Below are 132,904 nucleotides of genomic sequence, written 5' to 3'. Positions count from 1 at the left end.
TCCCCCACACTGCCCCCACAGTAGTAATTGTCCCTCACACTGCTCCGACAGTAGTAATTGTCCCCCACACTGCCCCCAACAGTAGTAATTGGCCCCCACAGTAGTAATTGTCCCCCACACTGCCCCCAACAGTAGTAATTGTCCCCCACACTGCCGCTACAGTAGCAATTGTCCCTCACACTGCTCCAACAGTAGTAATTGTCCCCCACACTGCCCCTACAGTAGTAATTGTCCCCCACACTGCCCCAACAGTAGTAATTGTCCCCCACACTGCCCCCAACAGTAGTAATTGTCCCCCACATGGCCCCCACATCAGTAATTGTCCCTCACACTGCCCCTACAGTAGTAATTGTCCCCCACAATAATGTATTAATTGTCCCCCACAATAATGTATTAATTGTCCCCACACTGCCCCCATGACAAGTTTGCTCCCCATGTACAATTTTGCCCCACTGTCCCTTCAGTAATATGATCCTCCTGTGCCCCCCAGTAATGTCCCCCAAAGTTGGCACTTGGCAGTGGCACACAAAAAAATAAAGCTAAAACTTACCTTATGTCCCAGACTCCTGGCGCTCACTCGACTGGGTACTAGACAGGCGCGCGCGTCCCGACACGGGCGCGCAATGTCGTCATATGGTCCATGGAAATTGAATTCTTGACGGAATTCTTAGATAGCCCGTACCCGAACCTTGTACGCCGAACTTGAAAACAGAAGTTCGCTCATCCCAAGTCACAGATCTTCTTCAAACCCTAAAATTGCCATGTATACGCAGTCATTTTCCACTGAAATGAATGGGAGTCACAATAAAAATCATGACTGTTTTAATACACTAAGGTTAGAATCAAATCTGTCTATTCTGTTTTTCTGTTCCCGTGTAGGAACCAAAAAAAGCTCTGGGCCCAGCAGATGACGAACCCTGGCGTTGCCCAATCGGGTTTCATGTAGAGGTATTTTGTCCTGCGTTCTTGCAAAATATGCAATGGGAACTCAAACACAGACCTGAACCTGGCCTAAACCTGAATAATGTTACTGCAACTGTAAAAGGATCCATTTCAGAAGTTGTTGAGAAATTATGTTTATATATAATATTATGTATACTACGATCAGCTTATGATATGTAATACATTTATTACTGCTTTCTGGTAACAAAAACAAAATGTATGACTGTTCTTCCTCCCATAGAAGTCCCAGAAGAAAGCATAATTTTAATTCAACATGGATGAACTTTATTCTTTCAGTCCCTGTGTTTCCTTATCGTGTAAGGCTACTTTCACACTTGCGGCTGGACGGATCCGACAGGCTGTTCACCATGTCGGATCCGTCCTGTCGCTATTTCGCCGTGCCGCCGGACCGCCGCTCCGTCCCCATTGACTATAATGGGGACGGGGGCGGAGCTCCGGCGCAGCACGGCGGTGCACGGCGAAAGCCGCCGGACTAAAAAGTCCTGCATGTCCATTATAGCCAATGGGGACGGAGCAGCGGCACGACGAAATAGCGGAAGGACGGATCCGACATGGTGAACAGCCTGTCGGATCCGTCCTGCCGCAAGTGTGAAAGTAGCCTAAGTAAAGTCTTCCCTTGACTTGTATATGACTGTTGTGGGTCCCAATGCCATTTTTAACAGATCCTCTACCTACTACAATAATACTGGCACGTTCTTAATTGGTAGAGGGCCAGAGGGGCTTTTGGCCCATTCAGACACTATGGCTCATGTGTTATTGCTATCCCTGCACCTTCTGTAGCTAGACCCCTAATGGTCTATCAGAACTCCTCTTTGCCAGAAGAGTTGGGATATGGCTTTTGGATGTCCATACATATTGCAAAACTGAGGCTTAAAGGGGTTGTCTTACTTCAGCAAATGGCATTCATAATGTAGAGAAAGTTAATACAAGGCACTTACTAATGTATTGTGATTGTCCATATTGCCTCCTTAGCTGGCTTGATTAATTTTTCCATCACATTATACATTATACTCTGCTCGTGTCCAGGTGCTACAGCCACCACTGCAGGACAGGAGCTGTGCACATGCGTGCCTATTAGCTCTCCCACAGCCCGGCCACCAGAAAGGCTGTCGCCTTTTCCTCTAGTGTGCAAGCACAGCCACTATTGCTGGATTGCAGGGTGGCCTTACTGGATGCGAGCAGTGTATAATGTGATGGAAAAATAAATCCAGCCAGCAAAGAAAGCAATATGGACAATCACAATACATTAGTAAGTGCCTTGTATTAACTTTCTCTACATGATAAAGGCTATTTGCTGAAGTGAGATAACCCCTTTAAATGGTTGCTCTTGTTTCATCTTACATTTGTAAGATGAATATAGGAAACTTTGTAATATATCTTTTTTTTTTTTTTTTTAGAAAAATGCTTTTTTCTCCCTGTAGCAGCTCACTCATCCCCTCTCCATAGACTTCTATTGGTAGCATGTGTGTCCCTATCTCATTTTTTATGTGTTTTTCTCTATTACTGCAGCACACTCCTCCTCACCCTCCCCTAGTCTTCTATGAGCAGCAATCCAATCCTTCAGTGAGCTGACAGCCGTCTTGTCACTCAAGATGGGCTTAGCAGAGAATGTTAGTTTGGGAGGGTGGAGAAAAAACATTTTTCTCTGATATGATATCTTATAAAGTTTCATTTTTTTTTTTCAAGAAACAGTGCCCCTCTTGCTCTTGTCCAAAGCTTGTCTGGTAATGCAACTCAGTCCCTTTAATTAAATGTGGCTTAGATTTTTTTTTAGGGGGGGGGGACGCAGAACCCTTTCTTATTTCATGCAACCCTTTTAATGGCAAACTCTGAAGCAGAAAGAGCCTTACTTTTTGTTCGCAGCAGGAAGTGAGGTCTGAAGAGTTCTTGCCCCCTCCACAACTGTCTTTGCCAACGATATCATACAGAAAGACTGACAGTTCCTCTGCTGTGTCTTGTCACAGAATACAATGCAGGAACCCTCCTCTATTAGCCACATCATTTCTACTCATAAAAGAAGCAATTTAGCTTACAATTGTATAGATAATTTCACTTAAAGAGTACTTGTAAGCTCTCTGAATTTCTCTAGAAATAATTATTTTTACTCTAAGAGCTGTTTCACACGAGCGAGTCCATTGCGGGAATCACGCTCTGCGTGTGAGCGTGATACTCTGTTCTGAACTTGCAGGAGCGCACGGCATTATCATGATTTATAATGCTATGTGCCTCTGCTTGACCTTACTTCTACAGAATCATACTGACATACAGTTGTAGAAATCCTTATAATGCTGTGCGCTCCTGTAAGTCCAGAACGGAGGATCATGCTTAAACACGGAGTGTGATGGACACCCTCATGTGAAAAAGCCTTAAAGTTCTGTTTATATGGGACCATTATTGGCCCAATTATTGGGAACGACTATTCATCACAAACACTTTTTCCTGATAGGGATGAGCAAACCTTTGTTTTCAAGCTCTGTGTACAAGGTTCAGATTATCTAAGAATTCCATTATGGATTCCGCTACCACGGACCATGGTCCATGGTAGCGGAATACATAACAGAATTCTTAGATATCCCGAACCTGAACCTTGTACGCTGAACTTGAAAACAGAAGTTCGTTCAACACTAGTTCCTGATAATCAGCTCTCGTGCTGCCAGTCACCGGATAATTTAACAAATGCTCGATCATCAGGTGAAGACTAGAGATGGCCTTGCAGTCCGCCCGGTGGTCATTTCGCGGCGAACTTTGAGTGTTCGGGATTCACCGAACATATGGAGATGTCTGCTGGCACCATATTCTTTTGCATTGCGCCGAACTTTGACCTATGACACACACATCAGGTGGGACAGAACAGCCAATTGAGACAATTCAGCACATGGACACACCCCCACCCTATGAAATAACCCGATCTGGCAGCCATTTTGCATTCTGTGTTTTGCCTGTGTAGGGAGAGGATGCTTTGTGAAGCAGGGACAGACCACAAAAGTCCTTTTAAGGACTGGTATAGGTGTGCTATCGATGGGTGTAATATACTGAGGGGTGTGATATACTTATAATATGCTTTCTAACATATGAAATATATTATAGTGCATTTGTATTGTGCAGCAGTTGTGTGCGGTTCTACTGCGATACCGCAGCTATATAGAAGGACAAGCGCTATTGGAGCAACTATTTGCAACAGGTGTGATATACCTGTTGCCCCCCCAAAAAATGACTGAGGGGTGTAATATACCTGCTTCCACAAAATACTGATTAAGGGGTTTGATTTACCTGCTTCCACAAAATACTGATTGAGGGGTGCGATATACCTGCTTCCACCAAATATCGATTGAGGCCTGCTATATACCTGCTTCCACAAAATAATGATTGAGGTGTGCGATATACCTGCTTCCACAAAATATTGATTATGGGGTTCTATATACCTGCTTCCACAAAATACTGATTGAGGGGTGCAATATACCTGCTTCCACAAAATACTGATTGAGGGGAGCAATATACCTGCTTCCACAAAATACTGATTGAGGGGTGCGATATACCTACTTCTACAAAATATTGATTAAGGGGTTCTAAATACCTGCTTCCACAAAATACTAATTGAGGGGTGCGATATACCTGCTTCCACCAAATATTGATTAATGGGTTCTATATACCTGCTTCCACAAAATACTGATTGAGGGGTACGATATACCAGCTTCCACAAAATACTGATTGAGGGGTATGATATACCTGCTTTCACAAAATACAGATTGAGGGGTGCAATATACCTGCTTCTGCTAAATATTAATTAAGGGGTTCTATATACCTGCTTCCACAAAATACTGATTAAGGTGATTGATATACCTGCTTCCACCAAATATTGATTGAGGTCTGTGATACACCTGTTTCCACAAAATACTAATTGAGGGGTTTGATATACCTGTTTCCACAAAAAACTGATTAAGGGGTGCGATATACCTGCTTCCACATAATACTGTTTAAGGGGTTTGATATATCTGCTTCCACAAAATACAGATTAAGGGGTGCGATATACCTGCTTCCACAAAATATTGATTAAGGGGTTTTATATACCTGCTTCCACAAAATACTGATTAAGGGGATTGATATACCTGCTTCTATCAAATATTGATTGAGGCATGTGATACACCTGCTACCACAAAATACTGATTAAGGGGTTTGATATACCTGCTTCCACAAATTACTGATTGAGTGGTGCGATATACCTGCTTCCACCAAATATTGATTAAGGGGTTCTATGTACCTGCTTCCACAAAATACTGATTGAGGGGTGCAATATAACTGCTTCCACAAAATACTGATTAATGGGTTTGATATACTGCTTCCACAAAATACAGATTGAGGGGTGCAGTATACCTGCTTCCACCAAATATTAATTAAAGGTTTCTATATACCTGCTTCCACAAAATATTGATTAGGGGTTTGATATACCTGCTTCCACAAAATACTAATTGAGGGGTGCGATATACCTGCTTCCACCAAATATTGATTAAGAGGTTCTATATACCTGCTTCCACAAAATACTGATTGAGGGGTGCGATATACCTGCTTCCACCATTAAGGGGTTCTATATACCTGCTTTCAAAAAATACTGATTGAGGGGTGCGATATACCTGCTTCCACAAAATATTGATTAGGGGTTTGATATACCTGCTTCCACAAAATACTAATTGAGGGGTGCGATATACCTGCTTCCACCAAATATTGATTAAGAGGTTCTATATACCTGCTTCCACAAAATACTGATTGAGGGGTGCAATATACCTGCTTCCACAAAATACTGATTGAGGGGTGCGACATACCTGCTTCCACCATTAAGTGGTTCTATATACCTGCTTCTACAAAATACTGATTGAGGGGTGCGATATACTTGCTTCCACAAAATACAGATTGAGGGGTGATATATACCTGCTTCCACAAAATAATGATTAAGCCTTGCTATATACCTGCTTCCACCAAATATTGATTAATGGGTTCCATATACCTGCTTCCACAAAATACTGATTGAGGGGTGCAATATACCTGCTTCCACAAAATACTGATTGAGGGGTGTGATATACCTGCTTCCACCATTAAGGGGTTCTATATACCTGCCTCCACAAAATATTGATTATGGAATGCGATATACCTACTTCCACAAAATACTGATTAATCGGTTTGATATACCTGCTTCCACAAAATAATTATTGAGGCCTGCGATGCACCTGCTTACACAAAATATTTATTAAGGGGTTCTATATACCTGCTTCTACAAAATACTGATTGAGGGGGGCGATATACCTGTTTCCACAAAAAACTAATTAAGGGGTTTGATATACCTGCTTCCACAAAATACTGATTGAGGTTTGCGATATACCTGCTTCCACCATTAAGGGGTTCTATATACCTGCTTCCACAAAATACTGATTGAGGGGTGCGATACACCTGCTTCCACAAAATACTGATTGAGGGGTGCAATATACCTGCTTCCACCATTAAGTGGTTCTATATACCTGCTTCTACAAAATACTGATTGAGGGGTGCGATATACTTGCTTCCACAAAATACTGATTGAGGGGTGCGATATACCTACTTCCACAAAATATAGATTAAGGGGTGCGATATACCTGCTTCCACCCAAAATTGATTATGTGGTTCTATATACCTGCTTTCACAAAATACTGATTAAGGGGATTGATATACCTTCTTCCACCAAATATTGATTGAGACCTGCGATACACCTGCTTCCACAAAATACTGATTAAGGAGTTTGATATACCTGCTTCCACAAAATACTGATTGAGGGGTGATATATACCTGCTTCCACAAAATACTGATTGAGGGGTGAGATATACCTGCTTTCACCATTAAGGGGTTCTATACACCTGCTAACACAAAATACTGATTGAGAAGTTGCTTTGTGAAGCAGGGACAGACCACAAAAGTCCTTTTAAGGACTGGTATAGGTGTGCTATCGATGGGTGTAATATACTGAGGGGTGTGATATACTTATAATATGCTTTCTAACATATAAAATATATTATAGTGCATTTGTATTGTGCAGCAGTTGTGTGCGGTTCTGCTGCGATACCGCAGCTATATAGAGGGACAAGCGCTATTGGAACAACTATTTGCAACAGGTGTGATATACCTGTTGCCCCCCCCCCCAAAAAAAATGATTGAGGGGTGTAATATACCTGCTTCCACAAAATACTGATTAAGGGGTTTGATTTACCTGCTTCCACAAAATACTGATTGAGGGGTGCGATATACCTGCTTCCACCAAATATCGATTGAGGCCTGCGATATACCTGCTTCCACAAAATACTGATTGAGGTGTGCGATATACCTGCTTCCACAAAATATTGATTAAGGGGTTCTATATACCTGCTTCCACAAAATACTGATTGAGGGGTGCAATATACCTGCTTCCACAAAATACTGATTGAGGGGTGCAATATACCTGCTTCCACAAAATACTGATTGAGGGGTGCGATATACCTACTTCTACAAAATATTGATTAAGGGGTTCTATATACCTGCTTCCACAAAATACTGATTGAGGGGTGCGATATACCTGCTTCCGCCAAATATTGATTATGGGGTTCTAAATACCTGCTTCCACAAAATACTAATTGAGGGGTACGATATACCTGCTTCCACCAAATATTGATTAATGGGTTCTATATACCTGCTTCCACAAAATACTGATTGAGGGGTAAGATATACCAGCTTCCACAAAATACTGATTGAGGGGTATGATATACCTGAATTTACAAAATACTGATTAAGGGGATTGATATACCTGCTTCTACCAAATATTGATTGAGGCCTGTGATACACCTGCTACCACAAAATACTGATTAAGGGGTTTGATATACCTGCTTCCACAAATTACTGATTGAGGGGTGCGATATACCTGCTTCCACCAAATATTGATTAAGGGGTTCTATGTACCTGCTTCCACAAAATACTGATTGAGGGGTGCAATATAACTGCTTCCACAAAATACTGATTAAGGGGTTTGATATACTGCTTCCACAAAATACAGATTGAGGGGTGCAGTATACCTGCTTCCACCAAATATTGATTAAAGGTTTCTATATACCTGCTTCCACAAAATACTGATTGAGGGGTGCGATATACCTGCTTCCACAAAATATTGATTAGGGGTTTGATATACCTGCTTCCACAAAATACTAATTGAGGGTTGCGATATACCTGCTTCCACCAAATATTGATTAAGAGGTTCTATATACCTGCTTCCACAAAATACTGATTGAGGGGTGCGATAAACCTGCATCCACAAAATACTGATTGAGGGGTGCGATATACCTGCTTCCACTATTAAGGGGTTCTATATACCTGCTTTAAAAAAATACTGATTGAGGGGTGCAATATACCTGTTTTCACAAAATACTGATTGAGGGGTGATATATACCTGCTTCCACAAAATAATGATTAAGCCTTGCTATATACCTGCTTCCACCAAATATTGATTAATGGGTTTCATATACCTGCTTCCACAAAATACTGATTGAGGGGTGCAATATACCTGCTTCAACAAAATACTGATTGAGGGGTGTGATATACCTGCTTCCACCATTAAGGGGTTCTATATACCTGCCTCTACAAAATATTGATTATGGAATGCGATATACCTACTTCCACAAGATGCTGATTAATCAGTTTGATATACCTGCTTCCACAAAATAATTATTGAGGCCTGCGATACACCTGCTTCCACAAAATATTTATTAAGGGTTCTATATACCTGTTTCCACAAAATACGAATTAAGGGGTTTTATATACCTGCTTCCACAAAATACTGATTGAGGTTTGCGACATACCTGCTTCCACCATTAAGGGGTTCTATATACCTGCTTCCACAAAATACTGATTGAAGGGTGCGATACACCTGCTTCCACAAAATACTGATTGAGGGGTGCAATATACCTGCTTCCACCATTAAGTGGTTCTATATTCCTGCTTCTACAAAATACTGATTGAGGGGCGCGATATACTTGCTTCCACAAAATACTGATTGAGGGGTGCGATATACCTACTTCCACAAAATATAGATTGAGGGGTGCGATATACCTGCTTCCACCAAAAATTGATTATGTGGTTCTATATACCTGCTTTCACAAAATACTGATTAAGGGGATTGATATACCTTCTTCCACCAAATATTGATTGAGACCTGCGATACATCTGCTTCCACAAAATACTGATTAAGGAGTTTGATATACCTTCTTCCACAAAATACTGATTGAGGGGTGATATATACCTGCTTCCACAAAATGCTGATTGAGGGGTGAGATATACCTGCTTTCACCATTAAGGGGTTCTATACACCTGCTAACACAAAATACTGATTGAGAGGTTGCTTTGTGAAGCAGGGACAGACCACAAAAGTCTTTTTAAGGACTGGTATAGGTGTGCTATCGATGGGTGTAATATACTGAGGGGTGTGATATACTTATAATATGCTTTCTAACATATAAAATATATTATAGTGCATTTGTATTTTGCAGCAGTTGTGTGAGGTTCTGCTGCGATACCGCAGCTATATAGAGGGACAAGCGCTATTGGAACAACTATTTGCAACAGGTGTGATATACCTGTTGCCCCCCCAAAAAATGATTGAGGGGTGTAATGTACCTGCTTCCACAAAATTCTGATTAAGGGGTTTGATTTACCTGCTTCCACAAAATACTGATTGAGGGGTGCGATATACCTGCTTCCACCAAATATCGATTGAGGCCTGCGATATACCTGCTTCCACAAAATACTGATTGAGGTGTGCGATATACCTGCTTCCACAAAATATTGATTAAGGGGTTCTATATACCTGCTTCCACAAAATACTGATTGAGGGGTGCAATATACCTGCTTCCACAAAATACTGATTGAGGGGTGCAATATACCTGCTTCCACAAAATACTGATTGAGGGGTGCGATATACCTACTTCCACAAAATATTGATTAAGAGGTTCTATATACCTGCTTCCACAAAATACTGATTGAGGGGTGCGATATACCTGCTTCCACCAAATATTGATTATGGGGTTCTAAATACCTGCTTCCACAAAATACTAATTGAGGGGTGCGATATACCTGCTTCCACCAAATATTGATTAATGGGTTCTATATACCTGCTTCCACAAAATACTGATTGAGGGGTACGATATACCAGCTTCCACAAAATACTGATTGTGGGGTGCAATATACCTGCTTCCGCTAAATATTGATTAAGGGGTTCTATATACCTGCTTCCACAAAATACTGATTAAGGGGATTGATATACCTGCTTCCACCAAATATTGATTGAGGTCTGTGATACACCTGTTTCCACAAAATACTAATTGAGAGGTTTGATATACCTGTTTCCACAGAAAACTGATTAAGAGGTGCGATATACCTGCTTCCACATAATACTGTTTAAGGGGTTTGATATATCTGCTTCCACAAAATACAGATTAAGGGGTGCGATATACCTGCTTCCGCAAAATATTGATTAAGGGGTTTCATATACCTGCTTCCACAAAATACTGATTAAGGGGATTGATATACCTGCTTCTACCAAATATTGATTTAGCCTGTGATACACCTGCTACCACAAAATACTGATTAAGGGCTTTGATATACCTGCTTCCACAAATTACTGATTGAGGGGTGCGATATACCTGCTTCCACCAAATATTGATTAAGGGGTTCTATGTACCTGCTTCCACAAAATACTGATTGAGGGGTGCAATAAAACTGCTTCCACAAAATACTGATTAAGGGGTTTGATATACTGCTTCCACAAAATACAGATTGAGGGGTGCAGTATACCTGCTTCCACCAAATATTGATTAAGGTTTTCTATATACCTGCTTCCACAAAATACTGATTGAGGGGTGCGATATACCTGCTTCCACAAAATATTGATTAGGGGTTTGATATGCCTGCTTCCACAAAATACTAATTGAGGGTTGCGATATACCTGCTTCCACCAAATATTGATTAAGAGGTTCTATATACCTGCTTCCACAAAATACTGATTGAGGGGTGTGATATACCTGCATCCACAAAATACTAATTGAGGGGTGCGATATACCTGCTTCCACTATTAAGGGGTTCTATATACCTGCTTTCAAAAAATACTGATTGAGGGGTGCAATATACCTGCTTCCACAAAATACTGATTGAGGGGTGCGATATACCTGCTTCCACCATTAAGTGGTTCTATATACCTGCTTCTACAAAATACTGATTGAGGGGTGCGATATACTTGCTTCCACAAAATACTGATTGAGGGGTGATATATACCTGCTTCCACAAAATAATGATTAAGCCTTGCTATATACCTGCTTCCACCAAATATTGATTAATGGGTTTCATATACCTGCTTCCACAAAATACTGATTGAGGGGGTGATATACCTGCTTCCACCATTAAGGGGTTCTATATACCTGCCTCCACAAAATATTGATTATGGAATGCGATATACCTACTTCCACAAAATGCTGATTAATCGGTTTGATATACCTGCTTCCACAAAATAATTATTGAGGCCTGCGATACATCTGCTTCCACAAAATATTTATTAAGGGGTTCTATATACCTGCTTTTACAAAATACTGATTGAGGGGGGCGATATACCTGTTTCCACAAAATACGAATTAAGGGGATTGATATACCTGCTTCCACAAAATACTGATTGAGGTTTGCGATATACCTGCTTCCACCATTAAGGTGTTCTATATACCTGCTTCCACAAAATACTGATTGAGGGGTGCGATACACCTGCTTCCACAAAATACTGATTGAGGGGTGCAATATACCTGCTTCCACCATTAAGTGGTTCTATATACCTGCTTCTACAAAATACTGATAGAGGGGTGCGATATACTTGCTTCCACAAAATACTGATTGAGGGGTGCGATATACCTACTTCCACAAAATATAGATTGAGGGGTGCGATATACCGACTTCCACAAAATATAGATTGAGGGGTGCGTTATACCTGCTTCCACCAAAAATTGATTATGTGGTTCTATATACCTGCTACCACAAAATACTGATTAAGGGGATTGATATACCTTCTTCCACCAAATATTGATTGAGACCGGCGATACACCTGCTTCCACAAAATACTGATTAAGGAGTTTGATATACCTGCTTCCACAAAATACTGATTGAGGGGTGATATATACCTGCTTCCACAAAATACTGATTGAGGGGTGAGATATACCTGCTTTCACCATTAAGGGGTTCTATACACCTGCTAACACAAAATACTGATTGAGGGGTGCAATATTCCATGCTTCCACAAAATACTGATTGAAGGGTGCGATATACCCGCTTCCACAAAATATTGATTAAGAGGTTCTATATACCTGCTTCCACAAAATATTGATTGAGGGGTGCGATATACCTGCATCCACAAAATACTGATTGAGGGGTGTGATATACCTGCTTCCACTATTAAGGGGTTCTATATACCTGCTTTCAAAAAATACTGATTGAGGGGTGCAATATACCTGCTTCCACAAAATACTGATTGAGGGGTGCGAAATACCTGCTTCCACTATTAAGGGGTTCTATATACCTGCTTTCAAAAAATACTGATTGAGGGGTGCAATATACCTGCTTCCACAAAATACTGATTGAGGGGTGCGATATACCTGCTTTCACCATTAAGTGGTTCTATATACCTGCTTCTACAAAATACTGATTGAGGGGTGCGATTTACTTGCTTCCACAAAATACTGATTGAGGGGTGATATATACCTGCTTCCACAAAATAATGATTAAGCCTTGCTATATACCTGCTTCCACCAAATATTGATTAATGGATTTCATATACCTGCTTCCACAAAATACTGATTGAGGGGTGCAATATACCTGCTTCCACAAAATACTGATTGAGGGGGTGATATACCTGCTTCCACCATTAAGGGGTTCTATATACCTGCCTCCACAAAATATTGATTATGGAATGCGATATACCTACTTCCACAAAATGCTGATTAATCGGTTTGATATACCTGCTTCCACAAAATAATTATTGAGGCCTGCGATACACCTGCTTCCACAAAATATTTATTAAGGGGTTCTATATACCTGCTTCTACAAAATACTGATTGAGGGGGGCGATATACCTGTTTCCACAAAATACGAATTAAGGGGTTTGATATACCTGCTTCCACAAAATACTGATTGAGGGGTGATATATACCTGCTTCCACAAAATACTGATTGAGGGGTGAGATATACCTGCTTCCACCATTAAGTGGTTCTATATACCTGCTTCTACAAAATACTGATTGAGGGGTGCGATATACTTGCTTCCACAAAATACTGATTGAGGGGTGCGATATATCTACTTCCACAAAATATAGATTGAGGGGTGCGATATACCTACTTCCACAAAATATAGATTGAGGGGTGCGATATACCTGCTTACACCAAAAATTGATTATGTGGTTCTATATACCTGCTTCCACAAAATACTGATTAAGGGGATCGATATACCTTCTTCCACCAAATATTGATTGAGACCTGCGATACACCTTCTTCCAGAAAATACTGATTAAAGAGTTTGATATACCTGCTTCCACAAAATACTGATTGAGGGGTGATATATACCTGCTTCCACAAAATACTGATTGAGGGGTGAGATATACCTGCTTTCACCATTAAGGGGTTCTATACACCTGCTAACACAAATTACTGATTGAGGGGTGCAATATTCCATGCTTCCACAAAATACTGATTGAAGGGTGCGATATACCCGCTTCCACAAAATATTGATTAAGAGGTTCTATATACCTGCTTCCACAAAATACTGATTGAGGGGTGCGATATACCTGCTTCCACTATTAAGGGGTTCTATATACCTGCTTTCAAAAAATACTGATTGAGGGGTGCAATATACCTGCTTCCACAAAATACTGATTGAGGGGTGCGATATACCTGCTTCCACTATTAAGGGGTTCTATATACCTGCTTTCAAAAAATACTGATTGAGGGGTGCAATATACCTGCTTCCACAAAATACTGATTGAGGGGTGCGATATACCTGCTTCCACCATTAAGTGGTTCTATATACCTGCTTCTACAAAATACTGATTGAGGGGTGCGATATACTTGCTTCCACAAAATACTGATTGAGGGGTGATATATACCTGCTTCCACAAAATAATGATTAAGCCTTGCTATATACCTGCTTCCACCAAATATTGATTAATGGGTTTCATATACCTGCTTCCACAAAATACTGATTGAGGGGTGCAATATACCTACTTCCACAAAATACTGATTGAGGGGTGTGATATACCTGCTTCCACCATTAAGGGGTTCTATATACCTGCCTCCACAAAATATTGATTATGGAATGCGATATACCTACTTTCACAAAATGCTGATTAATCGGTTTGATATACCTGCTTCTACAAAATAATTATTGAGGCCTGCGATACACCTGCTTCCACAAAATATTTATGAAGGGGTTCTATATACCTGCTTCTACAAAATACTGATTGAGGGGGGCGATATACCTGTTTCCACAAAATACGAATTAGGGGTTTGATATACCTGCTTCCACAAAATACTGATTGAGGTTTGCGATATACCTGCTTCCACCATTAAGGGGTTCTATATACCTGCTTCCACAAAATACTGATTGAGGGGTGCGATACACCTGCTTCCACAAAATACTGATTGAGGGGTGCAATATATCTGCTTCCACCATTAAGTGGTTCTATATACCTGCTTCTACAAAATACTGATTGAGGGGTGCGATATACTTGCTTCCACAAAATACTGATTGAGGGGTGCGATATACCTACTTCCACAAAATATAGATTGAGGGGTGCGATATACCTGCTTCCATCAAAAATTGATTATGTGGTTCTATATACCTGCTTCCACAAAATACTGATTAAGGGGATTGATATACCTTCTTCCACCAAATATTGATTGAGACCTGCGATACACCTGCTTCCACAAAATACTGATTAAGGAGTTTGATATACCTGCTTCCACAAAATACTGATTGAGGGGTGATATATACCTGCTTCCACAAAATACTGATTGAGGGGTGAGATATACCTGCTTTCACCATTAAGGGGTTCTATACACCTGCTAACACAAAATACTGATTGAGGGGTGCAATATTCCATGCTTCCACAAAATACTGATTGAAGGGTGCGATATACCCGCTTCCACAAAATATTTATTAAGGGGTTCTATATGCCCGCTTCCACAAAATACACATTGAGGTGTTGTAACGGTCACGTACACACACACACACACACACAGGGGGAGGATAGTTACCACTGCGCTCCACCCTCACCCCTAGCCCTGCCTACTTGCCTCACGAGTTCTGATGACAGGGGACAACTGGACGGCAGTCCCTAACTTAGGATACGTCTGGGAAGGACAAACAAGACAAATAACGGATAGTGAACGGACCGGGTCAATACCTAGAGAGCTACGAAGTACTAAGGAATGAGCAGAGAATAGTCAGGAGAATCCGAGGTCAAATACCAGGAGAGAAACGAAGTACAACAGGAGTCCGCAAAGAATCGTCAGGTGGAAGCCAGGGTTAGAATACCAGGAGAGATGCGCAGTACAGGAGGAGCAGGCAAAGGAGCGTCAAAGAACAGGATCAGGTAAGCATACAGGTATCCAACAAACACCAGTAGCCTAAATTAACAGGCAACCTGTGGCCAGCAGGCTGCCTGTATTTATAGTGGGGAGTGAGGGTCATGTGACGTGGCCAGCATCACATGACCGACAGACCGACCAGTCGAGCACCAAGTGATCAGCTCGGCGTTCAAGGCAGACCAAGGAGCAGGGAGCCTCCCAGCTAGCAAAGCTGCCCTGGTAACAAGGTCAAACACAGATCCTCACTCCCGAAGCCAAGCAGCAGGTCTGCGGCTGATGGGAGACCAAGTGCGCCTTCGGCACCCTGTTACAGGTGTGCGATATACCTGCTTCCACAAAATACTGATTAAGGGGTTTGATATACCTGCTTCCACAAAATACAGATTGAGGAGTGCGATATACCTGCGTCCACCAAATATTGATTAAGGGGATTGATATACATGATTCCACAAAATACTGATTGAGGGGTGCGATATACCTTCTTCCACAAAATACTGATTAAGGGGTTTGATATACCTGCTTCCACAAAATACAGATTGAGGGGTGCGATATACCTGCTTCCACAAAATACTGATTGAGGGATGGGATATACCTGCTTGCACAAAATACTGATTAAGGGGTGCGATATACCTGCTTCCACCAAATATTGATTAAGGAGTTCTATATACCTGCTTCCACAAAATACTGATTGAGGGGTGCGATATACCTGCTTCCACAAAATATTGATCAGGGGTTTGATATACCTGCTTCCACCATTAATGGTTTCTATATACCTGCTTCCACAAAATACTGATTGAGGGGTGCGATATACCTGCTTGAACAAAATACAGATTGAGGGGTGCAATATACCTGCTTCCCCAAATATTGATTGAGGTCTGCGATACACCTGTTTCCACAAAATACTAATTAAGGGGTTTGATATAACTGTTTCTACAAAATACTGATTGAGGGGTGCGATATACCTGCTTCCACAAAATACTGTTTAAGGGGTTTGATATATCTGCTTCCACAAAATACAGATTGAGTTGTGCGATATACCTGCTTCCACAAAATATTGATTAAGGAGTTCTATATTCCTGCTTCACCAAAATAATGATTATGGGGATTGATATACCTGCTTCCACCAAATATTGATTGAGGCCTGTGATACACCTGCTTCCACAAAATACTGATTAAGGGGTTCTATGTACCTGCTTCCTCAAAATACTGATTGAGGGGTGCAATATACCTGCTTCCATAAAATACAGATTAAGGGGTTTTATATACTGCTTCCACAAAATACAGATTGAGGGGTGCGATATACCTGCTTCCACCAAATATTGATTAAGGGTTTCTATATGCCTGCTTCCACAAAATACTGATTGAGGGGTTGTCATGCCCTGCTCAGGTTATGTGCGGAGGTCTGTGTAACGGGGTGCCGAAGGCACACTCGGTCTCCCATCAGCCGCAGACCTGCTGCTTAGCTTCGGGAGCGAGGATCTGTGTGTGACCTTTGCTAGCTGGGAGGCTCCCTGTTCCTAGGTCTGCCTTGAGCGCCGAGCTGATCACTCGGTGCTCGACTGGTCGGTCTGTCGGTCATGTGACGCTGGCCACGTCACATGACCCTCACTTCCCACTATAAATACAGGCAGCCTGCTGGCCACAGGTTGCCTGTTAATTTAGGTTCCTGGCAGTTGTTTGATACCTGTGTACTTACCTGATCCTGTTCCCTGACGATCCTTTGCCTGCTCCTCCTGTACTGCGCATCTTTCCTGGTATATTGACCTCGGCTTCCACCTGACTATTCTTTGCGGACTCCTTTGGTACTTCTCGACTCTCCTGGTATTGATGACCCCGGCTTCTCCTGACCATTCTTTGCTTATCCCTCTGTACTGCGTTGTCCTCTTGGTTTTGACCCAGTCCGTTCATTATCCGTTATTTTGTCTTGTCTGTCTTTCCCGCACGTATCCTAAGTTAGGGACTGCCATCCAGTTGTCCCCTGTCATCAGGACTCGTGAGGCAAGTAGGCAGGGCCAGGGGTGAGGGTGGAGCGCAGTGGTCACTATCCTCCCCCCTGTGTGTGTGTGTACGTGACCGTTACAGTCTGCCAGGTTAGCAGCACGTGTGTAGTTTTATTTGTTTGTTTTGGGTTTGGAGTTGAGCTGTATCCACCTCCCTTCAGGTGCACTGGGTGCGGTCGTTTGTGTGAGTTTAAATTACGCCCCTTCCCAGTGTCCTGTGCGGGTAATAGCGTCTATCTTGCGCTGAGGAAAGGTGAATTAGCTGTTTCTGCTCTACTACAAGATAAGTTGGTTTTGGTTTCCGTTTAATTTTCTGTCTAGGCTGTTAGAGAGACACCTGCCTCCTCCAGGACCTGAGGAAGCAGGCTGCCTCTTTCCCCCTTTCCAACATCTTAGGGAATTTAGGGAATCTTCAGCCTTAGGCACGGGGGCACGTTGATTCCAACCTTTAGGTTCTGAATGTGGGCACAGAAGTCCAGGGAGAGCTGGTAGGGAATTGTCAGGAGATGACCTTTATCCCCAGCTTTCTGGCCTAGACACTTGTTTTAAGGTTTTCTGTGTGTTTATTGTATCTTGTATCCTACCGACTGTGACAGGGGTGGAATATACCTGCTTCCACCAAATATTGATTAAGGGGTTCTATATTCCTGCTTCCACAAAATACTGATTGAGGGGTGCGATATACCTGCATCCACCATTAAGGGGTTCTATATACCTGCTTCCACAAAATACTGATTGAGGGATGCGATATACCTATTTTCACAGAATTCAGATTAAGGGGTTTGATATACCTGCTTGCACAAAATAATTATTGAGGCCTGCGATAAACCTGCTTCCACAAAATATTTATTAAGGGGTTCTATATACCTGCTTCTACAAAATAATGATTGAGGGGTGCGATATACAGTTGTGTTAAAAATTATTCAACCCCCACTGAAATTGAGTGTTTTGGCCAGTTTGACATTGATTTTGATCATTTCAGTCATCTTGTTTACAATTAAATCAAAGAGGCACTTATAAGTCAGACAAATATAACATAACATTTATAATGAAATAACCACAAATGTCTTTTCTGTGCTCACATCATTATCAGTTTTATTCAACCCCCAAGTGACATTCAATCTTAGTACTTAGTACAACATCCTTTTCCAGTTATAACAGCTTTTAAACGTGAAGCAAAGCTTGACACAAGTGTCTTGCAGCGATCTACGGGTATCTTCGCCCATTCTTCATGGGCAAAAGCCTCCAGTTCAGTCACATTCTTAGGCTTGCACGCTGCAACTGCTTTAAGTCCCACCAGAGAGAGGTTCTCAATCGGATTTAAGTCTGGTGACTGCGATGGCCACTTCAAAATGTTCCAGCCTTTAATCTGCAACCATGCTATAGTGGACTTGGAGGTATGCTTGGGATCATTGTCCTGTTGAAAGGTCTAACGTCTCCCAAGCCTCAGGTTTGTGACGAACTGCATCACATTTTCATCCAATATCTCCTGGTACTGAAGAGGAAACTGTATTACAAAAACAATTGATGTCATTTTAGTTGCATTTGGTTCTTTAAAAAGTCCTTGTAAGATTTAATTCTGAACACAATTACAAATGTACACTAAATTCCCTAAAACCCTTTACAGCATTAGGGGTTGAATAATTTTGAACACAACTGTACCTGCTTCCACCATTAAGTGGTTCTATATACCTGCTTCTACAAAATACTAATTAAGGGGTTTGATATACCTGCTTCTACAAAATATTGATTGAGGTTTGCGATATACCTGCTTCCACAAAATACTGATTGAGGGGTGCAATATACCTGCTTCCACCATTAAGTGGTTCTATATACCTGCTTTTACAAAATACTGACTCAGGGATGCAATATACTTGCTTCCACAAATACTGATTGAGGGGTGCGATATACCTGCTTCCACAAAATAATGATTAAGGCCTTGTGATACACCTGCTTCCACAAAATATTTATTAAGGGGTTCTATATCCTCTTCCACAAAATACTCATTGAGGGGTGCGATATACCTGCTTCCACAAAATACTGATTAAAGGGTTTGATATACCTGCTTCCACAAAATATAGATTGAGGGGTGCGATATACCTGCTTCCACCAAATATTGATTATGGGGTTCTATATACCTACTACCACAAAATACTGATTAAGGGGATTGATATACCTGCTTCCACCAAATATTGATTGAGACCTGCGATACACCTGCTTCCACAAAATATTGATTAAGGGGTTTGATATACCAGCTTCCACAAAATACTGATTGAGGGGTGTGATACACCTGCTTCCAAAAAATACTGATTAGGGGGTTTAATATACCTGCTTCCGCAAAATAATTATTGAGGCCTGCGATACACCGGCTTCTACAAAATATTTATTAAGGGTTCTATATACCTGATTCCACAAAATACGGATTGAGGGGTGCGATATACCTGCTTTCACAAAATACTGATTAAGGGGTTTCATATACCTGCTTCCACAAAATACTGATTGAGGTTTGCGATATACCTGCTTCCACAAAATAATTATTAAGGGGTTCTATATACCTGCTTTTACAAAATAATGATTGAGGGGTGCGATATACCTGCTTCCACCATTAGGTGGTTCTATATACCTGTATCCACCATTAATGGGTTCTATATACCTGCTTCCACAAAATACTGATTGAGGGGTGTGATATACCTCCTTCCACAAAATACTGATTGAGGGGTGCGATATACCTGCTTCCACAAAATATTTATTAAGGGGTTCTATATGCCCGCTTCCACAAAATACTCATTGAGGTGTGCGATATACCTGCTTTCACAAAATACTGATTAAGGGGTTTGATGTATTTGCTTCCACAAAATACTGATTGAGGGGTGCGATATACCTGCTTCCACCAAATATTGATTGAGGCCTGTGATACACCTGCTTTGACAAAATACTGATTAAGGGGTTTGATATACCTGCTTCCACCAAATATTGATTAATAGGTTATATGTGCCTGCTTCCACAAAATACTGATTGAGGGGTGCGATATACCATCTTCCACAAAATGCTGATTAAGGGGTTTGATATACTGCTTCCACAAAATAATTATTGAGGGGTGCGATATACCTGCTTCCACCAAATATTGATTAAGGGGTTCTATATACCTGCTTCCACAAAATACTGATTGTGGTGTGCGATATACCTGCTTCCACAAAATACTGATTGAGGGGTGCGATATACCTGCTTCCACAAAATACTGATTGAGGGGTGCCATATACCTGCTTCCACAAAATACTGATTAAGGGGTTTGATATACCTGCTTCTACATAATACTGATTGAGGTTTGCAATATACCTGCTCCCACCAAATATTGATTAAGGGGTTCTATATACCTACTTCCACAAAATACTGACTAAGGGGATTGATATACCTGTTTCCACCAAATACTGATTGAGGCATGCGATTTACCTGCTTCCGCAAATACTGCTTTTCTCTAGGGACTTTGGCACAGGGTCATTTTGAAAATGACAGGCACAGGAAGAGGCTGTCACGGTCCCTTCTGTGACAGAGTTGAGAAGATCAGATAGACTTTCTGCACATGAGGCTATCTGACAGGTCTCTCTGTTTTCCTCTATGTATGTTGTTGTTTGGCAGGATCTCAACTCTCCTCAGGTGCCGCTCGTTATCAGTAATGAGGCTCTATTTAGATCTGCCTCACAGTGCTGACCATGCGGTTGATAGTTTCTGCTTTTAGTTGCTAGTGCTGTTTTGTCTTGGATCTTCTGCTTCTCCATTCATCTCTAAGCTAAGTACTTGTTGCCTTTCGCTGTTTCTTATTATCTGAAGTGTGTTGTTTCTAGGCCTCAGGGAGACGTAGGTTCCTTCATTCTGGAAGGAATCAGCTGTCTCATCCCCTGCTACCTATCCTAGGGCTTGTCAGTTTTAGCAGGGCTTTAGGTATCCGGTGTATGAGTATTTCCACCATCAGGATCTGCTCACACTGGCAGGAGTTAGGGAAAGGCCTAGGGATTACTAGGAGGTCACCATCCCTCTTCCTTAGCTTTTGAGGCCTAGATCGTTGTCTATTCGTTGTGGTGTGTATTTGGTGTTTTCCCTTCCCCTTAACCTGTGACAGAGACAGGCCATTGCACAGGGGTGGTAGGGGGTCTGGTAGGTGCACCAGGCCGAAGCCTAAGTGGGAAGTTGGAGAAGGTGCGTGCGATTACGTCAAAGGACGCACCAGAGTCGGTTGAGTGGCTCACTCAGCCTTCCGCTTCTGCACCCTCGTTATCCTCTGTATCTGCACCCTTCTCAATCTCTGCTATGTGCACCCCCAAAGACACCACTACCGCCACCACCATAGTCCCTCTACTCGAGTCAGAGGAATTATTTTCCCATCCATTCCCAGACCTTACCGATGCGCAGCCATTCTTGGCATCGGATGAGTAAGAGGAGGTAGCAACTGCTGCCACCCAGCGGTCTGACGACAGTACCCAGATCAACCCAATGAGGGTGGTCTACGCTGTTGTCTACTCTAAGATCTCTATTGTCAGTGGTGGTGAAGGTGACGATGATGACATGTCGATGGATGTCATGTGGGTGCCCACAAGAGAGGAAGAGGAGGGGAGATTAGATGGACAGACGGAGCAGCAGATAGGGAGGAGAAGCAGGCAGAACTCGCAGTGTTCAGCAGGCAAAAAGCAGACTGCAAATGTATCTGGAGCGAGCCATCCACCATGCACTGTCACATCTTGCACTCCCAGGACGCTGGCACATGGCTCCGCAGTGTGGACTTATCAGCTGCTGACAATAGTGTTGCCATCTGCAGCCTGTGCTGTAAACGCATAAATCGCGGTAAGCCCAACACTTACCTAGGGACGACTGCCTTAAGAAGGCACCTGGCCTCCCATCATCAGAACCCACAAAGCCACACTCCCGGCACTCCTCGTCCTGCCTCTTCTCCTCTCTCCTCCCATTTGTTCTCCACTCCACCTTCCACCATGCCGTCATCGCGTTCATCTAGCAGAAGGCAGGCTTCCGTGGCCCAAATGTTCGAGCGTAAAAGGTTGATGATGGCGGATAACCCTCTAGCCCAACGGCTGACAGTTGGCTTGTCGGAACTGCTAGCCCGCCAACTACTGCCATATGAACTGGTGGACTCGGAGGCCTTTAGAAAATTTGTGGCCATTGGCACACCGCAATGGCATCCCAGAGCTATATGACCACGTTCAGCGGCAAGTTAATATATCTCTGACACACAGTGTCGGTGCCAAGATACATCTGACCACAGACATGTGGTCTAGCAAACACAGGCAGGGAAGGTACATAACTTTTACTGCCCACCTGGGGAACCTTCTGACGGCCGTCAAGCATGTAACCCGTGGCACCTGTGTGGATTTGGTGTTATCGCCACAGATTGCATGCAGGCCTGCCTCTTCTCCTACTCCATCCTCCGTCTCCTCCTCGGCTGAGTACTCCTTTTCCACTGCTACCGCCTCTTCCGCTGCACCCCCCAAGCTCCCAGAACCTATTCGACGTGCCAGGTGAGACGTTGCCATACTGTGCTGCGGCTGTTGTTGTGCCTGGAAGCCAAGAGCCACACCGGTCCTGCACTGCTTTCAGCTCTGTGGTCACAGGCCGATCAGTGGCTAACCCCGCTCAATTTGACAGTTGGTAAAGTGGTGTGCGATAACGGTGCCAATCTGCGCACTGAAACAGGGCAAAATAATTGTGCCGTACATGGCACATGTCCTAAACTTAGTCATGTAGCGATTTGTTGCCAAATACCCCGGGGTCCAAGACGTCTTGCGGCAGACCAGGAAAATCTCTGGCCATTTTAGAAGATCTTACACTGCCACGGCTCACCTTGCTGACGTTTAGCGGCGACACCACCTGCCCGTCAGACGTCTGATTTGTGACAGCCTGACGCGCTGGAACTCCACCTTGTATATGCTTGATAGGCTGCTCCAGCAGCAACGTGCCATTAACGACTACCTGTATGAACTCTGCAGCAGGACAGGTTCTGGGGAGCTTGGTTTCTTTTCACCGTGCCAGTGGCTGCTGAAGCGCGACGCATGCAGACTTCTGCTGCCATTTGATGAGATCACCAAACTGGTCAGTCTCAGCCAGGGCGCCATCAGTGACATTGTACCTTATGCCTTCTTTCTGGAGCGTGTATTTCGTTGTGTCATTGATCAAGCCGTCGAGGAGCAGGAGCTGGAAGATGAGGAAGTCGCAATGCTGAATGAATTCCCTTGGGAACTACTCCATCTGAGACAAGTCAGCAGTAGTCTGAAAAGGATTCAGAGGAGGATGGTGGCTGGGGGAGGAGGAGCAATAAGAGCAGGCTTTGAGGGGGACTTTAAACTTTTCAGGGATCCCTGGTGTTGTCCATTGCCTGGGGAAGGAGACCGAGGACGACATTCTCCTGGGCAATGAGCAGGAGCCAGGGTGCTCCACTGCTTCCAGGAGAATGTCGTCCTCGGTCTCCTCCCTCCAGCCACAGGAGGGCTTCATGCTCCAGTGTTTGAAGAGGGACCCCCATATAAAAAGCATTAAGGGCAAGGACCAGTACTGGGTGGCAACATAGTTAGACCCCCCAGTACAAACACAAAATGGCGGACATGTTACCAGCATCACAGAGGGTTGGCAGAATGCAGAATTTCCAGGCCTTGCTGCGAGAGATGTTGCATTCTGCTGTTGCAGGCGCTGGCAGAGGAATTTCCACCCACAACGAAACAGGTGCAGGTACCAATCCTACCACGCCTGCAAGAAGAGGGCGATTTGAAGATGTTTTGGTCACTTCGGATATAAGATCATTCTTGCCGCTAACCCATCGACAGCCGCCCTCTGGATCCAGCCTCCAGGAACGACTAGACCGACAGGTGTCCGACTACATCGGGTTAACGGCCGATGTGGACGCTCTGAGAAGCGAGGAACCCCTGGACTACTGGGTGTGCAGGCTTGACCTGTGGCCAGAGCTGGCACAATTTGCCATGGAACTCTTGGCTTGCCCCTCGTCGAGTGTCCTGTCCGAAAGGACATTCAGCGTAGCAGGGGGGATCGTGACCGATAAGTGCACTCACCTAGATCACGACAGTGTGGACTACCTCACATTTCCAAAAATGAATGAGGCATGGATCTCGGAGGAATTCAACACCTGTGACGACCACGTGTAATTGAATTTCCTCATGCCAGCCCACACATATCCACCACCACTCAGAACAAAGAATGGTCCTTGTCTTATGTATATACAGCGGCATAAAAGGCCTTTTATGTCAGGTGAATGCCTAATTTTTGGAGCCTGTACTCTGGCCTACAGTAAAAATGTTATCCAGTGACCGCCTAATGTACCTCCAGCCACATAATCACAAGTTATTTTCTGTCAGGTGAATGCCTAATGTTTGGTGCCTCTACTCGAGTGGCCTACTGTAAAATTTTTATCCAGTACCGCCTAATGTACCGCGAGCCACATAATCACAAGTTCTTTTCTTTCAGGTGAATGCCTCATTTTTGGGGCCCGTACTCCCATGGCCAAAAAAATAAATAAAGACGCAAAAAATGGCCCCTGATTAAGATACATATTTTTTGTGGGAAGTTTTGCCATTGATCCCCGTCTGGTATGTCACTGTCCATGTTGTGGGACTATTTGTGCACTTCTAGTAAGTATTTGGTGGCTGCACATATGACCTGAAGGTTTTTCAGGTTCGCCTGCCATTAAAGTGAATGGGGCCCGCCACAAACACACGGTTCACGAACATTCGATCGCGAACACTAGTGAATACATTGTTGAAGCTGACTACAAGAACATTGTTTCTGGGAAGATCGTCCTCTGCAAACAGGGATCTGCTGCCCAGAAACAATGGGGGTCACTTATCAAAGACGGTCTTTGATAGCCTCTGCGTTGCCAGAGGATGCGCTTACTTTATGATGCACACCTCATCATAAATTATGGTGCGTCTTTTGGCAGTCCGTGCGCCTAGTTCTTTTTCAAGTGTCATTTACACCTGTTTCCAGGCAAAAATGTTAGTGAAGTTGCCGGACTGATGGCACCTCCAGTGGCGAAGACAATGTAAAAACGCCCATACAGCAAAAAAAATTCACACAAGCATTTAAAAAGTCGCAAAACAGAGTCTTGCAACTTTTTTTACAACAAAAACTGGTGTAATCTTAGTAAATAATCCCCAATGAATCTGTATGGGAATAAGTGGTCGCTTGTCCCTATACAGAGGAGGTGATTGCTGCGTGTAAATGCAGCTTTCACCTCCTGTGACAAAAAAGGCAGTTAGGGTGGGTTCACATCTGCGTTCTGGATTCCGTTATGGCTTTCCGGTATAAAATGGTTATAACGGATAGTAACGGAATCAATAAGACGGAAGGACGGATCCGTTATGCTGCCCATAGCTTTGTATTATGACGGAATGTAAAATGGAAGCCTTTAAAAGGCATTCCGTTTTGCTTTCCTTCTTAATAGAAGTCTATGGGGAAGCATAACGGATCCATCTGGTTTCCGTTATACAGAACAGAGAAAAAATTCCTGTTGACAGGACTTTGTTTTCCATCTTGCATAACAGGACCCAGACGGATCCGTTATGCTTCCCCATAGATTTCTATTAAGACGGATCAAAATGGAATGCCTCTAAAGGCATCCGTTTTGACTTCCGTTTTATGGATTCCGTTATAGCCGTGTTATAATGGAAAGCCAAAACGGAATCCAGAACGCAGATGTGGACCTACCCTTATCAGGAATTATAATTGCTTCCTCAGTCGTCTCATGTAAATTGGCGTTAAGTTATGCCATTCCTCTGTTATTCCTCCTGGAAATGTAATGAATAAATCAACGTCTAGGTGTTAACAGTTGGGGGGTGTCCCTTTGTAGTCTAGCACTGTCTAATCAGACACGACAGTATCCCTGGGTATAGTAACAGCCAGTTGTAAATTTGATAGATTTCTGTGAAGAATAATAAAAAAGAAGGAAAGGATACCTCAGTATTATTTCATGGGAAATATAATATTTAATAAAACAGGCATGTCAGACGAGACAACAGATCTGCTTTAATAGAATTTCCAGTATTTAGGTTAAAGCAGCCAAACAAGTTCATTGACAGTGCTACCTGTACTTTGCTTAGTGGCTTTTCTCATCATGACGGGAGAGGTCCATTAAATTGCATAACATCGCCCAGTAGGAACAGCCGAACATCTGGTGCCCTCTAGTGTTTCATAAAAGGCACAATGTTATTTTCCCATGGAGCATTGCCAGTAAGTCTCCATACACAGCTGGTCTCTTTAAGGAGAGCCAGAACCCTGCCTAAGCTGCATACAAAAATGACAACATATTTTGAATGCTATTTGGCAAATGTGACAGTATGTACTGTTCTTCATAATAGACATCCTAACTTCCATGGTTCATACAGTCTGCAAACACATGGACTTGGGGATGCATATACCATATAGAACCTTACAGTGGCATGGGGCACCTGGCATCTGTAATATACAGTAGAACCATAGGTATTACATATAAATGTATATAAGGGCCCTTTCACACCAGTGCTATAGGAGCAGAACTACAGAAATTACTTAAGTGCCGAACTGACACAAAGAGAGCCAAACACTTTTTTACCTGTTTTTGAAGAAATCTATGATGGAGGCACTGAACAAAGCATCCAACACAGATGTGAACATGCCCTGATCAGTAAAGGGATATATTAGGGAATGTGTCTTGCACAAGATCCCCCACCCTGAGCCAGAGTGGAGCACCACTGAGTTCTGAATGGTTCCTGCTGTGACAAAACATCCATCTGTTAGGCCACTATCACTTGAACAATACGGATTGTGTCAGTAAAACTCGCACCATTTTGCAAGCAAGTTCAGTCGGTTTTGTCTGCGATTGCGTTCAGTTTTTCATTTTTTTCCATGCGGCTGCAATCCATTTTGATGCGTTTTTCACACGCGTGAAAAAAAGCTGAAGGTTTAGTCCTCATGCCGGCTGAGCCCGTGCTGGGGTCCGCGATCCGCATCCGACTGTTCGCACCGCAACATAGTAGTGCATGCACTACTTTTTTGCGGTGCGGAGGCAAAGACAAAAAAAACACGGAAGCACTCTGTAGTGAAGCCACATTCACTTCTATAGGGCCAGGGCTGCGTGAAAAACTCCGAAAACAGAACATGCTAAGATTCTCACGCAAAGCAAAACCTCTAAACAGAGCATAAGAAACCAGTACAAACCTCTGAACAGGGCATAAGAAACTAGTACAAACCTCTAAACAGGGCATAAGAAACTAGTACAAACCTCTAAACAGAGCATAAGAAACTAGTACAAACCTCTAAACAGAGCATAAGAAACTAGTACAAACCTCTAAACAGAGCATAAGAAACCAGTACAGTCCTCTAAACAGAGCATAAGAAACCAGTACAAACCTCTAAACAGAGCATAAGAAACCAGTACAGTCCTCTAAACAGAGCATAAGAAACTAGTACAAACCTCTGAACAGGGCATAAGAAACTAGTACAAACCTCTAAACAGAGCATAAGAAACTAGTACAAACCTCTAAACAGAGCATAAGAAACTAGTACAGTCCTCTAAACAGAGCATAATAAACTAGTACAAACCTCTAAACAGAGCATAAGAAACTAGTACAAACCTCTAAACAGAGCATAAGAAACTAGTACAAACCTCTAAACAGAGCATAAGAAACCAATACAAACCTCTAAACAGAGCATAAGAAACCAGTACAGTCCTCTAAACAGAGCATAAGAAACCAGTACAAACCTCTAAACGGAGCATAAGAAACCAGTACAAACCTCTAAACAGAGCATAAGAAACCAGTACAGTCCTCTAAACAGAGCATAAGAAACCAGTACAAACCTCTAAACGGAGCATAAGAAACCAGTACAAACCTCTAAACAGAGCATAAGAAACTAGTACAAACCTCTAAACAGAGCATAAGAAACCAGTATAAACCTCTAAACGGAGCATAAGAAACTAGTACAAACCTCTTAAACATAGCATAAGAAACCAGTACAAACCTCTAAACGGAGCATAAGAAACCAGTACAAACCTCTAAACAGAGCATAAGAAACTAGTACAAACCTCTAAAACAGAGCATAAGAAACTAGTACAAACCTCTAAACAGAGCATAAGAAACCAGTACAAACCTCTAAACGGAGCATAAGAAACTAGTACAAACCTCTAAACAGAGCATAAGAAACCAGTACAGTCCTCTAAACAGAGCATAAGAAACCAGTACAAACCTCTAAACGGAGCATAAGAAACCAGTACAAACCTCTAAACAGAGCATAAGAAACTAGTACAAACCTCTTAAACATAGCATAAGAAACCAGTACAAACCTCTAAACGGAGCATAAGAAACCAGTACAAACCTCTAAACGGAGCATAAGAAACCAGTACAAACCTCTAAACAGAGCATAAGAAACCAGTACAAACCTCTAAACAGAGCATAAGAAACCAGAACAAACCCCCTTGAATGTAGAACGATATCCATTGACAATAGTCCAGAAATCCTACCAGTGATAGTAGATAAATCTTCTCCAATGTGTAAATTCTTTTTTTTTTATTTATTTTTTTATGTTGCACCTAGTTATTTTTTTTATTTAAAAAAATGAAAAAAAACTTCCCTAGGAGCAGCCATACTTCCTTCTGTATTGTCTGTATAGACAGTACCCAAAAAGTGTGTGCACTTTATGGCAACTGCAATGATTAGGGGTTAACACAGTTATGATGACATACTCACAATCCGCTTTTTGAAGGGGCCAGGCTGATTGTCCTCTTCATCGTATACAAAGCTCAGCGCCATACATTCTGGCAATGCTTGGTATTGCATCTCCATCCCATTTACTTCAGTGGGACTGAGCTGCACAAGGGTCATATGACCAATGGATGTGATGTAACAGAACAAGGAAGAGGCAGCAGTGCTTGTCCGAGGGCCACAGCCAACAGGTGATCAAGGTGATGCAGAGAGCTCGAACCCAACCAATCATATATTGATAATCTAAATTGAAGATAGGCCATCAATATTTAAGTCATGGACAACCCCTTTAATTGACAGGGAAATGTTATGGCCTATTACAGGCCCCAGGAAGTGATGGAGTATTCCCCAGAGTCCCTTCTCTAGAGACCAGAAAGAAATATTTGAGCTGTATACAGAGCCTTATCTGTGTGTATAGTAACGTTCTCCTGCCTTATCTAAAGCTGGCCATCCACATTGGGTAGAAGTTGGTTTATGGTTGATCAGTAGAACGAACAATCATCTGGTGAATGATCATTGCACAGACACGGCCATACACAATTTAGTACACATTGACTAGTGATGAGCTTGGGGCAATATTCGAATTCACGATATTTCGTGAATATTTGGGCGAATATTCGTCGAGAATTCTCCATTATTTTCTCGATTGCGAAAATCGGAAATGTAATATGCGCATATTGCACAAGCAATACAGGTCACTTTTTGCTACATTTTTCAAGCTGCTAGAAGTTTCCTGAGACTGGAGAAAATAGTTGGCACGGCAGAACATTACAATAGCTTTATATACAGAGAGAGTGCTCCAATATATTAGTGATTGCGCAAATCGGCAATTAATGATGCGCATATTTTGGCGCAATACGTGCAGCTTCACATTTTAGCAGGTCTGACTACATGATTGGTGCACTAAGTATTGTTGTGACATCACAGCACAATGGGCCAGATTTATCATTACACTTACATCTTACTCCACTTTTACATATGTCCAAAGTCACTTTTGGCTAAGTCAGATTTATTAATACTGTGATAAATGTGGTTTGATTGTAGCAGTTTATCCTTCAGTAAGCAGCTTTACAAAAGTCGCACATCTATATGAAAAAGTTGCATGTTCTATTAAAAAGTGGCATAAGATAAGCATGGTCCTCACTGGAGTGAAATTGTGCAATTTTTTGTGACTTTTTAAATTGTCGCAATAGTAAATCTGTCTAGAGATTCATTTACATAAGAAAACACGCCCACTTTCAGAAAACTGGCGAGCATAGCGCAGAGAGAATAAAAGTCGCAAATTTTTGCGCAGTTTTAGCAATTGCGTAAGAAAATTCAACTTTTTCACTCCATTATTTTGACTTCAGCTAATGATAAATCTGGCACTATGTCTGTAGCATGTATGTATGGACAGAAGAACCTATCAGCTACACTATATCACTATCTAACCTACACTGACTATCTCCCACTAACTATCTGTATTATATATATGAGCTAACTATCTAACTAACTATCTAATGTAATGACACAGCAAAGCACAGAGCACAGCAATAACACTGCTGTCTCTCTCAGATCTGCAAAAAACTGCAGAAAATGGCTGCTGGGGAGGTTCTTATATAGTAAGGGGTAGGCAACTTTCCTATTGGTTTCTAGGGATGTTGCTAAGCTCAGACAAAGACATTGCAGCCTTCTCACTGGCCCACAAGCAAGAAGCAGGGAGGGATCATGGGTTCAGATGAAAAAAATATATAGAATATTTGCGAATAAGAATATATAGCACTATATTCTAAATCTTTGCGAATTCTCAAAGTTGCAATATTTGAGATAAAAATTTGCGATTCGAATATACGAGCCCAACACTAATATTGACCCCGTTAATCAAATTGGCCGTACATGTTCAATAAAACTCGCTGATGGACGAAAGATCTTTTTGGAAACATTCTTTCAAAGAAAGATCTTTTGTCCAACTATCGGCTGAAAATATTCAACACAGCCATTATTTCTGACCATAATAGTCCATCATCAATCGGCAAAAAATTATTGTTTGTTGTTAAAGGGGTTTTCCGAGACTTAAATACTGATGACTTCCACCAATCAGATACTGATGACCTATCCAGAAGATACAGTCAAGATACAAGATACAGTTTTTACAGTCACTTGAAACTTTCAGAATACCTGAACAGAACTCTTCTGTTTTTAGCCCAATAGATTTTCTATTGGGCTAAAACATCTTCGGAATGCGTCCGTTCCATCACAAATCCATTTTTTCACCGGATAATAAACCACAGTTTCCAGTGGTTTTAGGTCTGTCCAAAATACAGATTCATTGCTGCCTATGCTGGATCAGGCAACAAAAATGCAAATGAACGTCTATGGTTCCCGCATAACCATCCGGCAACATTCTTTCTTGCTGGATCCGCCCCGGAGCCATTGTTTTAAATGTGAATGCTTGGGTGCCATTTTCTTGAAGTCTAACCTCTAGTGACCAAAAGTGATCACAAGGTCAGTGAACAGAACACTCCCAAATGAAACTGTAAAGTTGTCAAAATATATTGGGGAACATTTAGCAATAATGGCGTATTTAGCGCCAGAAAAATCCTTACATCACGAATCAAAAGTAGTGATTTGTTTCATGTCATTTCTCAAAAGGCGAAAGACATTTTGCAGGAAAACTTACGGCCATCTGTCCACCAGCTGAAGCTCAACAGGAGATGGGTGTTGCAACAGGACAATGACCCAAAGCATAGAAGTAAATCAACAATAGAATGGCTTAAACAGAAGAAAATGCACCTTCTGGAGTGGCCCAGTCAGAGTCCTGACCCCAACCCGATTGAGATGCTGTGGCATGACCTCAAGAAAGCGATTCACACCAGACATCCCAAGAATATTGCTGAACTGAAACAGTTCTGTAAAGAGGAATGGTCAAGAATTACTCCTGACCGCTGTGCACGTCTGATCTGCAACTACAGGAAACGTTTGGTTGAAGTTATTGCTGCCAAAGGAAGTTCAACCAGTTATTAAATCCAAGGGTTCACATACTTTTTCCACCTGCACTGTGAATGTTTACATGGTGTGTTCAATAAAAACATGGTAACATTTAACTCTTTGTGTGTTATTAGTTTAATCAGACTGTGATTGTCTATTGTTGTGACTTAGATGAAGATCAGATCACATTTTATGACCAATTTGTGCAGAAATCCATATCATTCCAAAGGGTTCACATACTTTTTCTTGCAACTCTTTATGTATATGTGTTTTTTTTTTACCGGACTGTAAAGGACACAAGAACATGGCGTGCTGCGTTTTTGTGTTCTTTTTTTTTTTATAACTTATACGTTGGAGGCATAAAACGTGATGTAAACCCGTCCTAAGATGTAATTTTCTAACGATCCCTTCCCTTAAAGCCAGTACATGCACATTACTTGGATTACTGTCAGGAACTGTATTAATATTGTAGCACTAGCAAAACTTAATATATATTCGGAACAGTACACTCTCAGATTGCACTTATGAAGTTGCACTTCTCCTCTGCTAGGCCCAGGCACAGGAGAACCAGTTGCCATGGTAATGCACTGAGAAAACTAGCATTTGGGAGAGTGGGTGAGCGTGTGGGCGGCAGACTTCCTGGAAGCCAGTCTCCCTATTAGCCCAGCAGACGCTGATGGAGGGTGACATGAAGCAGTCTGGGACACTGGAAGCAGCCAGCCTTCCATAAACCTGTCAGGTATCTGAAAGTAGGGGGCAATCATTAACCCTTTAACCCCTGTATGTGATTATTTTTTTTTCTATATGTAATCTCTGTACCATATTACAGGGGGTTTTCCTGATGCCCCCTGCGTATCACCTCACAATATGATTGCTGGTCAAGTCATTGAAATTTAAAGTGTACCTAACCTTTTAACATAGTACAGTGTGTTTTGATGAGGAATACCACTATTTTCTATAGTTTGTAGTTCTCCCAAAGCGAGTAGAGTCTAGCATCCGTCCATCACACACAGAAATTAATGGTGAATCTGCTTCCTCTCTCTCTCAGGGATCATGCACAAGAACGTGTTGTGGCCGTACCATTCATTTGGGACCGCAAATGCACGGGCTTCATCCGTGCGGCTGCCACAGATGGATGCAGACCCATTCAACTTGAATGGGTCCGTGATCCGTCTGCATGGCCCAAAAATTTAACATGTTCTATTTATTTTTTTTGCGCTGTGGAGGCACAGACAGTAAACCCACGTAAGAACTCTGTAATGCTTCCGTGCCTTCGTTATGCACCGCACCTTCTGGGTTGCAGATCCATTCAAGTGAATGGGTCCGCATCGGTGATGTGGTCCACAAACAGCCAGTGTCCATATATGGCGGACCCGCTATTTTTGGGCCGCAATACGGGCACAGCTGTGTGCATGAGCCCTCACTCAAAGCATCCCCAGGATCATGGAAGACATTATAGCGGCTACTGCTCATTCCTTCCCCTCCCCTCTCCATAAGACTTTTGTTGACTTGTGTAATTCCCCAGGCTCATGGAGGACATTATAGCAGCTACTGCTCACTCCTCCCCTCTCCATAGTTGACTTGTGTAATCTGATACTTTTTAAGCTATAGAGAAAGATTCACAAGAGCAATTTCAGAGAGAAGGTTAACTTATGAATTGGGGGACAGCTGATAAAAGGAAAACAAGACACTTTTCTCCGATAGAATATATTAGTTTCTTATAGTTGCCACACACTATCATTGCACCAAAGCATGTAATAAAACTGTAATGTGATGGCTCAGCCTACTACAGCCATTAAGTAGATCTGAAGTACAGTTTCAAGGACACAGAATTAGAATTCGATAGTGGAACCGCACACCAGTACTTAGCTGTAGGTGCTGTAGCAGAAGGATCTCTCCGTATCTTGATGCAAATAATAAGGTTTATTGAGCTCAGTAACAGATACTGTCAAAATGTGTCGCCCCAGCCACTTGAAATCTTAGGTCACCTGCACCTCAGAAACATCTCCAGAATCTGCCCATTCCATTCTCATCTTTACTGTAACTCCTTCCTATATGGAGCAATCAGCAACCTCCAGCACACCAGCTGTGGTGAAACTACAACTCCCAGCATGCACACTTGTTTAGATGTTCCAAGGGCATCCACAGAAGTGAATGGAGCATGCTGGGAGTTGTAGTGCCACCACAGTTGGAGTGCCGGAGGTTGCTGATCCCTGCTATATGGCCCTTTTCTTCTACTCTTGTACCCTAAGGCCCCTTGCAGACGAGCGTGTGCAGATTAGGTCAGGATGCATTGTGGATGCGTTCAGTGAAAAATGCGCAATTTCGCAAGCAAATACATTCAGTTTTGTTTGCAATCTCGTTCAGTTGGTCAGTTTATATCACACGGGTGCAATGCGATTTATTGCATTTTGCACGTGCGTGATAAAAAACTGAATGTTTACAAACAACATCTCTTAGCAACCATCCGTAAAAATCGCATCGCATCTGCACTTGCTTGTGGAGGCGATGCGATTTTCACGCAGCCCCTTTCACTTTTATGGGGCCAGCGTTGCGTGAAAATTGCAGAATATAGAACATGCTGCGATTTTCACGCAACGCAAAAGTGATGCGTGAAAAACATTGCTCATGTACACAGCCCCATTTAAATGAATGGGTCCGGATTCCGTGCAGGCACAATGCGTTCGCATCACACATTGCACCCGTGCGGAATACTCACTCGTCTGCAAGGGGCCTGATGCATTTTTTTTTTACTCAATGCCCACAAAATCCATGAAAGTTCACTTTTACTTACAATATTCCTACAAACTCCCCCCTCCCTCTCATACACCCCCTCCGGAAAGAAAGGACAGATACAACAGATGGCATATGATCCCCTTCCAACTTCTCCGTACAGTTTTCTATTCATTCTACTTTAGCAACCACAGTTCCCAATTCTTATTGAGCATGCTGTTCCCTGCTCTAGTTCTATATGCTTTTTCATATTGTTACATACAAGTGATATATTTAACCCAATCCTTACTTGTGGGAGGCTTAGCTACAATCCATTTCTTAAAGAGAACGTGTCGTCATATTCTTTAATTTGACACACTCTTATATGCTTATGATTTTATTGTATATGTATATTGTCTGCTCTTGAGGAAGGGGGTACTTGCTAAGAAACCCCCCGAAACGCATTGAGCCTTAATACCAATAAAGGGAATTTTCCAGAAGTGCCTTCTGTGGTTCTTCCTGAGATTCTACAAGCGATCCTGGCCGGAGAGTTAAGCCTATGGGTGTCTTGAGCTTATCCCATAGACTACCTCCCCAGTGAAGTGAGTCACTCACAAAATATATATATATATATATATATATATATTTACTTTTATACACCGATTGCTTCATATCGTAAAGCTTTTGACAACACCCTTTGGAATTTTATCTTTTCTTTCACCTCATGTCACTTCCATAAATTACATCTAGGCGATTGGCGCCCTCGCTGTGGCTGGGTTTTTTCTTTATCTGTCCTTTACAGTCTCTGCGGCATATTCAGCCACCACTGGCAGCCTCCCACCATTTGCCTTAACACTTGATGTTCCTTTCTGCTCCCCTTTGCAGTTATCCAAAAGGAGTCTGTGACTAACACTTGCTTTCTTTTTGGGTTTTATTCCTTGCCATTTCTTTACGCACCATTTCTGTCCAGACCACACTTGCGACTTTTGAAATATATTTGCGACTTTTAAAGCGTATTTGCGACATTTCCACTGGTAAATTGCGACTTTTGTCTCATACTCAGGACATTTGTCATTGTTTGGTTGAATGACAATTAACTGACAAAACCCTGTTAAGTATTAAATATATATATTAACTATCACTTGTCTCCATGAGTTGTTTTTCATTTCTTAAATGCGACTGACAAAAAGTCACATCTTTATACCATAAATGCTACTTTTTACATAAACCACCACATAAGCTGGCGTAGTTGTCAACAATAAGCCATTTATGCCCATAAGAGGATGATAAATGAGGTGTAACATGCGCCAATTTGATAGCCCCACCCACTGACATTTATAACTCATTTCTGCCGTGATGCATTCTTTATGGTGATAATTCTGGAGAAAACAGTTGATATATTTGGTGCAAATCAAAACACCATTCTTTTGGCGCATTTTACACCATAATTCTGGTGCAAAAAGCTTAACCCCTTAGTGACCACCCATACGCCTTTTTACAACCCATGTGGGTCTATTAAGTGGTTAAAAAAAAAAAAAAAAAAAAAAAATATCCCATAAAAAAAATAAAAATAAATCTATTTCAATGAAATAAAAAATAGCAAAAAAATATCTCCCCCATGTTTGGCATTGCCACGTCCGTAACGACCCGGACTACATAAATATATCACGTAAATTATCCCCTACGGTAAACCCTGTAACAAAAAAAAAAAATACAGAATTGCTAATTTATTCTTAGTTGTCACCGTAAAAACGTAACAACAAGCGATCAAAAAAGCGCCATTTACTCCAAAATAACACCAATGAAAAATACAAGTCCTCCTGCAAAAATCAAGCCCACACACAACTCCATAGAAAGAAAAAAAAAAAAAAAGTTATGGGTCTTGGGAAGCAGCAATGCAAAAACATTTTTTCTTAAAAAAAAAAAATGCAGTTTTATTGCAAAAAAGTAAACCGTAAAAAACACTATGTATTTGGTATCACTGTAATCGTAATGACCCAGAGAATAAAGATATTATGTTATTTATACTGAAAAATTTACGCCATAAAACGTATAGCAGTATTGCTGTTTTTCCCATTTCCATCCCAGAAACAGTTAATAAAAGTTAATCAGAAAGTTATGTGTACCCCAAAATAGCACCATTGAAAGCTACAACTTGTCCCGCAAAAAACAAGCCCTCATAAAGCTATATAGATGGAAAAATTAAAGTTATAGCTCTTGGAACGCGACGATGAAAAAAGGAAGAAAGGCCTAAAACAGGCTGGTCACTAAGGGGTAATAAATGTCCCCCAATGAGTCCACAGCCAAATGCAGCATGCACACAGATCTGTAAGCATGAGGCCTTAGCCCCTTTCACACGGGCGAGTTTTCCGTGCGGGTGCGATCCGTGCGGCGAACGTATGGCACCCGCACTAAATCCTGACCCATTCATTTCTATGGGGCTGTGCACATGAGCGATGTTTTTAACGCATCACTTGTGCGTTCAGTGCAAATCGCAGCATGCTCTATATTTTCCGATTTTGACGTGACGCAGGCCCCATAGAAGTGAATGGGGTGTGTGAAAATCGGATGGCATCCGCAAGCAAGTACGGATGCCGTGCGATTTGCACGCATGGTTGCTAGGAGACCATCGGGATGGAGACCCGATCATTATTATTTTCCCTTATAACATGGTTATAAGGGAAAATAATAGCATTCTGAATACAGAATGCATAGTAAACCAGCGCTAGAGGGGTTAAAAAAAAATAAAAAAAAATTGAACTCACCTTAGTCCACTTGCTCGCGAAGCCCGGCATCTCCTTGCGTCTCCGCTGCTGATGAACAGGACCTGGGGTGAGCTACTCCATTAAATAGAGCTTAAGGACCTTCGATGATGTCACTCCGGTCATCACATGATCTTTTACCATGGTGAATCACCATGGTAAAAGATCATGTGACGTACCATGTGATGACCGGAGTGACGTCATCGAAGGTCCTTAACCTGTATTTAATGGAGCAGCTCACCCCAGGTCCTGTTCATCAGCAGCGGAGACACAAGGAGATGCCGGCTTCGCGAGCAAGTGGACTAAGGTGAGTTAAATAATTTTTTATTTTTTTTTAACCCCTCTAGCGCTGGTTTACTATGCATTCTGTATTCAGAATGCTATTATTTTCCCTTATAACCATGTTATAAGGGAAAATAATACAATCTTCAGAACATCAATGCCAAGCCCGAACTTCTATGTAGAAGTTCGGGTTTGGGTACCAAACATGCGCGATTTTTCTCACGCGAGTGCAACGCATGGCAATGTTTTGCACTTGCGCAGAAAAAAATCGCGCATTTTCCCGCAACGCACCCGGCTTTTAGCCGGGCCAGAAAAATGACGCCCGTGTGAAAGGGGCCTTACTCAGGCTGCTTTCTCATGTGCAGAATGGCACTTGTAATTTGCTGCGGCAGAACCACATAAGCTTTATTGCCTGCACGCCATCTACAGGTGAAATAAGTCAAAAGCACTTGTTCACCTGGGAGAAAACAACACAGTTTTGCCTCACGTGAAAAAGCTCAGGGTTCGGACTAGGTCTAAACAGCCTTTATGACACACTAGTAACCTAGAGGGTTATGCCCACCTGGTACATTGGTGACATATCACTAGGGTATGCCACCAATGTCAGATAGGTTCGGTGTCTGAGATGAAACAACCCCTTTAATGTCAGATCAGTATTAGAACCCCCTCTAATTCTCAGAAGCTGTCACAACCCATAAAAACAGACAGATTTGTAAGCAGTGCAAAGAAAGAGGCAAACAGTCACGTACAAAAGATAGTAGATAAACTCCACAAAGATTTATTAACTTAGAATTATTCTCAGTTCACAAAAAATACAGTTTTTTATTTTATTTTAAAGAAAACAAACACCTGCACAGAACAAAATGATAAAAAATATAATAAAGCCATCACAGTGTGTTTAGGTCAAGAACATTTCAAAAACATGACTAAGCGGAAGAGGGGAGAAATACAAAAAGGACAACCCGTCCACGTCCAGTGATTTGTGATACACTTACATCAGGTATAGCCCTCTGGCAAGGAAGCAGTTAACACTCATGGTTCAAAAGCCATTTAAAGGGGTGTTCTGGCAATAATTACTTTTAGCGTGTCTCCTGAAACTGAAAATTCATACTTACCCGTTTCCCGACGCTCCAGTCCTCTGTGCTGCCTCCGCTGTGTCAGTTTTCCAGTCCCTAGAGTGTTTACATCTGATGCTGCATGGTCACATGCTCTGCTGCAGCCAATAACTGGCTTCAGCAGTAATGTGGCTACAAGCGGCATATTACCGCTGAAGCCAGTCATTGGCTGCAGCCAAGCATGACCATGGAGCACTAGATGACTCTGGGAACATGAACATGGACACAGCGTGGAGGACAAGAACGGTGGAGAGCAGCTAAGTATGAATTGTATGTTTCATGAGACAGACTGAGGGCATGTAACCATTTCTTAACTACATAGCAGGAGATTTATTACTGGATAGGAATAACTAGTGATGAGGAAAGCAAGCAACCAAGGTACAGCACTACCCTTGGTCAGCCATATTTGAACCTGCGCATATATTAATATACAGTAAAAGTGTAATATAATTTAATTACTAGAATAGCTGGAGAAATCGATTTAAGCAAATATCTCCCCCCCCCCTCCTATATTCTTATGTCGATTACAATAAATGTGTGGAAACTTAGGGCTCTTTCACACGAGCGGATGCAGTGCGTGGAATCCGCTGCGTGAAAGAGAGCCAAGCCCCGCTCCGGACAGCAGAGACACAGAATTAATAAATAATGCTCCGTGACTCTCTGATCTTTTTACTACAAAATCACGGTGACAACTTTATCTCACTGTGATTTTGTAGTAAAAAGATCACAGAGAGGCACGGAGCATTATCAATAATGTTAATGCTCCGTGTCTCTGCTGTACGGAGCGGGGCTTGGAACTCTTTCACGCAGTGGATTCTACGCACGGCATCCGCTCGTGTGAAAGAGCCCTCAAGATTCATGTATACTGACTATAGGGACGACAAAGAAAGGCTGCTGTATATGTGCAGCTCCTGGATATACTAGACTCTGTCACACATACATTTTTTTGTCCGTTCCAGCACGTATGCGGAACCATTCACGACATTGGGGCCGGAAAAAAAAAAAATAGAACATGTCCCATTATGGACAAGGACAGGACTGTTCTATTAGGGGCCGACCGTTACATTCAGCAAAATGCGGAATGCACATGGATGGTATCCGTGCTTTACGGATCTGCAGATTGCCAATGCATGAGCCCTTAGCCAGATGAATGTGAACCAGCACTTATGAAGACAACAGATTTGACAATGGATTCCAGCAGCAGTGTTTTTTCCAGGTTCTATTTTTGGGGAAAAGGGGAACAGTCCTGAAATAAAAGTTGCCATTATGACAATGATAGCAACACTTCAATATGTATAATGTGGTGAATGGACTAAAGCACTGGATTAGAGGAGGTGAGGAAGGTAAGTTTAAAGTGTCCTTGTACTTTCAAAACGCTTGATATGTCAAAGCCATATATTCCCCCAACAACCCCCCCCCTCCCCTCGAGTACTTGGACCCCATAAATCACGAAAACATGGAGTTAAAAATGCACACATGGAGTGCTGTCTCCTCGCTGCTGAAAGGAGAGAGAGGGTGCATCTATCTCCACATTTTTGCGATAATGGGAGTCTCAGCTATCGGACTCCCTCCGATCAAAACCATTCATGTGTCACTATGACATTCCAGCCTCCCTGCCGTTTGTCCCAGAAAAGTTTGAACTTTGACCACCCCTTAAATTCCCATACAGGTCTGAATGGGCGCAGCATGACGCAGATTTAAAGAATTGCTGTCATGCTCCACCCTCTCAGACCCTGCTCTAGACATAGCACAATGTTTCTGTTTTGTCCAGAGCATTCCTTTAATATTTTTACATTTCTCAGATGCAGTCCCCCTTCTTTCTGCAGCCACCAAGAACAACAATGGATGCCGCTGGACCAGAATTTTTGAGAGGACACGTATTCTAAAGCTGGTCATACATCAGGGTACATCAGTTAGGGGAAGTCTCCGCTCATTAATATCCAGAGGCTGAATGGGTGGGTGGTCAGCAGTATACACATTCCCATACCCCAGAACATCATTACAACCCACTCCAATCACTAGGAATCCTGGTGTAGCCGAGTGCTATAGGCAGAGCTTTCCTAAAATACAATGTGTATATTGGTTTGATTATTCTTCAAAACAAAAGGTTTATTCAGTATACAGCTGTAGGGGCGAAGTAAATCCGATTTCAGCTTCAATTTCCTAGAATATGTAGTGATGTGACTGGTTGCTACGGGCAACACTGTTTTTTTTGTGGTTTTTTTTTTATGCATGCAACCCCATATTTGAGCTACAGTACAATAACCGAACTGACCATCTCAAATGGTAATACATATTATAAAGCAAAGAGAAATTATACAGGCATTTACTTTAGCACGCAGTAGTTGCCGACATGGGCATTGGTGCGAGCTATGCGGCCTCTATAGTCTGTACCCCTAGACTAATACAGCCTACTGGACAGCTTCAGTCCCAATCATTTCTTCTCATAACTATAGCATATGATGCAAAAATAAAGGACTCTTGATTGATATCCATACTTAGGCAGAAACTAAAAGGCAAGAACTTCTAATCTTGCTTGCAATAAGACTTCATGTACTAAAGTCCACCTGCCATAACTTGCAGCCTGCTAACGTCATTTATCTGCTTACTTAAAGCAACTATGGGCTTCCAATTCAGGCAAAGCAAACTGTGTATAGCCCGATACTGGACCTCCAGGGGCGGAGCATGACAAGAATCCAAAGAGTGCCACAGAGAATCTCTATGTCAAGCACCTCCCCCCCGGGACAACACTCTAGACAAGAAAAAATAATAATACGAATACAAGTACGTCTGGGGGATTTCTTAGCAACATTACAAACTACAGACAACGGTTTGGAAGTTGATGGAAAGAACTTTTTTTTCACAACTTGTTCTATTCAGGAAAATATCTTGGAAACACTTCAAAGATTAAATTTTTTAATATATCCGTTGAATACTTTTTTTTTTTCTTTTTAGCAGCAGTTTCACTTGCGCTTTTTCCAAATAAAAAGCTGTACAAAGACAGAAGGAACGTAGGCACGCAGCAAAAGAACAAAAACTTTCCTTACATATATCCAAACATGTAACAATATACATTTAATGGTCTATCAACATACCAAAAACGACATCTCTATTGGTGAATGGTGCAAAGAACAGCTTAAAGTTCTAATAAAATCTGGGGAATCCCTCACGGCCCGAGAGATTTTTTTTCAGTAAAGAAAAATTAAAAAAATAAAAGGAAAAAATAAAATACTGTTCTATAAACCAGGACACTCTTCTTGGGAAATGAGGCGTTGACAACATGAGCTCAGGAGCTGCTCTTCTCTTTTGCCTTCAAGTGTCTGTTTTCCTGGAAGAAAGGATTTAAATAAATATTTTATGTTTTCTGGATGTAAGAGGAAAGATGCTAAATCCAACTTTCAAGAGTGACGTGAATGTAGCACTGAAAGTCTGCAATAAAGGACAATGCCCAATACATGTGAATGGAGTGAAAAACCGACCATGCAACAGATTTTTTAACTCACAGCAGGCCTATTATGTCACAAATCCGTAATAAAAGCTGCCAAACTTAAATGGGTTGTGTCAAAAAACATTCTAAATTTTTTTAAACCAGAACATGGATCTGAATACTTTTTGCAATCGCATGGAATTAATTCAGTAGATTTTGCTAAAAACGTACTTTTATAATATGTAAATTACCTTGCTACCGGCAAGTAGGGCGGCTACTTGCTGGTAGCAGCCGCATCCTCCTATCATAATGACGCCCCATCCGCATGTTGATTGACAGGGCCAGTGAACGGGATCGTTCTCTGCTGGCCCTGTTTGCATTCAAAATTTTGCGCCTGCACCGTACCTGTCTTCAATTGGCGCAGGCGTACTGAGAGGCGGACGCTTGCTCGGCCGCTCCATCCTCAATGCGCCTGGTGTAGATGTGACGTCATCTGCGCAGGCGCATTGAGGATGGAGCGGCCGAGCGAGCGCCCGCCTCTCAGTACGCCTGCGCCGATTGAAGACCGGTACGGTAGGGCCAGCAGAGAACGATCCCGTTCGCTGGCCCTGTCAATCAACATGCGGAGGGGGCATCATTATGATAGGAGGATGCGGCTGCTACCAGCTAGTGGGGGTGACAGAAGCCCTTTAAACATTTTGTATAGCCACCAAGTTATTCAATAGGATCTATCTGTAGAGCGCCACCTGCTGTTTGTTATTTTCATCACGTCCTGACTCACTGGGTTGGTCAAATGTGCTCAGTATAAATCTTCAACTGCCACAAGCCATATGTTCTTGTTAGAAGCTGTGGCAGAGAGCTGCAGCAGAAAGGACATGCACCAGCGATCCTGGCCACAACCGATGCGTGTAGCCGTACCCTAAGGCCTAAAGGGGTTGTCTTATGAGCACAACCCTCTACAACTGAAGCTAACCTGTCATCTGGCTGATCACTGTATTTCAAGCTTCAGGGACCCTAGTGATGATGTCCCCTGTTGCGGCAGGGGATGTGTAGTATTACATGCCAGCCATTAAATTTAGTGAATCTAAACTGTAGACTAACTGAAATTAGACTGTAAGACATATTGCTCCTTCACGTTACCTCGGGTGGTGGTGGTTTTATAGTGACTGGTTGTGATGTGCGTCGTGGTGGTGAAGGCTTCGGCTGAACTTGTTGGTGTACAGGGTTATAATACGTTACTCCTCCAAACACTTGGGACTGGGCCTAGAAGGTTTAACAAAAAAAAATTATATATGTCACATATTAGTAATTATACATAAAGGTGACTATGATTTAGTAATACACAACATCATATCTTACCTGTGTATTGGGATATAAATGGGTCGGTGGTGGCGGTGGCGGAAGAGCACCTGGTGGATAAGGGTAGGTTGGAGTTCCAAAATTAATGACACTAGGGGGAGCAGTAAAGTAAGGTGGCGGTAATAACTGTTGAGGAGGGGGCTGTCCAGGGGGGATGGAAACTGGGCCAGGGTAAAGGTTTGGGGTAGACATCGGAGCAGCAGGCGGGTGCGGGTGCAAACCTGAAAGTGATAACAGACGATTAGCAAGTTATAATAATGTGCGAGACTCACTGCTATGTCTTCAAGTAATCTGAAGCACACCCCTGTATCATTAATGGCTCAGACTATAAGCCAATATGTATTCACTACCAGAAAAGATAGAGTGGTTGTAAAACTACAAGCAAGTAAACCATTGCACATACACAAACCAGAATGAGCCTCAGTTGGGAGGGGGGATCCATTTTACACATGCCACATTCAACCTGGCTGAACATGAAGGCATCTCTAGACTTCTAGAGGATGTAGAGAGCAGTGGTGAATGGGGTGGCACAGCCACACATACTAAGGACAGCTATGGTTTAGTTAGAGGAAACCCCTTTGTAGTTGACAAAATTACCAATAACTAATGGCCTTAGGCACAAGGAAACTTCAGGTTGCCCCAAAGCAACTAAAAGAGATGCTGGAATCTGACGGGCAGCCAAGTGCTAAACTGGCACCTTGTTAAAAGGTAGCTTCACACAGAGTTTTTTCAGAATAAGATTTTTGTAGCAGGTTTCCAGTGTTTTTTTATTAGCCAAAGTCAGTAGTGGATCCAATAGGAATGGGAAATATAAAAGGGAATTAGTTAAAAACACAAAGCTGTGTGAAACCAGACTAATGTCACTTTCACGCGGTCAGTAAATTCACCGGAACCACTACAGCTGGAACCACTCTAGTATTTGTGAGCCAAAACCAGAAATGGAACCTATTAAAGAAAAGTATGATTGTGTCTTACATCATGTAATCATTATTTCATAGTTTCCATTTCTGGTTTTGGCTCACAAATACTGACAGTAAGAAAGTGGTCAAAGGCAGATAGATGTTTATTAAAAAGGGTTTTCTGAGTTTTACATCACTCCATTGATTAAAAGCCCTTACCTGTATCTGTCAACAGTTTTGTATTAACTAAACTGCTGACAGACTCCGCCTTTCGAAGATAAAAGCAAATCTTTATAATGTGATTACAATCATATGGGTCAACTGAACACTACAGAATCAATTAATCAATCTCAATGCCACAAAGGACAAAAGACCCGGAGCGAAGAGATACCTGGATGAGGAAGGTGCATTTCTTGCGGTACAATCATCCCTTGAGGGGGAATAGAAGGGGGATTTTCTCCATGAGTATATACTGGTCCCTGGAATTGGACTGCAAAGAAAAAAAAAAAAAAAAGTCTAATCTGATCTGTGTAAAGTTTATGTGGATAGAAATTGTAACAACTTGTGTTGCGGACACTGACGTGGATCATAGTAATGTCCTTCCATAAGGCTGATGTGCATGGGAGCAGGGTCTGGCACTTGTCGCTGACGCTGAGAGGAATACCTTTTAACACGCCCACTCTGAACACCCTAGAAGACCATGATAGTTACTGATGAAACTAACAAATAGCAGATATTGTATATACACAACCTATCTAATTGTATTTACAGTTTTTTTTTTATAAACATTTAAAAAAAAATGTCAGACACCGCTATAGATCATTTAATAGGAGTGGATTAACAACTGGCCACATTGTCTGTCTGTGTAAAGGGACTATTTGGTCCACTGTATGTATTTTTGGTTAATACTACAAATTCGTTTAAATACAATACAGTTTGTACATATTAAAATATGGCAAGCCTTAGAGAGATCTGAGCATGACTTACCATTCCTTCCAAGCGGTTGTACTGGGGAGGTCCTCCAGCCATGTGAATATGATTTGGAATTCCTAGAAGAGAGTAAAAATAACAAATTATTTACTAAGCTAAATGTGCTAAATTTTTCAACCCCAAAAAAATAATCTCTTGCATATGGCATGCGCCACGTTCATTTTAGTGTTTAGACACTTTGGGGGTCATTTATTAAGCTGAAATACACCTATATCAGGCTATTACAGGCGCAGATTGCGACGCAACAGCTAGTTGTGCAGCAATCTGCGACTTCTCCCTGTTCACGCCAGGTCTAAGAAAAGTGGGCATGGCGTGGGCGGGCTGGCAGGCCTGTCTCATTTACCATTTTTTACGTCTGTTTCAGGCATAGAAAAAGGTCTAAATGGAAGACAGCAAGGAAGCCATCATACATTTAGAACTGGCAGACGATTTGCCGAAGTTATGTAGAGGCCGGTGACTCCTCAAAACTTAGGGCTTTCTTAAGACCGGTGTCTAAAACGTCAGTCTTAATACATATGCCCCTCTGTGCCTCACTTGGCAAGGGGAGTGCTTTAGCGGGAACTGGTTGTGGCAGAACTGAAAGAGGCAAGGCTTAGGATGTGTCAAAACACTTTTGCAAAGTATATCAACCAACAGTAGGTGTAAATTTATCATCCAGCACAAACCACTGAAATCTGGTGCATTTTCAGTAAATCTGCCCCAATATTTCTAGCAATTGTTGAAGGGGACTTCATTACTACTCCCTCCACCAATACAATGTACTATGAACATCAGAGAGAGAAATACTCCTCAAACGCTTTCCTTTATTATCCATTACATTCAAGATGAGAGCGATCCCTCAGCCCCTCTCTGTAGTGACTGTCAGGCTCCAAAACCTGTATGTCTGGTGTATTCTTACAGCACACCTGTAGCGGTCATATGTTACCCTTACAGATTTGCTGTACCGATGAAGTAGAAATTGAAGTCTTATAACCCATGCTCGATCCTGGGCCAGCTTCACAAACATATCAAATGGAGAAACTAGTCACAGCTTCAAAAACATTATGGGTAACACAATAACTGTGGCATACAACTAGCACAGACAAAACTAATGGAGTTGCCAAGCAGGGGGCCATTCTCCTTTCCTTAGATGTCAAAGCAAATGACAGCCGATATATGAACAAGCCGTATATAAAGCAATGCAGGAAGCCCCCTTACCACGTGCAGGGATGTACGTTGACTGTCCTGGACTCCAATTTTGATCTGAAATGTTGACCTGTGACAAGTCCTGTTCCAGTCCTGTCACACTACCTTCTACAGGAGGCTCCCAGCCACCAGGTTTCACTACAGGTATTGGAGGGGAGGGCACTGGAACCACTTCCGTAGGTATCTGAGGAGGTGGGGGAGGTGGCAAGTCAGGGAATGTTGTGTCATCTATGCTCTTTCCTGCTTCTCCCCCTTTAACCCGAATGCGTCTAGCTCTGGAGTAGGACTTTTTCTCCACAGGTCGATCTGGAGGTGGAGGTGATGGATCTTCCACTTGTTTGTCAGCTGCTGGTTCGGTTTTGATTTGCACTTCAGTGGAGCTTTCACTGGGCTGTGATGGAGTCTGCTCTGTACTTCTCCCTCGGTAGCCTCCATACTCTTGCCTTCTCTCTGAAGTAGAATGTGGGGTAGCACCATCTTCAGGAGGGTAGCTGGCAGGCCGATTCTCTTTGTATCCTGGCCGAGAATAAGTCCTATTAGGGGGGGCTCTGCCGTTATTGGGAGTACTGCGATTGTTGTAGGTTCTTGGTGGAGGAGCAGAATTAGACTCCTGGTAACGGTTTGAAGGTCTGTTAGGCTTTTCATCTTCATCTTCCCTCTGAGGACTGCTATACCTGCAAAGATGTGTGAACACAGACTTATAATACAATTCGTCAATATAAAGCCTCCAAGTTGAAGGACAAAATGCAACCAAGACGGTGCTCCTCTCTTATACCACGAAAGCAGCATTGCTCATCTAAGCACAGCACAGGACCCTCATCCAACCGTGAGACAGACATCAGCTCTTACCACCCTAGTCTGGAATAGAATTAGTGGCTCCACTGCGAGCCGTCAGATACGCATATTTATCTCATTATCTAACGTATTCCAGCACATAACAGTGTACTATTGAGTAGCACAAGTTGTCTTTTCTGCCTCAGTTTACATCATGAAGTGAATGATTATTTTTTTACACCATATATAACTGTGGCAGTCAGTGTGTGCCGTGATTTAAGACACAGCTGTATTTGCTGTCTCCGTGTAGTATTGTGTTGTTTTGTCCTAATTTTCATCTACTTCTGCACTAGAGACTATATTTATAGGTAGTCTGATATTGATTGCCCTCTGATGAATCTGGTACAAGAGGAAACGCGTCAGGAAATTAGTGAGGGGTAACTGTTATTAGTCCTATGTATTATTGATACTTTAAAGGGCGTTTCAGGGACAATTGAGGATAGGTAAAGAGAAAGGATTGGTCACTCTTATATGGAAATATATGGTATTTATTTGGTTAATATTACTAATATCAATTAAAATGCAAAAACAATAATATAAAATACATAGAATAAAATGATCTCCTATATCTATTCTCTATTAATCATGTATAACGGAGACGACAATGATTTCAATACTGGGCTGAAAACGGTGTTGCAGTGTCTTCACCTAGATTAGATAGTCTATTAGATGGAAGACAAATTGATACAAATATTCGCCCAGTGATTTGGATACAGTTTCAGTTGAAAGAATAAATCAATTGTATAAAAAGAATGAGTCTCTATTATTTGTGTCAAAGTTCATATGTCTGAACGAAATCCCACTTGTTGTTTCTATTCCTTTTCTTGATGTTAGAAATAATATATGGCACTGTTAGTCCATGCAAAAATACTTTCAAACACAATAAGTGTAGACGAATTGGCCGCTGTAGGCCGATGTTGCACCGTATGCGTCTGCTGACTGATGTACTGTATTATAAAAATTATCGCTGTGTGTACAGTTTCAGTTTTCACAGGCAATGTGTTTAATCGGTGTTGGCTAGACGTTATACCCACTGGGATGGTGGGCTTACCTTTAGTCGCGGCCGTCAAATAGAGGTAAGGGCTTGAATGCGAGACCCTGCTTAGCTGGATCAGCCGGCGTCCCGGCTGCAGGGCTGCTCGCGTCCCACGTGTTCTCCGCGGGAGATTTAAACCGGATATACAAAGTCCTTCCTTCTCAGCGCCGGTAGATGACGTATTGCGGTGATTTTGACAATGGATCCAAAGATTTCTTTTTCTTTTTTCTTTATCTTTATAGTGCACTTTAGTAGAAGATGGGGTATCCGTCCAAAAGTATGGCGCTATACTTTTGGACGGATACCCCATCTTCTACTAAAGTGCACTATAAAGATAAAGAAAAAAGAAAAAGAAATCTTTGGATCCATTGTCAAAATCACCGCAATACGTCATCTACCGGCGCTGAGAAGGAAGGACTTTGTATATCCGGTTTAAATCTCCCGCGGAGAACACGTGGGACGCGAGCAGCCCTGCAGCCGGGACGCCGGCTGATCCAGCTAAGCAGGGTCTCGCATTCAAGCCCTTACCTCTATTTGACGGCCGCGACTAAAGGTAAGCCCACCATCCCAGTGGGTATAACGTCTAGCCAACACCGATTAAACACATTGCCTGTGAAAACTGAAACTGTACACACAGCGATAATTTTTATAATACAGTACATCAGTCAGCAGACGCATACGGTGCAACATCGGCCTACAGCGGCCAATTCGTCTACACTTATTGTGTTTGAAAGTATTTTTGCATGGACTAACAGTGCCATATATTATTTCTAACATCAAGAAAAGGAATAGAAACAACAAGTGGGATTTCGTTCAGACATATGAACTTTGACACAAATAATAGAGACTCATTCTTTTTATACAATTGATTTATTCTTTCAACTGAAACTGTATCCAAATCACTGGGCGAATATTTGTATCAATTTGTCTTCCATCTAATAGACTATCTAATCTAGGTGAAGACACTGCAACACCGTTTTCAGCCCAGTATTGAAATCATTGTCGTCTCCGTTATACATGATTAATAGAGAATAGATATAGGAGATCATTTTATTCTATGTATTTTATATTATTGTTTTTGCATTTTAATTGATATTAGTAATATTAACCAAATAAATACCATATATTTCCATATAAGAGTGACCAATCCTTTCTCTTTACATATCTACTTACCATTTTGAGGGGTGACTCAATTTTGGATTGGAGCACCTGTCCTGAGGGAAACAGAAGTGAGCGGATCCCCTTGTTTTTTGTTACAATTGAGGATAGGTAGGCGCACAGAGTGCATCCACCATTAGGGTGTGACTCCGGGGACAGGGTTTAGGATGAGGAATAGATATATACAAGCCCTCTCCTCCTCCCCCATCCCTGCCCAGCTCTCTATTGTGTTATCACCATTTTTGTTGTTAGTATCATTGGGGCTCATGTTTGTTAATACTTTGAATTCTATTTTAGATGCAACATTAATAAAGGTAAATTTTTATGGCACTTTCAGTGAATACAGTAAAATTTTGCAGTGTCTAAAGTTGGATCAGCATATGTCCGCTATACTTCAGGGATATGTGTCATGAAAGCAGCAACCATCAAAAAATGTTTAACATACCTTGGCTTTCTTGGTCGACGTGGGTGAATCGCCTCAGAATTTTTACATGACCGGATGTCATAACCGTACATAGCAATTAGCTCATCTCTAGACTTCGGAGCTTGCTCATCTTCCCGAAACCTATCATGCTCCCACCGACCCTCATCCTTCCACAGTTTGCGGGGGTGGCGTCCCTTTGGCCTGAAATAACAATGATTTTCATCATTGACATTAATGGTACATTCACAGGACCATGTGAGTTTTGCAGTCTGCAAATTACGGATACCGGCCATGTGCGCTACACATTTTGTGGAACACACGCGGCCAGCCCTATGAAAGAAAAGCCTATTCTTGTCCGCAATGGTGTCAAAATGAACGGATGTGGATCCATAAATATCGGACATGTGAATGTACCCTAACAGATAGTTTGCCAGCTGGACTTGTTGAGGACACACTGGATTCATGCCTTATTATCTTATCTATGTGCGCTCACCTGACTTCCTCATCATTTGTGTGTCCACGCAAGTCATGTTCAAAGAAGAGCCCCTTACGAGGAATATAGGCTGGATTCTTCCTGTCTTCATCATCATCCAGCTGTTTCTGAGACTTTGTGGTGGTCTTATTCTCCTCTGGCTCTGTGCTCTCCTAGGAACAGGATATAGACAAATAATATTATATAATAAGAAATCAGTCAGGGGGATCAATATTAGACAGAAAATATTTTGGACATAAATATGGAAATATGTGCTGAGGTTGTGTACACTGTTATGACGTAGTCACGCTACGTTGCGCCTCCCTTCTCCAGCCGTGCAAACTATGCTCTACCCTGACTTATCTATGGGTATTACCGCCTCTGATCCTTGGACACGTTAGGATCTTCTCAACACCTTGCCTGTTTCTCTGCCGCAATTGCCTGCTTCCACCTGATGTTTGTGGACAGTCCCTGCTTCTGGTGCCCGCTTGCTTCTCTTTACAGATGGCCCGCTTGCTTTCTTTACAGACCCACGCCGTGACTACCTGTTTCCACCTGGCGCTCGTGGATGGTCCCTGTCTCCACCTGCTTTCCTCTACCTTTCCGCTCCTTGACCCTCTGCTTCCATGCCCTTTTCTTCCCGCCGACTTAGGATTGAGGCTTGAAGAGATGCTGCCCTGCGTCCTCTCCGGTCTGTATGTTTGATCCATTCCTCCTTTTGTCTCCTGTGTATACCTTTCGGTCCTCCTGTGTTTGCCTTGTTACACCAAAGGTCCGCTCTATTTACAGATTATACTACTAGATGGGCACTGGCTGCACATTAGAAGAACTACTTTGATGAACTATTTTTTTGGGTTCCTTTTTTTTTTATCATGGAAAGTCTTGATTAGTACTATCTTCCCCTGTAGTAATTAATATAAGAATGAAACGAAGAGAAGAGAATAAAAAAAAGCGAGAAAGAAAGGAAAGAGAGTAAAAAGGAAAAAGAGAAAAGGGAAAGAAAAAAGAAAAAGGAAGGGAAAACAAAAATGGCCCCCAAGCAAAATAGGCGTTCTGCAAAAACTGATCAGAAATTGACAGAATCGGCCAAAATTTAACAATTTTTGAAATCCCCAAAGGTTGTAACTACAAGAGAGGGACAAAAAGGGCCGCACAATTCGGATGTCGAAAAAAAGGGCGGATCTAGAGTGGAGGAAGTATTGGATCATGATATTTATGAGGTGGGGGCGGAGAGAGATGATTTAAATGGAACATGTCCATCAACTTATGCTGACCTAACTGAGGGCAGCATAAAATAGTGACAGAAATGCTGATGTCAGCGGTGTGTCACACATCAGCTATAAGTAAATGGTTGCTGAGAACCAGCATTATAATCATTGCAGCCCAGGCCTTGAAAAAGAGGCAAATCTACTTGAGAAGAGTCCTGGTTATCCATAATCTCCTGCTCTCCTCGCCCATCTGCTGATGACTGGCAGTTCTCTCCTAGACAGAAAGGGAAAAAACTAGGTAGAAGCCTGTCAGTCATCAGCAGGTGGGCAGGGAGAGCAGGAATTTATGAATAACCAGGACTCCTCAGGTGGCCGGGACTCTTTTCCAGGCCTAGTCTGCAATGATTGGTGTCTGCAATGTTGGTTCTCGGCAACCACTTACATTTAACTTTTAAATGACAGACCGCTGAAATCAATTTATTCTGCCGTTAGTATGGGCAGCACAAAGTTGATTACAGGTTCCCTATAAATGCCTTGTCCAAAGATGAAATGCGCTTTAAAAAAAAAAAAAAAAAAAAGAAGAGCTAATAGAGGATATTTCAACTCAACTTGGGGTAATTCAGACTGATGTGCTTCAGATAATAGATGATGTATCTAAAATACGGGAGACAGCGTAAGGCCTCATGCACACGACCGTTGTGTGCATCCGTGTCAGTTGTTCTGTTTTCAGTGATTTTCTGCGGACCCATTGCCTTTCAATGGGTCAGTTAAAAACTTGGAAAATGCACCGTTTGTCATCCGCGTCCGTGATGCGTGTTTCCTGTCCGTCACTGGCCACCAATGAATTTAAAACTGGGCACCTGATCTCTTACAGGGGGCTATGATACGCACAATTAACCCCCTCCCCCCTCAGGTGCGACACCTGAGAGGTTAATTGTGCGGATCACAGCCCCCTGTAAGAGATCGGGTGCTGCCAGGCAGCAGAGGGCAGTCATGTACACAGTTCTTAGTATATTCTAACTTGAAGCGTCCCCATCACTATGGGAACGCCTCTCTGTGTTAGAATATACTGTCGGATTTGAGTTTTCACAATGTAACTCAAATCCGATGGTATATTCTAACATAGAGGCGTTCGTTCCCATGGTGATGGGGACGCTTCAAGTTAAAATATACCATCGGATTGGAGAAAATTCCGATCCAATGGTATATTAATAGGGACTCCTGGAAATCCCCATATTGAGATTTGGGGCTAATACTTTCAGAAAAAAGATGGTGGATCTGGAAAACGGGTCAAGGCGATGCAATGTGAAAATTGTGGGCCTACCAGAAGGCATGGAAAGAGATAATCCTGGCGATATGATACAGAACTTAATTTTGGAGAGGTTTGGAAAGGAGCATTTTTCTCTTATTTCTTGTGGAAAGGGCTCACCGGGTTCCAGTGGGTAAACCAACTTCTGGAAGGTACCCACGGATACTTCTTGTGAAGATACTTGCTTCACGAGATAGGGACATGATATTGAGAAGGGCTAGGGAGTGCCCCCCTATTCTATATAATGGAAATAGACTGTCCTTTTTTCCTGATTTTTCTAAGGATATTCAAAAGAGACGTTCTTATACCGACGTCGAAAAGAATATTAAATACTCATTGGTTTATCCGGCTAAACTGCGAATAATCTCAAATACTGGGACTCTCTTTTTTGATACTCATGACCTTGTGGTAGATTGGCTTGATCGGAATAATATCTGATATTCTTTCTTCATTGTGGGGGGTGGGGGGATTATGAGAGGTGGTCTTAGTTGAGAGATCTGTCCTAAGAAGGTGGCGGATAAAGAGTTGGAGGGGTGGGGAGCGATGCGTATCCAAGGTGAGGGGGGGGGGGGAATGAATGGGTAGGAATTGGGAAATTTGTATTTATTTATTTTTCTCTCTGTTTGATTGATGTAGGTTAGAATTCTAACCTGGAATGTTCAGGGTCTTGACGATAAATTAAAGTGACAGGCAGTTTGTGATTAGGTTAGGAGACATCTTCCAGCTATTGTCAGCTTAGTGGACACATTTTTCTGAGGGGGATATTCCTTGCCTTGGTGGGGGATGGGCCGTCCAGACTCATCATTCCACTTTTACTAGCTATTCAAGAGGAGTAACAGCATTAATTCATAAAGGGATTGATTTTGTCTGCGACAAGCAAGGGAGGTTAGTCTTTCTTCCTGGAAACTTATTTGGGATCCTATGTATTTTGGCGTTTATTTATATCCCTCCCACTTTCTCTCATTATGTACTTAATTGTCTATTACCGGTAACTTTTATGGATCAATGGCCTGAATGCCTTTTTGTAGTGAATGGGGACTAATTGTGTCATTAAGCCAGAAAAAGGATAGGGTTTTTATGGAGAGAACTATGTATATCCCGAGTCAAGGGTCCCCCTTGTCCCTTTTTGTCAGGAATCTGGTTTTGTGGATATATGGGGATATTTAGGGAAGGGGAAACTAGCATACTCCTGTGTTAGTAGATCTGGGAAGTCGATGTCTAGGATAGACAGCCCTGACAAATACTATTCAGAACATATAAAAGTATGAAATACGAGGCTAGGTCCCTTTCCGATCACCTACCGCTTTCCATTGAACTATGTATGGTGGATGATAAAGATAGGGTTAGGCCCCCATTTAGATTAAATCCTCATTGGATATGTGTAATGGACAACCATGATTTGATTAAACAGGAGATAGAATTATTTTGGGATAGTAATTCTAATTCAGCAAGGATCCATCTGGTATGGGATGCATTTAAGGCCTGTATGAGTGGGGTGTTTATTAGTAATATTTCTAACTTAACCACTTCACATCCGCCCATAGGAAATAAACGTCCTATGGGCGGATGTTTAACTCTGAATGGACGTTATGGAACATCCATTCAGAGATCGCAGCTGCATGGTAATCGTGCAGCTGCAGAGCGGGTTGCCCGCTGTCAGTGACAGCAGGGCAACCCAGAGAGAAGGCAAGGACAGTTCCCAGGTCTAGATCGCTGCATACACAGTGCTCAGCGAGCACTGTGTATACAGATCAGGAAGCACTATGCGCTTCCTGTCCCGGCCCGGCAGTCACGTGACCGCCTGGGCCGGGAGAGTGCAGGAGCTGTCGGGTCTTTCACAGACCTCAATCAGCCCTGCACTGAGGCTGTACAGCACAGTATAGTGCTGTACAGCCTCCCAGGGGGGTGTATTTCCCCTGTAACTGAGGCTACTAAGTCAGCCCCAGTTACAGGAGAAATCAATAGTGGGGGGGAAAAAAAAAAAATTAAGTCAAATGTCTCCCAGAGATCTTGTATGACCTTATGGGGGACACAAAGTGTAAAATAAATAATACAAAAAAAGGTTTCACATGAAAAAAAAAAAAGTAAAAAAAAAATTTAAAAATTCCCCAATTAAGTAATAAAAAATAAAACAAATAGGAAAAAAATGAATAAAATAAACATATTTGGTCCGTGACGGCCGGCTCTATAAATATATCACATGATATATACGATAAACACCATAAGAAATAAAAACTGTCAAAAAAAGCAATTTTTGTCACCTTACAGCACAAAAAGTGCAACACCAAGTGATCAAAAAGGTGTATGTCCCACAAAATGGCACCAATAAAACAGTCACCTCATTCTGAAAACAATGAGCCCCTACATAAGAAAAAAAATGGTTTAAAAAAATAAAACTATAGCTCTCTGAGCATGGAGATATTAAAACATTTTTTGTTTCAAATATGCTATTATTGTGTTAAAGTGAAATATATTAGGTATCGCGCGTCTGTAACAACCAGCTCTATAAAAATATCACATGACCCAACCCCTCAGGTGAACGCAATAAAAAAAAAAATATCTAGAAACAGTGCCACAAAAAAGCAATTTTTTGTCACCTTACAGCACCAAAAAAAATAAAAAATATTTTTGGGGTTTAAAAAATGCTGTTATTGTGTAAAACTTAAAGGGAACCTTTTACCAGGATTTTGTGTATAGAGCTGAGGACATGGGTTGCTAGATACATATGCAAATTAACTTGAGATGTGTCCTGTAGGTGAGATGGGAGTCCAGCGTGAAGGAGCCCAGCACCGCCCCGCATCCTCAGAATCTCCTCCTTGCTCCCCCGACGTCAGAAAGCTAGAGCGCCGTAATCTCGCGATGCACGAGTTAGCACATGCACAGTTCCTTCCCTTCCGGCAGTTGAATCACTATTTCTTCTAAGAATAAAGACTTCCTACAGCTTAATTTGATCCTATTGATAACTAAATTGAGATCTAAAATAAAGATATGGCTGCGACTCCTGCTATCTTAGGGTCCATTCACACGTCAGTGTGTGTTTTGTGGATCCACAAAACACGGACATCGGCGATGTGCGTTCTGCATTTTGTGGACCGCACATCGCCGGCATTTCATAGTAAATACCTTTTCTTGTCCGCAAGAATAGGACATGTTCTATTTTTTCAGGATCGGAATCGCAGACCCGGAAGTGCGGATCCGCAATTCCGGATCCGGAAAGCACATCGTGCTGCCCCATAGAAATGAATGGGTCTGCAATTCCGTTCCGCAAAATGCGGAACCAAATTGCGGACGTGTGAATGGACCCTAAAAGCCGATAGATAGTGATTTTTCCCCAATTTTTGTATATCCTTAAGAACTCCCCAGTATGGATTGAAGTTTTTTAAACTGATTGGGAGAGTCATCAATTACCTACTTTGGGGGAGAAAGAGAGTAAGGCTTAAATTGGAGTACTTCTATAAGCCGATGGAGCGGCTTAAATCTTCCCTGTTTCAAGGGTTATTTTATAGCATCACAGTTATGGCAGTGTTATAAATGGGAGAAAAGTCCACTTTATAGAACCTTAGTTAATATTTCTTCACATGATAACATCTTTACTTTATTGGAATCTGGTCAATTGATCAATCTCCAACAGGACTACAGAGTTGCTGTGAAGCTACTTATTAAGTCCTGTGGTACCATTAGAGATTGGTTGGGAATAAAGGGATCCCCCTGTTGTACGCCCCTTTGGCATAATTATCTACAGGCCTTAGTGAATTGGTTGGGGATCAGTATTGGCAAAAGAATAATCTTTATTATCTTACACGGGTGTTTGGGAATAGGCATATTTTTTGAGTTAGCAAAAAGAGAAAATATATCTAATTTATCTTGGTTTAGGCATTTTCAGTTACCTTCAGCACTTTGTAGTATAAAAGAAAAATCGCTTTTTGATATAGGCACTTCCATATTTTTGCATGATTTGAAATTTCTCAATGTTATAAATATTTACTTAAAGCACCATTTATGAATATATATTCCCCTGGGCAAAATGCTTGGAGAAGGGATTGCGCAATGATTCAATCAGATGATTGGGAAAATATACTGGTGAATGTGGGATTTAGGCCCCTTTCACACGGGCGGGAATTCTGTGAGGGTGCAATGTGCGAGGTGAACGCATTGCACCCGCACTGAATCCGGACCCATTCACTTCAATAGGGCTGTGCAGATGAGCAGTGATTTTCACGCATCACTTGTGCGTTTCGTGAAAATCGCTGCATGTTATATATTCTGCGTATATATTTTTTAATGTAACGCAGGCCCCATAGAAATGAATGGCTCTGCGTGAAAATCACAAGTGCGGATGCGGTGCGATTTTCACGCATAGTTGCTAGGAGATAATAGGGATGGAAGCAACCCCGGACCCCAGTAAAGTGTATTCACTGTATTATTTTCCCTTATAACATGGTTATAAGGGAAAATAATAGCATTCTTAATACAGAATGCTTACTAAAATGTGGCTTGAGGGGTTAAAAAACAAACTCACCTTATCCAATTGATCGCGCAGCCGGCATGGTCTTCTTGCTTCTTCTTTCAAGACCTGAAAAAGGACCTTTGATGACGTAATCGCAGGTCCTGCTGAATGAAGATAGAAGACCATGTGGTGAGCACGATTACGTCAAAGGTCCTTTTGCAGGTCCTGAAAGAAAGAAGACGATGCCAGCTGCGTGATCAAATAGATAAGGTGAGTTAATTTTATTTATTTTTTTTAACCCCTCAATCCACGTTTTAGTAAGCATTCTGCATTAAGAGTGCTATAATTTTCCCTTATAACCATGTTATAAGGGAAAATAATAAAATGAATTGGACACCTAACCCAAACTTCAGTGAAGAAGTCCTGGTCTGGGTACCACATTCAGTTTTTTCTCATGCGCATGCAAAACGCATTGCACTCACGTGGAAAAAAAACTGAACATCGGAACGCAAATCGCAGTCAAAACTGACTGCAATTGCGTGCCTACTCGCGCGGTTTTCCAGCAGTGCACATGCGACGCATCCGGAGCAAATCCGGGACGCCCGTGTGAAAAAGGGCTTAGTTTCTCATAATTTTAATCATATATTGGTTCAATTTAATATTTTACACAGAATTTATGTTACACCTTTATGGCTTAACAAAAAAGGTTTGAGAAGCACCTATAACTGCCCACGGTGTGAGACTCCTGATGCAGATTATTTACATATGTTTTGGACTTGTCCAGAACTAAAAGAATATTGGGGGGGCAATTCATAACTATATTACCCAAAAACTGAAAGTGGTGATTCCATTTGCGGTCAAGTGTTGGATTTTGAGTGATCTTTCCAAGGTTGGGTGCCATAAATATAGAAGGATTATTTTGGTTAAAATAATGTTTTTGGCAAGGCTCTTGATTGCACAGGCTTGGTTTTCATCTAATACTCCAAGTATAAATACATGCTTAAATCTCTATATAGAGATGGGAGACTCATCGTAAAAAGAGGTGGGAGTTAATTGGGGGGGGGGGGGGTGTAAGGTTTAAAGGGGTATTCCCATCTTCCTTTTTCATACTTGCCTTCCTTGAGCGCGACGTTCACTTCCTGGATTCTTCTCCCAGCTGGGTCGCACTTGCGCAGAAGACTGAAGATTTTCTCCTGGCCGAGCAATGTCCTGAGCGCGCATGCCGCCGCGCATGTGCCATGGCGACTTATTCCTGGCCTGTATAGTACAGAGCCGACATGCGTTCGCGGCTCTGTACTATATTGGCCAGGAAGAAGTAATCACGGCGCGTGTGCGGCGGCGTGCGCGTTAATGACAATGCGCGGCCCGGCCGGGAGAAAATCTTCAGCCTTCTGCGCAAGCACGGCCCGGCGAGATTCGACAGGAGAGGTGGCCGTAACCAGGGGAGACGAAAGACAACGATCAGGTAAGAGGGGACTTACCGTATTTTCTCAAAAAGGGTTCGAATTGGGTAATTAAATGTATTTACAAAAATGATCACTGTCAAATCATTAACAGATTTAACCGTGATCATTGGGATGGCAATACCCCTTTAAGAAATAAAAATAATAATTTGGATGTTTTATTCTGTATGGAAATATCATGGTTTAAAATAAAAAAAAAATATATAAAAAATTCTAATAATTGAAATATACTATTTTTTACCTGTCCATCCCCACTCTGCCGCTCCCCTGTAACTGCTCCCTTTGACTTGGGCTTTTCTTCTTTTTGGGCAGGTGTCTCAGAGGCATTATTTTCCGATTTCAAAGTGGTTTTAAGGGCATCATCCTCACTGAAGCGAGCCTCCTCTTCCTCCTTGGTAAAAAGAGATACAAGTTTTTTTTATACTTGGCAAAAATTGCATAGTTGCTCACCTGTTTAGTGACTGGAGTAAGGTGCTCTAAGTCGCATCTGATCCATCCACTCAGAAAAAAATTACAGAAAGTATTAATATAGAGTCCGGCACTCTAAATCGGAGGTCACGCAGAGGGTTAAATATGTAACTAATTTAATATCAATAATAAAGGCATATAAACACCCATAAATCAAATCAATCCAATAAAATGAGATAGAATGAAATAAAAAAAGGATAACTCCACTGTAATATTTAGGTATTAGGTCTGTGACATTTACACTGCAATCGCCTAGTAGGGAGAAAATAACCATTTAAAACAATATGAAGAGTATAGAAAAGGAGCACAATATTTGTGTTATTTAGCTGCCAATGTAGATGCGCTATTAGTCTACATCAAATCTGTCTCTGTATAGTCACCATGTGGTATTGGTAGTATAGCCATCAGTTCAATATAGAACACTGCAGGATGGGTTCTTAATGTTACTTGTGGAGCAGATATAATATTACCACAGGGTGGCAGCACAGACCAGAACTGGGCACGTAGCGAGTCCTGTATCTCGACTCGCTCGGAATATCTTCAAAAAGTGTACACATATAGCCACAAGAGTGTGATGGCAAGTTCCATCAATTATCTCCGTATGTTCAACATGCTTAATCCCGGTCAATGGTAAAATATCGCTGCTCTGATCAATGCACTAATCAGGTATCCCCACTTCTACCGACCAACGGGGACGGTCAGAAATAATCTCTGCATGTATTTTTCAATACTTCCACTGCTAAGTCCATTTGGCAGATAGAATAATAGCAGGCCTGTGCTCACCGATGTTTAACAGTGGCGTCCCACTATACACGGGTGTGCTGGCCACTTACCTGTCCCAGCGTCCGCCCGGAGCTCTCGCTGTTGGTGAAGGCTGGATGCTTTGCCTGCAATTAGCGTCTCGCGTGTGTGTGTCGGCTGGGGTATATGGGTGCTGTATACTCTCTTTTACATCAGACGCGTTTTGAAGTCAATTTCCGACTTCTTCCTCAGTGGTCACCCGTTACCCCCCTGTTGCAGTCCTTTAATACCCTCACCGGGTTGAATAGAAAAAGTGAAATGGATCCCACATTCCGATATTTCATGACACCATAGAATTATTGTTGCGGTACCGTTGCGTTATAGTTGTTCACATTTTTTTTCATTAACGGAAATATAAATATAATGGGGGGTTCCATTCCCATATACATTTATTTCTCAATAACATGGAGATATGTGAAAATATATCATTCATTCAAAAGGGGTTTGAATATTGTGATAGAGTTCCCAGTGTGATAGAAAAAGTTTTATTTTTTTTCTGTACCCCCTATTCCAAATAATTAGATATCACTTCTCGTGTCAGTTATAATGGAATAGGATTCTCACTGGAATAGAGCAGAATAAAACGAGATAATCCATTCCTAGATTTACGCTATATGAAAAATACAGAAGATATAAAATAAAAATATAACAAAAAGCATGTATTAAAAAAATGTATATATGGAGAAACATAAGAAAAATACAAAGAAGAAAACACCAGATTATCATACTCATTGATTCCAAGGCATCTTTGTAAACATACATAATCGATATCAGAAATATTCCCAAAAAAAAAAAAAAAAAAAAAAGTGTATATCTGGAGAATGTAATATTTCTTGATTTATATCACTTCTTTCTTAGTAGGGTATTTAGAATACTGTATAATAGTAATCATAGTCATAATACTGCTAGAAGTATGGGGACGGAGGCCTTGCACCAAGGGGGGGGGGGGGGGGGGATCGGGTGCTGATAAAGCAGCCCAACACCCGATTCCCCGTCGGTTTTAAGGCAGCCGCCCGTGTTTACAGGAAAGCAAAAAGTTCCAGTTCAGCATTCTGGCCTTCCGGTAAAAGTATTAAACTCAAATATGTATTTTGACTCTAAACGGAACATTCTCATGATGCGATTGCCTCCTCTCTAGTGTGTATCAACTTTTTCAATTGCTGTAAAGATTAGGCCTTTTGGGTCTCGGTTATGATGTGTTTCGAGAGTGAGTGAGTGTTTTTCATAGCTTTTTTTATTCTCCTAAAGTTTTTTGTCCTGCCCACATATCGTCTTTTACGGGACATTCTCATGTTGCGATTGCCTCCTCTCCAGTGTATATCAACTTTTTCAATTGCTGTAAAGATAGGGCTTTTGGGTCTCGGTTAGGATGTGTTTTAAAGTGTTTCGAAAGTGAGTGTTTTTCATAGCCTTTTTTATTCTCCTTTTTAAAGTCCTTTGTCCTGCCCACATATGGTCTTTTACAGGACATTCTATGACGTAAATGACATTTGCACTAGTGCACGTAAGAGAATGTTTTATTTCGTGTTTGTAGGAATTATTTGTCGAACAGATCCTTTCGGTCTTTCTGGGAAAGGAGGTTGTCTTGCAGTTACTGCATTTATCGCACCTGTAAAGTCCGTTTAACTTTCACCAACCGTTCATAGAGTTTGTTTGTTTTCTATATGGTTTGATGGAGGAGCAATTTTTATACCCAAATTTGGGGCCTTCGTGTATACTATGTGGGGCTCAAGGGAAAATGTATGGATTTAATAACGTGTACTTTAGAATGTGATGCCAGTGTCATCTTTTTATTTTTTTTGTGCTGGACATCGAATGGTAAGATTATGCAGATACGACCTTCCTTTTTTTTTTTTATATTTGTCTTAGTTTTGACGTTTTTCTGTGTCAAAGAAAGTTTGTCTAAGGTCCTTGTCTTCACTAGGGAGGCTTCTATATTCTCTATAGGGTAGTTCTTTGTAATGATTCGTTGTTTCATTTGTTCAGCTGCACGTTCGAATTGTCCATTTTCCGTACAACTACGCTTTATACGTCGGAACTGACCTGCTGGAGTGTTAAGGAGCCATGTTGGCAAGTGACAACTGGAAAAAAAAAAAAAGGATATAACTTTCTTGCTGTAGGTTTTTGAAAAGTGCTGCATATTAATTTGTTGTCCACTTCATTGATCAGTATGTCCAGAAATTCTATCTGGAATTTATTTACAGTAGAAGTGAAACGTAAATTTACAGAATTCTTATTGATTTCCTCCAGAAATGATTCGAGTTCTACATCACCTTTCTTCCAAATGAAGACAATATCATCAATATACCGATGCCATAGTACCAGTTTTTTTTATACTTGTCAATTTTCCTAATAACATAACATTTCTTAAAAGGGTTTCCAGGATTTTAATACCGATTTCCTATCCTCTGGCTAGGTCATTAATATCTGATCTGTCCGTTTCAGAGTGGCCAACTATGGGAGCACAGGTTGCCTCCACTATGTGTGCATTCCATGCAGATCACACCCCGTTACACGACAGTTACCAGTGACATGCAGAAAGGACACAGATCACTTCTTCTCTGCATGCCTCCAGTTGTCACTTACCAACATGGCTCCTTAACACTCCAGCAGGTCAGTTCCAACGTATAAAGCGTAATGGTATGGAAAATGGACAATTCGAACATGAAGCTGAACAAATGAAATAACGATTAGTTACAAAGAACTACCCTATAGAGAACATAGAAGCCTCCCTAGTAAAGACAAGGACCTTAGACAAACTTTCTTTGAAAGTTGTCAAAACTAAAGACAAATATAAAAAAAAAAAAAAAAAAAGTCAGATCGTATCTGCATAATCTTACCATTCAATGACCAGCACAAAAAAAAAAAAAAAAAAAAAAAAAAAAAAAAAAAAAAAAAAAAAAAAAAACACGACACTGGCATCGCTTTCTAAAGTACAAGTTATTAAACCCATACATTTTCCCTTGAGCCCCACATAGTATACATGAAGGCCCCAAATTTGGGTATAAAAATTGCTCCTCCATCAAACCATATAGAAAACAAACAAACTCTATGAACGGTTGGTTAAAGTTAAACGGACTTTACAGGTGTGATAAATGCAGTAACTGCAAGACAACCTCCTTTCCCAGAAAGACCGAAAGGATCTGTTCGACAAATAAGTCCTACAAACATGAAATAAAACACTCTTACGTGCACTAGTGCAAATGTCATTTACGTCATAGAATGTCCTGTGGGCAGGACAAAGTTCTTTGTGGGCAGGACAAAGAACTTTAGGAGAATAAAAAAAAGCTATGAAAAACACTCACTCACTTTCGAAACACATCATAACCGAGACCCAAAAAGGCCTAATCTTTACAGCAATTGAAAAAGTTGATACACACTGGAGAGGAGGCAATCGCATCATGAGAATGTCCCATTTAGAGTCAAAATACATATTTGAGTTTAATACTTTTACCGGAAGGCCAGAATGCTGAACTGGAACTTTTTGCTTTCCTGTAAACACAGGGCGGCTGCCTTGATAGCAACGGAGAATCGGGTGTCAGGCTGCTTTATCAGCACCCGATCCCCCCATTGGTGCAAGGCCCCCATCCCCATACTTCTATCAATATTATGACTATGATTACTATTATACAGTATTCCAAATACCCTACTAAGAAAGAAGTGAATAAATCAAGAAATATTACATACTCCAGATATACACTCCCTCTTTTTTTCCGGGAATATTTCTGATATCGATAATGTATGTTTACAAAGATGCCTTGGAACCAATGAGTATGATAATCTGGTGTATTCTTCTTTGTATTTTTCTTTACATGTTTCTCCATATACATTTTTTTTTTTAATACATGCTTTTTGTCATATTTTTATTATATATATTCTGTAATTTATTATATATCTTCTGTATTTTTCATATAGCGTAAATCTAGGAATGGATTATCTCGTTTTATTCTACTCTATTCCAGTGAGAATCCTATTCCATTATAACTGACACGAGAAGTGATATCTAATTATTTGGAATAGGGGGTACAGAAAAAAAAAAAAAAAAAAAAATTTCTATCACACTGGGAACTCTATCACAATATTCGAACCCCTTTTGAATGAATGATATATTTTCACATATCTTCATGTTATTGAGAAATAAATGTATATGGGAATGGAACACCCATTATATTTATATTTCCGTTAATGAAAAAAATGTGAACAACTATAACGCAACGGTACCACAACAATAATTCTATGGTGTCATGAAATATCGGAATGTGGGATCCATTTCACTTTTTCTATTCAACCCGGTGAGGGTATTAAAGGACTGCAACAGGGGGGTAACGGGTGACCACTGAGGAAGAAGTCGGAAATTGACTTCAAAACGCGTCTGGTGTAAAAGAGAGGATACAGCACCCATATAACCCCACTCAGAAAGAATATATTGGGCATTGAAAGGGGAAGCGCTTTCATTAATCTTACCAAGTAACGATCTGTCCGCGAAGCAAAATACATGGAGCCGACACACACGCAAGACGCTAATTGCAGGCAAAGCATCCAGCCTTCACCAACAGCGAGAGCTCCAGGCGGACGCCGGGACAGATAAGTGGCCAGCACACCCGTGTATAGTGGGACGCCACTGTTAAACATCGGTGAGCACAGGCCTGCTATTATTCTATCTGCCAAATGGACTTAGCAGTGGAAGTATTGAAAAATACATGCAGAGATTATTTCTGACCGTCCCCGTTGGTCGGTAGAAGTGGGGATATCCGATTAGTGCATTGATCAGAGCAGCGATATTTTACCATTGACCGGGATTAAGCATGTTGAACATACGGAGATAATTGATGGAACTTACCATCACACTCTTGTGGCTATATGTGTACACTTTTTGAAGATATTCCAAGCGAGTCGAGATACAGGACTCGCTACGTGCCCAGTTCTGGTCTGTGCTGCCACCCTGTGGTAATATTATATCTGCTCCACAAGTAACATTAAGAACCCATCCTGCAGTGTTCTATATTGAACTGATGGCTATACTACCAATACCACATGGTGACTATACAGAGACAGATTTGATGTAGACTAATAGCGCATCTACATTGGCAGCTAAATAACACAAATATTGTGCTCCTTTTCTATACTCTTCATAGTGTTTTAAATGGTTATTTTCTCCCTACTAGGCGATTGCAGTGTAAATGTCACAGAACTAATACCTAAATATTACAGGGGAGTTATCCTTTTTTATTTCATTCCATCTCATTTTATTTTATTGGATTGCATTTGATTCATGGGTGTTTATATACCTTTATTATTGATATTAAATTAGTTACATATTTAACCCTCTGTGTGACCTCAGATTTAGAGTGCCGGTCTCTATATTAATACTTTCTGTACAAGTTTTTAATACTTGTCAATTTTCCTAATTAACATAACATTTCTTAAAAGGGTTTTCAGGATTTTAATACCGGTTTCCTATCCTCTGGATAGGTCATGAATATCTCATCAGCAAGTGTCTGTTTCAGGGGGGCCAACTATGGGAGCACAGGTGGCCTCCACTATGTGTGCATTTCATGCAGAGCACACCCTGTTACACGACAGTTACCAGTGACATGCAGAAAGGACACAGATCACTTCTTCTCTGCATGCCTCCAGGAGGCTTCCACCGGGACCTCTGTGACGTCATTACTGCATTGGGGAACAAAAAGCTCAGGGCTTTTTACGTGACAGATATTTGCTTCCCATTCCCTGGTAGAGTGAAGGACTAGACCAGGCGCGGCCAACCTGCGGCTCTCCAGCTGTTGTAAAACTACAACTCCCAGCCTGCTGTATGCTGATAGCTGTAGACTGTCCGGGCATGATCGGAGTTGTAGTTTTGCAACAGCTGGAGAGCCTCAGGTTGGCCATCCCTTGACTAGACTGTCAGTGTGAAAGCCCTATCCTGCTGGATCAAACAGTGTGACATGAAAGGAAGCACAGAAATAGCAGGCCCTTCTTGTGGTTGGAGAGGGCCAACTCTTCAGTGATTGTGATAGGGAAGCAGCCAATATAAATTGGTGGAAAGTGGGACGGAATCATAAGACCCCTGTTATACTGATAGGTGAGGATTCCGGAGGTGGGACGCTCACCTATCAGGCATTTATGGCACATCTGGAAATAACGGCTCTTCTGCTCTATAAAAGATCAGCTAAGACGTCAGTCATGTTTTATTTAAGAGGTTGGCCACTATATATTACTGGGAACAGCACAGTTGTGCAGCTAGTAATGGGCATTATTCAGCTGGTGCCAAAGTCTCATGATTTAAAGGGAACCTGTCAGCATGAAAAGGTAGTGTAATCTTCCAACAGCAGGAGCTGAACAGGTTCATATATAGTTTTATGGGGAAATATTAAGTATAACTTGTATTTTATTCATTTAAATTCCTGCTCATTCTGGGCTTTGCAGTCAAGGAGATGGTTCTTTCAGTGATTGACGGCCTTCCCTCAATGACTGTGTATACAGAGACAGCTGTCAATCACTGATAGGACCGCCTCCCGGACATCAAAGCCCAGAATAAGTAGGAATTTAAAGTGAACCTGTTACCTCAAAAATGCATCTACACCCGCCAGCAGTACCTCATAGTAGCCTGCAGCCTGATAATAATCTTATGTTTCATCCTGTTGACTGATGCTGCATAAGCTCAAAAAACGCTGTTTTATTCTCCATCAGCGCTATAGTGCTGGCCAGCTTAAAGTCAAGGGGGCAGGGACCTCCTTGCTTCAAGTCAAGGTAACCACTGCCCCTGACCGTCCCCTCTTGCCTGAGAGCGACAGCCTGCAGTTCGGCTGCGATTGCAAACGTTTTGCGCATGCGCGGTGCACCACTGAAACCCAGCTAACAGCGGCAGCAGGAGATGGGATCGTGCATGAGCACAGAGCGCACCGCGCATGTACAAGACTTTGGCAATCGCACCAGAACTGCAGGATGTCACTCTCAGGCAAGAGGGGACGGTCAGGGGCAGTGGTTACCTTGACTTGAAGCGAGGAGGTCGTTGCCCCCTTGACTTCAAGCTGACCGGCACTATAGCGCTGATGAAGAATAAAACTGCGTTTTTTGAGCTTATGCAGCATCGGTCAACAGGATGAAACATAAGATTATTATCAGGCTGCGGGCTACTATGAGGTACTGCTGGCGGGTGTAGATGCATTTTTGAGGTGACAGGTTCCCTTTAAATGAACAAAATACAAGGTTATACTGAATATTTCCCCATAAAACTATATATCAAGATGCTCAGCTCCTCCTGCTCTATAACATGCTGCCTGCAGATTGCACTGCATTTTGTGGTGACAGGTTCCCTTTAATATAAATAATTCATGTTAACATGCAGGTCTGCTCACCTGCTCCTGGGCGCTGCGCTCTGAAAATGGCTACTCATAGAGGGTCCCATCCATCTGCGGCCCTCCATTCACTTACACTGGGGATGGACAGGGAAACGAATGCATGCGCAGTCTGTCCCCCAGTGTAAAGCAATTGTTTATATAAAAAAAAAAATAGAACTGTGAATGCAGTTCTAAATAAGTGGAAGATAAAGAATAACCCTTTCAGTGGACATTCCCTTTAATTGTAAACTGGTGTGTTTGCATCCCCTCCCATAGCACGCAGACACCGCAGATACTCACTTCTGACTCCTCAGCACTCTCGTAGTCCGTCAGCACAGCTGTAAGACAAGGAGACACTTCTATAAGTATGTATAGGTAACGACGACAAACACCAGAGCACATTTAAAGTCACTATGGGGTTTAGCTTGTCCCAATCCTTGTTGCTAATGGCGGGTTGAGACTAAACCGAAATGCAGCTGCAGGGCTTGCTGGGAGAAATGCCAAGCTCTACTACACAAAGAGGCAATCACATGAGATAAATGAACTCTTGTTCAGTCATGCAGTCACTGGCGGATTCATGAGCCCCGCAGTGAGCCAAAGAGAAAAGTGGAGCAAAAAAACTAAGCCAAAATTAAAGCTAAAGCAAACCCGACAACCTCTTTTATAAGTTCAATGAAACAGGTCACAAAGGTTAGGGGTGATCCCACCTCTGTGAACCCATTACAGAGAATAAGGGGCTAAAACGAATCCCCAATCTGCGCAGGAGTACAGGATCAGCAGACAAGCAATTTAAAAGGGTTGGCCCACGAACACCATTGATCATGAGATTAGTGGTCCAGGTCTCCCGTGTGACGTATGCTAGCTCCCTTTACTGTCAATGGGACTGACAGATTGAGCCATGTGGTGCGCTTAACAGTCCTGGAGTAAATGGAGCAGTGCATGCACACTACCGCTTTATTCAGTCATGATCAGGGGAGATTCCTGCGTTCATTTATTTATCTCCTATCCTGTGGTGATCAATATTTGTGGGCCAACCCCTTTAAGCATATATAGTGCTATTATGAAAACAGGTTATACTGGCAACTTGTGACAGACACTCACCATCTCCTTCTATACCGTCCTCACTCTCCTGCAGAGAAAAAGAACATCATGATTAACAGAAGTTATCATCAATAGTTTACATCTATCCTGTAAAGAATTATTAAAGCAGAAGTAACAATGCAACAAGTCACAGCAACAATGCAGAACCACCCCTTTAATTCCGGAAGTAGCAAGAGTCACTGACCTCCACCGATGCCATCCCCCCTTAAAGGGGTTCTCCGGGAATTAAGAAAACGAAAATACTTAATTATTTCTTCATTATAAATATATTCCCAAATATCTTTAATTCGGTATAATGACTCATTTTGTCTAGGAAGCAAACAGGGGACTCCAGTCAAGGTGTAAGAACATCAAGGATAAATCAAGAGAAAAAGGTAGATTTGCAACTTAAAAAAATCGTAAAACCCCTTTAGGCTATGGCTACTTGTGGACATAAGACCACAATGTCGTGCCCAAACATCAACTGATATACAAGTAAGGCTACTTTCACACCTGCGTTAGGTGTGGATCCGTCTGGTATCTGCACAGATGGATCCGCACCTATATTGCAAACGATTGTATCCGTTCAGAACGGATCCGTTTGTTCTTCATAATGCAAACAGATCCGTCCTGACATACTTTGAAAGTCAATGGGGGGGGCGGTTCCGTTTTCAATTGCACCATTATTGTGTCTTTGAAAACGGATCCACCTCCATTGACTTACATTGTAAGTCAGGACGGATCCGTTTGGCTCCGCATCGCCAGGCGGACACCAAAACGCTGCAAGCTGCGTTTTGGTGTTCGCTCCAGAGTGGAATGGAGGCGGAACGGAGCCAAAATGATGGATTCTGAACGGATCCTTATCCATTCAGAATGCATTAGGGCTGAACTGATCCGTTTTGAACCGTTTGTGAGATCCCTGAAACGGATCTCACAAATGGAATTCAAAACGCCAGTGCGAAAGTAGCCTTAGGGTTCATTCACACGTCCGTAGTGTATTGCGGATCCGCAATACACCCAGCCGGCACCCCCATAGAAATGCCTATTCTTGTCTGCGGACAAGAATCGGACATGCTCCATTTTCTTGCGAGCTGCGGACCGGAAGCGCGCTCCGGAAATGCGAGTGTGGAGAGCACATAGTTTTAAAGGGGTTTTCCTCTGGATAGGTCATCAGTATATAATTGGTGGTGTTCTGACACCTGGGACAACCCCACCGATCAGCTGTTTGAGAAGGCACCGGAGCTCCTGTGAGGACCGCAACCTTCGCCATGATCACCAAGCACAGTGTGTATAGTGGCTGTCCTTGGTATTGTGCTCCACCCCACTCACTTCTTTGGGGCTACGTGAACGACGAAAGACTTGGGAAAAGCCGCGGAGCTCACAGGAGTGCTGCTGCCTTCTGAAACAGCTGATCAGCAGGTGTCCCGGGTTTTGGACCCCCACCAGTCAGATACTGATGGCCTATCATGAGAATAGGTCATCAGTATCAAAATCTCGGAAAATTCTTTTAAGTCTACAAAGTTAAAAAGGACCTTTTATGTGTTTTTTTTTTTTTTTTTAAGTTTAGATAACCTAATTTTGTCTTACCGGAAAATACCTTTCCAGGAGTCCGACATGACAGCACACATGAAGGATGTCCTTTATATCTCTAAGGCCTGGTTCACACCTGAGCGTTTTACAGCGCGTTCTTAAGGGCATGATTCTCACGAACACGCTGTAAAACGCCCTACGCCCAAAGAAGTACAGGAGCTTCCTTGTGGTGTATTGTCACACGTTCGCACCCATACACTTCAAAGGGAACGCAGCAAAACCTTGTGTGCACGTAGGTTATCGTACATGGCCCAAACTGTCCTCTTTGCTGTCGGTTCGCAATCACAGGATGGACCCAGAACCGTCACCTGCTCAGTCTTTCTCCTCAAACGCATTATATACGCTGCTGCAACTATTGCTGCAGTTCGTCATCGTTTGCAGAGATCCATGGTTTGACAGACTGCAACCAACACACTCTCCTCTGTACATAAACACAGGAAAGGGTGATGGTGCTCCGCAGGAAGTCTCTTTAATTGGACACCTCATTGTAGACATGGCTATTTTTCATTGGACGCCTCTGTGGTCAATCGCAAGAACTGCTCGCGTTTCCCTATTTCCAAAAACGCACTGTAATACGCCCCTAAAACGTCCGACTAAAACGCGCTTATCAAATACGCTCAAGTGTGAACCAGGCCTAAAAAGGGACAGGAAGCACAGACAGGTTAAAAGCCCCTCCCTCCCCTCCAATGCCACTGTTCTAAATCATGACATCTGTCAAATAACAGACTACATGTAAGAAACCAATTCCCAAGTAAACAATATATACATATCTACAGTAAGGGGGGACAAATGGGGTGCTGTCATGTCGGACTCCTGGAAGGTATCTACTGGTAAGACTAAATTATGTTTTCTAGGACGTCCTCCATGACAGCCCACATGAAGCAATACCAGATAACTATTTTTAGGGAGGGGACTACTGCCTGTAAGACTGTACGTCCAAAGGAAATGTCTGTCTTAGAAGAGAGGTCTAATCTATTATGCCTACAAAAGGTTTGAAAACTAGACCAGGTAGCTGGCCTCCAAATTTGTTCCACCAAAGCGTAAGCTCTTTCTGCCCAAGAAGCCGACATTGATCGGGTAGAATGGGCTGTGACCCTGAATGGGCAAGATCTGTTCTAGGAAGAATATGCTTGCTGAATTGTTGATTTAATCCACCTTGCAATAGCGGACTTTGAAGCTTGCTTCCCTTTGTTCTTCCCCGCAAGTTGTACAAATAGGGCTGAATCCTTCCTGAAGGGGCGAGTGGCTTCTAGATGGCGTATTACCGCCCAACGAAAGTCCAGAGAATGAAAAAGCTGTTCTTTCACATTCCTTGGGTCAGTACAAAAAGAGGGTAGAACAATTTTGTGGTTACTATAAAAAGGTAGAGACAACCTTTGGTATAAAAGTCGGGTCTAACGTTAAGATAATTCTGTCGTCCAGGATTCTCATATATGGTTCCTTTGAAGAAAAGGCTAAAATTTCACCCACTCTTCTTGCTGTTGTTATGACCACAAGAAATACTATTTTAAAAGAGCATTTTAATCTGACAGCCAACGGTTCAAATAGAGATTGACATAGTTCTTCTAAGACAAGCGACAAGTCCCAAGGAGGGACCGACTTTATAACCGGAGGCCAGATCCTAGGGATAGCACGAGTAAAAGGTTTTTATCCAACTGTGCTCTGCAAGAGAGAAGTCAAGAAACCAACTCAAGGCCAATATTTCAACTTTTATTGTACTGGATCGAAGACCATTATCAAAACCTTGTAGAAACTCTAGAATGTCCTATACGGAAGGAGAGTCCGAATCCTTATGCAAGCACAGATTCCAGGAACACATTTTTTTTCCCAAATCTTCGCATAGATGGCTAAAGTGCCTCTTTTGTGGCTCTGAAGCATAGTAGATTATCACTTTTTCCAACAAGCCTCTGGATCTCAGCATCTGCTTTTCAGAATCCAGGCTGTCAGTTTCAATTTGTGCACTTGTGGATGGTCTAAAAGGACCTTGAGACAATAGGTCTTTTTCTAGGGAAAGAAAAAACGGTACCTCCAATGCCAAGCTTTCTAGAACTAAAAAACAGCTCTGTTTCAGCCAATGGGGAGCTACTAAGATCAGAGTAGTTTTTTCTGATCTCATTTTTTTTTTTTTTTTTTTTAAAGACCAACTCAAATCTGAGGAAATGAGGAAAGGCATAAGCCAGATCCATGTCCCAATTTTGAGACAAGGCATCCACTGCCAGTGGTCTGTCCCATGGGTTTAGTGAGAAGAAACAGGGGATTTCCCCCCCCCATGTGGCGAAAAGATCCACTTGTGGCGTCCCCCATCTTCTGCAGAGTAGATGAAAAGTTTCCTTCTTGAGACAACACTCCCCTAGTTGTATGGAGTGTCTGCTTAAAAAGTCTGGGGTAACATTCTGTTCCCCTTTCAGGTGGACTGCTGATATTGACAGAACATTTTCCTCTGCCCAGCTGAAAATCCTGGCTGACAGATGCTGAAGGGGCGGGAATTTTGATCCCCCTGATGCTTCAGAAAGGACACCGTTACAATGCTGTCCGAGAAAACTCAAACATGATGACGCTTTAGCAGATCCTCTGATTTAAGAAAGGTCTCCAAGACTGCTTTCAACTCCCAGAAGGTTGATGATGAAGAGAGAAAGAAAGAGTTCCCAGTGGCCCTGGAAGTAAGCATCTTGCATCTGGTCGCCCCGTGCTGACTTGCTGGCATCTGTTGTCATTATAATCTGAGGTTCTGAAGTCCAAGGAATTCCCAACAAAAGATTCTCTGGATCTTCCCACCATGAAAGGCTCCGGATTACAGAGTCCGGGATGCGGAGCTTTTAATCTAAAGCCTTCAGATCCCGGTACCAATAAGTCAGGATTGTCTTCTGCAGGGGTCTTGAGTAGAACTGACTCCAGGAGACCATGGGAATGCATGAGGTCATTAATCCCAGGATTTCCATGGCCGATCTTATGGACGAGACACTCTTCTTCTGGAATAAGGAGATTTCCTGGAACATTTTTACTTGTTTTTCTATTGGAAGGAATGAACGTCGTTTCTCTGAATCCAAAAGTGTACCTAAAAAAATCTTCCTCGTTTCTGGAATTAGGTTTGATTTCTCTAGGTTGATGATCCAGCCTAAGCGAGAAAGGCTGGACAGGGTGTATTCCAGCTGTTCTCTTAGCATTGTGGCCGATGGAGCTGTCAGTAGGAAATCGTCCAGGTAAGGTATTATTCTTATACTTTCTTTCCTTCTCAAGCAGGACACGACCTCTGCCACTATTTTTGAAAAAAATCTTTGGAGCCAGGGATAGGGCGAAGGGAAGGCACTGGAACTGGAAATGTAGAATGGATAAGTTTTTTTGAACTGCAAATCTGAGATATTTCTGATGGTCTGAGAAAATTGGCACATGATAATAGGCATATTTTAAATCCACCGTGCGCGTTGATGCACCTGGATCAATCAAACGAGTTGTGGTTTTTATCGATTCCATTTTGATTCTCCAATATTTTACCCACTGATTCAGTGTCTTGAGGTTCAGAATGGTCCAATATGTTCTGTTCGGCTATTTTTTTTTATAAGGAAACCCTCTTTAATTAACGTAAAAAGGTTTTATTTATCATATAGATAAAATGTGGTATAAGATGCATTACTGCCATTAACTGGTGCCAGAGAGCGATGCATTGTGGGAGCTCAGGTGACAGTTACACATGTAGAACTCTGGTCATATCCGGCAACGTCAATCCCAACTGGTAGAATTCATGACAACAGGAAAGAACTGCAGCTGCTGCAATGCACAGGTGGGCAGAGCAGGGGGCACCAATCCTGCCATGTTTTTTTGATGTTCTTCATTGTGGTTAGGGGGGTATTAACAATACTACTGGTGTGCTATACTGGCCTGCTGCAAGCCCTGGCTCTGTGGACCTTCATCTAGTTCCCAGCTGTGTCCATACTGATGCCAACCACCTGCGATCACAGCCACAAGGCCCGCCCCCCCCCCCCCCCACACACACACACACACACTTTATACGGGGTCGTGTCACTGAAAGGATTAAAGGGGATTTCCAGGACTTTGAAATTGACAGCCTGCAGGATAGACCAGTAATATAGTTATGCTGACGCCTGGCACCACCTACCCGCCAGGAGTGACACCAGTGACAACAAGGATGTTACCAGTCACTGGCAGCAAACATTTCAAGAATGATTAATTAAAACAACGCACTTTAGAAAGTCGCAAACATATTACTATCTGCACCCGGCACTGGAGTTGTCAGGTTTCAGCTCCACCAATTTGTTGAAAGTGGAGATAGTCAGGTCCATAAATATTGGGACATTGACACAATTCTAACATTTTTGGCTCTATACACCACCACAATGGATTTGAAATGAAACAAATAAGGTGTGCTTTAACTGCAGTCTGTCAGCTTTAATTTGAGGGTATTTACATCCAAATCAGGTGAACGGTGTAGGAATTACAGCAGTTTGCATATGTGCCTCGCACTTGTTAAGGGACCAAAAGTAATGGGACAATTGGCTTCTCAGCTGTTCCATGGCCAGGTGTGTGTTATTCCCTCATTATCCCAATTACAATGAGCAGATAAAAGGTCCAGAGTTCATTTCAAGTGTGCTATTTGCATTTGGAATCCGTTGCTGTCAACTCTCAAGATGAGATCCAAAGAGCTGTCACCATCAGTGAAGCAAGCCATCATTAGGCTGAAAAAACAAAACAAACCCATCAGAGGGATAGCAAAAACATTAGGCGTGGCCAAAACAACTGTTTGGAACATTCTTATAAAGAAGGAACGCACCAGTGAGCTCAGCAACACCAAAAGACCCGGAAGACCACGGAAAACAACTGTGGTGGATGACGAATAATTCTTTCCCAGGTTAAGAAAACACCATTCACAACAGTTGGCCAGATGTGTGTCAAAGTCAACAATCAAGAGAAGACCTCACCAGAGTGAATACAGAGGGTTTACCACAGGATGTAAACCATTGGTGAGCCTCAAAAACAGGAAGGCCAGATTAGAGTTTGCCAAACGACATCTAAAAAAGCCTTCACAGTTCTGGAACAACATCCTATGGACAGATGAGACCAAGATCAACTTGTACCAGAGTGATGGGAAGAGAAGAGTATGGAGAAGGAAAGGAACTGCTCATTATCCTAAGCATACCACCTCATCAGTGAAGCATGGTGGTGGTAGTGTCATGGCATGGGCATGTATGGCTGCCAATGGAACTGGTTCTCTTGTATTTATTGATGTGACTTCTGACAAATGCAGCAGGATGAATTCTAAAGTGTTTCGGGCAATATTATCTGCTCATATTCAGCCAAATGCTTCGGAACTTATTGGACGGCGCTTCACAGTGCAGATAGACAATGACCCAAAGCATACTGCAAAAGCAACCAAAGAGTTTTTTAAGGGAAAGAGTGGAATGTTATGCAATGGCCAAGTCAATCACCTGACCTGAATCCGATTGAGCATGCATTTCACTTGCTGAAGACAAAACTGAAGGGAAAATGCCCCAAGAACAAGCAGGAACTGAAGACAGTTGCAGTAGAGACCTGGCAGAGCATCACCAGGGATGAAACCCAGCGTCTGGTGATGTCTATGCGTTCCAGACTTCAGGCTGTAATTGACTGCAAAGGATTTGCAACCAAGTATTAAAAAGTGAAAGTTTGATTTAGGATTATTATTCTGTCCCATTACTTTTGGTCCCTTAACAAGTGGGAGGCAATATGCAAACTGTTGTAATTCCTACACCGTTCACCTGATTTGGATGTAAATACCCTAAAATTAAAGCAGTCTGCAGTTAAAGCACATCTTGTTCGTTTCATTTCAAATCCATTGTGGTGGTGTATAGAGCCAAAAATGTTAGAATTGTGTCAATGTCCCAATATTTATGGACCTGACTGTATGTTCAGCCCAAAATTTTTTATTTTACAAGTGATTTTTCTTTTGGACATACCGGTACATTTTTTTTGCAATATGTTCACAAGACGTTACATCATCACTGGACTTCCTGTCATCTAGATGCCAAAGTGATCTCCTCAGCCATACACAAGGGTCTGACATCTATGCAGATATGACAGTGTCAAACACCAAATCATTTACTTCTCTAATGACAGAACCCTAGGGCTAGATGTCAGAGAAGCATCCAGTTAGCGGAAGAGTTTTAGGCTGGAGTTACATGGCGACGTGTATTGTGCAACAGATACACAATTTGCAGACCGCACATGGCCGAAACCATAATAGAAAATGCCTATTCTTGTCCGCGGAGCCACAGAACGGAACCATACATCTTTTGTGGCCCCAGTGAAATGAATGGGTCCGCACCCATTCTACAATTGCGGCACAGGTACGGACCCATTCATACAGCCGTCTGAATGGGCCTTAATGCTAATACAGTTACTGTGTGCCTGCAGGTGACACTACAATGGTCTATGACCCCCCATTCCCCCAATATGTTTCGCTCTATATTCAGCTTTATCAAGTGATCACGGCACCAAAAAAAAAAAAAAAAAAAAAAAAAAAAAAAGTGTTACCACAGAGGTTACGTGGTGGCAATGTCACTTGACTTTCAGCAAAAGATTCCCCTAGATTTTCTGCGATTGTTGAGCGAACTGATCCGGACAAAGTGGAATTCGATCAGATTTTCAGAGAAAATTCGATTCCCTGCCAAACCGAATCTTCTCGTGGCAGAAAATCGATTTTCCCTGAATGGCGGTAAAAAAATTAAAAATAAAATAAATATATATATAACATACACACACACACACACACACACACACGTATACACTTAAAGCATCCTTTTGAGCGCGAACAGCCGGCTGCTGCCACCTTGATTCCGGGCTATGCGGAATTTCGTGCTGGATCTTCAATCAATATGGCGGCAGTGGGCTCTTCGTGATCCAATAGATGCGGTAAGTATGATTTTATTTTTTATTCTGTAACATTGCTGTCAGATGCCGCGATCTGAGGGGTACAATGACAGGGGTTGGCACAATTGCTGCTCCTTGTCATTACACCCACTACTTACAAAGAAATGCGCTTCGTGATGAAGTAATTAGAAAAAGCAGTCGAATCAAATTTTTCAAAACTTCACTCATCACTAATGAGACACCATGTAGCCCAAACCTTGGTCATTCTTCTAGGTTAAAAAGGGGGTCAGTTCAAGCTCCCCCTCTAACATCACTCGATTTCCTGCGGGGGCACATAAAAGGAGAGCTTAGACCGAGCAGCTAGAAATCATAGGCAGTGATGGTCAGTTCGCAGTGTTCGCCAGTGAACACATGCGGGCTGCCATCTTTAGTAAGGTAGACTCACCCGTCCGGCGATGCACAGGTAAGCCCTTACCTGTGGCGGGAGCCGGACTGAAGTCAAATGCTGTCACCGGTAGCAGGCAGTTCCGAGAACAGCCGCCGGGGGCCTTCGCCAGTTCTTGGAACTGCCTGCTCCCAGCGACCACATTTGATTTCATACCGGCTCCCGTCAGAGGCACAGGTAGGAGCTTACCTGTGCATCGCCGGAGAGGTGAGTCTACCTTACTAAAGATGGCAGCCCGCGTGTGTTCGCTGGCGAACACTGCAAACTGACCATCGCTATTCATAGGGCACCCTGTGAAGGCGTAGACGCGTTTCGGGAGGCACTGTGCAGGAACATCAGCGTTGGACCCAGCTCTATTCTACCCAGCTCTATACAGCCAAGGCATGCCCAACCAGGCTAATGTGGGATTACCACCACCAGTGCCCACCATTTACCACAGCAATATTCCTATAGGAAAACTGCAGAGTGTGCACGGTGCAGAACTGCGAGGTGCAGGCACCGCACTGAGCCGGCCTCCTATACTCACACACTCAGACTCCTTCCCATCTCTGACCGCCGCCGCCGTCGTCGTCGTCGTCGTCGCCTCCACTCTCCGGTTACCCAGTTCCCGGCCTTCGGTTCTACCAGGCTGTACTGCCCGCTCCACCCCAGTACTGTCACTCCCGGACTCCTCTTCCCCCTCCTCTTCACTATCCTGAGACGCACGTCTCCTCCGCCGCCTCCTGTCCGCCATGTCGGTAAGGAAAGAATCCGCGGGGTAGCTGAAGGAAAACTACATTTCCCGGTGTGCAACGCGCGACACCGAACGTTCTATAGACGCCAGGCGCAGCAACACTACACCTCCCGGCGTCCAGTGCGCCAAGCGATGACAGGAAATCTCGCTGTACCGCGCGATAGCTGAGCGGTGCTCCCACAGTGCGCTGCTGGTACTAGTGCTGACGTCATTCTTGGGCGCTAGGTGAGGTGGGGGGGGGCTGAGGGCTTCCATCTTATTTTAGTCTTTAGTTTCTGTTGCTATAGTAATGTCTAAGAGTGCAACGAGGGACGCCATTTTGTAGGATGTCACAGAGGATGTTAGGCTCCTTTACCTACTAGTATATAACAGCAGCAGGGCTGGTGCTTGGGGCCTTTTTGAACACAGCAGATAGGGGGCTTAGTTGCCCATAGCAACCAGTCAGGTCGCCTCTTTCATTTTCCAGTGGTTCTGGTGTCACGGTGGATCCAACTCTGGAGAAATGTAGTAGCCGTCCATGTAATGTCACAGCGAGAAGCGGTTCTTGTCAGCAGGACCCCCGTCCATGTAATGTCAGAGCGAGAAGCGGTTCTTGTCAGCAAGACCCCCGTCCATGGCGTTCATAGGCCATATGGGAAGGACCTACTGACATCAGGAATCCTGAAGCTGCACGTGCGCCTCACCAAACACACCATGATAGGGATAGTTCTTATATTACTGATCATTACTACCACCGCACATGGGATGTAGGTATTACCCTGCCGCCCCAGGCCATAGAACCTACAGGGGTTCTTAATGGCTGCCAGCCAGGTGCCTAAACCCTAAAGATGCCCCAGGTGCCCTCCTAACTTTTCATACTAGGGCACGGCAGCAGTATTTTGTGCTGCACTGTGGTGTTTGGTTGTTTTTGGCCGGTATTTTGTTATGCACAGCAATATTGCTGGCCCCGCCTTCTGTCAGTTTGGATCCACCCACAACATGTGTCCGCCCCTGAGAAGGTCTGTACGGATTTAGCCACTACCATTGACAAACTCTTTAAAGGGAACCTGTCACCTCCCAAAACCATCCCAAGCCGCCAGCAGTACCTGCGTGTAGCCAGCAGCGTGTTTCTGATGATGCCTTTCTTCCTGACGGCCGATGCAGCAAAAGTACTGAAAAAACGTTTTATCCCCTGCCGACACGCTTCTCCACACATGCTTGAAGTCACGGTAACCTCGCCCCCTTCCCTGCCCCTTCGCTGTGACTGACAGCGCTTATGCCCGAGAGTTCGGCTGCCTTTGCCCAACAGCCGGATGTCAGTCACAGCGAAGGGGCAGGGAAGGGGGCGAGGTTACCGTGACTTCAAGCATGTGTGGAGAAGCGTGTCGGCAGGGGATAAAAAATTTTTCAGTACTTTTGCTGCATCGGCCGTCAGGAAGAAAGGCATCATCAGAAACACGCTGCTGGCTACACGCAGGTACTGCTGGCGGCTTGGGATGGTTTTGGGAGGTGACAGGTTCCCTTTAAACTTGCTGGTATAAATCTCAGTCAAGTGTTCTGTCAGGTTACATATATAGCTGTGAGTGAAGAAGCGCCCTTGTGTAGTCCGTAGAGCAGTACTTTGCTCGACTGGTGCTTCATTCAAACAAGGAGACCCCCGACCCTATGCTCGTGATTGGCGCAGTCCCACCAGTGATCAGACACTTATCCTCTGGTCTATCCAGTGATAGTTTGCCATTCTGATAATACTACTTTAGAGGGGTTCTCCAGGCTATTAATATTGATGACCTATCCTCGGGATAAGTCACCAGTATCAGATAGGTGGGGGTCTGACACCTGGCAGCCTTGCAGATTAGCTGTATTAAGGGAAGCAGCAGGAAGGGAGACAGCATATGTGCACTGTGCGCGCCGTCCCTTCATACAGCTGATCAGCGGGGGTGCCTGGTGTCAGACCCCCGCCCATCTGATATTAGGTCATCAGTATTAAAAGCCTGGACAACCCCTTTAAATGGGTTGTCTGGGTTCAGAGCTGAACCCAGACATACCCAGAATTTCACCCAGGCAGCCCCCCTGAGCATCGGAGCAGTTCACTCACATTTTGTGGAGTCCCAGTGATGAACCAGGCTCTCCTTCGGGCTGCCAGGCGGAGGCTTCAGCAGTGAGCCTGGTGACGTCACCGGCACTGATCGGCGAGCTTTAGCGCTGCCCTAGCCTGTAAAGTGACGTCAGCAAACACACTGCCGGGCGGAAGCCTCTGCCCGGCAGTGTGTTATAGTAAATAAAAGAGCCGGATCGTGCAGGGCAAGGGACAGCATCGGAGCATGAACTGCTTCGATGCTCATATCTGGGAAGGGGGGGAGCTGCCTGGGTGAAATTATGGGTATGTCCAGGTCCAGCTCTGAACTATGGGTATGTCCAGGTCCAGCTCTGAACTTTAACATCTTTTTTTTTTTTTTTTTTTGTAAATACTTTATTTTTCCATTTATGTGTCAGTGAGATTGAACATTTCAATGACAGTCTAATAAATGTTGAACAATCAACAAATGTCCAATACAGTCAGGAATAGCAGTTGTTACAAGACATATATGCTGTACATGCTTGTTCAAGAGAAGAGTCGTCGAAACCTGTCTCCATTTATACATTTAGGACTATCACAATCAGAAGCGTAATAATGCTAATTGTCAGCAGAACCCTAAGAGGTACAACGGGTTGATGGGAAAAGAGCAGTCTTTTATTCGTTGCCTTTTACCAACCAAACGTTATCTATACTTCTGGTTACTATGCTTGACCATGCTTCAACCTTCTCACATTTCTATATAATCCTACACGTTAGCTCTCACAAACTCCCATAGTCGCTAGACTTTCAGGAAACTGTCATGGCTTCTGTTTATCCAGCTAGTCATTTCGTTAAACAGATATATTTGATCCACTTTGGCTTTCCATTCTTGAATTGTGGGAGGCCGTGTATCTAGCCAATGCAGTGGTATGAGCGCCTTAGCTATTTCTATCAGGTGTGTTATTAGGTTTTTCTTTGCGGGTTGTTGTGCATTTTCATACGTATACAATATTATCTAATGACATTATAATCAAAATGAATGCTCATCTCATTGCCTTTAAGAATAAAATCAGCCTGAACCAAAGTTCTATTATGTGGCTGAGGAAGCCAAGATGAGTTCATGGCAAGTTCAGTTTATATAAAAATAATTGTGAACATAAACGGACATTGTATTTAAAAGTTATTGCTAATGATATGGCTTTATCTAGGGGGGAGTATACCAACTTCCTAAGACGTGTCTGTCTGGAGGGAACAAGGTTATTTTGTGGATAAGCAATGACTTGATAAGGATTCATATCCTTGAGGCACACCTGCTGTATGAGGTTCAATTTATATATTCATAATTATATTATATATATCTCTGTATGGTATATTTAGTTTACAACATATGTTAATCAATGATTCATATAATGTGTTATCTATGTGTAACAATGTATCGATTTGATACATGATACCATGTATTTATCATTTAGAATGTATTGTAGAAGGTACAGAAACATTGAAGTAAGTTGGATTTCTGAGAAGAGTAAATGTTATTTCAAAACAATAGTTATTCATGGATGTAGATAAGTGAAATGTACAAGTTCCGATGCAAAGCATCAAAGCCGTTATATAAAATTTTCATCAAGTCAACCTATATTTCAAAAAGATAGGAGAAGACAGCCAACTCCAACAAGTCCAGGATATAGGTAATTAAAAGTGTCGGGAAAAGACCATCCTCAATGATGTATATTAAGAAGGTCAAGCAGGTCATGAGAACGTATTATTAGATATTTAATTTTAATGCTTAAAAGTTGTGCTGTTCATCTGCAGTACCGCAGTGCCATCTGGAGGTAGATGGACAATATTATATTATTTCATTATTTGTTCTATACCATATTAGGAGTTAATATGACATCATGGTATTATTACCATGCGAATACACCCACCTTACCTGATTGGGAATCCCTAATCTAAAGGGGATGATTATTAGATAAGGGGGGGTAATAATTATTCATGTGCGGAGTAGCAAGGGAGATCCGGAAAATCCAGAGATCCATATTGATCCATATTAAGCCATTCATCCATTCCTTCAATCAAAAAGAAAAACTTTACCAGAAGAAACTTTGATTATTTTTTGGGATTACTAGGAAAGTTCTTCAGAACTGGTCCCATCTGAACTCTGTCTACCTTTGACCCAGTAACGTATATTTTGTTTACTACTAATGATATTAATAAGATATTTCTCTCGGTATATAGCCAAGAGTTCCCATACTGTGGGAATATATAGTCTTAGGTGCCTCCATAATGCTGATTATTCTCTTAGCAAAGATGCATATTGTTAATGGAAGATCTGACATTATTTGAAAAGAGGACTAAACCCTTGGAAAGTTATTTTCCTTAGTCTGATTGCCGAGCTGAATATTTTATCATATTAATATCATATATTTTTGATTGGTCATAGGAAAACAGAGTCAAGGGATAACAGTTATTTTCCTGTATAATCCATGTTTTATTGCTATAGCCCGTTTGATAAACAGAAGATCCTAAGTTTCTCTTGGTATATGAGTCTGTTTGTTAAAAGTATGACACTGGTTGTCATAAATCACTAAATCATACTGTGCTGATCAGATAGGGGTGTGTTAACACCACTGTGTGGTACATTTTGGGCATTATTTTGTATTTGGGCATTATTATTGTATTGATTTTCATATTCTTTGTTTTTATAATAAACGATTATATATTTTTGGATATACAATTGTCGCTTTGTTTTACTGCTTGCACAAATCAAATTAAGATACTTGATAAAAAGAACTTAAAGGCGTGTTTATGTCCGCCTGAAGGATAATATAATTTTTATGTTTTTTTTATCCTCTCTTTTATATGAAGATCCTTTTTATATATAAGATATATGACAAGGTGTGTATTGGGTAGAAAGGTTTTGAGAGAATATCATCACTCTGGAGATGGTCAAAGTCTGGCGTAGTGATTCTCTTAACTGCTTTATTTACGTTTTGATCTGGGGACATGACCACCAGATATGTGATAAGGAACCCACTCCCTCCTCACATCTCCAACACCGCTGGGATTCAGAAAGCCCTCTTTTAAATTAGAACGTGAGTTTTATACCACCTAGAAAGGAGTTTAAAATGGTTCTCCTGTAGACGGACACATTGTGAGAATCCATGTGAGGTTGCCAGTATCTTTTTTTGTCTCCTGTTCTGAGAGCACAATATTTAGCTCTTTTTCCCATGCCAATAAGTATGGTGGTTTTGTTACCTCAGCTCGACCTCCCAGCATCAAGTAGATCTCTGATACTCTCCTTTGTTTAGTTAGAGTTGTCACCACTGTCTCGAAGTCGGTTAAGGGTCTCTGAAACAGGTATTTCCCTGCCGCTCTCCTGCACACAGTTCTTACATGGGAGTCAGACAAGAAAAATGTTGGAGATTTTCTGATTCCGTGAGCTTTTCTTTTAAGTGACGTTCTGTGTCTTCCATGAATTCTCCAATTCTAATCTGTGAAAGGGATGACCATAGTTCCGGGAACATTTTTACCGGAGTTTCTAACAAATCTGGGAGGAGACTCGCGAGCATCAGTGGGGATGGAGTAGGAGCCAGAGATCCCCTCGTAGAGCTCCACATCTCATATACTCCTTTAAACATAGGATCTATGCCCTCTATTGCATCTGTCTTTTTGTTCGGGAACCAAAGGTATTTTTGAAATAAAGTACCTACACTGTACTCGCATAGCTCCTTGACATCTTTTTGTCTTTTTGGTTCTGCTAGTTCTAGCCATCTATTTAGTTGTATTGCTTTCTAGAATATGCCTATGTCGGGCAGTCCTAAGCCACCTTCCTCTCTGCTCTTTATCAGTACTTTATATGGTATGCGCGGTCTCCTCCCAGCCCAGAGAAAGTTGGAGAACATGTGCTTTATATCTGAGAAGAATCGCGGTGGTAAGTGTATAGGCACCATTTGCATTGTGTATAGGATCTTGGGCAGTACGTATGCTTTATTGATGTTTTTCCTGCCCATCCATGACAAGAATGGTAGATTGTATTTCTGTAGTAATTGTTTGATGTTATCCTGTAGTAGTGCGTAGTTATGTTTGAATAAATCTCCCAAACTTTGTGGAATTTTTATTGCTAAGTATTTTATGGGGCCTGTGGACCAACAGAAGGGGGGGATGCTTTCTTTAATTGTGCTACTTTATCTTCAGGGGGTGTGATATTCAGAATCTCTGACTTGGCGGTGTATACTTTGAGGTCACTGAGGTCAAGACTTCGAGGGCAAAGCCTCTGACCACCACATGCTTTTTCAGTCGAGGACATCTTACTACTCCGGGTCGAGTAAACATTGCACTTCACACATCCAATGTCTATCGTCAGCCTGGAATAGCAACAAACTTCATTCTCCAATCAGGTGTCCGGTCACATGCAGGCGAAAGACTTTGGATTATGCTCACTGGCTAATCTGGCACTCCTGCATTGCGATAGGCTGTTGCCGATGGGTGGGCGTGGCTTAGGATGGCGGGCGTTTTGATGGACAGCGCTGATAGGCTGCAGTATCCGGTCACTATCAGGGGCACTTGTGTGAAGGTGAGGGAACCGGGGTGGTCACAGTTTAGTGGCACATGTTCTGCCGCCGGGCGACTAGCGGGGGTTGTACAGTCAGTCAGATTTCACATGTGATTAGCTAGGCTCGCGCCGGGCTCTGTGGTACTTGTAGTACCACGGGTGCTGGGGATATTTGCTTCTTACAATGTTAGCGTTTTACTCTTAAAGGGACCCGCACAAATCTTTACTTCATTCTCTTTTATCAGTCATTTCAGAGAGAGGCAGAATCTAATAGGTCAGTGCCAGCAAGTCAAAAAATCTCCTCTAGGGCTGGTTCACATGGTGCAGTTTTTCAGTTTCAATCTGCAGACCCACTTGTGGTTTAGCCGCTACGTTACATGCCATCTCTCATTGAAAACAGTGGGAGGCAGATGAACTGCTGCTGCTGGTGGCTTTTTGGTGCAGAATCTCTGAACGGGGCCTGAGGATGCTTTCACATGTGGGTTTTTAGTGGATGTTTTTTTTTATAGGAGGAAGACACACTGGCCCAGATTTTCTAATGTGTTTGCGCCAAAGATCTGTCTAAAAAGTGGCGCATCTAGGTCTTCTACACCTAGGGAAAGCGGCTCAGCCTTAGATGCACTACTTAGTGCCAACATTGTGCCACAGTTCTGGCATAAAATTCTGACTCAAAATAAGCCAATCAGTAGCTGGTGCAGAGTCAGAGTAATGGTCCGTTCAGACGTCCGTAGTTCTGGGTCTGTATCTGTTCCACAATTCTGCACAACGGGCTGACCCGTTCATTTCAGTGGGGCTGCAAAAGATGCACTGTGTACTATCCACATCTGTTGCTCCGTTCCGTGACCCTGCAAAAAAGGTAGAGCATGTCCTATTCTTGTCCGCAATCGCAGACAAGAATAGGCATTTCTATCATAGGGCCGGACACGTGGGAACGCACACAGCCGGTATCCGTGTTTTGTGGATCCACAGTACACTTACGGACATGTGAATGGACCTTTAAGGGTCTGTCCCTGCACCAGACTTATTCTCCAGCCTGACCCCTGTGATAGATCTGGTGCAGGTCTGGGCCGCTGGTCTAAATTCACGCCATCTACAGGATTAGTAAATCTGGGTCAGTGTGTAAAAAAACAGATGCCAAAAAGCGCTTATTCTTAAATCTCTGCATAACCTGTCAGTACAGGAGACCCTGAGCTAAAGTGCTGTGCCAGGCTTTATGGAGCGGGCAGGGGCAGCAATGTGCTTCCACCAGGACTGAGCCGACACTGGCGCCTGTTCCTGTAATAGGCGCAACAGTCTTCCTGCAGAACATTGCGAAAATACATTTTAGGGATTTTAGGAAAGTTTACTTAACCTTCAATAAATCTCATCCACTCTCTGCAGACACTTTCCACACGCGCACACTGGCCCCAATGTATTAAAACAATAGAGGGAGGGAGGGGGGGGGGGGGTTTGGGGGGCGCGCGCACACTGGCCCCAATGTATTAAAACAATAGAGGGAGGGAGGGAGGGGGGTGCGCACACTGGCCACCAACGAGTTAACAACAGGGGAGGGGGGGGGGGGCCGCACAATGATATTCAAACTGGGGAGGGGGGGGGGGGGTCTGCCCCCTGCTGCCTGGCAGCCCTGATCTCTTACAGGGGGATATGATAGTACAATGCCGCACCTGATGGGGTTAATTGTACTATCATATCCCCCTGTAAGAGATCGGGTGCTGCCAGGCAGCAGGGGGCAGTCTTGTACACAGTTTGTAGTGTATTCTAACTAGAAGCGTCCCATCACCATGGGAACGCCTCTGTGTTAGAATATACTGTCGGATCTGAGTTTTCACGAAGTGAAAACTCAGCTCTGAAAAAGCTTTTATGCAGACGGATCTTCGGATCCGTCTGTATGAAACTAAAACCTACGGCCACGGATCACGGACACGGATGCCAATCTTGTGTGCATCCGTGTTCTTTCACGGACCCATTGACTTGAATGGGCCCGTGAACCGTTGGCCGTGAAAAAAATAGGACAGGTCATATTTTTTTCACGGCCAGGAAACACGGCTCACGGATGCGGCTGCCAAACGGTGCATTTTCCGATTTTTCCACGGACCCATTGAAAGTCAATGGGTCCGTGAAAAAAAACGGAAAACGGCACAACGGCCACGGATGCACACAACGGTCGTGTGCATGAGGCCTTAATGTCAGACAGTTCAGTGAGAACGGGTTTAATAACTCACTTTGACAGAACAAGGCAGCGAAATTGTGATCACGTCTCACGGGGAATGTCTATGAAAGTACAGCACAGAAGTTGCAGAGAGAGCAAAAAAATAACAACATTACATTTTTTTCTCCTGTTCTCCCGCCTATACTCAGACGGCCATAATTTATTTTATTTTTCGAACTGCAGTGCTGTGTGAGGGCATGCTGTAGTCTTTACTGTTATTATTTCAGGGTATTTATGACTTTTTGCTCACTTTTTATTCAGTTTGTGTGTGGGGGCCACAGTGCCCCCATAACAGTGACGTCCGCAGCGCCCCCATAACGGTGACGTCCGCGGCGCCCCCATAACAGTGACGTCCGCGGCGCCCCCATAACGGTGACGTCCCCGGCGCCCCCATAACGGTGACGTCCGCGGCGCCCCCATAACGGAGACGTCCGCGGCGCCCCCATAGCGGTGACGTCCGCGGCGCCCCCATAACGGTGGCGTCCGCGGCGCCCCCATAACGGTGGCGTCCACGGCGCCCCCATAACGGTGACGTCCACGGCGCCCTCATAACGGTGACATCCACGGCGCCCCATAACGGTGACATCCACGGCGCCCCATAACGGTGACATCCACGGCGCCCCCATAACGGTGACGTCCGCGGCGCCCCCATAACGGTGACGTCCCCGGCGCCCCCATAACGGTGACGTCCGCGGCGCCCCCATAACGGAGACGTCCGCGGCGCCCCCATAGCGGTGACGTCCGCGGCGCCCCCATAACGGTGGCGTCCACGGCGCCCCCATAACGGTGACATCCACGGCGCCCCCATAACGGTGACATCCACGGCGCCCACATAACGGTGACATCCACGGCGCCCCATAACGGTGACATCCACGGCGCCCCATAACGGTGACATCCACGGCGCCCCATAACGGTGACATCCACGGCGCCCCCATAACGGTGACATCCACGGCGCCCCCATAACAGTGACGTAAAACTGTGTATGACAGTGAGGGTAAGAATGGAGGACCTGGGAGCTTCTGTTACAGGTGATGTGATGGTGCCATCTATACATAACAGTAGATCCCAGAGAGCTCCAGCAGGTCGGATGCTCCTGATTTACCTATATGCCAAAATAAAGGACAGACAGACAGGAATTCATGTCCTGCAGAGTCCCTCCATCCAGCCTCTTCCTGCAAATCCCGTACAGCTGCATCATTATGCATGTGGACTGCCGGGGTTCAGTGTCCAACACAGCAGATACCACCATCTGTGCCGCCTATAATCATGTCCTACATTAGGCGCTATGGGAGAGATTTAGCAGAACTGGTGCAAAGGAAAACTGTCTCAGTCGCCCATAGCAACCAATCAGATTCCTCCTTCCATTTTCCAAAGGAGCTGTGAAAAATGAAATATGCAATCTGATGCTGGGAAACTAAGCACCAGTTTTGATACGTCTACCCCTATGTGTAGTACAGTATGTCCTAGCACAATGAGACGCAGCGGACAGCAGTGAGGAAGCTAGACGGGCACGTATGGTTATCTACATAAGGCGACTTTCACATCTGCGCTTTCCCTTTCCACTATTGAGTTCCGTCATAGGATCTCAATACCAGGGAAAACGCTTCCGTTCTGTCCCCATTCATTGTCAATGGGGGCAAAACTTAACTGAATTAAACGTAGTGCAGCAGAATGCATTCCTTTCCGTTTGGCTGTGTCCCCATCGAGGACAGAATAACTCTGAAAGCAACGTTTTTCTGTCCGCGATGTGATGCGGAACAAGACGGATCAGTCATGACTCACAATGTAAGTTAATGGGAACAGATCCGTTTTCTCGGACACAATAGAAAACGGATCCGTCATGGCTATATAAGACATAATACAACCAGATCAGTTTTCTCTGACACAATAGGATTGGTTCAAAACGGATGCAGACGTTGTAATATCATGACGAAAGCGTTTTTGTTGAACCCTGACGGATCCAGCAAAAACGCTGGTGTGAAAGTAGCCTAATGACCCGGTACATAGAACATGCTTCCCAGCTGTATGCTGGTATGGACGCTGAGAGCAGAACTTCAACTCCCAGCATGCTTTGCATTACTGTGTCCTTACAGTGTGGGTCATGGAGTCACACATACCCAGACATTGTGCAGCAGCGGAACAGTCATTTTATGTGATGGATTGTCTGCTGTGATGGTTCAGCGCGTCCAGGAGCTGGCAGTCTAATAGCGTTAACCCTGCAGCATTGCCAAAGCTGACCTCATCCTAATGCTGTGACAGCAGGAGGCGGGATGACACATACAGATGAAGTGCACCGAGCCAGGAGAGTTATCTGCGACTGCGCAGTGCTACTGATCAATAGTTGTCCGCAGTACAGTTTGGCCTCTTGCCAGTGATAGAACTGCATTGTACAGAAGAAGTAGAGAACGTTGGCTTCTCTGCAAACCTGAAAGTGCAGGAAGTCATTAGAGAGTAACTAAACTTGTTTTTTACCATTTTCTTCTAAGCTGTTCTGAATAGCCCAAAAGTCATCTTTGTAATATACTTTATTAATTAGGCTGTTTGCCATAAAAAAAAAAGTACCCAAAGTCCTGGATTTTACCGCTTTCTTCTGGTACAGCGCTGGCTTGTCAGCTGCCGTGGAGAACGCTGCACATGCCCCTCAAACATGGCTTCATTCTGGCACAGCACATCAGTACCCAGGATTAAGCTGAGCAGGCTCCTGCTTGTGCCCCCTCCTCGCAGCTCAAGGCTCTCTATAGCACATCAGTACAGAAGCCCGCAGCTGCAAAGAGTGGGCACAGGCAGGAGCCCGCTCAGCTTAATCCTGGCAGAGCACAGGCAGGAGCAGCGATGTGTGCTTCGTCCTGTGCAGCGTTCTCCACAGCAGCCAGCTAAATCCGCACACCAGTACAGTACTGACAAGCCAGCGCTGTACCAGCATAATGATTTTAAGGCCTCATGGACACGATCGTGTGCCAGCCATGTTTGTCCTGCAGACTGCAAATTGTGGTCCACCATCTGCAGGCGTGAATCCATTCACTTGAAGGGGTCCACGATCCACATCCGACGATCCGCACCACACTGCAAAAAAAAGTAGCGCATCTCTGGGATGTGCTGGAAAAACAAGTCCGATCCATGGAGGCCACACCTGGCAATTTACAGGACTGAGGCTACATGCACACGACCGTAGGCCATCCATAATTATTTTTTGGGCGGATCCATTGTAACAATGCCTAAAATGGACAAGAATAGGACATGTTCTATATTTTTTGGAGGGGCTACGGAATAGACATACTGATGTGGACAGCATATGGTGTGCTGTCCGGATTTTTTGCGGACCCATTGAAATGGGTCTGCATCATATCTGTAAAAAAAAAGGAACGGAAACAAACAACATTCGTGTGCATGAGGCCTAAGGGAGGGTTCACATCTCCATTTCATTTTCCTTTCTTCTGATCCGCCAGTGGAAATGAAAAAAATAAACGGATCCTTTGCATCTGTTTTAGCTATTTCCATCTGAGATCCATTTCCTCAGATGGAAAAAAAAGAATTTTTTTTTAGTTTAAAAAAACTGATCTCAGATGGAAATGGCTCAAATGGATGATAAATCCATTTATTTTTTTCCTGTTCTTCTGGCGGATCAGAAGAACGGAAAATTATACGGAGATGTGAACCTCCCTTAAAGAAGTTGTCATGTAGAGAAAGTTAATACAAGGCACTTACTAATGCATTGTGATTGTCCATATTGCTTCCTTGACTCATTTTTCCATCACATTTATACACTGCTTGTTTCCATGGTTACTACGACCACCCTGTAATCCATCAGCAGTCGTGCACACACTATAGGAAAATAAGCTTTTTCCTATAGTGTGTGCACGACCACCGCCACTGGATTACAGGGTGGTCGTAGTAACCCCTGGAAACGAGCAGTGTATAATGTGATGGAAAAATTAGTCAAGGAAGCAATACGGACAATCACAATACATTAGTAAGTGCCTTGTATTAACTTTCTCTACATAATAAATGCCATTTGCTGAAGCGAGACAACCCCCTTGAATCGGGTTGTCCAGGTTTTTCTTTTTTTTCCAATTTCCCCCACACCTAGCGGTACCTGTGAAGGCAGCTATACTTACCTGCTCCCCGATGCTCCTTTATGGTTCTCTTGTTCCTGGGCTTCCAGTCCTCAATCTCTGTACAGATGGGGCCACTGCAGCCAGAGGTGCAGTGGCCAAAGACCTTACAGGGACCTTACAAGCCCTCCTCTCTGCAGCTGACCAGGCACATAATAAATGCTGTGAGAATCAGGTACTCATGTACCCGGCCAGCGGCTGCACACTCCCTCCTGAATTTAACTGCTGTGGCCCACAACCATAAGCACCCTGCTCCATATATTAATCAGAGACAACTGGAGGAGGAAGACAGAACAATGGCAGCTAATGGTGGCCACCACAGAGGGACAGCGTTTGGGGCAGTATATTGTGCTGCACTGTGGTATATGGTTCTGATGGGACAGTATTTTGCACTATGGTATTGCTAACCCTATCTACTTGTGTTGCCCCGCTGTCTTTCTGGACCTGCCTACAACATGGGGCCACTTAGTTTTATTTCCAGGACCACTTTAAGTTCCAAGTCTGCCCCTGGTTGCAGACAATGACACAAACCCAAGCTCAACATCAGTACTGGGTCACATGCCGCTTGGGGACATGTCACCGCTGAGGCCAGTCATTTGCTGCAGTGGCATATGTGACCTTGTCCATGCAGAAGTTGATGGGTGACACAGAAAAAATAGGTGGTAGGACAGCACCACTTACTCAAAAGATTTTGCGGCGGTGCTCGTGGCGTCAGGTCCCGGCCTCAGAGACCCCCAAGGTTGCCATGTAGAAATGAAGAAGGTCACAGCACTCCAAAAGCTTCCTTATTCAGTGTTCTTTATTACACCAAAAATACAGCAGCAACGTTTCGACAATAAAGTCTTTAATGTAGCTTGATAAAGACTTTATTGTCGAAACGTTGAAGTTGATGGGTGGGGACTTTGCCAATAAAATTGCAATTAAATTGATCTCGTTAATCAGGTGTAGCCTTAGGCTACATGCACACGACCGTACGTGTTTTGCAGTCCGCCCCAAAAACGGATGATGTTCCGTATGGCATCCTTTTTTTTTTTTTTTTTTTTGCGGATCTGTTTTTTTGTTTGCGGATTCATTGTAATAATGTCTATCCTTGTCCGCAAATCAGAAACAAATAGGACATGCGCAATTTTTTGGGCGGAGCAATGGAACGGACATATTGATGCGGACAGCACACAGTGTTTGCAGATCCATTGAAATGAATGGGTCCGCATCCTATCCGCAAAAAAAAAACGGATCGGACACGGAAACAAAATACGGTCGTTTGCATGAGGCCTATAAGGCCTCATTCAGACGGCTGCATATATTTTGGCCCAAGTTATGTTGTACAGTATAGACCAGTGATGGTGAACCTTTTACAGACCGAGTGCCCAAACTGCAACCCAAAACCTTATTTATGGCAAAGTGCCAACACGGCAAATTAACCTGAACTCAACAGTCCAATATAGGATATATTCTATGTACTTTATCATTTAGCTATGGTGATGGATCATGTGATGAGCGCAGTGACGTCACCACAGGTCCTTTTCCTCAAAGAAGAAGAAAGTAGAGAAGCCAGGCTGCGCGAACAAGTGGATTAATGTGAGTTAAATTATTTTTTTGAACCCCTCCAGCCCTATTTTACTAAGCATTCTGTATTAAGAATGCTATTATTTTCCCTTATAACCATGTTATAAGGGAAAATAATAATGATCGGGTCTTCATCCCGATCATCTCCTAGCAACCATGCATGAAAATTGCATCACATCCGCACTTGCTTGCGATTTTCACGCAGCCCCATTGGGGCCTGCGTTGAACGGGAAAAACGCACAAAATAGAGCATGCTGCGATTTTCATGCAGACGCACAAGTGATGCGTGAAAATCACCGCTCATGTGCACAGCCTCATAGAAATGAATGGGTCCGGATTCAGTGTGGGTGCAATGCGTTCACCTCACGCGTTGCACCTGCGCAGAAATCTCGCCCATGTGAAAGAGGCCTAAGGAAATACCTGTGGCTGAAGGCCGTGGTGATATTGACTCCTTCCATTCTTACTTTCTGCACTTTCACATGTGGCAGATTTTGTTGCATAAAATTTCTGAGACAGAAAATCAGTTTCATTCATCTGAATGAGGGTTGCCGAAATCCATACACTTCCCACCAAAACGTCCCCATTCAGATGGGCGGAACTGATACATTTCTGCCACAAAATCTGACGTGTGTGAATGAATCTTTATACGGTCTCTGCTGTGGCTGATGTGATCGAGAGTGGTCCCAAGTAAGAATCCCCCTGTCATGGTCTTACCTCCTTGCTGTTCTCCTTCGTTTGACATGTGCTGGCGGCCATCTTGGTTTCTGGGTTTCTTGTAGCCTCCCACCCTGCGGCTTCTCCTTCCCACTGGGAGGAGCTGGATGCCTAGCTCATATATATAGGAGGTCTGTGGCTTCAGTTCCCTGCTTGGTCCTCCTGTGCTCACATGCTTCTAAGACTGCTGCTGCTTCTGGTTCCTGATCCTGGCTTCGTCTGACTACCCTGCTGATTCCAGATCCTGGCTTCGTCTGACTACCCTGTTGGTTCCTGATCCTGGCTTCATCTGACTACCCTTCTGGTTCCTGATCTCTGGTTTCGCAAGACCCTGCTTCGGTTTAGCCATCCGTTTGGACTTTTGCCTTACAGCTTTATTTTCAATAAAGCCTTCTTATTTCCACTCATCTCTTGTTGTACGTCTGGTTCATGGTTCCATGACACCCCCTTCCTTTCTAGTAAAGGTCATTGCTCCTAATTACCAAGCCTGAAGATTTCAATTACTTATCGGTAATTGTTTTTTCCTCTAGCCCCCACAGCGGCACGACAGGAGGATACCCCACCTCCCCAGGGACAGGAAACAACGTGGAGATCTTTAAATACTCCCCTCCCCTTACCTGCTCCAATAAATAACCGAGAAACTCTGGAATGGATGCGACAATATTAATCTTTTTGTGTTATTGAAATTAGACAAGGATACTTTCCAAGAAAAGACCAAAAAACTTTTTTTTTTTTCTAAATAAAAGTTTGAATAATTACTGGGAGGGAAATTTCCTGTGCCGCTGTGGGGGCTAGAGGAAAAACCAATTACCAGTAAGTAATTGGAATCTTTCCAAACGCCCCCCCCCCCCAGCGGCACGACAGGAGGAATAACAGAGGAATCCTATATCAGGGGGGGGCAACCGCAGATAATACTCTGCGAGCAAATGATAACTCCCTGTTCTTCAACACGTTTAACTGATAATGTCTAAAGAAAGTGGAAGGTGACGACCAGGTGGCTGCCTGGGAAATTTCTTCTAACGGAACCTCCGCTGATTCAGCCCAAGAGGCTGCTACCGATCGGGTTGAGTGGGCTTTCAGGCCCGCCGGAGGAGGAACTTCCTTTAAGTCATAACAAGTCAAGATTGCAGATCTGATCCATCGACTAACAGATGTTTTGCTTGCTGTGTTCCCCTTATTTGGACCTACAAATTGAATAAACAGTCTGTCCGTTTTCCTGAGATCTTCCGTAGACTTTAGGTAGGCAAGTACTGCTCTTCTTACATCCAGGTTATGGAACCGTCTTTGCTCCTGACTGCCTGATGGGGATCCAAAGGAAGGGAGGGACACTTCCTGTAGACAGTGGAACTTAGAGACCACCTTAGGCAAAAAAGAGGGAGAATGTCTCAGTACTATCCTATCATCCTTGATGGACAGGTAGGGGGGCCTGCACGAGAAGGCCTGGATTTCCCCCACCCTTCTAGCCGTGGTGATAGCTACTAAGAAAACTGTTTTAAAAGTAAGTAATTTTAGAGATATCTCAGATAAGGGTTCAAAAGGACTGTCTGATAAGGCAGCCAAGACTAAATTCAAGTCCCAAGGGGGGACAGTGGACCTCACTATTGGTTGTTTTCTCCGAGCTCCTCTCACAAACCTCTTAACAAGGTCTACCTCTGCTAATTTTATATCAAGTAAGGCAATCAAAGCTGATATGTGGACTTTTATAGTGCTGACCCTTAGCCCCTTCTGTAGTCCTGACTGGAGGAACTCTAGGACCTTAGTGATTACAAGGGGACCTCTGGTATCACCCCCTGTAAATTTTCTGAAAGACTGTCAGATTCTGTCATAAATCTTAGATGTCACCTTCTTGCAACTATAAAGAATTGTGGAAATTACCGTGTCCGAGAGGCCCTTTCCCTTTAATATCTCCCGCTCAGTCTCCTATGCTGCTAACTGAAGTTGCGTTGTCCTGGGATGCCATACTGGGCCTTGATGAAGGAGATCCGGGATGTTTGGTAGTAGCCACACGTCTCCTGCTGACATCCTCACTAGGAGAGGGAACCACGATCTCTTGGGCCAGTAAGGTGCAATCAGGATCAGTCTGTGGTTCTCCTGTAGCACCTTTTGCAGCACTCTGGGGATTAGCGCAAAGGGAGGGAAGGCATACAAGTTTACTTTTGGCCACAGGTGGGAGAGAGAGTCCACTATGAGTGGGTGATCTGTATAAGCTAGAGAGCCGAACTCTATTTGTCTGTTTTGACGCGTGGCGAACAGATCTATTTCTGGAAGAAACCATCTTTGTGCTATCTGATGGAATATTCTTGGGTTTAAGGACCATTCCCCTTCCTTTAAGACATCCCTGCTGAGAAAGTCCGCGACTGTGTTGTCTTCTCCCCTTATGTGAACTGCCGATATTGACAGTATGCTCCTTTCTGCCCACTGACACTCGCTAAGGATGGGCTTCTTATGCCTCCCTGCCTGTTCAGATAGACCACAGCTGTAGCGTTGTCTGAGAGTATTCTCACTTCTTTCCCCCAGATTTCTGAGTGAAGGGCCTTCAAGGCTTCCCAGACTGCAGTTAACTCCTTCAGGTTGGAAGAGGCTAGGTTTAGATGTCCTTGCCAGCCACCCTGTACTACGGACCTGTCTGTAAAGGCTCCCCAGCCGTTCTTGCTGGCATCTGTAGTAACAGTGACTACATTTGTTTGTTGCCACGGGACGCCTACGTTTAGATTCTTGCTGATCAACCACCAATTTAAGGAATCTCTTACATACTGAGGGACTTTTTTTTTTTTTTTTTTCAATAATCTCTTTATTGAAATGAGAATTATCACAGGTTATGCATTCCAACCATAGATCATGAATTACAATTCGTTACAGACCAGTGATGCATAGAACAGCAGGCATCTGCACATTTATTCTCAAATCATCAACATTTTCATTTTCACCCCTAAACCTCACCCCGAATTCCCTTCCCCAACCCCCAACCACCCCCCCTATGCAACCCATCCCTTGCACTCTCATCTGGGACCAAGTCGATGTACCCTCTCTGGTTTTAGCCACAAATTGGCGTCCAGTGGGGGCTGTCTAGGTGTCAAGCTTCCCTAGTTTATTAGCTAGTTGCGCTGCCAAGTACCACTTGGTCATCTTAAAAGGAGCCATCAGTTCCTGAATTTCGCTATGTAAGAGTCGTTTCTCAATGAACTCTCTCCACTTTTTGATAAATTTTCCAATTAATCCCTCCTTATCCCGTTCCACCTCCAACCTTTCAAGGTACAAAACATTTTTCATTATCCCCAACACCTCCGTCCATGCTGGGACTCCCTCCTCCAACCAATGCCTCAGAAGAGCCTTTTTAACTGCCATTAGCATTATGTGCACCCCCCCTTTAGCTACCACCGTCCCTAAATCCTCTTCTTGATTTCTTGGTACGTAATGAAAAATGCATTGTTGAGGCGATGCCCTCACTTCCTCCCCCAGATTTCCTTTATCGCGACTATTGCCTTTTCCCACAATGGCTTCACCTTTGGGCATTCCCACAAAGCATGAAGAAGTCCCGCCTTTGGGAGGGCACACTTGGGGCAATGTCGCAAGTAGTGGGCAGGAGCATCCTGATAGGACAGATTAAAGGCATAAGTCGCCCTGTGCAAAATGCGCAGTTGTGTTTCCCTCCATTGATCATTGCAAACTGCCCTCCGCACTAATTCCAGGCCCTCCCTCATCTTTCTTGCTATGGCCTGGTCGTTCAGTTCCCTAGCCCAAGGTTTAAAAGCCTCCTTTACCACCCCTATCATCTGTATGCTATGTAGCCTTTGATATAACTCTGAGAGGGACATATGCGACCCGTCTTTGCCCAGCAACGCTGCGAACCAAGTGAGCCTGTCCGGATCACCCAGCGAAATTGCCTGTGCCCTACAATAACTCCGAATTTGCAGGAAAGGGAGGTAGTTAGCTTCCGTTAGATCATACCGTCCTTTAACCTGTTCCCAGGCCAGCAGTTGGCAACCGTTGACTCCTAATAAGTCATTAAGTGACATAATATTCTTTGCCCTCCAACTTTGGAACAAGACATTATCCCTGCCCTGGGGGAACGCTGGCAGTGACCATAGTGGCATCTTAGATGAAACATAGTAAGGAAGTCCATAGATTTTCCTGATTGACTTCCACGCCACTATGGTGTCCCTCAGCAAGATAGACTGCCTGATCGATACTGGAAGATCCTTTAGTTTTGTATGTAGCAGAGCGACTAGGCTCCATGGACCAACCAAACCCTGTTCTATCTTGATCGCCGAGTGATGCCCTGTCCCCCATACCCAGTCCCTGACGTGTCGGAATAAAGCCGCCAGATTATAATGGCGGACATTCGGCATCTGAAGTCCTCCTTCCCATTTCAGCATTGTCAATTTCGCATAAGCAATGCGCGGTCTTTTGGCTTTCCACAGGAAGCGATTGAACGCTCTCTGAATTCTATTGGCGTCAGTGTGCTTTAACAATAGCGGAATTGTTTGGAGCGGGTAGAGTAGCTTAGGAAAGCTCACCATTTTAATCAAGTGTGCTCTGCCACACAAGGACAGGGGTAACTCCTTCCATTTCTCCAACTCACTCTCGATCTTTAATAACAGCGGAGGGTAGTTCAATGAATATATCGACTCTGGGGTACACCCTATTTTGATGCCTAAATAAGTTAGGTAATCTTTTCTGATTTCCACTCTAGACTGCATCCGGCTTCCTTGGTTAGTCCCTCGCCCCAAAAACAGCATTTGGCTTTTGTCCACATTAATTTTATAGCCCATCACTCTCCCATACTTAATTAACGCCTCCATCACCCGATCTAGCTGACGCTCCGGTGCTCCTAGGTAAATCAGGATATCATCCGCAAAGCAACTCACTTTCAGCTCCTGAGTACCCACTTTGATCCCCTCATACATGTCAGATTGTATCATCAGTCTAGCTAAGGGCTCCACTGCCAGGTTAAAGAGCAGGGGAGATAGGGGGCACCCTTGTCGCGTGCCCTTACTAAGTTTGATGTTTCCTGACAGGAAGCCCGGTACATACACTTTTGCTAGGGGATTCTCATATATAGCTCTTAGGTAGTTTCTGAAGTTGCCCTTGATGTTGACCCTATCCAATACCATATCCAACCACTGCCAGCTCACGTTGTCGAATGCCTTTTCGGCATCGATTGCCAATAACGCCGGTGCGTAACCCTGTATATCCTTCTTGTCCCTACCTAGAACTGCCAAAACCTTCCGGATATTGGTCACCGCTGACCTCCCCTTCATAAACCCCACTTGGTGAGGACCTATCAAGTCTGCCACACAATTAGCTAGCCTGTTAGCTAGGATCTTGGATAAGATCTTGATTTCCTGGTTGATTAACGATATCGGTCTATACGAGCCTGGCTGAGTTAAATCTCTGCCCGGTTTTGGAAGTATTTTTATATAGGCCAGTTTGCCCGTGTCCGGTAGGCTGCCACCTTTCAAGATGGCGTTAAATAAGGCAGTCAAAGTCGGGGATAATTCCTGGTGAATTGCTTTATAAAATTCAGCTGGGAACCCGTCAGGGCCCGGTGCCTTACAATTCGCCAGGGATTTAATTGTCAATCTCACTTCTTCCTCGTCTACCTCCCGGTTCAACGTCTCCAACACCTCACCTGAGAGCTGTGGTAGTTCTACCCTTGTTAGTATGTCTCTAGCTCCCTGAACGTCAAAGTGGTCGCTGGTATACAAAGTTTGGAAGAAGTCCCCTAATGCATCCACTATTTCCTTCGGTTGGGTGCAAAGTCTCCCCAAATTGTCCTTCAAAGGGTGTATTGGAGGCTGCCTGGCAAATGGTCGGGTTAAGTTGGCCAGTAATCTCCCTGCCTTGTTCCCATGCCTAAAAAATTTCGCCTTCTGATAGTCACCAAACCATTTCTCCTGTCTCTCAACGCAATAGTCAAAGTTATGCTTGGCAGTTACCCATAACAACTTGTTAACCTCCGTGGGGGTATGTAAAAAGTTGGTGTATGCCTCCCGAACCTGCATGATGGACTCCTCGTATTTAGACTTCGCCTCCTTTTTTTTCCCTATCGTGTAGGACATTATACGGCCCCTCAGCACGGCTTTGGCCGCATCCCAAAAAAGAGCTGGATTCGATGTATGTTCCGCATTATCCTGTGAGTATTCCCACCACCAGCCTCTTACTCTGTCTGCGAACTCTTTGTCACTAGACAAATGTTGAGGGAGTCTCCAAACAAACTCCTGTCCCCTAGGGACTGAGTCCATCATTTCCATGATCACTGGGGCATGGTCAGAGATTAGCAAGTCAGAAATCTCAACCATCCTGACTTTTGACAGAAGTCTCGATGATGCTAGAAAATAGTCAATCCGTGACCATGACCCCTGAGCATGCGAGAAATGTGTGAACTCTCGATCCACTGGATGGTAATAACGCCATACATCTAGTAGCCCCGTGCTCTGTAACAGCGGGAGTAGGGTCTGAGCGCACTTCTGGTTGCCAATAGGTCCAGGAGTCTCTCGTCTCCTATCTTCCTGCTCATTATGCACCCTATTAAAGTCCCCTGTTACCAGTATCATTTGGGAATCCTCCTTCAGGATATTCCCTTCCAACCTGTCATAGAACGTCTTCTGTGCTGTATTGGGGGCATAGACATTGTGGATGACCAGCTGGCCTGCGGGCGAATCTATACATATGCGCAACCACCTCCCGAGATCATCCGTCAATGTGGACTGAATCTCATACTGCAGGCGTTTGTGCAATAAAACAATCACACCCGCCTTTCTGCCCTCAGAGGAGGACCCTACCACTTGTCCCACCCACAATCTCTGCATCCTCCAAAAATCCGCTTCTTCAAGATGGGTCTCCTGCAGAAACGCTACATCAATTTTGAGTTTCTTAAGATGGCGTAGCACCGCCATGCGCTTCGAGGGGGATCTAAGACCCTTAACATTCCATGTGGCAACTCTCATAGTGGATTGGTACTATAGATCTCTGCAGGAGAGCCATCCCAAAACAGATAGCAACAGTACCTCACATAGTATCGCCTGGTCATCCCAGATTCAACCCGTCCCAGAGTAGTGCAGCCCTCCCCCCTCCCCCCGCCCCCCTTTCCAACTCCCATCCCTACAACATTAACATCATATCTGCTAACTTCGCTTTTTTCGCGCATGTTATCGAGTAGCTGCTGTCACTACCTGAAAACAAAAAGCAATCTCGCCCATGCTCCTCACCCTCCAGCCCTTACTTAATGACATAACAGTTATTAACACATCAGAACGTTAATGAACTAGAAGTCTTTTGCCATCTCACGTGATCGATTCAACGGCGTTTAGCCGAGCTATAGAGTCCCTTTAAGGCCTCTGCTTTCCACTGGAATTCGCCTCCCGCTCCTCCGATCCCATAGGTCCTGGGACCAAACGACCCTGTTGCTGTCTGGATCCTCTCCCTCTGGTCGATGCCATCGATCTCTGGGAAGGTGGGGGAAACATGTCCGAGAACACCGCATCAGACTCCAAGGCCTCCCTCGCGTCCCCTGGGGAGTGAAAACTGAGGGACTTTTACCTTCAGCTCTAGTGAAGCTATGCTCTTGTTCCACCTTCTGAGAATGAAAGACTGAAGGGTTCGCGAGTAAGCCTGAGCCCACTTCACTGCTGGGATAGTTGGGGACATCAGACCCAAGATCTTCATTATTGACCTGATTGTCACTCTTGATCTGCTGCGGAATAGAGTAAATTCCTGCTTGATAGTTAGAATTTTCTCCTGTGGGAGGAAGCTCCTCATGAGACCTGAGTCCAGCAGCATTCCTAAAAAGATCTTTTTTTTTTTCGGCCCGGAGGTCTGACTTTTCTAGATTTATTAGCCACCCCAGATTCGTTAGGCTTTGCTTCACTAACTCTATCTGTTCTAATAGAAGACTCTGATCCTGCTGCTATTAGGAAGTCGTCTAAGTAAGGCACAACTAATATGCCTTTTAGATGAAGGTCTGCTATCACCTCTGCCATCACTTTGGAGAAGACTCTTGGTGCTGACGTAATGCCAAAAGGAAGTACTTGGAATTGATAATGGTGTACCACTGAATTTTGTTGTACTGCAATTCTGAGGAATTTCTGATGTTCTCTGCAGATTGGAATATGGTAGTACGCGTCGGTGAGGTCTAGGGTTGCCATAAAGATTTTTTTTTTGTAATAGACTTATTGTGGATTTTATGCTCTCCATCTTGAATCGTTTGTAAAGTAGATGTTGGTTCAGTCCTTTTAAGTTTATAATGGCTCTGTATGAGCCGTTTGGTTTTTTTGACTAGAAATATAGGACAATAAAAACTTGTTCCCTGTTCTTCTGGGGGAACTGACACTATAGCTTCCTTTTGTAAAAGGATCTTTATCTGATCTAGAATTAACGCTTGAACTGGATTGTTTTTTTTTGGTGATGTGGAACACCTCCTGGGGAAGAGAGGAAAATTCCAACTTTAGGCCTGATGAGACTACATCCAACACCCAAGGGGAGTTGGAAATATTCTCCCAGGCTGGAAGGAAGTATTTTAGTCTTCCTCCTACCCTGCTTCTGGCGTCATTGTTTTGATGACTTTTGGGAGGAGTCTGAGGGGTTGAATAAAAAACCTCGACCTCTTCCCGAACGCCACCGGGGAGAAAAATCTTTTCTTTTCTGGTCTTGTCTGCCCCTAGATGTAGGAAAAAATCGTCTTTGACGAAAATTTCTTTGTTCAGAGGGAAAGCCCTTCTTTTTGTCTGTGGCCTTTTCTAGGATGTTGTCCAGAACTGTCCCGGACACCCTATCACCTTTGCAGGGGATGCAGCAGAGCTTGTTTTTAGATGCCGCATCACCTGACCAGGACCTAAGCCACACCACCCTTCTGGTGGAATTTGAGAGGGCCGCTGATCTGGCTGCTAGTTTTATAGAGTCGACCGAAGCGTCGGCCAAAAATGTTGCCGCCTGCTTAAGAACTGGCAGAGATGCTAAAATAGCCTCTCTAGGGGTTTCTGTTACTAGGTGTTCTTCTAACTGGTTTAACCAGATAGACATGGACCTGGCTGTATAGGTTCAGGCTACGCTAGGTCTAATGATGGACATGGAAGCCTCCCATGACTTTTTTGGTAGAGCCTTGCTTCTCTTATCCATCGGGTCCTATAGGAGACCCAAATCCTCAAAGGGTAAAGCCGATTTTTTTTATTTCTTTTTTTTTGCTACCGGGGCATCCACTCTAGGACATTTGTCCCAAAAGGACGTATCTTCCTCTGAAAAGCGATATTTTCTTTTCAGGACCCTAGATACGCTCGGTCTTTTTTCCAGATCGGTCCATTCCTTATTAATTAATTTTATAATATTAGAGTGGAGGGGAAACACCCTTTTCCTTTTTTCTCCTAAGCCCTTAAACATCACATCCTGTATAGTTTTGGATTGTTTAGACTCCTCTAAGTTTAGGGTTGCTCTAATGGTTTTCAATAATGCTTCGGTGTCCTCTATGGAACAGAGAGGCTTCCCGGATTCGTCTTCAGAGGAAAGATGCTCAGACTCCGAGGGGGAGCTCCCCTTCATCTAAATCCTCTTCCTGATATTTCGACTCTAAAGTAGCTCACATCTCGGTCATGGAAGTAGAAGGTTTCTGGGACGTGGTGGCTAGTAGTTGATCCACAGCGCTGCTTACTTCCTCTTTAATAATATTTCTAATATTGTCCAATAAGGAAGAGGACTCTTCCGAAACAATTTTCTCCAAACATTTTGAACAAAGGGGTTTCTTATGACCTGACGGTAAGGCTTTTTTTTACAAATGGAGCATTTTTTTGACTCGCTGAGATTCGGCGGACTTCTGAGCTTCCCTGACCTATAGATATGTCAGAAAGCTTGTTTAATAAAGGGGTCTGTCTAGTCTGTTAAGAAGGGAGAGGTAAAGTCCCTTATCCAGTGCAGTACTTGCGCCTGGGAGACAGGGAGAACCGCACCGCAGTCCCGCGATGCTGCTCCCCTATCCGAACTGCCGGCGATCTTTCTGTAGGGACAAACGAACCCCCACCAGTGAACTCCACGCTAGTCCAAGAGGGACAGGAAACTGCTGGAGCAGGTAAGGGGAGTATTTAAAGATCTCCACGTTGTTTCCTGTCCCTGGGAAGGCGGGGTATCTTCCTGTAGTGCCGCTGAAAGGGGGGGGGGGGCGTTTGGAAAAAGGGGTATTCAAAGATTTTAAAATTGATGGCCTATCCTCAGGATAGGTCATTGATATCCAATTGGCGGGGGTCTGAGACCGGTCACCACCGCTAATCGTCAGTGCCAGAGGTTGGTGTTGTCTTTACACAGCTTCGTCTACTTTGTAGAGGACGTTGCTGGCTACTGCGTCTCCTGAAGTAAAAGGAAGCAGCGCTGTACTAACCAGCACCATCCCACTACTCAGTGGACAGAGCTGTATAGTTCTGAAGGTACTCAGGAATAACTGATCAGATATGGATAGCCTGTCCTGAGGATAGGCAATCAATATTGGAATACCCCTTTAAAGGGTTTATCTGGGAATTTGATACTAATAGCCTATTCTCAGGATAGGTTATCAAATCAGATCTGTGTGGGTCCGAGGCCAGGCACCCCCGCTAATCAGCTGTTTGAAGACATCACTGTACATTGGTCATGTGGCCTAGGGGCAGCTCAGTCCCATTCAAGTGAATGGGACTGAGCTGAAACACCAAGCACAGCCACTATACAATGTACGGCGCTGTGCTCGGTAAGCCGTGAGGAGGCCAGAGCGCTCACTGGAGCTCTGGTGAGGGCATCAGTCTCTTCTAGCAGCTGATCAGCGGGGGTGCCAGGAATTGGATCCCCACAATCTGATACTGTGCTCCGTACAGCATTAGAACAAAGTTTTATGCAAATAGACTTTGGATGTTTCATCCAAAGTCGATTCGCTCATCCCTACTCATGGTAGGTCACCAATATCTTTTCCTTGATAACAGTTTATAGAAATAGTTGTCCTTACTTTTTGTAAAAGCCAGCAGCCTCGCCTAAGGCCCTTTAGTGACCGCTGTAAAAACATGTATTGGTCACTAAGGGGTTAAATGAATTAATAGGTTCAATTATATATGTGCATTGTATTTAGTGCTCCTTTAACACCTGCAGGGAGTGAAATAAAAAAATAAGAATTGTGGCTATAAACTATAATACAAGACAAAACTGTTACGAGGGAAATATTCCCCAAAACAAGTTTTCCAGTTTTATTGTTACAAAAGAAATTTTTTTGAAGGAAATGAAGGTTCTCAATGCTCAAAACATAACAAGCCTGTAACTTATCCCACAACCCTCCCTTAAACACTGTGATCTAACCTGGAAAATACTCAAATTTAATTGCCCCAAGCTTTATTTACAAAGACAAGAAAAAAAAAAAGGACAATTTCTCCCAAGACATTACTCATTTTAAAATATTTACACAGAAACATAATATTTTACACATTAGAAAAAAAAGAAATTTGAACTGTGAGAAAGGTGAAGAGTTTGTGAAAATGTAAACTGTTTTTGCACTGTGAGGACAGAGTTCAGGCAACACCTCGATCTCTTGAGATCAATGCAATGCAGGCCCCGCTGGCAGAGAACGACAGGCGACGATGGTTCCTTTCACAGTGCTCCTGTCGTGCAGGTGGGAAGCAGCCATGGTTGTCGCTTTCTTGAACTGACAATTTTTAGGTAAAGACCACTTCAGATCATTTGCCCATTACATATTGGAGAGGAGTTTTTATCTTCTTTGTTGTAGGCCAAGGGACTTCCTTCTTCGGCTAGTAATCATTTTCTACATTCAAGCATAGAAGCAGCCATTTTGTACTCATGCTGGTTTAACACCATCAAACCGATTTGCGTCTGTATCGGTTTCTCCCTTGGGTTTAAAGAAAAGGTTTCCAAAAAGGATCCCTCAAACTTGGACTCTGATGTGACTTTATAAAAAAATAAAATAAATTGATTGACTGGATACCAGCCCTTTAAATACAAAATGGCTGTTCCCACTAGATGCATGCGCACAACATGAAAAAAACAATTCTGACTGCTAAAGACCACTGCTTATTTGACTTGAAATTGCAGGGAACCAAAAGGTGGAAATATACTGACTGTAGAAGACACAAAGAGATGGGAGACATTTCATACTATTCTATACATATAAAGCAGGGGAGATAAGTACTCAAGATATATGCCACAGATCACAGGTAGAGGGAGCTGTTCTATAAGGGGACAATAGGCCAGGAGGAAGAGTACTGCAGAGAAATAGAGAAGTAGCAGTAATAGGAATACCAATCTGTTTTTGATGATAGACAATTTTGTAACATACAGGAGGTCCACAATAACAGAAATTTCTGTTAAGGGCATCTGTCAGCAGATTTGTGCCTAGGACACTGGCTGACCTGTTACATGTCCTCTTGGCAGCTGAAGACATCTGTGTTGGTCCCATGTTCATATGTGTCCGCATTGCTGAGAAAAGTGATGTCTTAATATATGTAAATAAGCCTCTAGGAGCAATGGGGGAGTTGCCATTACACCTAAAGGCTCAGCTCTCTGCAACTGCCGTACCCTCTCCACTGTGATTGATGCAGTCAGGCATGATGATGTCTTCCCTGCCTGGCCCTGTCAATCAAAGAGAAAGAGTCTCTAGGTGTAACGACAATGTCCATTTTTTTCAGCATTGCAGGCATAAATGAACATGACCCACACAGATGCCTTCAGCATCCAAGCGCACATGCCACAGGTCAGCCAGTACATAGGTACAAATCTGCTGACAGATGCCCTTTAATACTGCAGCTTTTTAATATGTGGTGGGAGCGAGTGACAGGTTTGTGAGACAAGTTTGGAGACACAGTTGTAGAAAATTTAATGGAGAGGCAGGATATTAGCCGTTTCAAAATAGCGCTGGAAATGGAAACTCCACAACTCCACCCATCAATCCATGTAGTGGGCAGAGCTTGTAACTGCAGAACTGCTCCCATTGAAGTAAATAGTGTTGCAGTAACCAGATACATACTCTACACAACAGATAGAGCTGTGTAGTCTCAGAGCCCGAGCTACACTGAAAAAGTTGATTGTTGGGGGTGTCAGACGGACATTGATCAGATATTGATGGCCTATTTGAGGATAGGTCATACATTTTAACCAGGATTTTGTGTATAGAGCTGAGGTTGCTAGATGGCCGCTAGCACATCCGCAATACCCAGTCCCCATAGCTCTGTGTTTTTATTGTGTAAAAAAACTGATTTGATACATATGCAAATTAACCCAAGATGAGTCCAGCCTGAAGGAGCCCAGCACCGCCCACATCCTAAGAATCTACTCCTTGCTCCCCGACGTCATAAAGCTAGAGCGCCGTAATCTCGCGGTGCGCGAGCTAGCGCATGCGCAGTTCCTTCCCTGAGGCTGATGCCAGCACAGGGAAGGAACACCATGAGGACAATACGCATGTGCTAGCTCATGCATCGCGAGATTACGGCGCTCTAGCTTTCTGACGTCAGGGAGCAAGGAGGAGATTCGGAGGATGCGGGGCGGTGCTGGGCTCCTTCACGCTGGACTCATCTCAGGTTAATTTGCATATGTATTAAATCGTTTTTATTACACAATAAAAGCACACAGAGCTAAGGGGACTGGGTATTGCGGATGTGCTAGCGGCCATCTAGCAACCCATGTCCTCTGCTCTATACACAAAATCCAGGTGACAGGTTCCCTTTAAAGTCCTGGATGCCCTTTAGGGCTGTTTCACACGAGCGGATGCCGTGTGTGGCATCCGCTCCGTGAAAGACAGCCAAAACCCGATGCAGACTTCAGAGGCACAGAGCATTAACATGATTGATAATGCTCCGTGCCTCTCTCTTTACTACGAAATCACAGTGAGATAAAGTTGTCACTGTGATTTCGTAGTAAAGAGATCACAGAGTGGCACGGAGCATTATCAGTCATGTTAATGCTCCATGCCTCTGAAGTCTGCATCGGGTTATGGCTGTCTTTCACGGAGCGGATGCCACGCACGGCATCTGCTCGTGTGAAACAGCCCTTAATGGGAACACACAATGTATTAAATCTGGCATCATGTAAAATCAATTGGAGGTTTTAATGGATTGATTATTCCAGCACATGAAGTACCTCTTCTGTCTACAGAATTCCTATTGTCAGTTTAAAGATGGAGCCTGTATGGAAATGCACGGTAAGTGAAGCTTGACATTGAAATGGGCGGGAAATCTGATGCTCTGCAGAGATCATGCAGCATATTGTACAGATAAGCCATGGCGTTTATGAACTCAAACAAGACGGTGACAGCAGGTCTGCTCCATTTACAATAAATGTCCAGTTTGGAACTTGATCAAGACCACAAAAAAAAAAAAAAAAAAAAGCGATCTGATTCTTTGAAAGTGAACAACTTCAAAGCCAGTGGGGTCCGATATACATTGGAGGCCACACTTGAGGTTAAAGAGAAAGGCAGCATAAACCCCTTGGATTTCGTATACATCAACCTGCAATGCATTTTACTCTGTATTTATAGGTTGTCACAAGACAAGTGTTCCCAGCCTATTTACGAGATGTCCTATGTGGAGTCTGCTTTTTCTGCATTTCAATACGACATCGACTCCGATCATCTAGCCAGGGGAGCTCAAAACTCCTGTAGGGAAAAGTAAAGCCAAGGTAAGCAAACCTGCAACAAAGACAGAACTGAGAACCTTTCCTTATATTGTATCATCAAATGCACTAGTATGATCTATGTACGGTGACATGTTTTTGGGAATCTCCCCCTTAACTGCAAGCAGCACCCCATACAGATCATTACTTTTGTAATAAAGGCCTGGCAGAAAATGCATTCTGGCCAGACAGCGTAGAGGGACCCTGCCTTGCACTGCAGTCCTAGCTGCAGGAGGCCACCTTATAGATGCACCCGAGGATGTCCCGGAAACTAACTTAACGTGTCTGGAAAGCCTCAGTCCTGAGCGCTGATCTCTGACTGCAGCTGCGCATATCCAAAAATAAAATGTGTTTCGTTCCATATTAAATTATATACTTACTGTGGGGCAATTTTCGGCAAGGACCGTCCAAATGCCACAACGGGGAGGTAGGGGGTGATCATTACAGACTCCACTGTAAAGAAGAAAAAGTAGTTAATTCAGGGTGGAGAAATCGCTCTTGCACGTGGCCGATCCAGTCACTCTCTAGGGACTGCCAGAAATAGCCAAGTACGGCGCTCAGCTATTTTCAGCAGTCCCATAGAGGATGAACAGCGCGGCAATGTGCATGCTCAACTTCAAGCTCCGTTCGGGGGACTGAGCTTCAAGTTCTGCAACTGGACTGCAAATGAACTAACTTTCCAACCCACAGCTACATGGAAATGCGTACATGTTTCAGAGGCTTCTGGCATCCTCAATTATGATTCTATGCTGAAACGAGCCTACATTTATTTATTTTTTTCCTACTGAGGACACAAGGTTGGAGTGGGACCCGGGCATTACAGAATAAGCAGGACTAAAGTGTAGATGAGCTCGGTTTTTTACTATGCAGCATGATCGAGTCAAGTCAAAGAATACGGCCACTGAAAATTCGCTACAGTGGGAGCCCACGGATGAGCACAACCATAGGAAACAATTGTATGAATCAGGCTGGGTTCACACGTAGCTGTGAAATAGCCAGAATCTACACAGACATGTGGTTATCAAACTGACCACCAATGGGTAAGCAACAGTATCACCCACAAAACCGTAAAAGCCATTCTAAAGTAAGCCAGGCCACAATTCTACCTATTCAGGGCAATGAAAGCACCGACCAAGCCAGACCTACCATCATCAGGTTCTGGAAAGAAGGAGGTGACCTCAGGCTCACTCTCTTGATTCCCCTTTTTCTTGTACATCCTCAGCTGCAGTCGCTGCAAGATTCGCTGCTCACGAATCCTCTGAATGTCCCACCTAATGGAAGCGTATGAAAGAATTAACAGGAGGCCACCAAGATGCCTATGGCATGAGTGAAAAATCAACAGTCCTCACCTTTTTCTCCTCTTTTCATCTAGCTCTAACTTGGCATGTCTCTTTGCAAACACTGCATCGTCCAGATTCTAGAACGAGAGAGCACAGGATGTGGAGGAGGTTTCCCAAATGTCATCTAAATCACAGCAATCCCATTTTCTTCTGTGAGGTAAACCTGTTTACTGTTCATCATGCTTTCTAAAAAGTAATTGGTAGCAAAAGTGTATTCAACCAGTTTGCCATGATTAGTACCCCATTAACGGTAATATGGGTTACTGCCATGGAGCATGCTTATAAATGAGGTGCTACAATTTTGCATCACCCATTTACATATGGGTAGCTCTGATGTGGCAGTATGGATGGGTGTTCAGAAGGAGCCATATGTGGGTGCAGATAAAAGCTACTGCCTGGTTTTTATTACAGCATCTAATAGAAAGTTGTAGGAGTTATCCAAACCCTATAATGGCCCCCAAAATGCCTGGGCCTCTCGTCTAGAGCATACTTACCCCGCTCCCCGCCACAGGTGTCCCTCTAGCAGGCCATGATGGTGACCAGCCCCCTAGCATTGCAGGTTCCCAGGGAGCAGGTAAGTATGCTATAGAGTAGGGATGCTCAACCTGCGGCCCTCCAGCTGTTGTAAAACTACAACTTCCACCATGCCCTGCTGTAGGCTATTCCGGCATGCTGGGAGTTAATAGTTTTGCAACAGCTGGCGGGCCGCAGGTTGAGCATGCCTGCTGTAGAGGATGAGCCCGGACATTCTGGGGGTCATTATAGGGCCTGGATAACCAATTTAAAGAGGACCTTTCACTTGGAAAAACATTTTGAACTAAGTAACATGACATATACAGTGGCGCCCAGGGATCTCACTGCACTTACTATTATCCCTGGGCGCCGCTCCGTTCGGCCGCTGTGCCCGCCGGTATCTTCGCTCACTTGGTTATAGTAGGCGGAGTCTGCCCTTGTTCTGCTGGGCGTCTCCTTCTCCCATGCTGTAGAAAAAAAAAAAAAACTCCCAGGCTGCGAGCTCTGCGCTGCCATTGGCCAGCGCTACAGCCTAGGAGGAGACGCCCAGCAGAACAAGGGCAGACTCCGCCTACTATAACCAAGTCCCCTAAGTCTCCGCCTACTATAACCAAGTGAGCGAAGATACTGGAGGACATAACAGGAGAACGGAGCGGCGCCCAGGGATAATAGTAAGTGCAGTGAGATCCTTGGGCGCCGCTGTATATGTCATGATACTTAGTTCACAATGTTTTTCCAGGTGAAAGGTCCTCTTTAAAAGCACCTGTGACTATCAGTTTTTTATACACAGCAATGAATGGGATTTTTAATGAGTCCTATTATCTTGAGCCTGTACAGTGTATGTGACTGACTCGTATGTATAAAGATCTTACCTCTGGTACGTCTGATGCGTTCAAGTCCTGAAGAGGTTCTACTGGATGCTCTCTCCATGAAGGAACTGGGAATAATAATGCAAAGGTCATGAGGCATCAGTGCACTGTAGACCACATGCATGCAGTTACTACCCCCATTACATTACATTTATTTCCCACAATGAGACAAAGCTGCTCACTGAAAAAGGCAACGGTAACTATTCTAATATCCAAACGGATGGCTTTTTTTCTATTTCAGCCACTAGAGGCGCTGTTTCACCAGTCTATCTAGGGATCTCTCACCAACAGACCAAGGAAGCGGTATGGCAGCTGCCTTACATGTCTACAGATACAAGCACCCAATAGGAGTCACAATCCAGACTGGTCCGATCAAAATAAAAAAAAATTCAGCTGCTCAACTCCTAATCTAATTCATATCAGCAGGAGCGACAAGCCCAATATTTACTGAAGTAATTACTGAAATAATACAGGGTGTAAACCAGAAACTGCAGTGGCCATGCAAACATGAATCCAGCTTTCATTTCATACACTGCAGTCATTTTGACTGACCTCGTTAGACATGGCGTTATTTAAGAATTAAAGCAACGATCATCAATACGGATTGAAGAGAGCAGGATCCACCTCACTTTGGAAGCGGCACTGAGCACCCCAGAAAGCTCATCCCTACTGTTTGAGCCCTTCAGTTTTCTAAGGGCAGCAACAACATGGTGCAAAATGTCACCCATAAATATTCTGGTAGTTTCATCTAACGTGAACTATTACTAATAGGCATATACTGCACAATACGGACCTATCCATAGCTTTAGGGTGCGGCCCAGATGCTAATTGCCAGGGTGCACATGTAATTGCTTTTGTTTCGACTCAAGTACAGGTACAGCCCGGTAATTAGGTGTAATCCACATGCGGATCCCACAGCCGGGCCACACCGCGTATGGGAACCCTCACCACTAACTAACGTAACACGTGTGACCAGCTACAAATCACTGGCAGATGGAAACAATCATGTAACCCGGCTCAATGCCTTGTAGGGCTAGTTTAGCAAAATGTAATGACACCTGTCACTTTAGCAATCCACTGCTTCATTCTAGAGAAAATGTACCTTAATACATATGCAAATGAGTCGATAAGTGCACCCCCGCTCCTCCTGCTCTTGATTGACAGGTCCAGGCGAGAGGACTATGCAGAAACCTGGTCGTGTCAAAGGAGAGGGAGGGGTTGGCAGAGGAGCAAGGGTGCACAGAGTGACTTAAGCCCACCCTTGGTGCACTTACCTGCTAATTGGCATATGGTTTAAATGTACATTTTTTCCAGTGAATTTCCTGGGGACAGGCTTGCTTTAAAGGGGTTTTTGAGCACTTAAAGGGTTGTCCGAGACAACAAAAAATCTCAGACAAGCCCTCCAAAAGCCAAAAAATAAAATCACATTACACTCACCCCTTTCTCAATTCTTTGTGGTGCTGGTCCTGTCGTCCTCCTACTGATCGTTTACAAACTGCAGCAGTAAATCACAGGTGTATGGCACATGACCGCTGCAGCCAATCATTGTCCTCAGCGGCCTAACACCTGCACGTCACAGTGGTAGTGACATGCATGTGTACGGCACATCACTGTTACAAGCCAATCACTGTCCTCAACGTTAGACCACATAGGACACCGATTGGCTGTAGCAGTCACATGCTGTACATCTGCAGGTCATCACTGCGCTCTGTTAATCAGCAGCTGAAGGACCAGACCATCATTGCAGAGAATGGCACTGAGAAAGAGTCGAATACAACTTATTATTTATTTTTTTGGCTATTGCAGGGCATGTGAGATTTTCATTATGTTAGACAACCCCTTTAAGTATCGATGGCTTATCTTCAGGATAGGCGACTCCTGGTATCCCTACTAAATCAGCTGTCGGAAGGGGCTGCAGAGTATTCTTCAGCCTGTTGGCCTCATTGAAGGGGGCCACAGGTCCTGTACAAATAGCTGACCAGCAGGGGTGCTGCAAGTCAAATTCCCAAGACCAAATACTGATAATCTATCCTAAAGATAAGTCAATTATGTAAGCCCCAGAGAAACCCCTTAGGGCTCTTTCACATGAGCGGAAGCCATGTGGGTAATCTACTGCGTGAAAGAGAGCCAAGCCCTGCTCCGGACAGCAGACACAGAGCATTACCATGATTGATAATGCTCCGTGTCTCTGCTGTCCGGAGCGGGGCTTGGAACTCTTTCACGCAGCGGATTCCACGCACGGCATCCGCCCTTAGGATGGATTCACAAGTGACTGATTAGAACCAGAAATGCTGCAGCTTATCTGCTGCAGAAAAATAAATGCACCAAATGGTGCCTTCACATGCTGTGGATTTTGCTGCAGAAAATCTGCCAATTAGACGCAGTTATTTCCACAATGAAATCCACAGTATAAACCGACATGCTGCAGATTTCAAATCTTCACCCACATGTGTGACTGAGAATTTCTGAAGGTGCACTCACTTTGCTGGTACTGTACAACGCTGCAGATTTGCTTCACATGAAAATGCGTAACAAATCTGCAGCTAAAGCAGTCACTTGTGAACCCAACTTTAAAGGGGTATTCCGGTAGGTAAAAGCTATCCTCTATCCACAGGTCATTTCAGGGAAGCAGTAGGGGGTACAGGGCCCTTGTTCTCGTGATCCGCAGAGGTCCCAGTGATAGACCCCCACGTTCTGATAGTTATCCCCCATCCTGTGCATAGGGGATAACTTTTACCTACCAAAATACTCCTTTAAGGTTTACTACTTACATTCAGTACTGAAAATCATTTAAGTACCGACTTAAAATGTCAATAGGCTGGGGCACCTGGAAAACAAAGCTCACATCTTATTGTCAGGCCCTGCTGCAGGTTCTGTCATATTTGACAGGGAAAAAAGCGCTGCATTTAGGCTAGGGCTACACGACGACATGTGTTGCTCAACAATTTTTTGTAATGATAGTCTATGGTGTCGCACTGCGACAGTAGCAACAAATCCCTCTAAGATGTATTTTTCCTGCAACCGTCGCGTCGCAGTGTGACACCATAGACTATCATAAACATTGTCTTGCGACATTGGGGCGACAAAATGTCGCTCAACACATGTTGCAGTGTAGTTGTGCCCTATGTGTCGCGCAGCCCTAGCGCTATTTTCTGTCTGTCGCCCCATTCTGGTGCCTGCCAGGCAGTGGATCAAGCACTGTGTCGTAGATCCTATTTCTAACAAAGACCATGATACACGTGTGTCCAGAGCATTACTGAACCAATAAAAAAAATGTCACGTCTACCATATATCACAGATACTGCTCGGTGCTTAACCCACAACTCTTCAGGCACAGGAGAAGCTGAGGAATTGTATTCATTGCCATTATCAGAAGTGCACACAAGACTACAGGCGTGGCAGCATACTCCAGGCTTGTAAGGGAGTGACTGATAACCGTATCTCAGAGAACTGCCTATTGAGCCCTAACAACCTTTAAATGGCTACAAAGTGGTCCTTACTTTAAATGTATTCATTTCATATGTCTTCTGTTTGACGTCTACTGCAAGAGAGTTGTTCTAGACCAGGAATCAGCAACCGGCACTCCAGCTGCTGTGAAACTACAACTCCCAACATGCAAACTTACTCGGCTGTTCTTTTAACTCCCACGGAAGTGAAAGGAGGATTCTGGGAGTTGTAGTTTCAGAACAGCTGGAGTGCCAGAGATTGCTGATCCCTGTTCTAGATGCTGAATAAGAAAGAAAAATCAACAGAGTGCAACAAACCCTTAAGGCGAATTCAGATGTGGCAGATGTGCTGCAGACTTCCATAGCAAATTACAGTACATGTGGAGGGTGTTCTGAAAAAAGCACTGACGTGTAGCAGAAATTTACCACACAGAAAATTCAGTGTGCTGAGGTTTTACAGCTTCAAGGTACTCTCATTCTGTTGTGGAAATGCCAGAGTTTCACTGTGGATCCCACCCCTTCAACATATAGTGGTGAAATCTGCAGTTAAATAAAAAATTGACAAGAGGAATCCGCTGCGGAATGGTTGCAGAAAAAATAAATAAAAAAAAAGACGCTATGTGTCGCCTCATCTTAAGGCCTTATGCACATGGCCGTGCAGTTTTTTTTGCGGTCCGCAAACCGCGTATCCGCAAAAAACTGAAGCCGCCCGTGTTGCCTTCCGCAATTTGCGTAACAGAACAGGCGCCAGCAATATAAATGCCTATTCTTGTCCTCAAAGAGCGGATAAGAATAGGACATGTTATATATTTTTTAGTGGGCCTGCAGAACGGAGCCACGGATGCGGACAGCACACGGAGTGCTGTCCGCATCTTTTGCGGCCCCATTGAAGTGAATGGGTCCGCATCCGAGCCACTGATGCGGACCCAAACAACAGCCGTGTGCATGAGGCTTAAGGCTAACGTCTTTCCATGAGGATTTCTGTGTGTTTGCACATTAAAATCCACATGTTAAGCTACTTTCACACCTCTGGTTGAATTCTCTGCTGGAACAGCCTGCAGTAATTCTCCGGATCCAGCACTGCCGGATGTGGATAGAATGTCTGGCGGCCCCATTAAGTATAATTGGGTCCGGGCGGAGATCCATCCACATTCCGGTAAACAAGCAGAGAACTGGCTGGACACAAATAGCTGCATGCTGCGGTTTGTGTCTGGCCGATTCTCCGCTTGTCTGACGGAACAGCCATGCTAGAGTTTCACACCGGAGGTGTGAAAGAAGCCTTGTTTTTTGTTTGTTTTTTTAGCTATGGATTTGAAGCAGTTTTGCTGCAGATCTCACCCTTGCATTAAAAAGGGTGAAATCAGCACACAAAAAAATGGATCTGCTGCTTATTTCAAAATTCACACAGCAGGTGAGTTTACGCACAGAACTAAAAAGCAAAGTGTACATAAGATTTTTAAAATCTCTTACACTTTGCTGGTACTGCATAACACTGCGGTTTTTCAGTGCAACAGAAACATGCATAAGCCGCAACGTGTGCGTCACGGTAAAATGTGCGATTTTTCCGCACGAGTGCAAAGCGTTTTAATGTGTTTTGCACGGGCGTGAGAAAAATCTGCATGTTTGGTACCCAGACCCCAATTTCTTCACAGAAGTTCGGGTTGGTTAGGTGTTGTGTAGATTTTATTATTTTCCCTTATAACATGATTGTCAAGTTTAGAAAACCCCTTTTCATAGATTCTATTAGGAAATTAATAGAAGCTAGGGGTCCTCTGTTCAGGATCCTCATTTCGTAGCTAAGGAGAGCTCTGGAGGACCTAACCTGTTCTGCACAGACAACCTATTTACCTGAATGGGATCTGTAATGCTTTATTTCCCCTGTGGCAGCGCTGCAGGGAAATCAAACACTCACTGCTGAGATTTCCAACAAATCACAGCTGATCACTGGGGAGGTGTCTGCAGGGGAACACTCTGATCTGCTTACTGTCAGACTGATTAAGGGCTGTATTACACTGGCAGATGAACCTTCCTGACAGTCGCCTGCTCATCAGTGAAGGAGAGCACTAATCTCCTCCACAGTATGGGGAGGGACGATCAATAATGCCATCATTTGTCCTCATACAGAATCATTATTTGCCAGCAGCAGAGCATGATTAGATAGCATAATCTACTGCCGGCAAACGATTTTGGTGCCTCCATAAAAGATGCGATTACCAGATGAACAAGCCCGATTATCGGGTAATTGGGGGTACTTTTATTCCCACGAATGCTTGTTAGAGATGATCTGGCCGACCCTCAGCCAGAGTAATACAGGCCTGACAAGTAGGGATGATCCAAATTGCAGAACCCCACTGTGGCTGAAACTAAACATGACCCAACTCTTTTAGGGATTATAGACTCTGTTGTTTCCAGTAGCACAGCATAAGAAAGGAGTCGCATCTCCATCCCTGGGAAACTGGAAGACACATTAAAGAGGGAATTGCTTCTTACTTGCCACACACTCCTCTTTCTTCGGAGAGGGCTCTCTCAGCGGTGAAGGTGGCGGCTGATGCCACCGGCAGAGGTACATGTCCGTGGTGGCAAGGTAGGGCAGAGAATCTACCTCGCCAGGGTTTGGTTCACCGTCTTTTAATGAGGATGCCGCAGAGCTGGTCCATGCGGAGCTCAGGGGAGTATCCGCTGGAGATTGAGATTTTTCGGGAGTCTCTTTGCTGCGCAGCTCTCTCCGACAGCCTGTCTCAGACACCGAACCCCCAGGCTCTGCATCTTCTGCCTCTGCTGGCAACCTTGACATCTTGCCCTTCATCTTTGCAAGGTCAGAAGTCAGTCTTTTAACAGGAGTCCTGTGTTCTGTACTGCCAAAAGCAGATTTCCTAGAAGGTAGGACTTGAGTTAAACTCAGGACATTACAGCCTTAAAGCTTTTCTTTAACACACGCTGATCATGGAAGAATATATACGGTAATAACTTTTCAATATACCATCATTTAAATCTGAGATTTTCATATTGATGGCTCATCCCTAGGATATGTCATCAATAAGAGATTGGTGCGGTTCTGACTCCTGACACCCCCGCCAATCAGCTCATTTGCTCCAAAACTGATAAGCGCTGGAACTGCACAGATCCATTCACTGTAGTGGACAGAGCCGCTTACTCCAGCACTGCGCTCATGTACCTGCCACACGCCGGCCCATTCATTTCAATGGGGCTGCAAAAGATGCATACAGCACACAGTCCCTGACCCCGCAAAAAAGATACAACATGTCCTATTCTTAGCCACAGTTGTGGACAAGAATAGGCATTTCTATCACAGGGCTGGCTGTTCTGAAAAATACGGATCACACGCTGCCGCTACTCACCAATCAGCTGATGTCATTAGCAGCCAGAAGCACAAAGCTCTGTCAAAGGGCGTCTATCAGCAGATTTGTACCTATGACACTGGCTGACCTGTTGCACGTGGACTTGGCAGCTGAAGGCGTCTGTGTTGGTCCCATGCTCATATGTTCCTGCATGGCTGAGAATAATTATGTTTTAATATATGCAAATTAGGGTTGTTGCGGGTATCGAAATTTCAATACCCAATCGATACGATACCAGGATTTCAGTTTTTTCGATACTGGGCTGCGCTTCTGCTGCTATCGCCGCGCTCATGTTCTCTCAGCAGCACGGGGAGAAGGAAGCAATGTCTCCCTCCCCCTGTGCCGCTGCCACCAATGAGAAGAGAGGGGCGGGCGCACTGCGCCACCAATGAGAAGAGAGGGGCAGAAGAGGGGCGGGCGCACTGAGCCACCAATGATAGGACTATTCCCACACAGAGAGCGGCGCCCAGCGATGTCCCAGCATGTCCCAGCACTCACCATTAGTCCTGGGCGCCGCTCCGTTCGCCCGTAGTGCCCCATTACTATCTCCTCTCCTGCTCCACATGCTGCTGATTACTATCGGAGCGATGGGAGGAGACATCAGCTTCACTAGTGGGCGTTCCTTCTCCCTGGCTGTAGCGCTGTCCAATCGCAGCGCAGGGAGAAGGAACGCCCACTAGTGAAGCTGATGTCTCCTCCCATCGCTCCGATAGTAATCAGCAGCATGTGGAGCAGGAGAGGAGACAGTAATGGGGCACTGCGGGCGAACAGAGCGGCGCCCAGGACTAATGGTGAGTGCTGGGACATCGCTGGGTGCCGCTCTGTGTAGCCTGATACTTAGTCTCGACCCAGGAAAAGTAGTCAGTCTTTAACACAATACAGGAGGCGGGTGCCGGCAGCAGAATCGCATTGCCGGCACCCTGCCCCTGAAGGAGCTGCGATCAGCGGCAGTTAACCCCTCAGGTGCGGTACCTAAGGGGTTAACTGCCGCTGATCTGCCAGTACCCGCCTCCTGTATAAAGGGGTAATTATCATTGGTGGTGCAGTGTGCTCCCCCTCAATCCCCCATCCCATTAAAATCATTGGTGGCACAGTGCACCGGCCCCTCTCAACCCCCCAGTATTAAAATCATTGGTGGCAGTGGCCACAGGGTCCTCTCCCCTCCCCCTCATTGGTGGTGCAGTGGCAGCTCCTGATCGGAGCCCCAGTCTGGGGCTCCGATCAGATACCATGGCAGCCAGGACGCTACTGAAGCCCTGGCTGCCATGGTAACATCCCTGATGCTGTGTGCACAAAGCACAGAGCAGCAGGCACAGTGTGAAGTCCTATTCACCCTGATAGAGATCTATCAGGCTGAATAGGACAAGGGATGAAAGATCCCAGGTTCTAGCCCCTAAGGGGGGAAATAGTTATTAAATAAAAAGTAAAAAAAAAAAAAACACCGAAATATTAAGTATAAATCACCCCCTTTTCCCAATTTCACATATAAAATATATAAATAATAAACATATTACATATCGCCACGTCAGAAAAGTCCAAACTATTAAAATATATATAAAAAAAATCTAGGTGGTGAATGCCGGAACAGAAAAAAATTAATAAAAACTGCGCGATTCGGCATTTTATAAAATGCGGAATGCACGTGGCTTTTTTGGTTTATTTTTTTTGCGTGGTATCGAATATCGCAATACTTTTTCATGGTATCGAAACCGAATAAAAAATTTGGTATCGCAACAACTCTAATGCAAATAAGCCTCTAGGAGCAACGGGGGAGTTGCCGTTACACCTAGAGGCTCCGCTCTCTTTGGGCGACAGGGCCAGGCAGTGTAAATGTGATCATGCCTGGCCTTGACTTCTCCTAAAGTGCAGAGGGAGCAGTGGTTGCACCTATGTATTTTTCTCAGCATTGTGGGCACATGTGAACATGGGTCCAACGTCAATGTTTTCAGCTGCCAAGCGCACATGCCAGTGTCATAGGTACAAATCTGCGGAGAGATGCCCTTTGACAGAGCTTTGTGCTTCTAGCTCCAGCGTCGGTGGCTAATGATATTAGCCGATTAGTGGGGGGTTTTGGGTGTCCACCAATATCTTAGTGATCACCTATCTGACAACAGGTCATCAATTTCAAAAGACTGGAAAACTCCTTTAAGAATATATGCCAGTGATGGCTAACCTTGGCACTCCAGCTGTGGTGAAACTACGACTCCCAGCATGCTCAAATTATTTCTATAGAGTTCTGAGAGCTGCCAAGCAAGGGGGGCATCTTGGGAGTTGTAGTTTTACCACAGCTGGAGTGCCAAGGTTAGCCATCACTGAATTATATGCTCATGCGGCAGATCAAATTTCTGCAGCTAAAAACCGTTTCCATTCAGCTGCAACCACATGAGTTTCAGCAAGGTCCATTCAGATGACCAGGAAAATCACTGCACTTTCTGCAACAAATCTGCTGAGTGTGAACATACCCTAAGCAAGATTGAATTCAGGGTGTCCCTGGCAACCATCAGTGGTGCCAGTACCTTCACTAGGTTACTAACTAATGCCTCATTCACACGAGTGTACTGTACATGTTCACAGACAGCACACACACCCAATTCATATCCGTGTTTTAGCACAGTCTGTTCACGGATTCCATCACGCCCATTGTAGTCTGTTGGTCTGTGAAGAACATGCATGCGACACCGATGCCACCCGTGTTTCATGGACCTGGACCGTTAGGAGATACTATGAAAATAAAATTTTCAGCTGTACAGTGTCTGTGAAACACGGATATAACACGGAGAGCAATAAACGGACACACGGACCAAACTGTTATTTTCATGGCATCTCTGACCATCTTACCACGGACACGTGAATGAGACATAAATTACTGACTCCTTTTTATTCCTGATCTATCCTTTAATACAGACTGGTTATGGGCTTTCTGGGAAGAACAGAATGGTGAGGTGATCCAGTTCCACCAACCTTTTGTGTCCTTTTGCATTTCTGCCATAGGAGAAGGGCTTTGGGGTAAGGCCGGGCAACTGAGGGGAGGCCTCTGGAGGGAACTCCCCACCCCCTGCGCTCTCTGGAAGGGGACCCTCTGGCATGTCGACGGCCGACTCACAGCTTTGAGACGTGCGCTGCTTATCCTTCTCACTGTCCTTTCTGACCAACTGCATACGTCTTTCCATCCGCTCAATGCGGGCCAGGAGCTGGGGAAGGAGAAAAACGTGTCTTATTGGAACAGTCATTGCCAAGGAGCAGAGATGGAAGCAAGAGCAGAACATACACAGAGACTTCTCAACAGCCGCATGTCTACAAAGGGTTAAGTGAGTTAGGAATCACATTAAAGTTGAGTAGATACAACCAATTTTTTTTTTTTAAAAAGGGGGTGGGGGGGGGGGGGTCGGTCTGTAATGGGGGTGGAGAAAGTACGAAAGTGAGAGGGAGTCATAGGGAGGGGGGAGACTCCAGACATACACAGAGCAGCGGCCACATACAGTCTGCATTGCACCAAATCACTGTATGTGTGCTAATCACACCACAGGCCTGGGGGGCGCTACAACATGTAGAGGGGGGGAGTCCCTGCAAATATGGTTCCCTAGTCCATGATATGCAGACGAGGGAGAACACAGAAAACTCACTGCAGCTACTTAACCCTGTACAAGACTGCATTCCTGGTCCCTGCAGAAGACTGGCCATACAAGGGTTAACTATGAGCTAGGGATCCACAGCCAATGGGGCCTACAGCAGACTGATCTGCAAGAGCCTGTGGCAGTGCAGGGGTTAAGGGGGCAGACCTTCCTCTTGCATATACAATCTCCTGCAGACTTGCGGGCTCCATTAACCATCACTGTGCCTGCTGACTACTTCAGCCTCAGGATTTGGTGGGTTTAGATATGGGGGGTGTTAATAAAATAAATCAATCTGGAGACTCCCTGTGATTCCAGCAAATCTTATATCCATAGTATCCCATCCTCCTTCCCGTTGCCATGGCAGCCCATTTAAACCGCCGCTTCCTTCACCCCCCTCCTCCTCCTCTAACGCCATGATGGTCTTGTGTGGTTCTCATGAATGTGTATAGGGTGGAGGGTTGTAAGAGAAGGGGGAGGGCAAAGAGAAAGGGAAAAAAGAGGGGGGGGGGGGGCTGGAAAGAGATGGTGAGGGAGGTGGCATTACCTCAGCCTGCATGGGTCCTTCCTATGGAGGGCTGGCGAGCCAGATTCCCCAGCATTACAGCATGGAAGCACCAGCTACACTACATCCCCCCCCCCCCCTCACAAGCGTCCCTCTCTCCACAAGTTCCCTCTCTCTTCCAAAAAAAAAAAAACTCTCTCCCTCCCCCTAGTCTAGCCGCAAGATGCACACAGTATAGCAGGACTGTCTTGTAGGGGAAGACACTATACATGTTCTATAGTCCGAGACATCCACCATGTCCACCCCGAGCAGGCGGAGGGGAGGCAATGACCACCCTGTATGCATGTGTGCAGTATACAGCACAGGTACATTCACCTACCTGGCTATATGGCATTTCCCTCTATACTACACATCAGGTATATATAATACTCCATGCTCTTGGGACCTGCAGCAGAGGGTAGACCAGGTAGTTTGACTACATACACACCTATACTGTTATATCTGTCTGTGTGTATATATATATTATGGGCAGCACGGTGCCTTGCAGCGCTGGGGTCCTAGGTTCGAATCTGACCAAGGGCAACATCTGCATGGAGTTTGTATGTTCTCCACGTGTTTGTTTGGGTTTCCTCCGGGTACTCCGAAGACTTACTGATAGGGACCTTAGATTGTGAGCCCCATTGGGGACAGTGTGACGCTAATGTCTGTAAAGCGCTGCGGAATATAGTAGTGCTATATAAGTGCATAAAATAAATATTATGCTTTCCATACAGCTAGTATTCTAGACATATCCTAGGACATACCTGTATACTGCTTTGGACGCCTGCGGCATCCAGATGTCACCCTGCGGCATCCAGATGTTGCCCATAGCAACCAATCCAGTTCTACTTTACACCAGTTTAAGAAATGACCCCAATAGGATGTATATGTATAATGCCGTAGACACCTGCAGCGCATATATCTCTGTATATTATACTACGCCTCCACCCTAGGCAGAGCTAGTAGGAGTATACAGCAGAATACAGTATATATATATATATATATATATATATATATATATATATATATATATATATATATATATACACACACACACACACACACTGGCAGCCCTGTCTGGGATGCCCCGGTACATATAGTGGCAGCCCTGTCTGGGATGCCCCGGTACATATAGTGGCAGCCCTGTCTGGGATGCCCCGGTACATATAGTGGCAGCCCTGTCTGGGATGCCCCGGTACATATAGTGGCAGCCCTGTCTGGGATGCCCCGGTACATATAGTGGCAGCCCTGTCTGGGATGCCCCGGTACATATAGTGGCAGCCCTGTCTGGGATGCCCCGGTACATATAGTGGCAGCCCTGTCTGGGATGCCCCGGTACATATAGTGGCAGCCCTGTCTGGGATGCCCCGGTACATATAGTGGCAGCCCTGTCTGGGATGCGCCGGTACATATAGTGGCAGCCCTGTCTGGGATGCGCCGGTACATATAGTGGCAGCCCTGTCTGGGATGCGCCGGTACATATAGTGGCAGCCCTGTCTGGGATGCGCCGGTACATATAGTGGCAGCCCTGTCTGGGATGCCCCGGTACATATAGTGGCAGCCCTGTCTGGGATGCCCCGGTACATATAGTGGCAGCCCTGTCTGGGATGCCCCGGTACATATAGTGGCAGCCCTGTCTGGGATGCCCCGGTACATATAGTGGCAGCCCTGTCTGGGATGCCCCGGTACATATAGTGGCAGCCCTGTCTGGGATGCCCCGGTACATATAGTGGCAGCCCTGTCTGGGATGCCCCGGTACATATAGTGGCAGCCCTGTCTGGGATGCCCCTGTACATATAGTGGCAGCCCTGTCTAGGATGCCCCTGTACATATAGTGGCAGCCCTGTCTAGGATGCCCCTGTACATATAGTGGCAGCCCTGTCTAGGATGCCCCTGTACATATAGTGACAGCCCTGTCTAGGATGCCCCTGTACATATAGTGGCAGCCCTGTCTAGGATGCCCCTGTACATATAGTGGCAGCCCTGTCTAGGATGCCCCTGTACATATAGTGGCAGCCCTGTCTAGGATGCCCCTGTACATATAGTGGCAGCCCTGTCTAGGATGCCCCTGTACATATAGTGGCAGCCCTGTCTAGGATGCCCCTGTACATATAGTGGCAGCACTGTCTAGGATGCCCCGGTACATATAGTGGCAGCCCTGTCTAGAATGCCCATGCACATATAGTGGCAGCACTGTCTATGATGCCCCTGTACATATAGTGGCAGCACTGTCTATGATGCCCCTGTACATATAGTGGCAGCACTATCTATGATGCCCCTGTATATACTGGCAGCACTGTCCATGCTGTGATCCGGCTGCAGGGCACACGTCCATATGAACCCATCTACTCTATGTACACAGCTCCTGCATACAATACAAGTCGCCCGCCCTCCTCTGCACAGGCCCCGTCTCCGGGCTCGATTTCCTTGCTCCCCGCTAGCAGCAGCCGCTGTCCCCGCCTTACCGTGTCCTTCTCGGCCCGGAGCTCCCCGATCTGCCGCTCCCGCTCCTGGATCCGGTGCTGCTGCTGTTCTATCAGGTCCAGCTGCAGGATAACGATCTGCTTGAGGCAGGCCCCGGCTCCGGCGCCCCCTCTCAACGGCGGTCTCCAGCGAGGACCGGGGGAAGTTGAACTCGAGGCCGGGGCTTGGCCTTGCCCAGTGGCGGCCGTAGTAGCTGCCCCGGCCCCGGTCACCGCCGCCCCGGCAGCTCCCCCAGCTCCTTTATCAGCCAGGGCCCCCGCTTCGCAAGCGAGCTTGCCGCACGGATCACTGAGGCCGGCCTGAGCCTTCTTCAGCCCCCGCTCTCCAGGCTGCGGCCTACTCCGGCCCGCAAGCCCCGAGCTTTCCTGAGGCTCTTCCCCCGACAAGGGGTCGTCGTGCCTGGGGCGGCACACACTGGCTTTCATGCTCATGACTCCTCCTCGGGCCCGGCATCCTCCTGCAGCCTCGAGTGAGGGGAGGAGGCCGAGGCCCCCAGGGCGCACTGAACACAGAACCGAGGAGGAGGATGCACACGATAAGATGGCGGCGGGGGGAGGGAAGCCTGAAAGTGTGGTGTCTGTGCTGAGGAGAGGAGGGAGAGCCGGCTGCCCTACACCTACAGTGTACCCGGGGGCACTGCTGCTACACACTACAGCCGTTCTCTATGGCGGGAGGCAATCCTACGGTGCTGCCTGCTTTTCCTTGCCTTTGACAGGTTTATGTCTGCTAGACCTACACCCCTGGACATCAAGCAATGTACTGCAGTTATGTAACCTGCTACTAAAAATGGTACACACACCACAAAGTCCCCAAACAGCCTTTATTTCATATCAAACGGTATTAAAACCAGATAAAATATGACACAAGAAAGCAAATGTGAAACAGTCAAAAAGGTACAGGATATAAGGCAGGCATCCTCAAACTGCGGCCCTCCAGCTGTTGCAAAACTACAACTCCCAGCATGCCCGAACAGCCTACAGGTATCAGCCTACAGCAGGGCATTGTGGGAGTTGTAGTTTTACAACAGCTCGAGGGCCTGATATAAGGGCATGTTCACATGGCGCAGAAATCCGAAGCTGACCCTAACTCCATTAAATGCCACAGTAGGCCTTATGTACAATACTGTATCCAGTTTGCGGTCCGGAAAATACGGCTGTGGTCTGTGTGCCGCTAGCATTTATTTAATTTTTTTCGGATCAGTTTACTTCCATGGGTCCGTGGTCCGCATTCTGCAGACATATGGGGTTATTTATCAAACTGGTGTAAAGTAGAACTGGCTTAGTTGCCCATAGCAACCAATCAGATTCCCCTTTTAATTTTCCAAAGGTAGAATCTGATTGGTTGCTATGGGCAACTAAGCCAGTTCTAGTTTACACCACTTTGATAAATGACCCCCATAATCTATATTTTCGCGGATCATCCTTGCGCTTTCCCCATCCGTGTGTCCGTTCCACAGACATGTAGAACTTGTCCTATACTTGGACGCAAAATGCGGACCATGGAAGTCAATAGGTTTGCAAAAATGCGGACGCAACACAGGCGGTAACCGTATTTTGTGGACCGCAAAATACATACGGTGGTGTGCATGAGGCCTAAGGGTATCTGTCACTGTTTTGGTTATTAAAATAAGGCCTGGCGCACACGTCCGTGTCCGAATTTCAGTACACAAGCAATAGATCCACAGAATATGGACCCACTCTTACCGGCAGTGTTGGCTTAGGGATTCTTTGGCACAACAGAGGCCAACCCCCATATCATTCTTAATATCTAATAGGTTTTGAGGCAACTAAATACAGGGTGAGTCAAAAGTCGCAGTACACCCTTTTATTTCAAAAATGAAAGGGAAAATGAAATATCTGAATAACCCAGCAAGTAATGGGTGAGGGGGCGTGTCTTTTAGACTATGTCCGGAACATGGCTGCCATCTTGAAAGCCATCATATTGGATCAAGTGAAATTTTTTCCAATGGGGAGGGGGTCATGTAGCATATCAAAGAAGACCAGAATTTTCTCAGAAATCGATTGGTGCAAGAAGATTTGCAATATCTTTTGTGGTTCAAAAGTTATCAACACTGAACGTTGCAACAACAAATGGGAACGCTCCCTGTGATGCACAGCTATTTAACGTGTCCAATGTGTTGTCCCTGGTGCTGAACACAGATTCCATCTTCAGTTACCTGTAACGAAAAACAAAAGTTTTGAACTTTCTTTTTTGATAACTTTTGAACCACAAGAGATATTGCAAATTTGATTGTGGCAATCGATTTCTGAGGAAATGCTGGTCTTCTTTGATAAGCTACATGATCCTCTTCCCATTGGAAATTTTTTCCCTTGATCCAATATGGCGGCTTTCAAGATGGCAGCCATGTTCCGGATATAGCCTAAAAGAAAGGCCCCCCTCACCCATTACCTGCTGGGGTATTCAGATATTTTTATTTTCCCTTTCGTTTCTGAAATAAAAGGGTGTCCTGATACTTTTGACTCACCCTGTACACTCTGAAGCACTAGAAACACTGTATGATTCATCACACTTCAGGACCTTGAGGTCTGCAGAGGAAATCAGGGTTTGTTGGATGTCAGGACCTTGCTACCTTGTAAAAAAAAGTATTTTAGGGAAGGGCTTTATTGTTTGGGCCTGAGATCTTCTTTTCACTACAGCCCACACAATGTTCTAGAGAATTATGTGCCTTCAACTTTATGGCAGCAGTTTAGGGAAGGTCCCGTTCGTCATTGTTTGACATTGCCTTCAGACGTTAGGAGTGGACCATACAATATAATTTGCTCCATTGAGTGCAGAAGAACTTGATTGACCTGCCGAGAGCCTTGATAGTAACTTCATCAAACTCATTCATGGTGACCTGTGAAGTACCGACAGACATGTAACAAAATGTACTGAAAAGCATTCTCAGAAGAGTAGAGGCAACACTACATAAATGCCTGTGGTTTCAGAAGGAGATGTTTAATAAGTACATACAGATGTGATGTTGGTTCTCCAATGGTGTCTTGCTTTATACTATCTTCAGCTAATGCCTGATGTTGAATATGGTAAACCCAAGATTTTGTGCAGCTGCTCAGCTATTGAATCCTAACCCATGGGGCTTTCAATGAACAGTCCTTGTACTGACTTAGCACAGAGTACATTTTGCAGCTGAGGACAGGTTATTTTCATGTTCTTCAACACAAACGTGCCCGGTTCCTCTGTCTTTGTGTGGCCAACTGGTTTATATTGGTGTTTTTCTTGTAAAATGAGAGCATCAGCACTTACCAGGTAGGACATTGACCTGTTCAAAAGGTGGCACATTAAGCCAGTCCCATCTGCCTCCGAGCTCTTCAGTCTATCCCATTCTATTTTAAGGTTTGGGTACGGAGCTGTAAACGAGTTTCTATGCACCTGTTGAGTGGAGCTGAAATGACCAAACCCACTTATTAAAATTGATGTCAACATGCTTTTGGCCTGACCGTAACCTCATGCTATTGACTGAGGATTAGTCTGTAAAAGACCTCATACACACAGCACACAGATGAAGCTGTAGAGACACTTATGTCGTTCTCCCCCCAGGAACAATGCTTCAGAGACAGCACACCTCTGTAATACATTCTACAATACAGCCTGCTCTCTAGGTGTCCATACACCTCTATGAGTGTTTTGTCTCTGTATCCACAAGATAGGGAATACTTATTTGATTATGGGAGTCTGACCACTGGGACCCCCTCTGATCCAGAGAAATGGAGTCCCCTATCTGAAAGGAGCAGCAGGTTGAACAATGCAAATTCCTTCTGAATGTACAGTAGCAGCTGCACTCATGCTCCTTATGGATAGGGGATAACTTTTGAATATAGCATAACCCCTTATATTGGAGTGCTGTCTTCTACAATTCTAGCATATTAAACATGTCTAAAACCTTGATTGTTTTCTGCATCTGAAGGCCCATTTACACAGGCCAACAATCTGGGAAATTATTGGGAAGGAGCATTCCTAGGAACGTTTCATTCCCAATAATTGCCCTGTGTAAAGGTGTCACAGGTCACCTGATGAATGAGTAAGCAGCCATTCACCGGGTGAAAGCATTGCTGATGTGGTCACCTAAATCATTGTTTCTGGGCCGTAGATTGTGCTACATAAACAGGGATCGGTTGTCCTTAAGCAATGACTCTCTATCGTAATTATTGATGAGCAGGCAGAACGAACGGTTCATTCCTGACAATTGTGTATTGAGGACATTTTAATATACTAGTAGCTGTGTGTCTTCCTGCTACATACAGATTGCTGCAACATCCGGCGCTAAATACAGTTTGTTTCTTGTTTTTCTTGTTCATGTTTTTTCCTTCAGAACAGACCCACCAGACATAAACTTTAAAAGGGTTGTCCCACCATATGAACCTATCACCTATCCACAGGACAGATGATAAATAGCTGATTGGCATTCGACCACTTGGACCCCACCGTCATGGCAATGGAGTCCTTCATCAGGCACACACGCTACTGCTCCATTCGTTCTGTATGGGACTACTGAAAATAACTGAGTGCCGTACTCCATTTTCTCAGACAATCCTTTAGAGACTGAATGGAGCAGTAGAACATGTGCATGACCATGGCTCCATTCAGGAACTCTGGAACCCTGTTCTTGTGATCGGTGGTGGTCCTAACGATCAAACATCCACCAACAGTGATGGTCAGTTTGCAGTGTTCGCCAGCGAAAACATGTGGGCTGCCATCTTTAGTAAGGTAGACTCACCTCTCCGGCGATGCACAGGTAAGCCCTTGCCTGTGCCAGGAGCCGGTCTGAAATGAAATGCAGTCACCGGGATCAGGCAGTTCTGAGAACAGCCCGATGAAGGCCCCCAGCGGCTGTTCTCTGAACTGCCTGCTCCCGGTGACTGCATTTCATTTCAGACTGACTCCCGGGACAGTTAAGGGCTTACCTGTGCATCGCCGGAGAGGTGAGTCTACCTTACTAAAGATGGCAGCCCGCATGTGTTCGCTGGCGAACACTGCGAACTGACCATTACTGTCCACCAATCAGAAACGTATGACCTATCCTGTGAATAGGTGATGAGTTATTTAATTGGGACAGCCTCTTTAAACCTGATATATCCATAATAAGTCAATTAAATCCATCAGGATCTGTCCCATTTGTCACGAGACCTGCTCTAACATACAACATTCCGGCATGATCATTTTAAAATGTTTTCAATGGGAGTCTAAAAGAATCCCCTGGTCTTCACCCTTAACCCCACAATGTGATATGGAGTTTCTGCATGAGGATTCCCAGGTTGCGGTACCCAGACTAGTCAAAGATTGCTGGTGGTAGCGCTGACGGAGCATGATCAGTCAGAATGCAACAGACCAGAGGATGAGACAGAAGCGTAGTAAGCCAAGTGTCAGAGTCAGGAGGAGAACAACAGGTGATCAAGGGGCCAGGCTGATACGCAGGAACAAGGCTAAGGTCAGGATCAGGGTCAACAGGGAGTCAAAACAGGAACAACAGCATATGCAGGGATCAACCAAAATCAGCAGGAAAGCATAGCAGGACAATGATTCTTTAAATAGGCCACTAGGCTGACCTCATCTTAGAGAGCAGTCTTACACCACTGTGCAGCAGAAGAAGACAGGAATCGGAGCAGCAGAGGATGAAGCGCCAACCTCGCCAGGCCATGGTGCTGGAACAGAGTGAGGTGTAACTTCGATGTCTGACAGAAAGGTGAGAACTCATGCAGGAGTTTTTCAGCAAGTTATTGGTTGCTAAGGGGTCTGAAACTCCGTCAGATATATGGGCCGAAAAAATTTCCTGTTGATGGGCTGCAATCATTTCAAATATGATACAATAGAAAATGATTATAGATTACAGCACTGCACACCTATTACATCCAGTGCTGTCCCCTCTCATGTAGACATTCTCTTTCCTCATCTTCTGCATTCAGACCAGACCGCCTTGATGACTTCTTTCAGAAGTGTCTCATCTCTGTAGAGTTTGGCACACAGACATCTTAGATTCATTACTTTTACATCTTCCTCCCCCTTCTGGTGCCCCAATGTTGTCATCCTGGTGGTCCCCATTGCTAACAAATACTATACTGCAAAAATAGTGCCATACAGATAGTTCCCCCAAACAGATAGTTCTCCCAGAATACTCTCAATAGTAATAATGCCTCCTACAGTACCCCTAGTAGCGATAATGCTCCCCAAGAGTACCCAAATTAGTAGCAATGCCCTCCATATTGTGCCTCAGTAAAAAAAAAAAAAGGCCCCCTACAGTGTCTCCAGCAGTAACAAGGCCCCTCTATAAGGCACCCCTATAGATCCCACAGTCATAAAGTTCCCTGTCCCCAGTAGTTACAATGCCGCCCATAGTGGCCCTAGTATTTATTATGCCTCCAGTAGTTATAATGCCCTGCCAGTATACTGTAGTAGCCCCAGTATATATAAAGCCCCCCTCTAGTGCCCCCTGTAGTTATACCCCTGCCAGTACGTACGCATAATGCCCCCTGTAGTGCTCCAGTCTGTATTAACTCCCCCTTGTAGTGTCCCTGCATTAAAATGTCCCAGTGTAGTCCTCTGGCCTGTATTAATGCTCCCCTTGTAGTGCCCCCTGTATTATAATGCCCCCCTTGTACCGCTACAGCCTGTATTAATGCCCACCCCTCATATTATCAATATATAAATAAAATACCCCTGTCTCCACCAATGTCTGCATTGCAGGCTGAGTTTGCAGCGTCCTGGCACAGGCAGTCATAATGACATCACTGTGACCTCCTGTGCCGGGTCTCAGTCGGCGTGATGACGTGATCATGAACGCCTGCATCAGGTTGCAGGCAAATGCGCCGTCTAGAACCCCGCGCAGGAGGTTGCGATGATGTCATTGCAACCTCCTGCTCAATTCTACTGCCTCAAAAGTTTCAGGCAGGGACAGAAGCCGTAAGCTCCTATGGCCTGCCGTAAACTGGCAGGGTTGTGGGCCGCAGATAAAAGCCTCAGGGGTCATGTATTTGAGACCCCTGATTTAGGGAAATCCTTAGCCACTCTCCTGCAGTGTATTTTTTTCTATTACCTTTGTTATTTTCATCTATTTTATACTTGAGTGTTATATCACGTCACTGCGTGATACCACACCACAAAAGCCTTTGGAATGGCCAGTTATTACCATGACATTCAATAGAAGTTAGGGTGGCAAGGAAGGAAATGTTGCTACTAAAAGGGATTGTGTCATTTCAGCAAATAGCATTTGTCATGTAGAGAAAGTTAATACAAGGCACTTACTAATGTATTGTGATTGTCCATATTGTTTCCTTTGCTGGCTTGATTCTTTTTTTCCATCACATTATACACTGCTCATGGGTTACGACCACCCTACAATCCAGCAGCGGTGGCAGTGCTTGCACACTATGGAGAAGGTGACAGCCTACGCATACACCCAGCCACCAGAGAGGCTGACATCTTTTCCTGTAGTGTGCAATCACGGCCACCACTGCTGGATTGCAGAGTGGTTGTAACCATGGAAACGAGCAATGTATAACGTGATGGAAAAAATGAATCAAGCCAGTAAAGGAACATGGATAATAACAATACATTAGTAAGTGCCTTGTAATTTGCTGAAGTTATTACACTGCACAATTTTCAGGCCAATTATTGGGAACAAATGTTCATAGAAACACTCGTTCCCAATAACTGACCCACGGGCGGACTGGCCGTAGACCCTACCTTAAATTTCCCACTGGGCAATGCCCAAGTCCTCCTTATCGCCATCAGCCAAGTACATCAAGTTCTGATATTCTCATCATTAATTAATGTAGGCTCATCATGCACTTATGCATCCGGCCACTGGCCGCAGGTCCCTCCTAAATTCAACTGTATTGCTGTCCTCAGGGTGATTATACCATTTCATACTGTGGCACGGATGGCAGTCTGTTGTCCCTGCTTACTTGTGTTGCCCTTCCTTCTGTCAGTTAGGACCTACCTACAACATGGATCCCTCTTTAGGTTTTTTCCAGGGCCAACTTAAGTTCCCAGACCCATGTAATTGTGCCACCGATCAATGAGCAAACTCTAGTTTGTTGTCTGATTGGCATCTTTCCTGTGAATAAAGCATGTACGATTATCGTCAGAACATCTCCCTGTGTAATCAGTGATGTGCTGCCAATAATGAAGAGAACAGAATGACAGCGGTAGCGATCATCCCTCCCCATTCACTTTGCATCGG

The 132,904-nt window shown here is 44.1% G+C and overlaps 2 protein-coding genes across 3 annotated transcripts; both read right to left on the bottom strand.

Moving 5' to 3' along the window:
• Positions 1-41,217: 41,217 nt before the first annotated feature.
• CASC3 (CASC3 exon junction complex subunit) lies at positions 41,218-78,867 on the bottom strand. Of its 2 annotated transcripts, none has more exons than XM_044297223.1 (13): positions 78,525-78,867; positions 69,124-69,151; positions 68,323-68,360; positions 59,655-59,804; positions 51,008-51,159; positions 50,536-50,715; positions 47,075-47,736; positions 45,875-45,936; positions 45,469-45,577; positions 45,279-45,377; positions 43,989-44,209; positions 43,770-43,892; positions 41,218-42,530 (listed from the first exon to the last, which is right to left on the bottom strand). In XM_044297223.1, exons 1-13 carry the CDS (start codon positions 78,729-78,731, stop codon positions 42,489-42,491), a joined length of 2,073 nt encoding a protein of 690 aa, XP_044153158.1. In that variant the 5' UTR covers positions 78,732-78,867; the 3' UTR covers positions 41,218-42,488. The 2 variants fall into 2 exon arrangements, with proteins under 2 accessions (XP_044153158.1, XP_044153159.1); XM_044297224.1 differs by having other exon boundaries at positions 45,469-45,568.
• A 29,022-nt stretch (positions 78,868-107,889) lies between these two features.
• MSL1 (MSL complex subunit 1) lies at positions 107,890-125,278 on the bottom strand. The gene is made up of 8 exons (XM_044297162.1): positions 124,689-125,278; positions 121,030-121,259; positions 117,200-117,582; positions 111,267-111,331; positions 109,891-109,958; positions 109,688-109,812; positions 108,922-108,994; positions 107,890-108,524 (listed from the first exon to the last, which is right to left on the bottom strand). The coding sequence occupies exons 1-8, from the start codon at positions 125,136-125,138 to the stop codon at positions 108,434-108,436; spliced, it is 1,485 nt and encodes a 494-aa protein (XP_044153097.1). The 5' UTR covers positions 125,139-125,278; the 3' UTR covers positions 107,890-108,433.
• Between the last annotated feature and the right edge of the window lie 7,626 nt (positions 125,279-132,904).

Source organism: Bufo gargarizans, chromosome 6, assembly GCF_014858855.1.
Source record: "Bufo gargarizans isolate SCDJY-AF-19 chromosome 6, ASM1485885v1, whole genome shotgun sequence".
NCBI classification, from domain to species: Eukaryota; Metazoa; Chordata; class Amphibia; order Anura; family Bufonidae; genus Bufo; species Bufo gargarizans.
The sequence above is the reverse complement of the archived record's forward strand: the minus strand, read 5'-3'. Positions and strand labels throughout refer to the sequence as shown.

Bases quoted from the DNA above. Each gene is read 5' to 3' on its own strand.
- MSL1 (XM_044297162.1), bottom strand. From the start codon at position 125,138: ATGAGCATGAAAGCCAGTGTGTGCCGCCCCAGGCACGACGACCCCTTG. The intron at 121,260-124,688 runs GTAAGGCGGGGA...CTCCTTCCCCAG, and splicing joins TCCGGGCCGAGAAGGACACG to CTCCTGGCCCGCATTGAGCG. The intron at 117,583-121,029 runs GTTGGTGGAACT...CCTACCTTCTAG, and splicing joins AATGCAAAAGGACACAAAAG to GAAATCTGCTTTTGGCAGTA.
- CASC3 (XM_044297223.1), bottom strand. From the start codon at position 78,731: ATGGCGGACAGGAGGCGGCGGAGGAGACGTGCGTCTCAGGATAGTGAA. The intron at 69,152-78,524 runs GTGAGTATAGGA...TTTTCTCTGCAG, and splicing joins ATGGGAAGGAGTCTGAGTGT to GAGAGTGAGGACGGTATAGA. The intron at 45,937-47,074 runs GTAAGGGGGCTT...ACTCTCTTCTAG, and splicing joins AACGTACATCCCTGCACGTG to GAATTCCAAATCATATTCAC.